This window comes from Chelmon rostratus, chromosome 3 (genome assembly GCF_017976325.1).
Source record: "Chelmon rostratus isolate fCheRos1 chromosome 3, fCheRos1.pri, whole genome shotgun sequence".
Classification (NCBI taxonomy): domain Eukaryota; kingdom Metazoa; phylum Chordata; class Actinopteri; order Chaetodontiformes; family Chaetodontidae; genus Chelmon; species Chelmon rostratus.
Genome location: NC_055660.1, coordinates 30,413,780 through 30,532,908, shown reverse-complemented (window position 1 = coordinate 30,532,908; position 119,129 = coordinate 30,413,780). Strand labels below are relative to the sequence as shown.

Sequence of the window (119,129 nt, the reverse complement as noted above, 5' to 3'; positions counted from 1 at the left end):
CGATATGAAGATGTACTGTATGTACTGAGATGATAACAATTATTCAACCGTCAGAGATTTTGGTGTGTACTGGGATATCTCACGAACGTGTGGGCACATCAGTAAGCACGGCTGCTTAATGGTAATTCTGAATTCACAAGACTGGTTTTAGGACTGTTGACTGATGACGTCAAATGAAAACATTACATGCATTGCTGCTTTGTTTTTTAACAGTCTAATATGACACAGTCTAGCAATATGACACGTTTTGTTTAAAATAACACAAAAAGGCTGAACATGGTGGAACAAGGAAAAGCATGAAAAACTGCCTTCGCTGTCCCAGAGAAAATGAACGGGAACCCGCTTGGCAGTGGCTTCAGTTTGCATTTTTATGATTTTTTTTTTAATAAAACTTTATTGAATGCTGAACAGAACAATACAGTTCAACAGAAAAGGGTTTTGCCAGGGGCCCACATACAAGTAAAGACAGTCTACAGAAAAATATTAAGAAGATTACAAACGCACAGTCTTAACAGCCTTGGTGTTGGTTGAGTACTTAAGGGTCTGAATATACTGTTTGGTTTCATTCTTAAAAAAAATAAAACAGGGATTTTTATTCATATATCTGCATTTGTGAATATGATATTTAGATAATAAAATGAAAAGGTTGATTATATAATACTGTTTGCTTTTGGAAGGAATAAAAGAAGTGAAACCAAACAGTACATTTTCAAAACAAGGAGTAAAACTATTCTCAATAAATGTAGAAATAAAATGACAAACATCTTTAGGGCATTGTGAACAGAAAGAACAGTTGGTATCAATATGTTTTCTAAAATGCTGTAAAAGAAATATTTTAGAAGGATACATTTTATGAATTAATTTAAAAGATACTTCTTTTATTTTGTTGTTAATCATATATTTGGTTGGTAAGATCCAGATTTTGTTCCAATCAAGGTTAGGTAATAAATTATTCCAGTAAAATGTTATATAAGGAAGAGACACTATGTCCCTTTGAAACAAAGTACGTACAACACGATTGCTGTTCTGTGTCGTCGAGAAACAAATCCTGCCTACTTCACTCTTTGGTGGATCCAGAGGCAAAGGGGCTGGTATCTGGTTCACTGAGCCTCTAAATAATAAAGAGACTCCAACAGGAATTGCCTTAATAATTATGTTAAATTCCTCAGCAGGGATTGAGATGTTGTATTTTAAAATAAAATCTTCGTAAGTAAGTAATAAACCTTTGGAATCAAACAGCTGGTGAACCAGTAGTATATTATGAGAAAACCTGGCAGGGTAAAATAAGGATTTGTTTCTGTGTTTTATGTCTTTGTTGTTCCATATGTAATATCTGTGTGGAGAGAAGTTGTGTTTAATATTAGGGACCATGAAAGAAGCATCTGTTTATGGAAATCTGATCATTTCAATGGGATTTTTTCAATTTCATAGTTACACAGTAAAAGAAAATGTAGGCCGCCTACTTTAGAGTTATGAAGTTGAATTGATTATTTTCCAGGTTCCGTGATGCCGCACCTGCACTCCAGCAGGTGGGGATGTGTCCACAGCTGCAATGCTCAACCAACAGCAGAAGCTACAATCAGGACTTTTTGGAATCGCGTATCAAGTCTCGCGACATTTGTGTTCGTAGCCAGTACGTGCCAAAAAGTGATCGCACGCCGGCGAGGAGCGCGTGCAGCCTCTTAAAGCTGTAGCGCCCATTCTCTATACGTCTACAGCTGCTTTGAATCAAACAGTCAGGACGTATACATTTATGTCCGCGGCATTAGGTTTCAGGTCTTTTTGGAAGTGTAAAGTTTTTTGCCAAAGACATTTTTGCAGGTTCTAGGGTTTAGTTTTCCACTTGCCAAAAAGCGACTCAAAATTGCCTGATTTCATTCGTGAGGGTTATTGTTGGTGTACAGTTATTGCCACTTTTGTCCAAAAATAAGGAGGACATTTTAGACACATGAACATTGGAAACAAAAGGCTACCATACATTTTACCAAGCAATAATCACGTAAATGTCATGCGTGATTATACTAGAAACCGAACAAGAAGCATTAAAGTTTCACAAAGTCATACCCTTTGGAATTACCACGAACATACAAATATGTATATTTTCACGTGAAGGCTATTTGATCTAAATAAAAGCAGCAGCTGTAGACGTATATTAAGATTCAGCTTTAACAGGCTACGCGCGCTCCCGACGGACGGAAAACAGGTTTAGCGGACGATCACTTTTTGGCAAGACAACAGCAAGTAAGCCGGCCAAGGTCAGTGACGGTTGCATGAACGGCTGCTGTCAGCCGGCAGTGACCGCAGCAGAGCAGCATTTTCTCTTGTTCTCTAGTTCGGTTAATCAGTCGAGGCACCGTGCGCGCTCAGAGATGGCCAGAGGAAGCCGCAGCCGTCCTTCATCAGCCAGGTAAACATTCATCTACAATAACTTCACAACTTTCTCAGTCTGTGGTGTTGGACACTGCAGAGGGTCTCACGTGTCCAACTGAAAGCGCAGGAAGCAGAGCTAATCTAGCCCATAGTGAGACTTCAGAATGTTTCTGATACTGACAGTAAGTCGGGTTAGCTCTGCTCGTGCTTTGGAGAAGAGGAGTGGTGAAGGCTGTGGGACAGACATGTCAGCCTGATTCCATGAGGCTGCAGCACACCAGGCTGGAATCAAGTTTGAGTTCACGTGGGGTGAAGGGAGCCTGCGCGCGCGCGCGCGCGTGTGTGTGTGTGTTGTGGGACACATTGAGCCATATCTGATCCACAGAAACCCACAGCTTTTAAGTGATGCATACAACAGCCAGTATTCTCTGCTCTGTCAAATTTGACCCGTAACACCACAAATGTCACTTTTTTTAGAATTAGAATTTACTAAAATGGTTAAAATTAATTTTGTTGCATTAAACTAGTTGTGTCTGAGGATTAGGTGAAGCCTTGTTCCAGTACAAAAAAGCAAATGGTACTTTTTACATACCTAAACTTAAACGGTTCAATTTTGACCCAAACATCATAGGGTTAATCATCTGATCTCAGTCTTCAGCTGATAGTGAAAAGTGATCTCTTGATGTTGATTGGTTGGCCTGGTGTGCTCCTCCTTGGTTGGACCTGCAGCCATGGGCTCAGCATGCCTGCTGTGGGAGCTTTCAGATCTCTTTCTGCTTCTTTAGTTGCCACAGTACTCCAACATAATGACACTCTGCTGTATGGAGATTACGTCATGCTTAATAACTCTGACAGTTTAATGCTTTGTGGTTTTGCCTTATGACAGTAGTTGCCTGAACATCTTTTACAATAGCTAACGAACCACAATGCAGAGACAAGTGTTTTCTTCAGTTGCAGTTGACTTGTAACAGAAATGTAACTGGCAACTCACCAACGCAAAAGAAAGTGTAGTTTCACTTTGTAATGATGGCCATAATATTCATGATGGCAATGATGGTCAGGCAATGCCAAGATGGGCAGCAGTCATGGCCATTGTCACCCTTCACACATTTTTTCTTCTCTCTTATGAATACATTGTCCAGTGTGAACACCCCATAACATTAATAACTTTGTTATTATTAACATGGTCCTTGGGGTTTTACAAAAGCATCACAAGGTACTGTCTGGGACCTTGTTTTCAACATTCCATAGTCTAAATAAATAAGATGGCATTCTCCCTGTAACTGAGGCTCTAAAGCCCTGGTGATATTACATATTATTATTGCAGCAAGAGATGAAGATGTAATTCATACTCTTATTTCATAGTCTACATTTCTGATTCAGCTGACTGGAAAAGAGAGGTGATGATGTGACATATGGCTTTCACAGTTGTCACTCATACAGTGGATTATGTAATTAAGCATCTCCAATGCTCAGGAATGGACTGTTTTTGTTCTGTTTGTAGCCCAGCTCCATCACATGCTCCAGCCCCAGCTCATCCACCTCCTTCCGCCCTGGCCCCAGCTCCAGCTCAATCCCAGGGCCCGGGCCTCATGGCCCAGATGGCTACCACGGCTGCTGGGGTGGCAGTAGGCTCAGCTGTGGGCCACGTTGTTGGCAGCGCCCTCACAGGAGCATTTAGTGGGGGCAGCAGCAGTTCAGAGCCAGCCAAGCCTACGCAGCAGGTAAGAGACACAGTGTGATCAGACAGAGGATGAGTGAACCTAGCTGAACTTGAACATAACAAATAGGTCATCACTTTTTTTAAGGTCTTGCAGTTCTGTCTGGGTGTTTTTCTCCTCACCCGTCTGGAAATGTTCAAAGGCAGATTTTTATAATAGAGCCACTTAATACTTTAAACATACAGAAGAATGATAAACACAGTAAACGCAGCAAGAACAGTAATCACATAAGCACAGTCAAAAAATAGTCTGCTCTCAAGGCTCCATAACTTCAACTAAATTATCGAACCAGCACAGGCAAGCTTGTTATGCATTTTAACCAATCAGAAGCAAGTGCTGACTACAGTCAGTACCTGTCTCATTAAGCATACTGCAATGAAACTATGGAGCTGCTTATCCTTAACAAAGCCAATAAAGTAAAATATAAATAATTTATATAGCTTTTTCTGATTGTATAATTGTCTCTAACATTAAGTGTTGCTGTTTCTAGCTGTAGTCTTATGTTCAGTCAAAAAAACAAACTTTAAAGTAAAAAGCAAATCTATTTGTTAGGAAAGCGTGGGATGGTTGACAAGCTGTTACACTGCATGACAGATTTTGGTCAAATTTCTTTATTAATTTAGATAATAGAACACTGAACTATGCTAGATGGATATGAAGATTTGGGCACCATGTAGGGTATCAGTCACATTTCAAACAAAGTTTTGGTATTGAATTTCAGAATTATATTTGCTTATTTTTTTATCAGGTAGTTGCTGATTTAGATCATTTTTCAAATGTCAGACTATTTTCTATTAAAAGAAACTTCTAGTGCGGCTGCGAACTTGGGCTTTTTTTGTTAATCTTCTTATGTTATTTTTTTTTAAATAGGAAGTTAAACAGGTTCATGGCCCTCATCAGTAGCCAAACGCAGATCTCATGTTGACACTAGCCCTTAAAACTTCTCAAACCAGTCCTGGAAGTATGCTCACTAGAGGTTGAAACATTTATTCTTGCTTTGTGTATGCACAGGATGTCCAGGTACTTGGACCAAACAAGTGATTCACCAAGTGACTAATTTTTTAAGACAATTTAAATATGCTTGTTGAGTCAAAATAGTACCCAGACTGTTAAACTGAAAAGTTGTGCCCATTTCTAACTTTGTAGCAGCTTTGCTGTTGCGAAATGTGAGATTCTAACTGTTTTTCCTTTTTGTATCATTTTAGGAGCCCCCCCGCCTTGCTCCAACCCAGCCAGGCCCCTGTCACTTTGAGGTCAAACAGTTCCTGGACTGTGCCACCAACCACACTGACCTGAGTTTATGTGAGGGCTTCAACGAGGCACTCAAACAGTGCAAGTACTCCCATGGTGAGTCTGTGGCGAATGATGGCTAGAGCCAGATCCACACAACCCAGCACTGCTCAAAGCAAGGCATGAGCACCCTCCAGTGCTTGTTAGCTGGACACAAGGCACCTGTTTTTGAGTTATACAGTCTTCTTCATGTAAGCTTCTTGTATTACAAAAAAAAAAAAGTTTTCGCATGATTGTGAATTTTTGCAGTCTGGTGATTTTTTTTTTGATTAGGCGACATCTTTGTAAGGAGATAAACTGCTTGCACACAAGTTTAATACAAAATAATATGATTTATTTCATACAATTTTAGAATTTATCACCGTAACCTGTTTTTTCTGCTCTCTGTAGGTGTGACATCACTGGTGTGAAGGATGAGTATCAGCTGTCATGACGGACATATCTCAGTGATAAAACATACTGTAGACATGCTGTAGACTCAACATAACACAAAAATCTGAATACCGTACCTCAGGCAGCAAGCATGTTCATTTTGTTCCGTTGATTGATGACTGAGTAATGTATGAAATGTTTTCAGTAATGTACAGTGACAAACCTCTAATAAATACCTGCTATCAAGTTACAAATTCTGTCAGCATGTAATTTTTATTCCTGTCATGTGACGTTTTTTTTTTTTAAATATTAAACCACAAATTAACCTTTCCTGTCTTTGCTTAAGGAAGAGCAACACTGTTCACTTTCAGTAGACTCGCCAGCCTCAGTGTGTGGATCTCCTCACTCATGTTTGAATCATTTATTAAACTTTTGCCTTTTTTCACATATCCCTCCCTCCATGTCTGAGTTTCAGATATGGGTCTGTTTGCTCCTGGACTATGAGAAGCATGGTGGAGGACATGTTTAAACATCTCTCACAGAAATTAGGGAGCATTGATTCTTATATCCTTGATGACATCATGGCATCATGTTGTGAGGACTCCCCTGAGTCTCGGTGGGTCTCAATCAAATGGGAAACCAGGATTTGGATTGAAACATAATCTTAAACTGAGGTGGATTTGGAAGGCCTGGCAGGATTTCAGCACTATTTTTTTGTTCTTTTTCCTGAGTTCTTTACCGGGCTTTAGTTTTTACACGTGGGCTTCTCTTTGTTCATCAACTCTCAGCTCACCTTGACAAAGTCCCTGAGTGCCTCAGGTATGTTCCTTTCATGAAATGGCCAACCTGACTGGATGAATCACCTCACTACCTGGAGCTGGGAGTCTGTGGCTGTGAGGGAGTCTGTGGCTGTGTGCACTGGACCCTGGAGAGAGCATTGGCCTCTGCTAATGTCTTTCCCAGCCTCTGCATTAAAGCACATGAGTCTGTTCAGTAGCCTCTGGCATCTTATTAGAACATTGCCAAGGTCATTAATGTTAATTAAGGGTACCAGGGGCTTGTGGTCAGTTGAAAGCTGTCAAGTTCAAACGGATATTTCTTAAAGTGTTACCAAAACACTAGCCAATGATTCTGTCTCTATGTGAGCATACCTGGTCTGTGTGTCTCCTGAAGCAGTAGGCCCAAGGTTTACAGTCCACAGCATGCTGCTGCAACGGAACCCCTTCAAGCCTGTGGCTGCTGGTGTCAGCCCACAGTGGGCCTGATAATATGATGGAGGTGTGGATGCAAGGGCTCTGGATGGCAATCTACTGTGCAGGTCCCTAAAGCCTTTCCAGCCTTTCTCAGATGAATTTGGCCACATGGGTGACCATTTCAAGGAAATGCTTAAGCTCCAGTATGTTTTCAGGTTGTGTGTTTTGATTTCTCCATGAACTAGTCATCTAGGATTCTGTTCCTCCCAGCCACTTTAAGGTTTCTGCCACTTCTGCTGGAGTCTCTGTTAACAGTGACAAAAAGACAGACAGATCAGTGTTTAGGCTTCGCTCATCTCCCCTATGAAACCTCTGTGTCCTCACTGTGCTGTGTTATTGTAAACTATGACGAAATGGTCGTGGGTCACATAATAATAATCTTTATTTATGAAGCATATTAACATATATTAACAATTTAATTTCCCCAGTGTGGGATTAATCAAGTGTTGTTCTTGATAGCATTTTTCTTAACAATGTTACAAAGTGCTTTACAAAAGAAAAACTAAAATCAGACAAGAAAGGTAAAATTAAAAAAACTGGCAAAAGACATAAGCACAGAGGAATCATAGACAATAAAATGAAGTGAATGAGGTTAAATAATAGAAAAAAAACAACAGTATAAATAAAAGATATATCAAACATTTCCAAAAGCTTTCACAAAAAGAAAAGTCATAAGATGAGATTTAAAAGAAGATAGAGACTCAGTGTGTCTGAGTTCAGTAAGCAGAGAGTTCCATAGTGTGGGGGACGACTCAAAAAACCAACAGCGATGATAAAATGGTAAAAGACCAGTAAAACAGATTTGCAATTACGATAAATGGGTTGAAACTTTAAAAATATAACAGAAGCGACTGACAATGCTAAAAACAAGCCATGTGCTACAAGCAGTTATTTTCCTTACAGTGTAATTCTGCTGGTTGGTTGGTCTGATGCCAACCAGTTGCTGTTGCTTCATCTCCTTGTTGTTCTCAAGCATTAGTTCATGTTGTTGATAGTTGCTGTGACTACTTTGATATACAATATATTGGTGTTTAAGTTTGCTGTCTGCTGTTGTGTAAAACATTTTCAAATTAGTATGGCTGTATATAAATAATTGTTAAATTTATAGGATAAGCAGGATAAACATAACATGTTAGGCTACAAAACTATTGTACATATTACTCAAGTTTCAGCCATATGTTGAATTAAAAACATCCTCTGTCTAAAAATGTCTAATATCTTTTTTCTTTGAATACAGACTGCTATGGTTCTGATTGTGATCTGATTGTAAGCCTGTGCATTTCAGATCTGAGGAACCACCACTTCGTTAACACCTTGAAATGCTGACTTGGCTGTGCTTGACTTAGTTGTGGCTGACACAGGCTGTGGATGTTTAATGTCACATTTTGATTGCTTTGCCCAAATGTGTTGCAATAAAGAAATTGCGGAGCGGCACCATCTCCTTTCCCTTCATCAAGAATGGTCCAGACACAGTGAATCCTATGCCAAAGGAGATACAAAAGGAAGCACTGAAGCATCTTTTCTGAGCATTTAACTGGTAGCCCATGGGTCACATCCAGCCCATCACAATCCCATCCAGGCCGCAGAATATTAATGAATTCAGAACGTGTGTGCATCTAATGTTACTCACCAGCAGAAAAAGTCCAGTCCATCCTGAGATCGACTGTTGACTAGCTTGCCAACCTCTGGCAATGTGCCAAAAAGTCCATATTTCATAAGTCACCTACATTAGGGGTAGTCAAAGAGAATCACAAAGGTTGTCTTGTCGATGCAAGAGGGTTTATTTTCTGTTGTTTTGTTGTAAATTATTGTATTGAGTCTCAAACAGAGTATTTTTCTTTGCTTCTTGGCATCCTGAAGAGGAGATTTTTGTTGAGATCAGGACTCATTCATTGATAATTGATAGATTGCCTGTTAGATGCAAGGGCCATAATGTGGGTTGATTTTCATTGGCCAACTGTTGTCCTAGAAGAGGAGTTTTTAGTTGAGATAAGGACTCAATAATTGGTAGTTGAACTGGCTTTTTTCTTTTCTGGCTCAGTATCCATTTATCATAATGGATTTTCCATGTGTGTGCCCACAAAGAAAAATTCTGGCCCTTGGACAAATGCAGTTGAGAAACCCTGCCTTATCTTATGTATGTATGCATGAAGTGTAATGTTTTCTGTTTTAAAATCATTTTGCTATTGATGAATAAATTATTAGTGACGTTAAATATACAGTGTTGCTGGCAGGGGCGTCACTAGGTTTTAAGAACAAGGGGGGCTTAGCCCCCAAGAGATGTATATATATATACACACACACACACACACACACACACACTCACACACACACACACACACACACACACACACCACGCAGGAGGTACGTCAGATTTAAATTCACTATAACGGAATGGAGACTTCACCCAGGCATAGTGAGTCTGGTCTGGGAACATTATGTGCAGCCGTCTGTGGTCCTTGAAAACTGGAAAACTGTAGGACAGCATTCCTTGGTCTGCCGCTTTATGAGAGGTGCCCGCCCATGGCTCCCAGTTTCTAAACAAGTGGCTCCATCATGGGATCTTCCAATTGTGTCGGATGCTCATTCCGTCCCACGTTTTGAACCCATGGAACACGTGGACTTGAAAATAGTGACTTTAGAGACAGTTGTTGTCTTTTGCCTCAGCTAAAGAAGTGGGTGGGAGTCATGTCTTTTCAGTACAAAGCTCTCTTTAGGGAATGTAAGGGTCACTTTACTACCTAACTCTGCCTTTATGCCTAAGGTGTTAGGGACTTCCCCAACTGACCTTGTGTCCTTCTATCCCCTGCCATTTCCCTCAGATGAGCATGAGCGGTGACATATGTTGTGCCTGGTGAGGGCTTTGCGCATCTACATGAACAGAACAAGAAGCTGAAGGAAAAATGACCAGAGCTTTTTAAGTCTTAAAGAACAACTTAAGGAAGCCAGTCTCACACCAGAGAATTTGCTATCTGCAGCTAAATCGCAGATACAGAATGTGTCTCCTTTTCTCTAGTAAACAATAACTAGTATAAATGTAGTTATAATAATATGTCTGGGTTAGAAATAAAGATGGAATAACTGTCTGAGCCTTGTCTGCCTCGGTTTAATGCTGGCCCAGTCACAAGGGATGTGACGTTGACTGATAAAATATTGTTTTGTTATCGCCAATCGTTGCAGCCCTCTGACCTTGAATAAACCATAAGACAAGATAAGATCAACTTTATTAAAATGGGGACCTTTGTGCAATAAGTTTGAGAACCCCTGATTTAGAGAATTCGAACTGCCTATACCACTTAGGTATCCAGGGGGACTGAAGGTTGAAAAAACAAACAAACAAACAAACAAAAGAAAGGGCAGCTTAAATTAATATCTTGTAAAGCTTACAAAGTTTATTTGTTTTAACAGCTTTTTTGTTTGTACATTTAGAAATAGAAGAAATATATTGTCTGATTTGCCAATTCAGTTCTAAATAATTTGGCTTTTTGCCTGTGAAAATAAAATTTGAATTAAGAAAATTAATCACATACAACTTTGAAAGCAACATAAAGACAGTTTAGACATGATCAGTAATAAATCGTAACACCTTACTCCACAGATGTTTAGTATGTAGGCAAGACCAAAACAGATGCACTAGCATTTCTCTAGGCTCTTCACGAAAGCTGCAACTTATATCAATGTCTTTGAATATGATAAAGCAAAGGGAGTACTTATGATGACTTGCTGGAAAAGTTGCTGCAAGCTTAGAACACCAACACCTGTCTCAATAATATGTAGTGTAATCAAGCCTTGAGTCATACTCCAAGGTAAGGTAGTGGCTGATATGCTTTCATTAAACACTGATAGGTAGGGCGGTGTCTGCTGTGAAAATAACTTGCAAAATTTAGAGCCAGCCATCTGTCCCAGGGGACTTGTTATCCTTCAAAAGAGCTAAAGTTACTGATCTCTGTAATAGATAAAAGGTGATCACAAAGATCTCTTTCTGAGTCATCAGTGTGAGGGGTGTTCTGTAGTGAACTTAGGAAAGCCTGGGTGTCATTTTCAAAGTATTCTGAAGCATACAGTTTTTTCATATAATAGGCAGAACACTAGTTAGAAATTCACTTTGGTTCATCAGACATTGCGTCATCAATTTTAATAGTATTAATTTTTGCATAATATTTTTCCAGTTTGAAGAGACACAAGTTCCATTGTCCCTCTAACCAATGCTTAGATCTAATGAAAGCTCCTTCTGCCTTTCTTTTATATAATCTATCCAAACTCTTGCAAATATAACATTTCTATTTTGTCCTCTTTTGGTAAATCGTTTGGGGATTCTCAGATTAAGGAAAGACACTGTTCTCTTCCTCGAATATCCTATCTTTAGCAAGATTGCCTCATAATTTTCTTAAGTATTTACCTGACTCATATTTAAATAACTCACAGTTTAAATGAAAAGATTTTTCTATTTTCGCTTTGATTGTCCTACATTAAACATCTCGTACCTCGTAGTAACGCGAGATGTACGCTGATGCCATTGACCGTAGATACATACCGGTTCTGCTTTCAAAATAAAATCGTAATTTGGAGGAAACAAAAAAGTTATAGACATAATACATGGCTTTGTCTCCAAATGGATGCTTCCCTATAAAAAACATGACTGCCTAGCATTAAGAATTAACGTCCTAAATTGGAAACTATTAATATCATTCTTGACTACAAATCAGCGGAACATTCAAGCAGCAGTTTGGCTTCAGCACTCTACGGCACCGCAACTATTTTGAAAGTTACACCGGAAAAAGCCAGGTTTGCTGTTTTATAGCGGTTTCTCTGTCATCGCCTTAATACAGACTTGTCGGTAGGCTTGTTTTTAGCAGTCGTAAAGATGCCTTTCATTGACATCCAAAGTAACTTACCGGCCACCTCATTCTCTGAGGACTTTGTGAAGAAGCTGAGCTCCAGCGTTGCGGCTGCACTGGGAAAACCAGAGGACGTGAGTACAGCTGCAGCCACATGGAGCATTTCTACGTGTCTGGTCCTTCCACTGTCATGCACTTCGAAACCAATTGTTTTTTTTGTTTTGTTTTGTTTTTTGCAAATTCGTTTTTTAATTTTTCCTGGTTTGAGCTGAAAACCGAAGAAGCAGACAGGGACAGGGAAGTAAAACAGGTCTATATCCGCTCCGCAAAGATTTAAAAAGCGTGTGATATAGTTTTGATAAGTTTTATAACACCATGATTAAATGTTTGTTGAAATAGTCTGAGGGTCGTTCCCATATTGTACTGTCTAAAGCAGGGGTGGGGAACCTTGTTCTGTCGTTTGTGAAAACACCTGCAGGCATTTGCAGAGAGGTTTCAGGACACGAAAAGCAAACAAACGGAATGTTTGATGTTCCTGACAACATCACACCATTGAACCTGCCACTGTGAGCAGCTCTTCTCAAACCTGACTCTTGCAAAGACTGTGCTTCTCAATACTGACTGACCCAAACCTTGAAGAACAGCTGCGAGATGGAATAAGATACGATAAGATGAGATAAGACAAGATATACTTTATTAATCCCCAGCTGGGGAAATTCGGGTATTACAGACAGCAGGTAATGACAGTTGGAAAAATAGCAACAGAAATAGAGAAATACAAAATAAAAGCTGAATATATATGTACATTTTATACAAAGGGCTATGGCAAAGGGCTATGGCAGAGAAAAAAAAAATATATATTTTATATATATATATATATATATATATATATATATATATATATATATATATATATATATATATATATATATATATTGCTGCAACTGAACTGTAGGAAAAATTACCATAAAAATATGGTGGATAAAGTGACTACAGCATTAATGCTATTGTACAGAAATAAATATGTATATGTCACAGTAGAAGACTATCATGTGTTGATATGTACAGTACTCAGTGAGAGTGAAAAAGAACAGTATTGCAAGGAAACATGTGTTTGATAGATCACACATCACTGTAAAAAACAGTCTGAATATGGAAAACAGTGCTAAGTTAGGCAACACTGGAGCTGAACACTGTGACAGCTGTTGGGATGAAGGACCTATGGCAGTGTTCCTTCTTGTACACTGGATGCAGCAGTCTGTCACTGAAGGAGCACCTGAGGGCCCCCACTGTGTCATGCAGGGTGGGGGCTCTTCTCACCTACATCCTCAGTAGCACCATCATCATCACTACCATCTGACATCAGATGCAGAGAAGCAGTTCCAGTCCTCACAGAGGTCACTGTGATATGTGTTTAACCATTTTGTATGGGCAGGGGCTCCACCAGGGGGCCAAGGCCACCCTGATACAATCCCTCCCATTGCTACGCATGTTTGTGAGGTGCTGCCCAATAGCCACTCAGTGAAAAAAATGTCCTACTTCTCTGCTCTTTTTGGTAAGTAAATTATTTAAACTCCCCTTGGATTAGCTGGGAAATGAATTATTACAAAGCTAAAGACAGGGCTGGTTTTCTGAGCTCATGAAAAACATGATCTTCTAAAGTTGCCAGAGTATTCATCCTGTACTTGCATAATGTTACACGTTTATAGAGTGACCATTCTATCCTCTTGGTTTTTAATTTCATATTTCCTTTTACCTCCATGTCACTTGTCTGGCTTGCCTTCTTCTTCAATTCAAAACAGAACTATGATAAAAGGAAATTGTCCATCTAGTTATTTATTGTTTGATTCTAACAACATAAAAGGAAAAATGGCTCTGTTTTTCCATTTTCAGTTTAAAACAAAAATAACATGGTATTTCTGTTTTAGACTAACTTCCTGAACATCCACATGGTAGTGTAGACTCGCGTTCCATGTGTCTTTGCTAAAATACAGCTGGTTTACATTACTTCTGCCCTACAGTTGTGTGTGTGTGTGTGTGTGTGTGTGTGTGTGTGTGTGTGTGTGTGTGTGTGTGTGTGTGTGTGTGTATGTATGTGTGTGTGTGTGTGTGTGTGTGTGTATGTGTGTATGTGTGTATGTATGTGTGTATGTGTGTGTGTGTGTGTATTTGCAGATTCATTTTCTGTCAAACAACTAAATATCGACATGTGCACATACATGTTTAAACACACAATATGAAAAATGTAACACACTCCTACACATGCTCATACAGCCCCATACAATGACATATATGTATTTTATTTGTCTTATGTGGACACACACAAGTAAGTATGTTCGTTGTTGAATAGAATACATGAATACATTATTAGGATCTACAGTATATTATAATCATACAAATATACATAAACACTTGCATCTACTTAGACAAACGTTCATACCTGTAGTGTGTATGCTTCACTTGTCTTTCAGAATATCCGGACTGCATCAACATGTATATAAAAACCACAAATAGAAGACTAGAGTTACAGTTACCATAAACATTTGTTCTGTTCTGATTCACTGGATTTGATCTTTCAAGATTCCCTCCCTCACACAGTTCCAGTCAAGACTAGTTAGTGTAGTGTTCAGTGTACTGCTCAAGGACACAGGTTTGGACACACAAGAGAATGAACTTTGATCTTGTCATTGGGAAATGTGCTTATGTTGTCTTTGTTTTATAGATGTAAACAAATACAAATGTTACTCACTCTTCCCACTCTGTCATGTTGAGTCATATTTAACTGTGTTATCCTGTCTGATGTTAGTCATGTGGTGGTTGTCTTTCAGAGGATGAACGTGGTGGTGAAGCCTGGTTTGCTGATGCTGATAGCTGGTTCTTGCGCTCCATGTGTGATGCTGTCAGTGTCAGCTATTGGTGTAACTGACACTGCTGACAAGAACAAGGAGCACAGTGCCAAAATCTTTGAGTTTCTGACCAGAGAACTTGGTCTGACTGAAGACAGGTGAGCTCTCAAGAAATCAATGCTGTGCTTCTGCATACTGTCACTGCTCTTTGGCTGGGCTCTGCCCTTTAGAAACATTAGAAACACAGCCTACAGGTCTATAGATTATTTTATTTTAGCCCTTATTGAAATGAGCCTAATTCTGCAGCTAATGTTTTAGCCCTGAAATCAGTTATAATGTCTAGCTTCAGTTGATCTGTCTGATTAACAACAAAGCAACAATCTCACACACATATCAGTGCAGGGCTCTGATACAAAGACTGTTGTGTCTTATCTTAAATTCACCCAGTACAGTATGTCACCTTGTTCTGGTCTTTGCTGCTGTTGCATTCTTTGTATATTATATGGCTGCACTTTTTTTTGTCTGTAGACAAGTGGAACTCTTATGTAGAGTAACCCTTACATTAAAACTACAGCATGCCTTTGCATCGAGGACACAACAGATTCACTTTGTTTCTCCAAAAACAAATCTTCTACCAGATTGGTCAATCATCTCACAAGAAGTGATTAATCACAACTTAAATTAACTCTTCAGGAATGAGAACAGCACTCCTTAATCCTCGAATCAGCACAAAACAGTGTATGGGCTTGGTGTTTCACACTGGTTTTCCATGTTTGCACTGGGTAAATGACTGACAGTTTTGTTCTGATTTTCAGGATTGTTATTCAGTTCTACGCAATGCAGCCTCACCAGGTCGGGAAGAGGGGAACTGTCATGAGCTTCTTGTGATGGTTGTTATTTTTGACATATCTCACAATTTCATTCCTAAAACAAGAAGGAGAATAAGAATACTAATCACACACTAATATAAAGATAGTTATTTTCATGTCATACCCAGTTAGTGTCTGAACTAACTGAACATGTTTTATGTGTCTGAAGCTTTTCATAAAGCTGTAAAAAATGTTAATTTCATTTGTAACAATTAAAAGACCTTTTGCTGTTAGTATTCTGAAATCATCTGTATTGTATATTATTGAAGAAGACCAAAGTAGACCCACATGCAATAAAAACAAATCTCAGTATGCCAGTAAATAAAATACATTTATTAAACTGGTGTGGGTGATTTTCTAAGGATCCACACTTTTGTAATGCAGCAGAAGGGCTCAGAATTGCTATTTTTCTACTTTAATAGTGCCACTTTCAGTAAAATTTAAAATCTTTTCACCAACACTGTTTTGAAGTCATTGTATGTATAGTAATTGTTTAGTGCTGCCTTCTTAAAACTGACATTTAGTCTCAGGGCCTTTGTTGAATTTATTTTAATGCAAGTTGAATGCCTCGATTGGATCAAACAGAAAGTCCAAACTCTCCATACAATACTCAGAAATTGACTAAGAAAGGTAATTTGAAAAATAAATGGTGTACTGAAATGTTAGGTGTCAAACCAATACCACTATCTCTATGAGGTGTGATGACCCCTGTCTTGCATTTTACACCTGTGCCCTATCATAAGGATTCTTCTGATGGCACAGGTGGTAGAGTGAAAGACTGCAGAGTGCAAGGTTGCTGCAGTGTTCATCAGATCTTTGTTTGGAATCCAGTTTGAAGGCACTACAGCTTTATTTGATACCTTTAGTTACTTTGCAGGTTCAGATTACACAAGCTACCCAGGAGTATATACAGTGTATAGTATATGATTATAATTCATAAACATGATACACATTTTGATACAATTGGGCCATTCTGCATAAAAAGTGCTAACAGAGTGTTTCACTCTATTATCAATTTTACTTAAGTAAAAGATCTGGGTATGTTGCCTAGCAATGCTCTTTACACTGATAATTTCACTAAATCCATTGAGGTTTATTTGAAAAGTGGCTTTAGCTTATCAAATAAAGTTTTGAGAATGAGATTTGAAACACTATTTTTATTCTTTTAACTTCATGAAATTATTTTAGTTGAAATCATTCAATTAAATTTTGATTGAAGGACAGAATGGTTGCTTTTTTTGTTAATTAAATTTTCTGAATTAAGCATAAACAATGTCTGTAGAAATCTCAGTTCAAAGTTTTCTTACCTTTTCCCTTGGGTACTTTCATCTGATATGTGTTTTTGTGTGCGTGTACTGGTGGATAAGCAGATTATATTGCTTCACATTCACAACCTGCATGTCACATTGGTGGGCCCTGCACTGTGTGGTGTGATAAGTGTGCAACACCTAAGACTCCCAAGCTGACACATGCAAGGACAGTTGCACACACCATGGACACTTAGCGTTACTTTTGAGAAAGGTCTAGTTGAACATCCCCTCAGATGGTGGTCTGTGACCCTCAGACATCCCTCAGGGTATTTATGTTTAGTGGTAGTTATTGCCAAATGATAACACACTGTAAAATAGAACAGTTACACTGTTTAATGTGGAACCAGTTGATGTGCCTGACAACCTACAACACATAATTGAGCTGCAAAGCACTGACCTACTACTGGAAGCAGCTCTTCTCAAAACTGACTCTTGGAGGAGGGAGAAGGGCCCATCAGTCAGGGGGCTAAGATTGTAGAGAGTTGAAGAATGTTAAGAAAGGTTGCCACTTGTTAAAGAACGTCAAATAATTACCTCTCAGGAAAACTTCTCTAGCTTTAGAAAACACACTGAGCCACTGAGTATTGGAGGGAGCTTTAGTGGACTTCCAGTGAGAGGAAGACAGCGTCTTGCCAGTAAAGAAGTAAAAACTAGAATTAATTAGAGGAGTATCGGTTGTAGTCCTTTGGGAAACCTATTATGGCACTATATGGGGAGACATTTATAGTCATGCACAGTATTTTTGACAAGGTTTTGAAGTAGTTTTGCCAGAAATAGGATGATAATGGGCAGGAATAGAACATATGAGTTAGATTGCAGGGTGAAGCATTTGTCACAGCAGTCCTGGTTAAATGAATCCCCAGGTACTTAAAGCCAGAGAGGCTCAGCTTGAAAGGGACATCAGACTGTTGCAGTTGGAATGTCAGAGTATTAATGGAATAGTATTTACTAATGGAAACATTAACTCCATACATACAATAATAACTCATCAGCATAAAATGACATCTTACATTCCATGCTATCCCAGTAAAGATGAACGTGGACCTTAAACAGATTGACAAGGGCTCTACAGCAGGCATCTCAAACCGGTTCCATAAAGGGCCGCGTGGCTGCAAGTTTTCATTCCAACCAAGGAGGAACACACCAGGCTGGAATCAATTAATCAGCTGATCTTAGTCTTCAGCTGATAACTAAGTGATCCCTTGATGTTGATTGGTTGGCCTGATGTGCTCCTCCTGGGTTGGAATGAAAACCTGCAGCCACGCGGCCCTTTATGGAACCGGTTTGAGATGCCTGCTCTACAGCGACTACTAACAATGAAAGTCGCTGTGTGGAGGAGTAGTAGACTGAGTACTGTGACGCGTTCGGAAAAATGCTTCACTCCTGGGTGCGTTGAAAAACGGTTTATTAACAGAAAAAAAGAAAACAGAAAATATCAGAGCCCCATCGCCCCAGTGTCTGCCTAATGGCATACTTATGAACAGGTAAGTAATGTGAAACTACACCCATGTGCCAATTACCGGAAGGGTCAGTGACCAAAAAATAAATAAATAATAAATAGCTAATGCAGTTAATAAACAACATAAATACTGTCAGGGAGGTCGAGATTTAAGGGAGCTATAGGTAGAACCCAGATGCAGACACGAGGGGGCGCTTGGTTCAAATTAACAAATTTAACTTAAGGAAACTAAACCAAAACTCAGGGAACCAAGGAAAAACAATCACACAGGTAAATGGGGTTAACACAGAAAACGATGACAACATAGGGAAACACAGAACAAACGCTTACGAAGAACGTGACATGGCTGATTGACAAAGACAACACAAGAAACAAGGCTAAAGGGTCTGGGGAAAAACTAAACAAATATTCAAAAACACATGGAACACACTAGGGACTGTGGAGAAACATTAAGAGACAAGGCATGGGATGGGAACAAAGACAACACAACAAAATGGTGGACAAACATTTACATGACACTTGGCATGGTGAAAGACAAAACGAGAATCACACTTACATGGACTGTGGCCTGGCTGGAGACAAAGACAAGACTAGAAACAAACTTACATGGACTGAGGGATGGCTGGAGACAAGGACAAAACAAGGAAACACTCCTATGAAACATGGCATGGACATGAAAAAAGACAACACAAAGGAAAACACTTACAACTGGGTCTATGGAAAAGACAAGGGTTCTCGGGCAATGGCGGGTAACATAGACAACGACTGGGGGGAAGACACAGACTTACATACACAAGGGAGGACAACTAATGACACACAGGTGAAACAGATTATAAAATCACAAGGGTGGGAAAACACAGGAAGCAAACAAAGAAACATAACTTGAACCTTCAAAATAAAATGGCGTGACAATAACAGACATGATAACACAAAAGGAGAATCTTCAACATAAAACAGGTGTGACAAACATGGATCATGACAGCACAAAAGAAAACTTTCAACATAAATGACGCATACATAATTGGATTTATGATCTCAGGCTTTCTGCTGTTTGGCTTTGGCGGGTACCTGATCTACTGCATAAAAAGGAAGACGCTGGCGGAAATTGACAAGCTGCTCGCCTTCTTCGAGGGAATGTGCAGGGCTGCCAGCACTCAGACTCAAGCGATTTGTGAGTCTCTCCCCCCCCCCCCCCCCCCCCACATGTGCAGGTGTTAGTCTTGTTATGATGTCTTAAATGTTGCTTGTCAGCGTCTTACCAAGTCCACACTGTGCCCCCCCCCCCAAGTAATAATTATACAACAAAATATGGATCTTCTTTCTTCATAAGGCCAGAGGTTACTAGCACATAGCCTTGAAAGAGTGATCTTTACTATCACTTTGAATCAGTGAAGTCTGTGTCGTGTTGAATGTGTGTGGTGTGCAAGGGCAAAGTCAAAGTCGAAACAACAAAACAGTCAGTCAGATTGGACTTCTCAAAGTTCCTTCGCCTCCAGTAGAAGGCAGATCTTGGGAAAGCCCAGACTGAGGGAATGCTGTGCCGATTCAAACAAGTGAAAGCTGACAGTTTCTCGATGGTTATTGTCTATGGTCAGTTCACAGGGTTCAATACAACGAGTCACTTGGAATAAGAATCGTCCATTCCAGTCACTGGCATTTATGGGCTGAGAAAGTTTCTTTACAGCTAACTGGAAGTTCCTGGCTATTTGCCAGTCCAAAAAATTGTCATCTGCCCCAGAGTCAATCAGCGGCTCTAATTCACATAGCTTCATTCAGTCTCAATGTTGCCTTGGTTAGAACGCGGGGAGGATTCTGCTCAGTCATTTGGCTCACCAACGCCCTCCTCGCGGTTGGTGAGCCTCCTCTTTTACCTGGCAGGCCGCTAGCAAATGTCCCTGCTCCCCGCAGTAGAAGCAAGTGTTCTCCTTGCGGCGACGGCTCCTCTCTTCTGCGGTCAGCTTGGTTCTCCCAATCTGCATGGGCTCCTCGGCTCCAGGAGGTGGTGATGTAGTAGCTGGAAGATGAGAGGCTTGCTGCAGAGAATAGCGGCGCTCCTCGTCCCTTGGATTCCGTCTCCAGACAACGCCACCTTGGAAGCTTCACCCAAGGAAATAATTTTGGTATTACCTTATTGGACACTCAGGTTCATTTTACTCAAGAAGCAGGAGACGTGGTTCCAATTATAAAAAAATATATATGCTTTTATTACAAAATTTCATAAGACCAATCTATTTTAAAAGAAGCTGTGCATATGGCTCTTTAACAGAAAATACACAAACAGGGCTGGAGCTTACCAGTGGGGGAATTTTAGAAGAACGGGGAGGTGAAGGAACCCAGGGAGAGCAGCACCTCACTCGCTCGTGTCACTCAAACATCAAAATCAGATAACTGAGGAGGGGTCGCACAACACACACACACAAAAAAGAAAGGGGGGACCCCACCACTAGGACACCAGGACTGCCACGGTAAGTTTCCAGCACCTGAAAGAAACAACAACAACAAAAAAAAGAATTGTTAAAGGGAGAAAGCAAAACAATCGAACAAGGCAACTAAGACAACCCAATAAACAAAATAACCAAATAAATAAGGCTTAGGGATAGGCAGCAACCAAGATTACAAACTAACAAACTTAACAGAAAAGTCACTGTAGCTACCAAAAATAACTCAATTAACCAAACAAGACAAAAGTGAGTAATAAAAAGTAAAATAAATGATTTGCCAAAAATAACTGTTGTGCACAAAATAAATCAAATGATGAACGTCCAGCGACCAGAGATTACAAAAAGTCAGGCACCTTGACCAAACAAATCCTAATCCTAGAGAGAAAAAAAAAAGAAAAAGGAGCTGCAGTCAATGAAAGATAATTAATTACTTATGTAGGAGCCAAAGTGAGTATTAGATTGCACATTTATTTATGTTTTGGTTGTGCACATTCTTGTGATTATGGTCGTTTCCGGTGATGGTGAGGGGTGTGGTTTTCATTCATATATTCACCTGTTCACTAGCAGCGCAGGTTTTTTGAGACAAAGAGGGTGAGTGTGGCTCTGATATTTTCTGTTGACCGTCACGACTTATTTTGTTTATAGTTATTCTGAACGCTTTTGTTTATCATCATTGGTTAAAATAAATAGAAAGTTGGAAAGCGTATCTGGATCTAAATGTGGCGGTTGGTATTCCCGGTGCTTTTATTGTGACATTCCACTTCCTGTGTTCTTGGCTGTGTGCGCTAACTTCACCTTTGTTTCTGAGGCTTCCCTCCCCCCCTGTGGCGTCGAGGAGTGATTGGACGCACCTGGATTTACTTCCGAATCAAGACGTCTATTTATACCCTGCTGTGACGCTCCTCGACGCCAGAGTATACTACTACTTCCTGTGGTACCAGTGGCTTCACGTCTCTCTCGTGGTAACATTATAGACTATTCTCCGGTGATCTTTTCGTGTGAAGTAATTAGTTGTCTCTCTTTTGTTTCTTACAGTGCCTCCCGTGCCCACACAGCCCGGCACTCTCAGAAGCCTCTTTTTGTTGTTTGGATCTCACGCACCATTTCACCGTTTTGCTTCTTGTGTTTAACAATAAACCTTTGTTACACCTTCTCCGTTTCTGCTACTGGGTCCCTCTCTAACTCCAGCGTCACACTAAATGTGTATTTTTTCGTAAGCTACGCGTCACAGGTAGGAGTCTGCTCAGCCTCTCAGCGGCCTTTTGTAGCCGCTATAACTTATCTGAAAAGAAAGTAAGATCTAACTTAACAAAACCAAAACAACAAGAATTAATTCCACATAAGGAAATCAAACCAGCACATGCTGCATCAGGGCTGAGGCAAAGAAAGGAACTAATAGGGATGAAGAAATTCTGTCGGCAGACACCGAATATTCCATCCAGTCCAGACACACACGTACAACAAGCACATGCAGAGCCTAGCAGATTAAAACCAGCACAGGAGTGATGCGAACAGCGCACCAAACAAAACACACAGCAAAGCAGCAGCGGATCTTCACACAGCGTCACTCCACACACCAATTAACATCTACAATGAAAATATATGGTAGATTAAATTTATATTAAAAGAAAATATTAATGCTGAGGAGGAGAGGTTGGGCAACATGGGCCCTACACACCGATTAGCGTCATCAACGCTGCCTGATCGGTGTGTTCTTTTCTTTTTTTTTTAGGGTGTGTTCATATTTCATTCATTAGCAAAGCAGCAGTCGGTATCTTCGAGCCGCAGTGAGGTTCAGTTTTCCCATTTCTCTTTCCCCTGTGCCTCATTTCACTGCACTATAACTGGTAATTGTAATTGTCGCCTGTTTTGGGGTTAGGTGTAGCTATGGAGAAAGAGTGGCAAGAGTTGAGGGAGTAAGTAGCAGTGTTAAGAGCAGACAATGAGAGGTTGCGGCAGGAGCAGGCGGCGGCCGTGCCTGCCCCTCGTGCCGCACCTCCCACCTCTGCTGCGCCCCCTACTGCTTCTTCCACTGCTAGCTTTAACAGAGAGACTAGTCTTTGTGCCTCGGGACAGAAAATGTCCCATGTTCAGGGGAAGAACAGAGATAGGGTTATCTGAGTGGATCGAGGAGGTTCAGGCTTGCATGAGAGCCCGTCATTTATCTTCACCCGATTAGGCATTTTTCTTGTTTGATCATCTGAAGGGAGAGGCATGTGAGGAGATCAAATTCCGTCCTAGTGCGGAACAAGGGGACCCAGATAAAATAATTTCTGAGTTGCAAGAGCTTTACGGTTGTGCTGATTCCTACGTAGCCCTGCAGGAGGCGTTCTTTTCCAGATGACAGCAATAGGGTGAGACATTGCAAGAGTTCTCCTTTGAGCTGATGGGTTGAATGGTATCTGTTAAGCAGCGCGTACCGTGAGATCATAAATGCAGTCTTGCTGCGCGACCAATTTGTAGAGCATGTCATTGATGGTCCCCTCTGCCGTGAATTAAAACAGTATGTGCGCAGGCAGCCTACCGCTACGTTGCTTGAGGTTCGAAGTAACTCGGTCCCCTCAGTTCTTGGCCTCCAGTATGGAGTCGAAAGTGGCCCTCAGGAGGTGGCAAACTCACCCCACTTGTCTGAGCTAAGTGAGATGAGGGAGATGCTCAAACTCCAACAACAGTAGCTTAATCAGCTTACCCAAAGCATTTCCCGCTTGCAGAGCTCTCATCCGCGCAGTCGCCCCTCTCATCGTGGCCCAATCGTCTGCAGAAGATGTCAGCAGCCCGGTCACTTCGCCAGAGAGTGTGATGGAGTTCGTGTCACCCTGCGCACTCAACCCTCTTTACCAGCCCAACAGTTTGTTCGGCAGCCCCATGCCAATGGGCATCCGGAAAACTAGCGCCTGCTGAGTTGCAGAGCCACAGTTCGATGGGTGCAGCCACTGGCTCAGAAGCTGTTTTTTGTGATTCAGGTGAAGTTGCTAAGCTCATGTCATCTTGTCCCCATCTAAATGTAAGTATGGGTGGAATCAATGTCCCTTGCTTGGTGGATACGGGGTCCATCATAACTGAAAGGGGCAGTCTTGGCCTAGAGGTTGGAGAAGCGGCTTGTGACCGGAGGGTCGCCAGTTCGATTCCCCCCACCGAACTGGCAGAGAAACTTGGGTTGGATGGAGTATCCACCCCCCCCCCCCCTCCATTAGCCGGCTGATGTGCCCTTGACCAAGGCAGGTGAAATGCAGAGAATAATTAAGTGAATAAAATTAAAAAAAAAAGCTTCTTTCTCCAAAGCTTCTTTCGCCTTGGTCTTGCCACTGGCTACCTGGAGCTTAAAATTGAGCTTTGCGTTAAGCTAATGCCAAAATGTGGGGTATTGGTGGAGGACCCTCAGGGGTCTTGGGGATTATTTGAGTTGCCTTCCGTATTTGAGGCCCCAGAAGCAGTTGTGCAGGCACTGCAAAAGTGCCATCAGGCCAGCGTGAATGCCTCAGCATGTCTCTGGCAGGGTCCAGGTGCGTGGCAGAAAGGCTTGGCAGATCCCTGGTGGCATGATGAAGGTTGTTGCAGCCACTTGCTCACACCTGTACTCTGGCACCACTGTGTTGTTTGAGCCCTTGGACTCTGGCCTTCCTGCTGGCCTGCTCGCCTCTCCCACTCTGGTTCCACCGAGGTGTTGCTCTACCCCCGCACAGTTGTTGGTGGTTTGAATGAAGTAACTGAGCCTTCCCACAGGAATCACTGAAGTGCCTTCCACGGTGGCCACAGCGGCATCCCAGTCTGTGTCTGCGTCGGTTCCAGAGCAGGTTGCAGCCATGGATTTGTCATCCTTGCCTGCTGAAGAGCAGGTTAAGGTAAGGTCCCTCCTCACAAAGTATGCCCCAGTTTTCACTGCACACAATGGTGATCTCGGCTGCACCAACTTGATTGCCCATGACATTCCTCTCTTGGATAATGCTCCTGTTGGACAGCGCTACAGGCACATCCACCCGTCTGATTATGAGGGTGTGAAAGAGCATATTAACAAATTGCTTGAGGCCCAGGTGATTTTTGCTTATGCATTGACTACAGGCAGTTGAACCAGAAACCAGGAAATATGCTTTTCCTCTTCCCCGCACCGAGGAGTCCTCGATGCTCTGACCGGTGCCCGCTGGTTCTCCACCCTATACCTGGCCAGCGGGTACAACCAGGTCCCAGTAGCAGAGGTAGACCGGCCCAAAACAGCCTTTTGCACTCCCTTTAGCCTTTTTGAGTGGAATCACATGCCCTTTGGCCTCTGCAATGCCCCAAGCACTTTCCAGAGATTGATGCAACAGATTTTTGGTGACCAGCAATGCCAGTCTTTGCTGCTCTATTTGGATGACATTGTGGTCTTTTCCTCTACAGTTGATCAACATCTGGAAAGATTGGAGGTGGTGCTCGGGCGGCTACAGCAAGATGGGCTTAAAGCTAAACTCACCAAGTGTTTCTTTTTCCAGCCAGAGGTGCATTACTTAGGCCATGTGATTTCAGACAAGGGTGTCTCCACAGATCCCAGTAAGGTTGAGGTGGTAGCAAACTGGCAGCCTCCAACTACCATCTTCGAACTGCGGTCGTTTCTCGGCTTTGCCAGTTACTACCGCCGGTTCGTGGAAGGCTTTGCAAAGTTGGCAGCCCCTCTACACAGACTGGTGGCTGTCACTCAGCCACCAAATCCAAGAAGAGGTCAGTTGCAGTTGCTGAGAAGTGGTCTGACGAGTGTCACAGAAGCTTCAAGGCACTAAAGACCAAACTCACTACTGCACCTGTGTTGGCATATGCCAACTTTTCCCTCCCCTTTATTTTGGAAGTTGACGCAAGTCAGGGTGGCCTGGGGGCTGTGCTCTCACAGGAACAGGGTGGCAAGGTGAGGCCCATTGCCTACAGAAGCAGAGGCCTACGGCCCACTGAGCGCAACATGCTAGACTATAGCTCCATGAAATTGGAGTTTTTGGCACTCAAGTGGGCCATGACAGAAAAATTCAGGGAGTATCTGCTTGGCCATAAGTGCGTTGTCTATACGGACAACAACCCATTTAGCCACCTGTCCTCCGCTAAGCTTGGTGCCACAGAACAACGTTGGGCAGCCCAGCTCGCGGCATTTGACTTTGAGATCAGATATCGCTTAGGAAAGGTTAGAGACAAGAGACATGGAAGCCATGCTCCCCGGCACATCGCTCCCTGAACCTTTGCAACAAGCCCTGCAGTTTCAGAGGTCCGAAGCAACGCAAGCTGCTATTGTAGCACTGTCCCATTATGCCCCTTCTGACCTTTGTACACTCCAGCAGGCTGACCCTGTCATTCAGGAGGTCTCTGGATTTTGGAAACAAAAGCGGCGTCCAAACCAAGCAGAGCACTGACAGCTTTCTCAGCCTGCTTTGGTCCTCCTCCGTCAGTGGGATCGCTTTGTGAAAAGGAGTGGAATTGTGTATCGGCAGGTGTTTCGTCCAGATGTCACTGAAGCAGTTTTCCAGCTTCTGTTGCCTGCGGTCTTGAAAGATGAGGTCCTGACTGAAGTTCACCAGAGGCATGGCCACCAAGGTGTTGAGAGGACCTTGGAGCTACTACGGCAGCGGTGTTATTTGCTGAACATGTCCACCGATGTGGCACAGTGGTGCCAGTCATGTGAGCGGTGCCAGGTTGGCAAGAACACACAGCCAGCCCCCTGTGGCTTCATGGGTCACTTGCTAGCATCCCGGCCAAACGAAACCTTGGCCATGGACTTCACAGTGTTGGAACCCACCCATACTGGGATTGAGAACGTCCTTGTAATGACCGATGTTTTCAGCAAGTATACACTGGCTGTCCCAACTCGTGACCAGCGAGCTGCAACTGTGGCTCAGGTCTTGGTCACGAAATGGTTTTGTAATTTTGGTGTCCCTGCCTGTATTCATAGTGACCAGGACCGCAATTTTGAAAGCGGTCTGATTCAACAGCTTTGAATGTTGGCTGGCACGCCTGTCTGCCTCAGCTCCTATTCTCCTACAACACCACTTCCCATCAGTCAACTGGTGAGTCGCCATTCTTTTTACTGTTCGGGCAAGACTGTTTGGTAGCTACAGTGACTTTCCTGTTAAGTTTGTAAGTTTGTAATCTTGGTTGCGGCCTATCCCTAAGCCTTATTTATTTGGTTATTTTGTTTATTGGGTTGTCTTGTTTGCCTTGTTCGATTGTTTTGCTTTCTCCCTTTTTTTTGTTGGTGTTGTTTCTTTCAGGTGCTGGAAACTTACCGTGGCAGTCCTGGTGTCCTGGTGGTGGGGTCCCCCCTTTCTTTTTTTTGTGTGTGTTTTGTGCGACCCCTCCTCAGTTATCTGATTTTGATGTTTGAGTGACACGAGCAAGTGGGGTGCTCCTCTCCCTGGGTTCCTTCACCTCCCCGTTCTCCTAGACTCCCCCACTGGTAAGCTCCAGCCCTGTTTTGTGTATTTTCTGTTAAAGAGCCATATGCACAGCTTCTTTTAAAATAGATTGGTCTTATGAAATTTTGTCATAAAAGAATATATATATATTTATAACTGGAACCACGTCTCCTGCTTCTTGAGTAAAACGAACCTGAGTGTCCTGGTATTAGCTCCAATAAGGTAATACAAAATTATTTCCTTGGGTGAAACTCCCAAGGTGGCGTTGTCTGGTTGGGCTGGTCGTTTCCTATTATTTAAGTCTCCCACTCGTATGCTTACCGCCACACAAGGAACAGGTGGAAACAATTAGGGCGGAGTAGACAATCATGCAGGCGGGAAGGACACCAGGAAGTCAAGGGTCTGAAACTAGAGGAGAATTAGGTTTCACAATAAAACAGGAAGTGCAAGACGAGACATAGCGCTAGTGAACAAAACACATTAACAGACACGACGAGACATGACGTTACCAGGGCAGCTAGCAGGGAAAAGGCTCCAATTAAAACACCACGTGAGAAATCAGGGACACCGAGAGTGCATTTCACTGCAAAGAAATACAACCGAAGGATCTGGCTGCCATGTGCTGGGGGCCCACAGTTCCTGTTCAACACTAAAGAAAACACAAATCAATTACAAGCCCAGCAATAGAAATGTCAACAAAAATTAATCTAATCAAATATTCAAAGAAAATAACCAAACACAAGAAAACGAAAAAAAAATGGATGAAATAAACCAAATTCACCAAATTCAAATACAAAATAAACACTAAAGAAATTATTAACAAAAAAACAAAAACAAAACAGTGGACTGACGCCGATAACATCCCAGTATCCCACACTGCAGCCTCACGCCAGCTGAGCCACGCCACTGCACTGGCTTTGAGTAGTGATGTGGGACAGGTGCGTGCCTACACATATATACTCCAAGCGTTGCCTACTAATCCAGGCAGCAGCTGACAGCGAGAAACAGGCAGACAGAGAGAGAGGGCAGAGGAGAGAGCCGAATGCAACAGTCATCCTGCTACAAAAGGAAGAATCTTTTTTGAATCTCTCTTTAAGTTCGGGGTTTGTTGTTCAACAACACTTCTGTTGTTAGGCTTTTGTATTTCCTTGTCAACTAGCTTGGCAGATTTTGAGACCAAATTCAAGAATTGCTGGTCTTCTCTTGAGGGTTCTTGGTTGTTATTATCACACTCAGGAAAGTCAGTTTGGAACTGCCGTTCCCACATCTCATTACGTTTCACAGCTGATATTGTGTTGACATGTATCTCTCTCTTCCTGAACATCATTAGTTTTCCCTCCTAATGGTCTGTTGACCGTCCAACCTAGCATGGTTTTGATTATCAGATTACCTCCAGAGCTTTTTGTACATTTGAGCCAATCAATAAGTCTACTTCAGATGAACATTTCTCAGATGAGGCCACTTTTCAATGTCACTTTTCATGTGGAATGTTTCTCTTATGCACAGGCATAGTCTTCTGAGTGTTTATTCCAGGGAGATCACAAAAATTGCGGCTGTCCAGTCCACCAACATCTAGGCCTGAAGCAATGCTAGTTTCAACAAACTGACAAGCCCTCAGGCACAAGGTTCAGGACTCAAATAATGCAGACTCTAAACACAAAAGGCGTGGTTTCAGAAAGGTATGGTTTATTAACACAAGACGCTCAGGATATCTCACAACCGAACAGGAAAAGTAAAGCTAGTGCAAGTGCACTACAAAAGGTGCTAAGGATATTAGGAAAACAAAGAAACAAAAACTCTCAAAGGCTCAAACGGCTAGATAACAAAGTAACAACAGATGACGCTAGGAAAAAGGAATATATTCTTGTAACTAGATAAACACAAAAAGGGTCGCTAGGACTACTCATGAAGTTATCAAGGCAATACAAGGAGTCAAGGATCGTAATAGCGCTAGATAGATCAAGGCTGGTACATGACATGGCACGAGACAATCTGGCACAGGACAAAGGGAGACGCGGCCTATATATACGAGGTAACAGGGAACAGGTGGAGACAATTAGGGCGGGGTAGAGAATCAGACAGGCGGGAAGCACACTGGGAAGTCAAGGGGCCTGAAACGAGAGGAGAGTTAGGTTTCACAATAAAACAGGAAGTGCAAGACAAGACATGACGCTCGTGAACAAAACACATTAACAGACATGATGAGACATGACACAACCTTCTTTTGACCCATGGTTCTCAGTAAAATATTTGACCTTCTAAACTGGAGGTTGAGCTTATTCATTAGCCCTGCTGTGTAAAATGAAGCAGTGCTACCTGGGTCAAGAATGCATAGGTGTGCACTGCTGTGTTTCCCTTCCTGGCCTTGACTTGTACAGGCACTATTGAGAGTTTGCAGTTATCTTCGCCAGCCCCACTGAAACTTGTCTGGACAGAGATTATAGTGTTGTCTTTTACTGCTTCCTTTATTTATGCTTGCTCTTTGTCCAATTCCTTCTTTCCCTGGTGGATATGTAGCATCCAAGGATGCTTCAAACTGCATATGCTGCAGCCGAGTCACTTCCTGTAGCCTTTGCTGATGTCTCCTATACACAAACAGCCAAAACATACTCCATTTTCTTTTCAGAAAGTGATTTTCTCACTATGCGCCCTCTTTTCCATTTGTGCGCATAACTCCAAAGCATGTCCACCTCCACAGAACAAACACATTCTCCTAGAAGGCAAATCTCCCTTTCTTTAGTTCCTTAGTCATTTTTCTTCTCTGCAACTGCGACAATGGTGGTAAACATAGATTGAAGATAAAGATAAAAAAAGATTTAAAGGTAAAGATTTCTTTTATTCTTGGATGAGGCTGAGACTTAGACCTCCTGACATCTTTGCTAACTATAGGACTATCTTTTATGTCTCCAAATACTGTCTTAACAACTTAGTATCTTTTGACTTGCCTTTCAAGGAAATCTATCATATCCATAAAGGCTCTGTGATTCTGGTTTTCCTGCAAATCACAGGCCGCAGTTATCCATTTATCCCTCAGTCAGTAGGGCAACTTCCTTATGATGGCACACATGAGTAGGCATGTCAAGCTCATTCATGTGGTAAACATCTTCCATGGTGTTACAGCATTCTCTTCCAATGTCTGTAGAGCCCTTGTCATCTGCTTTTATGAATGACCATGAAAGAGCTTCCTCCATGTATGCTGAAGCAATTTTATATGTTTGTCGCTGAAATGCTCCTGTAGTAAAGACTTAGCCTTCATGAATCCTTTATCTGAGGCCACATGTAGGCAACTTATCACACGTTTGGCTTCCTCTGGTGTATTGTTCAAGATAATAGAGGCAATCTCATGGCTTGTTGTTCTTGCTTTCAATACTGTGTTCGAATGATTTAATGAATATTTGGTACTGAAGCAGGTCCCCAAACACTTGAATCTCCTTCTTGGGCATAGGAGAGAGACACTGCTGCTGGATTAATAATGCTTTTATTTCATTTTGCTTTTCCACAACTGAGAGCATATTAGCTGCACTGCACTGGCCGCCTGTAAAATCCTGAATAGAATTTAAAATCCTTCTCCTTACCTACAAAGCATTAAATGGTCAGGTACCATCTTAACTTAAAGAACTCATAGTACCCTATTACCCCAGTAGAACATTACGATCCCAGAATGCAGGCTTACTGGTGGTTCCGAAAGTCTCTAGAACCAGAACAGGAACCAGAGCCTTTAGTTAACTAGCTCCTCTGTGGAACCATCTTCCAGCTATTGTCCGGGAGGCACACACCCTCTCTACATTTAAGAGCAGGCTCAAAACTTTCCTTTTTGATTAAACTTACATTTAGGGCTGGCTCAGGCTTGCCTTGGACCAGCCCCTAGCTATGCTGCCATAGGATTAGGCTGCCAAGGGACTTCCAATGACACACAAACCTCTGTTCTTCTCTCTCTCTCCATCTGTTTGCGTTCCTGTCCTATCAAGGCATGTCACCGACTTGGCTTCTTCCCCGGAGTCTTTGTGCTTTCTCGTCTCACAGGTCCGAATGGAGAGCAGCTGAACCTGGACTACTGAGTTCACCTGCCGGACATCCACTGCAACTTTTATTGTTATTAGCTATACTACTATTATTATTAGATCATTAGTTATGTACTCATATACTACCAGCTATTAATATGTTAATACATCACATCCATAAATATATCCCATAGGCATATACTATGCCATATGTATTTTGTATACCTATAAATCTCTCACTCTCTCTCTCTCTCTCACCCAACCCAGCCTGGTTCTGTTTGAGGTTTTTATTTCCTAAAAGGAAGTTTTTCCTCCCCACTGTCACCAAGTGCTTGCTCATGAGGGAATTGTTGGGTTTCTGTAGATAAAGAGTTTGGTCTATACCTGCTCTAAACTTAAAGTGTGATTTGGCGCTATATGAATAAAATTGAATTGAAAAATTTAATTGAAATATTGCCCAGTCCACAGTTGTGTGTTGCAATGTACCTGGAGATGTCACATTTGGAAGCTCACCTGGATTTCCGATTCTTGGCTGGAGTGTCAAGGGAGTTGTGGTGAGATATTGGATTTGACAGAGAGTCTGAGGTTGTTATTATTGGTGTTTGTGAATGGGTAACACCATGCACTGGGAGGATTTTTCCACATGTGTGAACGTCTTGTAATTGTGACACAAAATGATCTGCTTTACTGTGAAGTGTTTTCTTTTCCTGTTGTCCTTTCTCAAAATATGATTCCATGCCATTCGACCTCTTAGATATAACTTATTTCGAACACAGGATCTCTTCGATGAGGCTTCTAGCACCTTCACTTTGGCCTTAGCAGTAGAAATGTTTGCATCCAACTCCTTATTTTTCCTCATTAGCTGCTCCTTTGGTCTTCCAAAGTATGTTTATCCTAAAGCAGTTTTGTCATACCATGAGAACAGCTATTTCAGCCTCAGCTTTTATATGTGAAGATGAAGTACTGGAAGTTCTGGAGCTTGAGCCAGAAGAACTTTGTTTGCTCCTCTTGCTCCCAACATTTGGCACACTGTCACTTGGCTGAATTCCATCCTTTATATCAGATGCTGCTTAAGCACATGTCTGGGAAAAGGGAATCTCATTGAACATCAATGTTGGGAGTTTTCTCCTTTAGCTCCACAGGTGCATCCTCACGTGAGAGAGATGTCCTTATTTGTAGCAATTGTGAAATTGACAGCGACATGGCTCGTGTGTTGAAAGGGGCTGCCAGTTTCAAAAGCCATTGTTCACATCAGCCATGAAATCGTACTTTTTGTTATGCGTTTGACGTTCCCTCTGAAGAGTTTTAGTTTTGCAAGCCAAAGCCTTGGCCGTAAGCTTCATAAACCTCCTTTCAACCATTTCATCATTCACTCTGTTTGTTTCACTCTATTTGTAATTTTCAAACATGCACAAATCATCAAAAATACACAGCAGCGAGTAAATGCCACTTTTCGGCAGCTCACTTTCATGTCGGTAGCGTGACTTACTGATGTAAGTCTTTGAACCTAAGTTGGCCTAAGTTATTTGACTATTATTTGTGTTCTTGTTATTGTTTGTATCACTGGTGATACTTTTCCTTGAATTCTTTAGACTAAATCATCCACCATTCATCTGATGGCAAATAAATAAATGAAATGGCTTTCTGGATCCTGTGTTTGAATGTGCACACCACATCTGATGTTCAATGAGCCACTGAGAACACAGACAAGACACTTTTACATGGTCCTTCGAGCCGGATCGAACATCTATGGTGGAAAATGGATCCAAATGCCGTTTCACATGTGGATGAGAGCCAACAAAGAGGACGACCCCAGCGAGACAGAATGCCTCCAAGGTACCTTCAAGTCTTCCATATCGAACTGTATGGTAAGCCCCCCAAACAAGCACCCTCAAATCAAGTGAAAGAGTGTGCTGAACCTACCGCAGAGCCCTCTGGGACTGTTTTATTGAGACAGGAATTGGCACAATTGAGAAGTATGGTTCATGATTAAAGGGGGAGAGTTGAACAGTATGAACAGAGTTATTCAGGAGATACAGAGGAAGACAGTGATTCACAAACCCAGGAAGTCCAACGATTTCCACACGAATGTCACTGGCTGACCAACCCAGAGCCTCAGTGTGAAAAATCTCAATCTGAACCAAACCTATCTGAAACAATACCTGCTTTGTACCCTGGGAAAATATCTCAATCAGTTCAAACACTTTTTCCTCATGGCCATCAGTCCTGTGCAGAATGTGAGCATGCTTCAGCCTCTCATGTAAGACACGGCCTTGACCTACGACCTCAAGAACCCTCAAGCCTTGTACACCCTGCTTCAGCAGTTCATGTATCCCCACACCTAGCATCCAGCTCCCATTTGCCCCTCATTTTACAGGCCTTTAAGCCTGTAAGCACACCTGTAAGCACATCTCTTTCATCAAATACTGCCAATGTGCCTGCAGCTCAGCCGCTGTCAATTCCAGCAGCAACCAAAATTCCCACTTCAAGGCCACCAGCTTCCTCTACCCATGCATCTTCTCATCATATATACCACCCAGAGCCATCCCGGGTTGTTGGTACAGCTCCAGCAGGTTATGGCTCTTCACAATCAGTTACCGCCAGCTTCGGGGGTCCAAACCCCATCCTATCCAATACAACCCCCCCCCCTTCCTGACCCTCTGGCAACTGGTCCGCCGCCAGCTGCTGACCATCTCAATAATGTAGCTTCCTATCAGTTCCAACAATTTCCCCAGCTGCCTCAGCAGCAGCTTCAACCCACGTCTTTCATACCACAGTCGATTCCAGTTTCATACGGCACACAGCTTCCTGGTGTCCCCTTGAACCCAAGCTCCTCTTTGCCTGTAGCTTCTGTACAACAAACAGCAAGCCCAAGGTATCCCTCACGTATTGAGGGCCCCTCATTCCCCTATTTTGTTCATAATGACCCTCACGAGTTCATGATGTTGAAGATGGCTTATACTAACCTCCTACCAGCTGAAGAACCTGAACTGTACAAATTTCACAACCTGTTTGATCATTTAAGCCTACCCTCTGCACGTTATATTGCCCTTTCCTATGCCCACGATAGACAACCTTTCACCATGGCATTAGCTGCCTTGGAGCGCCAGTATGGCCAACCGCATCAATTAGCCCTGAAAGAGATACAGACCAATTTAAGCCTCCCCAAAGTGGTCAGAGGAGATCCTGAGGGGTTTCAGAATTTTGCAGTGAGAGTACGGTCATTAGTCGGCATGTTACAGTCACTCAACTCAACAGAGGGTGCTGCAGAACTAGCTTGTGCTTCACATGTTCAGCGATTGTTGAGCAACCTCCCAGTAGAGTTAGTTTCTGCCTTTGCCAGATATGCCCGCTTGGCCTCACCTAATGCCCACTATAACCTGGTGGACTTCTCAGTATGGCTGGAAGGAGAGGCGGAATGTCAAGCAGTTGTAGCACAAGCCAACAACCTTCAAATTGCTACCCCTCACCTCCAAAGAAGAGATCCAAGCCAAAGGTTCAAGTCTTCATCAGCTACCATACTCCATGGAGCTGAGCGGAAGTCACCACATGGAGACACTGCATCAGGACACCAGCTACAACCCCAAATGAGGTACCCATGTGCATACTGTGAATCAGCATCCCATTATCTGACAAACTGTACTAGCCTAAAGGACTTGAGCACAGATAAAGTGGCGAAATGGCTGAGGGATCAAAACATGTGATGGAAATGTGCTAGAACTCATAAGCAGCAGAGTGCACTTTGAGAAAAACTTGTCCCAAATGTAATGGCCAGCACTTGGGCATTCTGCATAATGTTAATAGAGGCTCAAATGCATCCAAAGTGTTATACCTTAACCCACAAAGTATGTCACCTAAAGTGCTACTTAAAGTAGTTAAAGTCAGACTTTTCCACAAGAGTAAAACCTTTGATACCTATGCCATATTAGACGATGGATCCGAGTGCACAATGTTATTACCTGGAGCCGCAAAGTACCTTGGGTTGGAGGGAGAGCCAGAAAACCTTGAGCTGCGCACAGTGAGACAGCAAACAGAGATGCTGGAAGGAAAAAGTGTACACCTCAAACTAGCTGCCATATCATGCCCTGAGAACAAATTCTCAATCCACAGCTCTTTCACCTCTGACACATTCATGTTTGTTGAGCAGAGTTATCCCATAGACAGACTCAAGCAACGCTACCCGCATTTACATGGCCTCCCACTGAGCTCCTTCTCTAAAGTCCAACCACATATACTCATTGGATCAGACAATCTCTTCCTTATCACACCTATCGAGAGAGTCCAATATGGTCCAAAAGGAGCACCAGCTGCAGTGAGGACAAGGCTTGGATGGGCTCTACAAGGCCCTACTTCACTTGAGTCTACACAATGCCTCTTTACATCACATGCAAACCCATATGCCAAACTGAAACACCATGTTAAGAGACTGTGGCAAGTTGATGTACTTCCATTCAGGAATGAAGGTGGAAGGAAGGTGATCACTAGATCCAAGCAGGAGGAGGAGGCTATTGTCCTTATGAATGCCAAACCCATACGAGTCGACACAGATGGAACCAAGCGGTATGCAACCCCTTTGCTCAGAAAGAAGGATTCACCCAAACTGAAAGCCCCCCTAGTCAGTTGCCTGTCAGTCCTGCACCTCCTCGAGAGATAACCACAGAGTTAAGGAAACCCCTTTTTTGCGGCCTCACACAACCCACCAAGCCCTTTGACTTACCAAATCCAAAGGAACACAGTACTTGGACAAATCTGATCGATGCCACATGCCAGCCATTCCACCCAGGCCCCGATAGAGTGTTTGCAGAAATACGCCGTGCCTATTAGATCCTCAGAGGCCGCCAAGCTATCAAAAAGCATCAGTGGTGTTGTGCTGAGTGCAGGAAATGGCGAGCAAGACCTGTTAACCCAAAAATGGCCGACCTTCCCCCCTCCAGGCTGAGGCTATGCAAAACCACGTTCTGGTCTACAGGAGTAGACTGTTTTGGTCCCTTACAAATTAAAGTGGGGCGTCAGGTGGAAAAAAGATGGGGAATACTGTTCAAATGTATGACCACCAGATGCACTCATATTGAACTGTTGCACAGTCTGGATTCCGACAGTTTTCTCATGTCCCTCAGACGTTTCATGGCAAGAAGAGGACTTCCTCATGAGCTCCTTTCTGACTGTGGCACTAACTTCAAAGGAGGAGACAGAGAGCTGAGTGAAGCATTCGCAGCCATGAACCCGAATCTGAGAGAGCATCTAGGTAAAACTAAAATACGGTTCCTCTTTAACCCCCCACATGCTCCACATTTTGGGGGAACCTGGGAAAGGGAAATCAGGTCCATTAAAACTGCTCTTAGGATGACAGTGGGAAGTCAGACTGTGTCTGATGAAATCCTACATACAGTCCTGGTGGATATATATATAACCAATTGGATATGCATCCTCCGACGTAGCAGATCCTGATCCTGTTATCCCAAATCTTTTGCTCATGGGGCGGCGGGATTCATCTCTTCCACAAGCCGTTTATGCTGACACAAACCTAATTGGACGAAAACGCTGGAGGCACAGTCAAATACTGGCCGATCAATTCTGGTCGTGCTTCATCAAAAATTACCTTCCAAACCTACAGGTACGACATAAATGGCAAACAGACACTCAGGATCTGAAGGAAGGAACAGTGGTGCTGTCGATGGACCCACAACTGCCCAGAGGTCTGTGGTCTATAGGTAAAGTGTCACGCCTCATTCCCAGTCATGATGGAAAGGCCCGAACTGTGGAGGTGACATCAAAGGAGAAAAAGTCAGACCAGTTGCTAGACTGGTCGTTCTGTCATCAGTTAAACCAGTTCCCAACGACTGACTTGTGATTTGCTTTTTGCATTCAAATGTACCATTTGAAGCTGTTAGAAATCCCAAGTCTCACTCAGCTGCTCAGCCTGCCACTCAAGCACTGACCACTCCCTCCAAGGTTATAAAACCCCACCCTGTAGGCCTGTCTTGCCCTTTTCCCCTCCAAACCACTGAGACAGGACAACGGAGCACCTGAATACCTGCCAGATTGGTGATGCATTACTGATGTAAGTCATTGAACCTAAGTTGCCCTAAGTTATTTGACTATTATTTGTGTTCTTGTTATTGTTTGTATCACTGGTGATACTTTTCCTTGAATTCTTTAGACTAAATCATCCACCAATCATCTGATGTCAAATAAATAAGTGAAATGGCTTTCTGGATCCTGTGTTTGAATGTGCACACCACATCTGATGTTCAATGAGCCACTGAGAACACAGACAAGACACTTTTACACCATGCTTCAGTCCCGGGGTGTAAACAGTTTATTCAACAGAAAAAAAGAATATCAAGGATGCAGTTTAAAAACTATATACAACAAAACAGAGCCTGAAATGACATTAAGTGAAGTAGCTAATACAATTAATAAACAACATAAATACATATTTATGGCTCCTACAGGTTCTATTGCTAGTGCAAACAAAATGAGGGAGAGAAAATCAGAAACCCTGTACACGTTCAATAACAGTGGTTTGGTTTGGCTCACCACCCAGTTCACACTGGGAAGCTTTGTTCTTGAGATATGGGAATCGTCCTTGGATCTGGGGCTGAACTTTATACAGACCCAGCTGGAAGTATGCCAGCTTCTGATGGGGTGCGGCTCCAACCTTTTTCGATTGATGTCACCAATGCACCAGGAAACTACAACAACAGTAACAATAAAGCAATCAGCAACTTTTTTAATATTATTAAGAATTAATATGACTTCTTTAGAAGGTCATTTTTACCACTTACCCAGTGGATGATAATAGAGTCAATGTCTGACTGCATCGATTGGTACCCGAGGCACCCAGCGTCATTTTTCTAAAACAGGAAGTAACACAGGAAATGGAACTGTCACATGACATTCACAGAATTCCCTGATTGGCTGGTTGGGAAACCTGAGATTTATCCCTTTCCGTAACACACAATGTTTTTATCATGGTAATGCTTCCCTTTTTTGCACATATCTTATGCATTTTAAACAGACTTTTTAAAACACCTTTTTAAAGATGTACATACTGTATATGTATGTGTCATGTCTCATACATGACACACCTGTGGTTTCAGGACTCACAAGCAGAACGCAAAGACACTCCAAACTTAAAGTGAGCACAGGACTGACTTTATTGAACAAAAAGGTTCTCTATTAAAGGCAAAACCTCAGAGCCCAGCTGGCCTTTCAATATGACTTATTTGAATTTAGTCATTTTGATTAATTAATTATTCCCAAATCAACCGTTTTAATAGTTTTCAATCAACTTACCTAATTATTTCAAAATAAAATGAGTTGTTTAAGGGATGATTATTATGCTAGGTATGGCTTTAGATTTAATTTCATCATATCAGAGTCTGGGCTACACTGCAGAGCCTGCAGAGAAGGGAGGTCTGTAACAGCTGCAAAGATTTGTTTTTTCATAAGCAGACTAATGGAGGCTTAAAGTGGGAGGAAGCAAGCCCCACTAAAGAGATTCTACAGATACAGAATGCAGTGGTGGGGCCAGTTTAGCTTAAAACTGAAAAATATAACCAGAAATCCATCAGGTCCCAGAGCTTTATTGTTTTGCATGCATTTCATAGCAAGCATGATTTCCTCCTCTAATGGTGAGTTAAGGTCAACATCTTGGTCTATCTCAGGAAAATTAAGACTATCCAAAAAAGAACGCATGTCAGTGGTGTAAAACAGAGATGCAGACTTATATGAAGAGCAAAAGACAGAATTAATGGTGGAAGACTCCTCAGCTCAGTTTTGTCCCCAGATCTAAAAACCTTCTCTTCAATTGGGCTTTCAGTTCAGTGGACACCGAGGGTCTGTTGGTTGGGAAACACTGCACATTCCTGTTAGGCACAGTGTTGTCTACACAGAAATTAAAGTAGTCCGTAATGCAGGTCGTTAAACTGTCGTGACCTCCCCGTGAGGACTGCACAACAATTCCCAGTTAGTGGTATCAAAGCAGTCCCTCAGTGCCATACTGGACTCTGACCATCTCCTCACATGCGCAATGGTTGGCAGTTGTTCACCAAAGACATGTAGGCAGGTTGTGCTACAGCAGCACAAAAACTAATGATGTGTCCTGGGTTACACCAAAGGCCCCCACCCTTCCTCTTCTCTCTCCATCGCTCCACTCTCAAAAGTTGAAAATGTGTGAAGCACATGATGCTACACTCCCAGTGCTCTCACTGCAGTCTCGTTAGCTGCGTTAGCTCTTCCATCTTATTACGGAGAGATCTTACGTTCCTCATAATAAGAGACGGTATGGTTGGTTTATACCGTCTTTTCTTGTCACGGCACTTCGCTCCAGCTCTGCATCCCCTTCTCCTTCTCCTTATCTATGTGGGGATCTCGGGTCTTTCCACTGGGAGTATGATCGTGTTGCACAGTGCTAAAAGCTGTTCCTGAGTGTAATGAATAGAGTCGTGGCTGGATATATCTCAAGATCTTGTTTTAAATAATCCATGAAAGAGTACAACTAGTCTAGTACAACAAAGGCAAGTGCATGTCTGGTGCCTGGATTAGGAAAAATGGACTGTATTTATTTAAGGCTTTTCTAGTCTGCTGGCCACTCAAAGTGCTTTACAACATGAGCCTGCATTCACCCATGGTAGCTAGACCACCTGCTATTTATGAGCATTAACACATTCACACAGTAACTTGGGTTCAGTGTAACGGCCAAGGCTAAGGAATCCTGGCCGTAGCATAAGTGCTCCACTCTTTCCACTCCCAAGTGAGGGCAGCCAACTCAAATGGTCAATTTTAAACAAAAGTTTATTTAACAAGCAGAGCAGAGCCCTAAAACAACAAAAAGACCAAACAAAAAGGCCAGGTTTCTAACCTTTTTCTCCAAACCAAACGGGCAAAAAAAAGGAGGAGGAGAGAGTGAGGAGCTGCTTCTGCCGGTTTAAAAAGGCTGCTCTGTCTTCTGGGTCAATCTGGGTAACTGCAATTTCCTCCCCATCTACCAATCCATGGACTCCACCTGTTTCCGATCATCTCCTGCTGCTCACACACACACACATAGGCTGAGTTGGAGAGAGACACACCTGACATATCTACACATTTATCCCTCTACTAATGACCTAAGGCCATAACATCAGTAACTTGGCAAGGATACTTCAACATGTAGACTGTCGAGGCCAGGGACCTTCTGATGACTGTTGTTCCTCCCGAGCCACAGTGCAACTAATGCATCAAGACCTTCTTGGGCTGCTGTTCGACAAACTTTATGCAGCACCGTAAGATGTTGCTGCTTGCAGACTTCACAGGAATTCTTTCATGCTTCATGTGCATTGTTCCTCCCACAGCACCAGCAGCCTGTGTCCTTAATCCACTCTGTGATATGGGTTGTGGACAGTGAATTTGGAGCCAAGATTGAGGTAATGCTCACAGGTGTCGTAGTACAGCCAGTAAGGCTTAATGGCCCCCTTGAAGGACAGGGACTCCTATCAGAGAGTATGGCACAGAGAACTCAATCCCAAATACACATTAAGGATTACTCATAAACGATCTAATAAAAGGTGGAAACACACAACTGCTTTTAACACTGCACATCACCTAAACTTACATTGGTATTGGAACTTCCATTCATTAACCGAATGCAAATACACAATATATTTCTTATCATCACATCATGCTTCACAAATAAAATGTCTCACAAGTATAAAAATATATATATGCCACAAAGACAACAACAATATCACATGATTTTTGGCACAACCGCTCAACTGTGATTCTATGTCGGATTTTCTTACAAATGTCCTGAGTAATTTGTCCTCTACAACAGCAGGTGGCATTATGAGCCAACTGAAATATGCCAGGAGGTTGAGCAGATCAGTTTTAAAGCAGTCTGAACAGCTAAAATTCCAACTTTTTTGGAACCCGGGTTTATATACTGTTTTAAGCATTTCAGTTAAAATAACATTTGTTGTTTTAGCTAGTGAAAACGCTATGCTCGAGATGATTTCAGGTAGAAGGTGAATAGCAACTGTAAACGGAAAAAATGATTATGCTTTTCAAGATTCAAGAGATTCAAGATTTCTTTATTGTCATTGAGCATGACATGTCAATGAAATTTGCATTGCAACCCCCATGTTAGAAACAAGATAATAAGAAAGATAAGAAAGATTATAAAATTAAAATTAGGATACTAGAATAAAATAAACCAACATGCAGTAAAAATATTCCTAAATGCATAAAAATATACCAGAAACGAAAATATACTAAGGCAATAAAAATATACTAAGCAATAAACACACACACACACACACACACAGTATAATATATATATATATATATATATATATATATATATATATATATATATATATATATCAGTATATATTCAATATTGTGCTCTTTCTCCATCAGCTTCCATGATGCACCAATTGTATGAAAGAACACAGCGTTCAGTACATCCCATGTTCACTTGGCAGTCACCTTGTAACAAATATCACATGTTCCCTTTAACCCACCACAGTGTACGCAAAGAAACATAAATCGGTGATATACAGTATATACACTTGCACTCTCAACATAGTTGGGCAAGACTTGCGTTAACAGCAAATCATCCAATCAGAAAGACGCATCGAGAAAACACACACCAGCAAATCAAGCCATTACTGGCCATGGTAGTACTAGCCAATCACAGCACGGTAGGGCGGGGCAAAGCGTAACTGCCTTCGGTAACGCTGTCCGAGAGCGTGCTCGGTCACGTTGTTCAATATTCCGCAGCGCACATTCAAGTTGACGTCCCGGCTACGTGCCTGCGTCATTTGCGTGCCGCCTCGCTCCTGATGCACTTATTCTCCCGAAAGATTAAAGATAGATGTTTCGATTTCAGGTGAGTGCTGTATCCCCAAATCCATGTACCCTTTCCTGGAGATAATTTCAGATGCTTCAGAGAGAGATTGTAATACTTACAGACTGCCTGCGATTTATATGGTGAATGTTGTCCATTGTTTATGCGAGTGCCAAATTCAATGCGGTTGGCGGCCTGTGAAGCAGCCCGCTTGCCTGGCGACATGAGCCTGAGAAGGTGGGCGCTGGTGACAAGAATGATCTGATTGTTTTATTAATTAATCTCAGTTGTGAAAGGCCAGTGTCCGTTAGTTACAAGCTGTGCCCAGACAGTATCATATAGGATGGTTGTAAGGCAGCAGTTGTCCATCGACGTGGGTCCTCGGTGATGGAACGTCAGCATTAGCATTGTGGCTAACCGTTGCTATTGCTATCTACGGTGAGCCAGAGGCTCCTGCAGTGGGTTGCACCAGCTATGCGTAAGTACAAACGTAGCCTGGTTTGAACGGAATTTCTCACTTACGACGGAGTTTACGTGCTACTAGCATTTTAAGAGTTACAGTATCTAAAATAGTTTTGGCACAGACACAAGTTCTAACTTAAATTCTACACCTAGCCCTTAGTAAGTTCACAGTCCTCCGTAAAACAACTGAAACAGCATTACACTATATTATAGGCTAGTAAAACTGGTAGCCTGACTAAAACTGACATTAGACAAACGTTATAATGTTGGCAAGCAGACATACTCTCTTTAACTCTCTAATTAACTACTAATTTATAACAGTTTGACAGTGTATGTTATCATTGTGTTTTTTATAGTATATATTACAATTTCATCTGTTTAATAACAGGATATCGTTTTATTACATGTTGTAGTTGATGGTTTCACCACTCAATGTCTCCTGTTATTTGCTGTAGCTGCAGATTAAGGTTGTATAGTTATCACCGAACAGTAATGCTTTGTCCTAGCTTGCGTAGCTTTTTGATGGTGTTTTGTGATTACCATTAGCTATTTTTAGTCCGTTGGTTTTTTCGCGTGTTCAAAGATGACTGTGCATGAGACACAAGACGATAATAAACACTCCATTAAGAACAGTGCTTTTCACTGGACCTTATGTCAGAGTAGTTAAGATGAGCCTTATTTATTATCATGACTATTGTGTTAGGCTAATTGTGCTTGTGATTGTATGTACAGAGTCACTACTTTATATGTTCAATTGTTTTTCATCAGTGTAGTTGGACCAGAGTTTAAGTCAAATTGAATCCCCATTCACAATTTTCTAAAATTAGTTTAGCCCCTTTAACCTCTGCACTGCATTAGGTTAATGCTACTTGATATTTAAGCATACTAGCTCAACCAAGTTAAATATGTTTGGCGCCTGTTGACATTATCTCACATGCTCAACACCACCAGTTGGGTCTGAGATTAAATCAATGTCACATTTAGTACTATGGTCTATGTGGTATTAGCAGAAGCAAACCAAGGGTTGAATTTGTTAGTGCAACTAATATGTTGATGTACCTTTTATGGTGTAACAGTAAATAGTGCTGTTCATTTACATTTCAGAAGTCCTTTTATGTTTTATGAAACACAGAGGCAAGCTGACAAAAATGACACAAGTTGGCACATAGCTAATGTTAGGGGTGGGCGTTATACTGGTTTTGGGAGTTAAATGACACATCCTGATCAAAGATGACTCCCAGATTCCTTATGGTTGTAATGGGGGTCAGCACTATGCCATCCATAGTTACTATCTCATCTGGTAGTGAGATTCTAAGGTGTTTAGGCCCAAATAAGATAACTTCAGTTTTGTCTGAATTCAATAACAAAAAATTGCAGGTCATCCAGGTCTTTATTTCCTTAAGACACACATGGAGTTTAGTCAATTGATTGTTATTCCTCTGGCTTCATTAATAAATATAGCTGAGTATCATCTGCATAACAGTGAAAATTTATGGAATGTTTCCTGATTATGTTGCCTAGAGGAAGCATATATAGAGTGAAAAGGATCGGTCCAAGCACAGAACCCTGCGGAACTCCGTGACTTGCTTTAGTGTACATGAGACAGGTTGATCATGTCTAATAAAGAAAGCCAATTAAGGGTAAAACATGTTTAAACAGCTTGGTCGGGATGGGATCTAAGATACAGGTTGATGATTTTGATAAGGAAATTTTTGAGATTAGTTCATGAAGCTTGACAGAAGAGAAGCTGTCTAAAAATACAACAGCTACTGCTATGGTTTCTGTATTTGAAGATAAATCAGTACCCACTGAGGGCAGTAGTTGCTGAATTGTGTCTCTAATAGTTAGAATTTTGTCATTAAAGAAACTCATGAAGTCGTTGCTACTGAGGCTTAAGAGAATACATGGTCAGCCTGGCTACAGTGCTGAAGAGAAACCTGGGACTGTTTTTATTTTCCTTTATTAGTGAAGAGTAATAGGCTCTCTGGCAGTTCAGAGGGCTTTCCTGTATGTTTTAAGACTGTCTTGCCAGGCGAGACGAACTACTTCTAGATAGGTGGAACGCCATTTCCTTTCGAGTTGTCGTGATGTTTGCTTCAATTTGCGGGTTTGGGAGGTGTACCAAGGAGCTACACGACTTAAGCTTTTGTCTCTTGATATATAGCTGTTATCATTGTGTGGCTTAAGTGTGGCCTTGATGGGATTGTATACTTTGGCTCCAGTGTGTTCACCAACCTCTGAAATCCATCATTGTCGACCACAGAAAATAGCCTTTAGTCTTAAGCTATATATTCACAGATGCATCGTGTTATTTGTTCAGCTCTGGCACTGTTATGGGGAAGCAGGGCTCCAAATGCTTCTTTCAGGCTCATGTGGCCTAGCTCAAGCTTTGCTGTTATTGTGATTTGAGCTTTTCTGGGTGACAATGTGCCAAATGGCTTTTCATGTTTGATGGTTGATGTTGATGTTCATGTTGATCTTGAACGTCTTCCGGGAGAATTTGAAAATTGTTTTGCGTTTGCAGTTTCCTTTTGCCTTTCTCATTCTTGAAACATGAATCTCTTTTTCGTTATCGACACATTAATTTGTCATTTTTTCCTTTGGTTTGTTTTCAGCAGTGTGTGGTTTGCACACAAAGGATGCTGGGAGTTTGTCTTCTTGACTACTATAATTGCGCCCTCTGCTGTTCAAGCAAAACAATACAATTTTGACCAAGAGTTGGTAAACACTGGCATGGAGCCATATTTTTATCGTGACATTGCAAGATTTGATATATTGTTACATTCCAAACAGATACATTGCTTTTACTATCTACCTAAGGTAAAGTATTTTGGTATGAAAACTCACATTTTTAATTTAACCCAGTATCCTCTATCATAAATACATGTCTGGCATTTGTAACAAACCAAAATGCTAGAAAATCGGTAGGAAAATCCCCGAGTTAGGATTTTAATTGTGGATAACTGGTAGACCTCCTGCCTTAATACACTAGAAAAGGAATTGTGGGAACTAACCGTGAAGCGGTTAACCCTTGCTTAACTTCGCTCAGTATTTTGATGTCTGGAATATTTTTTTGTTTTGTTGACATTTTAGTTTTTCTTCCAGTGAGCTAGAAGCAACAGTTAGCTCTATTCAAAATAGACAAATTCTAATCCTGTTCGTAATCCTGAAATTATATTTTAAATGTCTTTTTCAAAAAAGCAGTTATTAAGTAATGAAAAGTCAATGAAATGTAAAAAATTGACAAGATACAAAAACTCTAGAATGCCCCAAATTACACCAATTAAAAACAAGGTGTGCATTGACCTTACTTTGTTCCTTATCCCATCATCTGCCTTCCCTGACGACTTTGCAGTCCCTGGATGAAGACTGTACGTTGGAGGAGGAAGACGAAGGACTAGTGGAAGAGGAAGATGAAATTGATCAGTTCAACGATGACACCTTTGGAGCTGGGGCCATCGGTGAGTGATGTTTATTATATGTTGACTCTGGATTATATTCCAATACTTGAGGGCATGCAGTTCAGTTTCAAGGTGGTTTCCCTCATCTATTAAAGAAATTATATGAAAATACAGTATATTCTTTTTTCAATCCGAAAAATCTCTAAAAAAAAAATAGGAAAAGAGAAATGCCATCAATACACCAGATTGCAGTGCAGCTATACAACATGTAGTGTTTTGAGATGCATCGTTGTTGTTTTTTCTCAGCTAGAAAAGTCATTGTTGGTCCTCTACCGACAAGCAGAACTCACATCTGAATGCAACGTCAGTTCAATTTACACCTGTTCTCTGGGGTATGGGGTATTTTATAAGATGCAGGAAAACAATAACTTAATACATTTTTCATCACAAAGTAAGTGTATTAATCAAATAATTTTATCAATGAAATAACACAAACTGAAGCAGTAGAGATTTTCCACATGGAATTCAGGTTAAAACTGTAAAACTGTACTTCTCCCTCATACACTTAACCTTGTTCCTGCACTGCCATTTTTGCCCAGTCATTATTTATGGCACAAGTTCTTTCATGTACCTTTTGATTATGTTGACATGAATTCTGATGATTTTAGTGGGCGTGTGCGTGATTAGTTGACTAGTCGATAAAACGTTGCTTCCCATGCTAGTTGCCACCAGAAACGCTAGTCGGTTAAATTTATTTCATTAATGTACACGCTTAAATTACAGGATAATGTATTCATGTATGGTAGGATTTCTGTTATCTGGTAAGTACTGTTACCCCTTTAGTCCAACATATTTGAATCACTACCTGCCAACGCTTTTTCGAGGGATTACTGGGTGCAGCAAACCAGCCATTCTCCTGCAGTAGATAGTTGGGCTACAGTGTCAGGAAGTGTTGATAGAATTGTGCATCCACAAAGTGGAGTGTTTTTCTGCACTGTAGCCATCATGATGTTAATTTTGTCAGCAAATTAATGGTAATTTCATTCAGGAATTGTAAAAAACAAAAAAACAAAAACAAGAATCACGATACTTAAGTGAATCAAGAATGTCAACTACTTTTTCTCTTTTTTTCTTTTTTTTGGTTCCTTACCTGTAATAAGGTTGCAGCACAGATGATTCATTACCATAGAACAAACAACCACTCTGTCTGGCTCCTCTGCTCTTTCAGATGACGACTGGCAGGAGGAACACAAACGCCTCGCTGAGCTCGATGAGAGGGATGGGCTAGGAGCAGGGCTGGTGATGGGAGGAGATGTAGGAGGAACTGAGGACTCATCTTCCACCCATCCCCCCCTTCCATCTTCCTTTCTTTCACTCAAATTTTCCTCTTCTTCCTCTGGACTACCTCCAACAGGTCAGTAATGTAATAAAAGGAATGCAAGATTACTGTATTCTTTAATTTTTCCTTTCATTTTCAGTTCAGGTATTGAGATTGTCTAAATTAGTTTATAAAATCTTTAGGAGCTTAGAATTGGGTCTGGCAATATGCCAAATTGATTGGATAGCTAGACAGAATTGCTGGTGACAGATTTTTCCTCGACTAGTTGCTCAAGATATAATATGTAGAGCAATAACAAACCTGTTGGAAAATCCAACACACAGCTGCAGATGTGGAGGATCGAGGAGGGGAAGGTGACTTGGCTGAGTCCCTGGCCAGGCTCATTCTGGAAACTGACCCAGCCATTGCCGGGGTCGGGGCAGCTGAGAGGCCTGGTCCATCCCCCAGCTCTTCAGGATCCAACCTGTCTGCTCTGCAGGGATTGGACCGACCCAGAGTTCTGCCCCCGCCCTCCTCCATTCCACATCTCACTCAACCACACCAGCATCCCCAGCACCAACTGCCTCCTAGGCCCTCCAGCTCAGGTAAGAATGAATGCAATACTTATTTTTTCCTGTTAATCACAGCAGTAATGTATCCAATAAATTTAACTGTCATCCATTATAGTCCCTCCCTGTAACCTCACATACAAAGCTAATAATGATCTGAAAACTGGTAAACTATCAACTGATAACAGATGAGTGATGCGGTCGGCAGCTGCGGCCCTGTGGTTACAGCCGGACCAAGCAAGGGAAGGGTAGTGTTGTTGGTGGAATTGTGGGAGGGTTCTGTGGCCAGCGAGTTCAGGAGTTGCTCCTCTGCTTGGAGATCCAACCTTCCAAGTTGGAAGTGACGTCCCAGTTACATATTCCCTAAACGTATGCTGAAGGCCTCTTTGGAGTCTTAGGTTTCAAATTACACTTCACTTAACAAATCACGATCTGCAACATAGAGCCTAGCAACTAGAGGAGCCAATAACAGTCTGAGTTGAATGGATGCCCCCCCCCCATGTGTGAAGATCATGCCAACCACAGCCAAGTTTGAAGATGACTGACCCTTCCACTTCTAGCCAATGAAATTCTGAACATGCTGATATTCCACTTCAGTGGGTCACCGCAAATCAAAGATTTCAGTAATAATAGCGCTGATGCACTCAGTTTTTGCTAAATGACAAATGATAGATAGATCTGAAAGTTACCTTTATCAGAGTGTTACCTTTCAAAAGAGACCATGCATGTACTGCTAATGGTTCAAGAACAGCTATCAATTTACTTTGGGTACATCTTTGATCAGCATTTTTACTGGAATGGTAAATTGACCATACGGGGTGTGAAAGTATGCTGAATTGAAATTTTTGAAATCCTAGTCATTACCAAGCACTGCAGGTATGTGTCAGATTGGGTGAAAAAAAAGCTTCTTAGTACGGTGAGTAAGGCTGCCGCATTCCCCTAGAGCAGCCTCAGTGGTCCTCTTCATAGATTCTCCATCTCTCTGAAACTCTCCTGGTGGGATGAGCATAATTGTTTCAAATGATGTTCATTTCATTTAGTGTTGTAAAGGTGTACTCAGTCATACAGGTTTTCCACACCGCGACAAATAATTCACCATGCACTTTGTTCAGTCTGAACAGTGCAGTAATGTCTTTGTTTAGCTGAGATTATATCTTCGTTTTGGCACTGGGTGTGTTGGTGTCACATTGCACACAAAGCAGTTTCTCAGCATATAACAGGTGGGTATTGTTTTATGAGTAAAATAAACACATTTACCTTCAGACTCAACAGCCTATTTTCAGCTACTTTGAGACAATGAGACATTGTGGTTTAGTTTGCTATATTCCATACACATGTATATGAAGTGTATTGGCTCTGTTTTACTGAAGTCTGTTGCTGTCTGCTACACTCTGCACTGCTTCAGGCCTTCCTCCTGGCCCTCCTCCCTTGTCCATGCTCAGCTACCAACAGCAGCAGCACCTGCTGCGCAGAGGAACTGCTCCCGTGGGCCAGGTCAGTTTTTATAACTATATCTGTGCACTTTTTTTTGTTGTTGTTGTTTTTGTCATGACCAAACAAGCTTTTATGGTGTGAAATTGTGTCTAGGACTCTGAAATAATAGCAGAAAATGCAGTTATGGTTTACATTTTCATAGTTAACTCATGAGCAGCTTCTCAACTTTTACTGGAAAAGAATACAGCACTATTAATTTTGACTCCAAATTGAGTACTACATACTTTAGTCATCTGAATTGTTTTAGTTTTAATCTAGTTTTACAACCCTGATTCCAAAAGTTCCAAAGTTGGGAAGCTGTGTAAAACGTATATATAAAAACAGAATGCAACCATTTGCAAATGAACTGTGTTCAGTGACAGTGGACTGTTCCTTAGCCCATGTAACAATATCCCTTATACAATCACATGTATCACAACCTTTCTTGTGAAGGACTGAGCCTTTCGAGGATACCCCTTTCATTCCAATCATGATACGATCATCTGTTACCAATTAACCTGTTTCATAGTCTTTTATTGTCCCTTTCCCAACTTGTTTGAAACAGGTCACTGAGTTGATGAGGTAACACATTAAATATATTATCATGTACTGATTTCAATTGAGTCCAAAAGGATTAGCATATTATCACATTCTGTTTTTTGTAATCAGGGTTGTAGTTGACTGAATATCATAAGATTTACAAGTTTAGTTAAAGTGCATTTATATGAGATAAGAATAATAAGAGTCTAGTATAAAAGAAAAAATATGGCTCTGCATTTTCACAAAAGACCATCTCAGACAATAACAAAATAACAGTAATGAACATTAGGCCTGCTCTCCCTGAATAATTAGATATGCATTGTTTATAACAACTTGCATGTGACATTCCTCATTCTTTCAAGTGGAAGTGCAACTCTCAAGTATTAAAAAGAAATACTGTCTTGGCTGTAATGCAGTTTCACATATTAGTGCCATAAGTGCATAACAACAATCAAATGGTTTCCAACTATTTAAGATATAAGTAAGAAGTGAGCCCCCACGAATTCCCGGGAGCCCCTCGCCTAAGCTAAAAGGAGTATTTACAGTAGATGAGAAAGTGTGTGTTCCAGGTGTGAAAGGGCATTCTCTGGTCTTTGTCCAGAGTTCATATGAGTATACTACATTTCTGCTCCTTTGACCCATCATATGTCTAACGCTAAGTATACAACACTCTGCTGCGTTTTTTCATCATGTCTTACCTGCACTGGGCGAGTAATGGCCCCGTTTTGTTCGTGACGATGCACACAGCAGATCGAAACAGTCAAGAATCAGACACAGGAACGGTGTCGAGAATCCAGTAAATGAGCAAAATAGAACATCAGACTCACGATCGTATTGTATTTAACAATTAACGGAATTTTAAAAAGCCATAACAAGACACCAGTTAACTATGAAGCCCACTTGCGCATGGAGAAATGACTAAATCGGCAAAATTTGAGCAAGTCAACAAAATAAGGCAGGCAAAACACAAAACACTCTGCTTCTGAAACACGCGGTGGACTTTGCAGCTGCACACACCTGACATTGAATCTCCATGACGTGACCCCTGGTGGAAACTGTCTCTTCACGCTGTTTACAAATGGTCGTGTTTTCTTTGATACCAATTTTTTTTTTTTTATCTCAAATGTCATGAGACAGTTTTTTGTTTTTGTTTGTTTGGAGGTTCCAAATAAGAGAAGAAAGCAAATGTGATAGTATGGTTATTTTGAACCGTGTTTTTAATTGAATTTACAGAACATTTGCGGCATCATGATCTATACCATTACCACGATACAAAATTACATATATTGTGATATACGATGTTGGCCATCCCACCCCTACATTTCATCATAGTTTTCATCATTTTAAATGTATAATTATTTAGTTACTGTCTCATTTTTGTCAGTGAGAAATTGTTAAACTGTGACGAAAATCAATGAAATCAATACTGATATACAGCCTGAAATCAATATGTCTTTTAACGGTAATAAATAGAGAGAAATAGTATTTTCTTGAATTGATTTCAGGCTGTGAAATATATGTTGTAGAATTGGCTAGCTGAGCAACCAGTTATCATTTGTGTAAAATCGTTTTGTTTCAGGACCCTTTAAGTTTCATTCATGTCATTATCTCTTAGATGAACTCTCACAGTATCTGGGAGAACAGTATGGGTTTTGGGCCGGTCAGTGTCACCCCTGGACTGGTTACACACATGGAGGTGAGGGACACTCACTCTTCTGCTTCTCCAGAACACTGGGCATCCATGTTTAGTTTACCAGCTTATCCTCAGCTGGCATGTTTGTTCATGGCAACATGCAGAGCCATATCCAGGGAATAGCTTTAAAAAAAGCACAGGACATAACTGGACATTTGGCCAATTGAAATGATTATCTTAACTTTAGCATTGTCAACTTGTCAACACTGTATTAATGATGTGATGGCTCTGCACTGCTAAAAAATTGCACAATAGTGACCACCTAAATGTACGTAACTGTAATTGTAAGGTGATGAGAATATACAATTTAACAGAAACAATCAAACAAGATTAACACTGAGTACAGGTCACTGCAACCCAGTTTTCAAACTTCATCACAGTGCTTACAATTAAACAAAGTACCCTTAAATTTCAGACCAGTTTTTCATTAAAGCCACAACAGCAGTCACAAACTACCCAAAATTTTACACTGTAGGTGTTGAAAAGGCTTAACCAAGCCTTTGAGTTTGGTCTGTTTTTTTTCTAATATTTTGTTTACTGTCTTCTTCCTCTCAGGAGAGTCCACTAATGTCCATAATCAAGGAAGTGGGCCTTCCTAAACGACCTCCTCAGGGTAGGAATGATGAAGGACAGGATTTGTCAGAAAGGGTCCCACCTCCACGCTCTTCTTCCCCTGTGATTGGCTCCCCTCCTGTGAGGGCAGTGCCCATTGGGACCCCGCCAAAACAGCCAATGAGCCATGCCCTGAATCATCAGGTGAATAGCAAACAACTGTTTTTTCAGTTCTACACTGTTTCTTTACTGATGCTTTTCCTCTATGATTCCCACGTTTTCACTATTTCTAGCAGATGAATTCCTTTTTTTTAAGGCTCATATATTAACAACAAGGAAAATTCAATAGCCGATTAATTGGCCAATATTCAATAGACACAACTCAAGCAGCATCAAAGACTATGATTATGATAAACTGACTTCTGTTCTAGCCTACATTTGCCATTGTTAATAGACTAGTTTCTTGTCACTCTGGATGTAATCATTATAGAACATCCTGAACTGTGATTTGGTGGATGACATTGTTGGAATATGTTCTTTTCATTTACAATGGGGAATGTGCTGTTCTGTGGCTTATGATTATGTGGCCAGGATTTCTTTTGTTGGCGTTGTGTTGCATTGTTAAATGCCACTTTACCAAACCATTAATGTTGCTGGGGTAAGGAGGCTCCTAATGTGTGCAATTACATATTATGAATGGATTGTTACATAGCTGGATTATTTGGAAGAGGCAGTGCAAAATTGACAAGTAAAGTAAGAGTTTAATGATCTCTTTTCCTTCCTGTCTGCCTGTCTAGCATGGACGAAGAGTTGTATTGTTGTATACAGTATATGTAAGATGTGTGGAGAAATAAACTAAAACCAGCTCAGATATGATATCAATGCCCTTTGCCACCTTGGCTGTACAATCTAGCTGTTCTAGATGTTTTGTTTCTGATGATAGTTTGTAAAACACACCGGCAGCGATTGATCTGTCAACCGCTAATTTCTACAGTATTTATCTTTGTAGAGGCCAGAATTTTTGAAATACTTTTGATAGTGTGCCTACCGTAGTCTTTGTTTTGATACTGCCATCCAGAAATGTATTAAGTTTACACAAAGGGTCCTAACAGGTATAATATTTACAGCAGTAATGCTCTGTTTGAGAGTAATGAAGTCATGGTATTTAGTTGTGGACGTCAGTTAGCCCAATCACAATACGTCTATCAATCTCATTAGTTTTAGTAGTAAACATGCTGCATCTTGCATATAACTTAACATGTAGGTAGTTTTGTCTCTGTTAACCCAGTCCTTTTTATGTGTGTGTATGTGTAGATTCACCATCCCATGGCGGTTCATGTGAGAGCCCCAGTCCAACACAGATACCCCCCACCTTTCCCTGAGCGTCTGTCACCAAACACCCTCCTCAATATAGCTGTGAGTTTTTCCTTTCCTACATCCCCTCCTACATGCACATTAAATCGAAGAAGATCCTGGAGTTCCTTTTAATTTTAGTGGACTACACAAGTCAACAATGAACAGCTTGAGCATTGGGTCTGCAGACTAAAGGTCCACAACATGTTTTTCTTTTTCTCAGGGCAGAAACTGATTTTTAGTAATCTAAGAGACAAAAAAACAATATTTGGAATGGATATGCACATTTGCTGGTGGCAGCTTGATATTTACTGTTCAGAAATGACTGGTATTGTTCTCAACTAATTCTCAGCAAGAAAGCGAGTTATTGTATGTCCCAAAACATTTCCTTTAAATGAATAGAGAATGGAGAGGCAAACTATTCAATGGGTTTTTTGTATTTGCTTTTGTTTATTTTTTTAATTTCTTTATTTATTTTTTCAAATGAAGAACTCCCCACTGTGTCGAAGTCCATTCCCTCCCGGGGTTGGTCCGGTCCTGTCTCAGATTCAACGGGCCCAGCTGCTTAACTCTCAGGTTCATGCCACACACATACATGCACACTGTCTTTTTAGATTGGTAAGGTGCAGGTAACTCCGTATTTCTTAGATACCCATGACAGCTTTGGTAAAAGATAATGCCCTGGGAATAACAAAGTGTAATGATTGAGCCTGAGAAATGTGATTACTGTTGAGGTAATGGAATATACAAGACAAAATGAATTGTATAAGAAAAAAATAGACGAAAAACAGTTACGAACCTAAAGAGACACCTTGACAATAAAAAAGTGGGATGATATTTTTTAACTTAAGTACAAGTGGAATGACTACATTGACATTTTGAGAAATTAGATTGTTTGTTTGCTCTCTTAGCTTTTGTCAGATGAGAAGATTGACATCAGTTTCACTTCTGTGTTATCAGATGTACTATTAGTGTGAGACATTTTCAGGCCAGCTTTACTCAAGGACTAGAAACAAGAGAAAACAAGTCCATCAAAAATGAAAAGAAAACCAAAACAAATTCAAGGAACAACTGGTAACTTTGCTAGCTAGTTGGGTTTCTTCAGACCAATGTTATTATTCAAACCAGCCAAACACATGATGAGGGCAGAACTTCAAGGGTTCTTCTCAGAGGAGCGCACCAGTATTTAAGCAGTTCAATCCTAATCACATTGTATATCTGTCTCTTTCTCACAAGGTGGCAGGTTTTCCCCGTGGTGGTCCAGCACCTCCTTTGCTACCAGGTGGTGGTGGTTTTAGGCCCTTCTTTGGCGGCCCACCTCCTCCACACGGTCACCGAATGGGCCCGCCTCCCCCCCATGGCCACCCCAACCACACGCCACCCATCCGGCACAACACCACCCACCTCCACCCTCAGCACCGTCGCATGCTCACCCAACGCATGCAGAACCGAGGGGGGTAAGGATGTGTGTTTGTGTGCTTGTGTGCGTACAGTACATATAAAAACTAAGAGAGCTTCAGTGTCACACAGTACTGAGGTCCTGGATCATTAACCAACACAGCAGACTGAAGCAGGTTAAAAGCATAACCTCACAACAGAAAGGCTGAGAGAAGGCATCAAGAAAGTCATTCTGTTCAAATGGTCACTGAGTAGACAATGTCGTCTTTGTCTCTTTATCTCCATGTAGGGACCGTGGCAGGACTGGAGGGGATCGGCGTAGCAGGGACCCCTACAGTAACTTGATGACTCAGAAAGAGAAGGAATGGGTAACCAAAATCCAGATGATGCAGCTGCAAAGTACTGACCCTTACCTGGATGACTACTACTATCAGGTTGGTTTTTGATGTTGTTTGCCTGCATTTATGTAGAGGGCTCAAAACATCTTCCCTTTAAATGGTCGGCTTGTTTTGTTTGGGTGTTTATGTTCTTCGTTGTCCTTGAGTACAGCGTTGTATATCATCTCAGTGAGCCAAGCATAAATATTTTTTTTTTTTGTTTAGTCTGTAAAATGTCAGAAAATTGTGAAAATGGTTTCCTTGAGGCAGAAGATGTCTACAAATTGTTGGTATATATTAAATTACATTTATATAACATTTGTTTATACTGTGTTATTAGATCAAGTGATTTAATTTCACTGTTGGTATATCAGAGACTGTTGCTTTTGCTTGAACCTCTTTTGTATTGATTTTTTTTTTCACAATTGTGACAATCTATTAATCATTCAAATTATGTTTAAAGGAAAAAGCCACACTTGCAGCATTCAGATTCTCAGGGTACATTCACATTAAGTGGGTAAAATTTGTAAATTCTTTCTCTCTCTGTCTTTTTTCTAACCCTAGTCCTCTGTCCAGATGAAACTGGGCCTGGATGAAAATGGTTTTAAAATGTATAGCTTAAAGGGTTAGTTTGGTGGCCTTGTATGAGGTTATTATCCAAAGTCAGTGTATTACCTGCAGTCGATGTCAGTTGGCATGCCAACTCACCAGTTTGGAAAAGCAGAAAGCTAAACACAGAAGCTAGTAATAATGTACTGCTGTGTACAGGGGCAGTAACAATTTCAGCTACCTAGAAAACCAGTATCAGTTTAAGAGTATGCTACATTTACAATAATTTCACCACTTAACCTTGCCATCAGACAGCTGACCCGACAGGGAACTGAAGCTGTCAATATCTATCTGTGCTGTCTTCAAAGCCACCAGAGTCCTTTGACAAAAACAGCTATTTTAACTCCCGGAAGAGGGGAGCTGCCATGGGGACCTCCTGAGGTCCCAACAGGTTCAGACTGCTGTTTGAGGGTTGAAACTTGGTTTTAGGGTTAGAGTTAGAGTTAGATTAGGCTAAGGCATTCAGTTGTGACGGGTTAAGGTTAGAGTAAGGGGCTAGGGAATTCATGTATGTTAATGGAGTCTCCCCACTGGGATAGTGATACTAATGTTTGTGTGTGTGTGTGTGTGTGTGTGCGTGTGCGTGTGCGTGTGCGTGTGTGTGTGTGTGCGCGTGTGCGTGTATTTACACATGCAGAACTATTATGAAAAGATGGAGAAACGGCAGGAAAGAGAGAGAGACAGCAGCAAGAAGGAACACACGACCAAACTGATCACTCCACAGGTCGCCAAGGTTGAACACTCCTATAGACCAGGTAGACGACAGCAGAACACACCAGAATATCATCTGCACTCGTACGTGGTTATACACATGATACTGGAGACCTCTGTGTTTGTCAACAGTTCAGTTTGCGGGCTCTCTGGGTAAACTGACGGTGTCCAGTGTCAACAACCCCCGCAAGATGATCGATGCTGTGGTGACAACTCGTACAGATGATGAGGTCTGTTTGCATGTTTCATTGTTTCCTTATTCTAAAGGCATGTACACAATGTTTTATTTTTCTAAGAATATGCAGTTGTCTGTAGGACAAAGTAAAGGCTTAAATGTCGGGGATATGAGGTGTTTATAACTGAACACTTCCTGAAGCTGCTTCACAGTCACAACCACAAACCATTCTGTTATTGTGAAGCGCCTGCACGACCTGCTGAGTTTACATCAGCATCACTGCAACTGTGTAAGCAGTCCAAAAAACAACCAGTGTGAATGTTGCAGAAAGCCACTGCTGCACATAGCACTGATGCCTGGTCACATTTCCAGCTACCTTGTGTTAAGTTGGCTCACACGGTCATTATCAGGTTTTTTGTTTGTTTGTTTGTTTTGTTTTTTTTGAGCATTTCTAGAAAATAAGACTGGCACAGGGCATTTGCCATCCACCCTGGGGCACTATCTCTAGGAAGCACCGGCAGTCTGAAAACAGCATGGTAGTGTGGAGTGTCATAATGCTTCTAGTTTGCTCTGCTCTTTCTTCAGTAGTTATTGTTTTATCCCTTCTGTACCTGTTTCATAATCAGCGCTGTTTGGAAGTCAGGGTTGGAAATTAGCACCGTCCTGCTCATAGTTCACCTGTAAAATTCTCACACATCACAGAGCATCACTCCTGTCGGGCAGCTGACAGTTCTGTCAACAGTCTAGGCCATTTTGGTGCCCAAGAATGGTTAGGATGTGGTGCCCCCAAATTGTAAAAAGAACAGCCTGCCATGCTGTTGCTTCTACACTGTTCTGTACAACGACACAGCCATAAAACAGGAGCCAAAAACCTGTGTACCAACCATTCCACCTCTCACTTTACCACCAGCATAAGCTGTCACATGGATTTTTTTTAAGAAAGTGCTGCAGCTAATCTAAATCTAGATTTATGGTTCCCCTTATTTATATTTCATAGTATTATATATATTTCATTGAAAATCCATGTGCATTTTTGTGAGCTTCTTTCTGTTTTGTCCCGTTATTGTTACTCACACTGAGTGAGGGGGGACAGACTGCTCGACTTGGAACAATCTCAGTCCACTGAGTGGTCTCCCACTGATGATTCGACTCATCGACTCTCAGGGAGCAGCCCTCGATGTGATAGTGTTTTTTAAAGTTTTCAGATTGGCAGTTTTATATTTTTCCTATGCATTTTACCATATGTCTGTAACCATAATTAGAACCATATTATATCAAACAAACTCAGTTTCATTGGGACCCACTCAAATCACCATCTGTGGGTCCAGGGGACTCGCTACATTGAAAGCCTATCAACATTACTGATCATCTGATCAAGTGTTCGTCACGGTCACTAAAGAAATACAAAAATGTGATTGCAAAATGGTGGCTAGTAAGAAGGGTTAGGGTTAGGGTGACGATATGGGTAACTGGTAGAATTTTGAAATCACCAACCAGTTTGGCAGGTGGAAGCAGCAATTGGTTTCAGACTCTGCTTTCCTACTCCTGCTTGTCAGTTTGGCTCACTGTCTGCCTTTCTGTCTGCCTCCAGGAGAAAAGAGAGAAACAGGTGTGGAATAAAAGACGACAGATCCTCTACACTGTGGAGAAGGTAGGACAAGGAAGACTCCTTCATATGTTGAAACTGCAGCAAAAACTCCTGCACCCTAAATATATCTTTGACCCTTATTTCTGTCCCTCCGTTCATTCCTGTCCTCCAGATGTACAGTTTGCTGCTGGAGGTTCAAGACTTTGAGAAACGTTTTGTTCAGGCGCCAGAGGAGGACAGGGAGGCTCTGCTGGAGCAGCACAAAACCAACACCATGCAGCTGTGCAACTCTCTGCGGGAGAAGGAGTGGGACGACAGGTAGGAGAGATGGACAGATTAAACAGCTAAATAGAAATATCTGAACTGCAAGAGCTACACTCAGTCCTAATTCTTATCTAACTCAGTACCATTTGTAACTCTGTACACGGCTGCACGTGGAACAGCATTTTAAGGGATAATGAGAAGAGATAAACCACGAGACACAAGACGTGCCGAACCACACAAACTAAACTAAACTCTAACTCTCTAACTCTTTTTCTCTTGCCCTTGATAAGAGTGAGTGATGCGCAGTGTGTGATGATCATGTCGGTGAGAAAGGGCAAGCGGCTCATCTCCAGACTCCTCCCCTTCCTGCCATCACCCCAGGCTGCCGCCATTGTCATGGCGATTGCCCGCAACCTTCCTGCCCTGGCCAAGAAGGACAAGCAGGACCAGGTAACCATTTCAGGTTCCAACATAATTTTCACACAGAAAATCCAGGCTGAAAACAGGGGCCGTGAAGAGAGCTGAGTTCTGTGTTTCTACATGTACGTCTTTATATAACATTAATTTATCCTTACGGTGTTGGAGCATCTGCAACTGTTTCCAAAAGTTCTGGTGCTGTGTAAAACATGTAGGAAACAGAATGTACTTTTTTTGCATACACCCAATTGATACCAGTACAAAATCAATATATGTAATGTTTTACCTCATCTACTTTGCTGCTTTTTGTAAATATATGCTCATATTGAATTTGATGCCAGGAACATGTTTTAAACAAGTTGGGACAAGAGCAGCAAAAGACTGGGAAGGTTGTAGAACGCTCCAAAAACACCTGTTTGGATCATTCCACAGGTAAACAGTTTTATTAGTAACAGGTGATAGTATCTTGATTGGCTATAAAAGGCTCAGTCGTTCAAAAGCAAGGATGGAGCGAGGTTCACCACTTTGTGAAACACATGATTGTATAAAGGATTTTAATACATGGCCTCAGGAACACTTCGTAAAGCCAGTTATCAGTGACCCTGACAACATCCCCACAAAGATTAAATACCTGGGACTCACCATCAGTCAGTTAGAACTGAAGAAGCCCTCTGGATGAGTACAAAAATGTGAAGTGTCTACAACCAAGTTCAGCTGCCCTAGATGCCTTAAATAACCATGACCCACATCACTAAGGCTCTTCAGACATTCTACTGAAGGGGTTTTTACCAGATGGCAACACCCCCTTGATTGGAATCTGTTCATGGTTGGTCAGCTGATATGACGGACAGTAAAAGGCTCCTTCTCTCTGTGTTCACTCTACTTAGTACTTAACAGGCTAAACAAATCTGCTGTGCTTTTTCCCTAAATGTTTATGTTTCATTTGTTTCATAAGTGTAGTTAGTATTAGTGGTGTCGCACAGGTGGTCTTTTTCAGGTGAGATGGCCCACATCCAAAATAAAACACTGCAGGAAACCTTGTGTTGGCATCATGTGATTAAAAACAGTTTCATGTTAGTAATTCAATTCAGATCAGTTCAATTTTATTTATGTGGCACCAAATCAAATCTGAAGTTGCCTTAGAGCACTTTCCATATAGAGCAGGTACAGACAACTCTTTATCTACAGAGACCCAACAATTCCCTCATGAGGGAGCACTTGGTGACAGTGGCAAGGAAAAACTGTCCCTATAGCACATGGTTGAAGTCTGTATTCAGTGCCACATAAAGAGAAAGACATCGTGCACACACTTTGTTACAGTTTAGAGACATCAGATGTTCTGCTGTTTCCCATCTAATAAGAATTTCTTCTGAGTGGAATGGATGGAGTTGAGTTAGCCTTGACATGCTCAGAGCTTCACAGCTACCTGAAAGTCCTCTGTCTCTACCTCTTGTCCAGGTTCTGTGTTGGTTAGTGGAGCCGGTTTCTGCAGTGATCCAGTCATTGTCAAGCTCTGACCTCACAGACTTGCTCCAGGAGCTTCAGGGCAAGGAGGGCCAACTGGCCACAGTACTGCACAACAAGGTACACACACACAAACGCTGCACACTGATATGAAACACAGTCAGTCATTAGGTTTAGCACAAAGATGAAAGAAAGATGATCGCCTGGTGAGACTAATGAATAGTGTTCTTGCTACAAGTCATCGTCTAGTGGTTAAATCAGCTGTCTACTGGTTTAACAGTAGGCACTACACTATAAACAAACTGAGTGCACTGATACCTGATCAATACTGGAGTCCAGTCCCAAAACAACAAAGTGACTTGACACCAGTATCTCTGGCAGCATCTGTTACCTGCATGCACCACAAACATCCAACTTTGATTACATGACCTTAAAGATTAGAGCTGTTGAGTTCTGTATTTTCTTTGTTTACAACAAATTCCATTAAGAAGAGCAATGACTTAATCCTCTTAACAAGTACTGTGTATATATCCAAATCATAATATTTATTCCTCAGAGCCCCATTGTTGTCCAAAAGCTATTAAAAACACATCAGTGAGCCTTACATACACCATCCCGCTGCTGTAAATGCACAGCTAGTCCCCAACAAATACTCGGTTTGCCAGCTGTATAGAAGATAATTTCTGTAAAGAAATTATTTAAATTATGTATTCTAATTTCTTTTAAGAAATCATTCATATAAAACACTAAAATTGTGACCTGTTTCTCACTAGGAACCATTAGGCCTAGTACAGAGTTCCACATATAGTGTAGCGAAGTCGGAAAGTATTAAGACTAACACAAGAGATTAACACATGGTTAAAGTCTTTTCATGGGAGTTGTTGACAATAAGAAAAATGTAGAACAAAGTCAGCCTTACACTTATAAGTACTAGACACATACATGACACGAATGTCTCTATTTGTTTTTGTCTAGTTTGGTGTGACACTGCTGTATCTGATCCTGAGTGAAGGAGAGAGGATGCAAAGCTCCAACCCCAACTGTCAACTCATGGACGACAATCGATGGTAAACATCATACATCATAAGAACACATCCCAAAATGTCTTTGTTCCCTGAGACAAATCACTGCCATGAGTTATTTTCTGCACATTCTCGTCTTCTCCTTGTCACGCTTGTACTCTTGTCACTTTTTTCCTGTTAAATCTCCTTTTCTTTCCTCCTTCTGCTGTTTCCCCATTAACCCACACTGACCTTCTCTCCCCGTCCAGGACTGAGTTGGTATTTTCGGTGACGAGGGAGTTGCTCAGTGTTCCCTCCGCCTCCCTCTCTCCTCCCTTCTTTACCCCTCCCAACCTGCTCTCCCTCCTGTCACGCTATGTTGATCGGCAGAGGCTGGAGCTGTTGCAGGACAAACTACAGTGAGTTTCATCAACACACACGGTGACATGTGGCATTTGGATGAGTTATTTTAGTTGGACAAGCCAGCACAAAGGAAAAAGCCACTGTGCTGAACAAGCATTCACAGCATTGTCTGTGTTTATTTGAGATAATTCTTATCAATGCAGACTGCATGTAAATCATGCCAGAGCAAACCGCTAAGATATATTGGGTGTTGGGTGCTACTTGAATGAACATGTTCTTTCATTGTTCTGGCAGCAGTAGGAGCACAAGTGTAAAAGTAAAATCTAATACATGTTTTCTTTGCCTTTCACAGAATATCTGCCTTGTCCAGGTAGAAGTTACAACAGATACCAACACAACCCCCTCTCCACTCAATGCAGACCTGTGTGTGTGTGTGTGTGTGTGTGTGTGTGTGTGTGTGTGTGTGTGTGTGTGTGTGTGTGTGTGTGTGTGTGTGTGTGTGTGTGTGTGTGTGTGTGTGTGTGTGTGTGTGTGTGTGTGTGTGTGTGTGTGTGTGTGTGTGTGTGTGTGTGTGTGTGTGTGTGTGTGTGTGTGTGTTGAATCCATGATGGGTAGTTTTTATCCATCAGAATCTGGATTAGAATTCAAATTTATTATGTTGTTTTTCTTAGTCTTTAGTCTCTGGTGTGTGTTTGTTTGTTTGTATGAGTACGACAGTGACACAGAGCGCCTGAGTCCGAATTAAATGAAATCTGCATTTTTAAATATCTTGTTTACGTTTATGCCTGTGATGAACCTTCAAATTAAAAAGTATTTCTATTATATAAAAATTGGGACTTTTTTCTTGCATTCTCTTTATACACATCCTCCAGGTATTTCACAGATTTAGCATCACACTCCTACAACATTGTGAGACTCATTCTTTGTATGTAAATCCTTGTGCCAACCTTACCCACAGTCCAATCCAACTGCCTTCAGTTCAGAGGAAGATTCAGGTGTGTTATGCTGGTGGCAGCAAATGTAGCTTTAAGGACCTCGGCTACAGCAGCGATGAGTGGGCTACCGAGGTCTGATAAACTCACTTTGTTCTAACTGGACGCCCCCAGATTTTTAAAAATGTTCATACGACATCACTTGAGGTAATTTATCTGGTTCACACAGTTCCTTCTGTAGACACAAAAGGTTTTAAACAACTTTTTGTCCCATTATGCAAAAATTGGCAGAGTTCCTCTTTAAAACAAATGACATAAAAATGCATCCAGTTACCATAATTTTGTCAAGAGTCCATGCCTGAACAAATTTCATGTTCAGCTGTTATCATTTGGTAATGGCTGAAAATAGTCAGCGTACCTAGATTATTTTAATAACATGCATCTGTTGACAATGTATTGGGGGGGGGGGGGGGGGCAGCAGTGAGTTATAGTCCAGGTTGTGATGCTGCTGGTCAGGACGCTCTCGATGGTGCCTCTGTAGAAGGTGTGCATGATGGGGAGGGGATGTGGATTTCTGTGCAGGTGTGCTGTTCTGTGCTTCAAAACGAGCAAAGAAGTCATTTAGCTCATTTAGCAGGGGACTGGAGCTGTCACAGGTCTGCGGTGGGGGCTTGTAGTCCATGATGGTCTGTATCCCTCACCACAGGCTCTGCGTATCCTTGCTGTCACTGAAGCGATGAGATATCGTCCTGGAGTACACCTTCTTGGCCTGTCTGATGCCGCATGACAAGTTGGCTCTCGCTGTCCTCAGGCCCTCCTCGTCTCCTTCTTTAAGGCAGTGTTTCGAGCCTGCAGCAGCCTGTGGACCTCTCCTGTCAGCCATGGCTTTTGATTGGCCCGAACAGTGATGGTCTTTGTTACTGTTACGTCATTGATGCATTTGGTGATGTAAGCAGTGACAACGTCTGTGTACTCTTGGGAGATCGGTGATGTTGTTGCAGGTGGCACCCTGTTTAAACACGTCCCAGTTTGTGGTGTTAAAACAGTCCTGAAGTTCCTCCAAGGACCCTTCAGGCCACACTCGCACCTCTTTCAGAACTGGTTTGGTGACTTAAACCAGTAGTCTCTATGCTGGCATTAGCATAACAGTGATGTGGTCAGAGGCGCTGAGGTGGGGGAGGGGAAGGGCCTTGTAAGCTCCTCTCTGGGTGGTGTAAACCTGGTCCAATGTGTTGTGTCCACGTGTTGGAAAGTCTATGTGTTTGTGTAGCTTCCCAACTGACGTGTTGGTGCACTTCATTCAATGTCTCGCTCCTGTTGTTTTCATTGGAGCTCGGACGGATGTAAACAGCAACAAGCATAACTATATTGACCTGAGAATTATCACCTGCCTGTGAGTGTTTTAGCATCTTTCAACTAATTGTTTTAGTTTTAACGGTTTTGGCTGAGTCTCACTACTTTCATCAACCTCATTTAGACACAGCAGGCAGCTGTTTGCAGAGAAAGAGCTTGAAAAAAACAAACATGGTAATATACCTGCCTAGCGCCAAACAGGACATGGATATATTTAGCAACTCACTCACAGGCATAGTCAGATATTAGAGCCAGATATTTTTCTGAAGCGTTTGTGGGTATCACACAAAGTAGCTGAAAATTGATTAAAACTGGTTTTATTGATACGGAAAATACTCTTCAAATTTGCTTAGTTTAGCATTTAGTAGAACCCCCTGAGGGCAATAAAGACCATGACAAGAAGGACCGTGATTAAGACCACTGGGAGCCACAGTCTCCCACTGTTAAGAGACATGAGTTCAATTCAGCTCTACTCAGTTTTATTTATATAGTGTCAAATCACAACAGAAGATGTCTCATAGAATTATTAATGTATGTGCTTTATGTGCATATTAGTAAAACATAGTATATTTACATAATAACAACACCTAGCTAACAATAATGGAAGTATGACAAATAATAAAAGAGGGTGCAATGGGTGTCAGACAGAGCCATGGCAGGAGACGTAACCAAAATCCACAATCCAGGTTCAACATTTCTCCATTCGGACCTGCGACACAAGAAAGCACAAAAACTCCAGGGAAATAGGATATGAATGCATACAGATGGAGAGGGAGACAAGGATAGAGGAGCTTGGATTAGAAGTCCCCCGACAGTCTAATCCTACAGCAGCATAACTAACTGTTAGTTTTATCAAAGAGGAAAGTTTTAAGCCTGCTCTTAAATGTAGTGAGGGTGTCTGCCTCCCGAACAATAGCTGGAAGATGGTTCCACAGGAGAGGAGCTTGATAGCTAAAGGCCCTGGCTCCCAATCTGCTTTTGGAGACTTAAGAAACCACCAGTAAGCCTGCATTCTGGGATCGCAATGTTCTTCTGGGGTAATATCTATGAGCTCTTTAAGATAAGATGGTGCCTGACCATTTTAGGCTTTGTACGTGAGAAGAAGGATTTTAAATACATGCAGAGCTGTTAATATGGGGGGGAACATGATCTCTTTTCCTCATTTTTGTCAGGTCACATGGTGCAGCATTCTGGAACAACAGGAGAATATTTAGCAACAAATTGCAAGTTTAACAATTGTTGAAAAAAGAAAATCTTTCAGGTCCAGTTCTGTGGCTCATCCAGATACAGTATATTTCACTGTGTGCAGTGGAGAAAGATGCTCACGGCAAAGCTGTAGAATTCTCTCTGACCAGAGTGAGTTCAGATCAGGATTATATATAGCGTTATGGGAAACAACAGTCTAAACAAAGGCTGTGGCCTGGACTAAGGTAATTCTATGAGAAAAGAAACATTGAGACTAGCAGGACCCAAGATGTGTATTCTGTGTCAGCTCCAGAGGGATAGAGAGACTCAACTCACAAGTCTGTCTCAGCAGATTTATACAAGTTCAATACATGTTTGTTTTACAAAGCAAAAGGTGAACTGAAGTCAAGGCTTCAGTGTAAAGATTACTATTAATGGCAAAAAAATCAAAAGTCAGAGCAGATGAGATTCTGGAACAAGTTGGGTTCCTGTCATAGTTAAGGTGTGACTGGCCTGGGCTTTCCATAACAATACAACAACAGATTTTACAGATTACAGTATAAGAATTCACTCTCATATAGACAGGCAGGCACTTAAAACCAGGAAACACAAAGACAATATCAAGAGGAAAATAAAAATAAAACTATTTTCTGCAACTGGTTCTAAGGAGGTCAATGGTCTGTTCCATTGAATAATCATTTAAGAGATAGTGCTTGTCCACCTTGTTCACTAAGACCAAGGACTTATTGATATCTCACCTGTGCAGACCACCTCGACAGCAGAGGAGTAAAGCCACAGCTTTACAGAGCCACAGTCCAGCAGTGCAGATTAGGATACATCACTAAGCAAAATGTAAAAATGCAGCAGTTTCCTTTTTCAGAATATAAGTCTCTTTGGTTGTGAAGGCAGAACCACAGCCCAGCTGGCTACACACCAGAGAAGCATGCTTCAGGTCCTAAGCTGTGGAGTACACTGATCCTCCTGGTACAACAGTTTCCCAGTACAGGGCTTACTGTCATCTTCTCTGAGCTCTCCATCATCCAACATTATATCTCTAGCCAGGGATTAGCAGGAAAATGTCAGGTACATTTCTGCAAGTAGAAAATCATGTCTAACAAATACTAATTGTTATATGCTGTATTTTATAAAATATGTTTAGTATCTGTGTGATCTATGCAGGAATTGTCCTACCATTGACAATGAGTGAGATGCTCTAGCTCTCAGAAGGAGAAGTTATGATTGAAAACAAAGTTGTTTCTTCAAAGGTGTTGCTGACTATCTGCATGCTCATCTCTCATCTATTTCTAGATTTCACACAGTTAGTGAGTAGAAAAACAAATTGGAATTTAATCTAGTTGTGATTATGAAGAGTGCATCTTCATGCCATTTATGTAGTGGGGATTTCTGTAATAAAGGTAAGTCTGGTAGAGAGATTTCATAGATGTTGGTAGGTGTCATTACCTCATAGAGTTAGCACCAGGGAGCACTGACCCATCATACCACCCACCCAACAAAGGAGCATGGCTCTTACACAGATCAGCAACATTGTACAGAGACAAATATTAACCCTAGTAGGATTAAAACAGGAGCCAATATTTGAAACAGCACTGCTCCCCATGGACCAAAGATGTCATACAACCACTGCATGCCACTGGTCCCAGCAGATGGTGATGGTGCAAAGTGCTGTGCTTAGGTGTCCAGAAGAGGCATCCGCTGATTCATTATGTCATCATGCCATCATGTGGATCAGGCAAAACAAGATGAACCAGTCAAGATTAGGGCAGTATTCATTCATCCTTCTTTAGCAAAAATGTAATCCAAGACCAAGATCATTTTTTGTGGGAGCAGAATTACATTTGTAGCATTGTTGAGGGCTTTTAAAGCTTTGTGTGTCACGTAGTTATGCTGTTATCAATGTGGTCAACAAGAAATGTGTCACCATACCAAAGCAATAGTTCCACACACACCCACACACTTTTACAGGCAATCTCTCTCTCTCTCTCTCTCTCACACACACACACCTTAAAGCTGCAGCTAGCTTGTTGTATGACTCAGAGTTGCTCAGCGCCATCTTGTGTTCAGAGACATGTAAACATGTCCTCCACTGTGCTTGTCGTATCTCTTTGTCAAGCCTTGTGATCTTGAACCTTGCATGACATAACCACTGATGTGGCCCACTTCCACCATCGTCCCTGCTTGCTATCTCTGTCCCTCTCTCTGCCTCCCTCTGCCCTCTCCCCCCACATGCTCTCTCTCACACATTCACATATCCAACAGGCTTGCTTACTGCCTTTATGTAGTTGCTTGTGTTATGGCTGTTTGTGTTGTAATTGGACAAAAGATGAAGGATTATTGATTGTTGATCAGCATTGCTGAAGTTGAATAAATGCTATTGTACATTTAATGAACAGATATCTGTACATATGTGATGCGGGTGCCTCGTGGGTGGATGTTAAATGGTATTTCAAACACTTTGAACAGCCCTTCTATGAAACTGTATCCACGGTTGGATACTGGTACCTGTTGTCAGGGTGGTGCCCCACTGCTATGAATTCATATCAATAGTGTTTTACTGATATTACCATACTGGGAGTGCAGCCTCATGTGTTTCTCTGAGACGTGGCTGAATGGAGTGATACCAGACTCTGGACGTGCAGGATGTGTGGAGAGGACTGAAGAACATCACTGGTTTTGGACACCCACACAGACTGTTCCCTACACCAGTCTCCCTGGGGTTATACTTAATCAGCTCAACTTCACTAGTACTGTGCAGACCAGTGTGTGGGATTTTCATTTTCAACCTGAGCCTGAAGCTGGGGAGAGTGTGCTGTGGAAAACATCCTGTGTGGCACCAGCACCAAAGACTTCATACCCCACAGACCTCAGCAGCTACAGGCCCGTTACACTGACATCACTCCTGATGAAGACCCTGGAGAGGCTGGTCATTGTCCATCTCCGCTTCCTGGTGAGCCCTTCATTGGACCCACCACAGTGTGCCTAGCACTGTGAAAATATTTTGTTTTTTGTTTTTTTCCTTCAATATCACACAGCCCATACTTCTGAGGGACAGTTTGTTGGTCACAGTGGTGGACCACCACCTCACAGCATGGATCGTGGATGACCTTACCAACCGACCACAGTATGTGAGGTTACAGGACTATGAGTCCGACATGGTTGTTTGCAGCATGGGGGCCCCACAGGAAACAGTCCTGGCTCCCTTTCTCTTCAACCAGGAAAAAGAGGGACCACACTTATTGTGTACAACCCTGGTTTTATGTTATTTCAGCTGCCATACCTGCAATAGATGCACTGATTGCAGTTTTCTTGGCCGATTCCAATTTTCAGTACTTTAAAAGCATGAATGGCCAATTCCACTTTTGTCTTATTCTGATTTTACCTTCTTTCTGAGAACTATAATTGACAGCATACACAAACATTTTCTATAATGTCAATGGGAAAATCAATTCTGTGTTCGTAATAAAACACTATTACATAACTTTTACATTTCCTCCAAAACTTTAAATTGCTGGACAGAGCTTTTTTGTGCTAATAAAATTCATTCAAAAATGAACTGAAGTACAGTATATCCCTCCTTATCTAGCATGTTTCACTTTCCCAAAAGAAAACAGGTGCAGCAGATCTAGCAACACAGCTTGTCATCGACTTGCAAAGTATGTTTTCAGTACATTTATATAAATGCATATTTACTTTAAATAGATTGAAAGCATACTTTAAATATACTGCAGTAAAATAGATTTTTAGTCAAATTCAATTTGAGTTCAATTTTTAAAATGCAGTCAAATACTTTTCTAGTATATTTTCAGTGTGTTAAAACACTATTAGTGTAAAGTGTATATATTGCATAGTATTACTGAAAATGAATTTATACAAATCAGAAGTATATTAATTTCATGCTGTTATGAAATACATAAAAGTATATTTTTATTCGCTAATCTGTATATATTTATTTGCCATTCAGTGCAGCACATTCAGAAATAAAAAAGCATGTACATACAAGGCCGACCTCATACATAAACGCAGTTTATTAAGTATACTTAAAAGTCCCATTTTAGCACAGTCAAGCATACCTAATACAAATTAAGTTGGAGTTTTGTACAAATTAAATACTATTAAGTCACAGGCTGATCCATCAATGGATCTGGATAAGGAGGGGCCCCAAAGAAAGTCTTGCCTGGGGCCCCTTGTTGTCTAGAGCCAGGCCTGGTAAAAAGACAAAAAGCAAGAGTGCAAGAGTAGAATAACTCCAATGCATCCATCATTCGGCAGGTACCACTAGCCTCACTGAAACTATGTTTTATGCTCCTGTTTTATGTTACTATGCACTCCATGTATTCATATAGCTAATGCAGTTATACACCCAGGATGTTTTCTAATGACATCTGTAAACTAAATAAAGAACATCCTGGATATTTGTGCCTGTGGTCAGCTAGCTGCGTGCCCTTATGTAGAACACAAATAACATTCCAATTATTTCTGGAATGAAAGTACCACCACGACAACTCAAAACTGACTCAAATGATAAAATAATCATTTTACCCCACCTTAATTACCCTACACATACTGTTTGTGGTGTTTACATTGCAAGATACAAATTTGGTGTTGCAATTTTGTTCGTGGGCTATTTGTTTAAATCAGGGGTGTCAAACATACAGCCTGTGGGCAAGAACTGGCCCACTTTGCAAACGTGAAAACTGCAGAGAAGTCATTAATTCCAATTTTTCAATCAAGTGCACTGTTATTCCTGATTTGTCCATTGGGGGTCGTGGTGTCCCATTAAGAGGAGCAGACCCTAGCAGACTGATATGCTATTATAGATATAAAGTACTTATGTACATGCCAGTGACACAACACTGCCAATTGTAGGCTGCTGTTGATGCAGGATGGTGGAAAGTATCAGGTTTTCCAATAAAAAAATGGACCAGTTCCTATTTATTCACAAAGGTAGATGGGCTTTCGTGTGGTCAGAGCACAGCACCTTTCATTTGATCCTCAAGGAACATAATATCAGACTCATCATGTCAAAAAATACAGGAACTTGCAAGGACAACAGAGAACACAGACGAATGAATTGTTGGAGGAAACAGTAGTCTGTTTTTACTCTTAGATGTACATGCAGCTGTGAAAGCCAGCTACCTGATTTCCAACAAATCAGCAATAAAATGAGAAATTCTGTGGCAGAAAGGATTTCTGATCTTGGTAGAGGTTAGCCAAATTAAATGTAAAGTTAAGTGTTGCAGTTTTGGTTGTTACTGATGAAAGTACAGACATTACAGATGTCACACAACTGGCCATGTTAATTCCCGGTGTAAACTGACTGACTGTCCCTGAGGAGTTTCTTGAGTTGCAAATAACATTATCAGCTCTTTTATCAGGTAGCTGGACAGGGTCGGGGTGGGTTGGCAGGTGTTCTGACAAAACAGACAGAAAGTACAGGCTGTAAATAGAGCATTGTTTTTGGACTTTTCAGTCTATTTTGCACAAGTAAGCAAATTGCTGAGAATGCATCACATCATGGGAGTGGTTGTCCGAACAATTAATTTCATTGGAGCCAGGGGTCCTAATCATTGTCAGTTCGACAGGCTTCTTACTGACACAGACATTACCCTGACATCACGTAACACACTGAAGTAGAGGGGAGGAGGTACTGTAGTGGAGGAACCGTGCCAATATATTTCTTTGATTTACGGGAGGAAACTGGACAATTTTTGGAGCAAAAGGGAAAACCAACCATGGAATTACAGGATGCAGACTGGCTGCAGGACCTTGCATTGCTCTCTCAGACCTACCATCCTGCGTGCTCGTTCTTCCTTCACTCCTGTTCGAACTTCATCTTGGGCTAGCTGGTGTCTCTCTTCACCCAGGGTTTAACAGATTTGGATCTTGGGCAATTAAGCAAGACTGGCTCGGCCTGTGGCCACATTTCCCACTAGATCCCTCTGCCTGTAGTGCATCTGATACTCTCCACTTTCTTGACCTTGATGCCAGGTACTGCCACTTTGAGGTCCCTCAAGTCTCTGTACAGAAGCTCCTTTCTTGTCCGTGACACCATAAACTTGTCTTTCAGACCACTGAAAGCGAGCTGCAAGATGCTGCTGTTGCCACATAGTCCTGTACTGCTTAGGCTTCGGGGAAGACCAAGCCATCTCTGGAGGTAGCTGCTGATCTTCCTCTGACTCGACAGTTAACAAAAGGACCTCATACACCAGTAGAGGCCACATTATCCTGGCCATGATGACATGTTGGTAGACCCAGGGTTTGAGTACAGTATACCCTTGTTTTTCGCGGGGGTTACGTTCCAAAATCCGTGAAGTAGAAACCTTTATTTTTTTTTTACAATTATTATACAATTAAATACTCTACTATACATTGAAAAGAAAGAACAAACCATTTTACAGGCTCAAGCATTTGTTTCACAAATAAAAGTACTTTAGAAATGTTTTTTTCAACAAATAACTTCTGTACTGTACTGTCAAATAATAATTTTAATCATCGATGTGAACAGAAGGCTTCAAATTGCACCGCCCACCGCGACCCGAGTAATTGGATTAAACGGGAGAAAATTAAAAATGATTATGAAAAAAAAAAAACAAAGTACAGTCGGACAAATAGTGACTCAGGTGTATTTCACTGCTCTTCAGACTGAGCCGCTGCATCCTGACTCCGCTCTGCAGTGTTTTCTTCTTTTGAAGCCCGCGGTGCAGGTGTGTTTGTTCGGGAGAAGAACATAGTGATAGGCAAAACTCGAAATTGCAAGAGAATTTGCACGTACGTAATGTAAATTTGGCAAGCTGTTTTACGTACGTGTACATATTAAACTGCAACGTTATTGACGCACAGGTAGAGAAGAAGCGGAGTGACTTTTTAGCCAGAATGCATCAGAATGCAGAACACAATGCACGATGCAAATCCGTGAAGTAGCGAAACCGTGAAAAGTAAACCGCGTTATAGAGAGGGATCACTGTATTCTTGTTAGTTTTAGTATTGTTTTTAACCATTGAATTGAATTGTTGTTTTTTTTAACTAAGACTGTACTATTGCTGGTGTGATTCGAACGATTTACATTCATGTCTCTAATGATACTAATGGTATTATCTGACCTGACAACATTTAGTATTCCACTTTAGTCATAATGCAGACATGCAGAAGTGTTTTAATATAGATTTGTAGCCACTCAAATGAAAGATCGTTAGGTGTGGTTTTTCAATGGAAAGATATCACGTACACTGGTAATTCGTTTAATGATGAGCGCAATAATTCAGTTCTGAATTAATGTGACAGTTACTGCTTGCACACATTCGCCCTTTTATTTTGAAGGCATACAAAGGCAAACAGGAAGTGTTGTCAGGTTTGTGTCTTGATTCAAGGGACAGCGATAAGCCTTTTGGAAACACAATGACCGTTTACAAGATCGATGTTCTTGATCTACGAGTAAAAGGGCAGAGTCTTACAGAGGCCAGAGGCAGAGAGCGGCCTTTTATTTAGGCAGGAGGACAGTCTTTTGGCGCCTCGTGACGTTACCGCAGCGCCTTCTGGAAGACACAGCATCAGTTTACGTTACCCAGAATCCAGGGGTACAGTTGATCGTTTAAACACTGTAAGGCTAGTCGCGAACAGAGAAACAATAGGAAGCGGCTCGGAAATTCCCTTCTTCCACGGTTCCTTGATTATGATATGCTCAGTCGTCGTTACCAAATTTTTTATATTACGTCGTCGTGGCGATTGAAGATATGTTTATGTGAAATTTATGTGTACTCAACAGGTGGCTCCGTGGCGCAATGGATAGCGCATTGGACTTCTAGTTGATCTTGAAAGTAGTCATTCAAAGGTTGTGGGTTCGAGTCCCACCGGAGTCGCACTTTTTTTGAAACAGTGATTTTTATCATTTCTAACATTTATGTAGTTATTTATATATTATTTATTTATATATTATTAATTTGTTATAGTAATAGTTTTATTTGTATTTATTTATGTACAATACCAGTACCAGACTTTGGGCACACCTTTTCATTCAGTGGTTTTTCTTTATTATTTTCTACTCTTGTATCTCAGCACTGAAACATGACATTAAAACTATGATATAACATTTAAATTTTTTAATTCTTCAACCACTTTCTGCTTTGATGAGAGCTTCAGCATTTCACTCTTTTCATTAATTTCATTTCAGTATCAGCCAGCTCCATGAGGTAGTCACCTAAAATGTTTTTCCAACAGTCTTTTAGGAGTTTTCCATATATTCTGAGGACTCTGAGGCTCGTTGGCTGCTCCTTCACTCTCCAGTCCAACTCATCCCAAGGCATCTCAATTGGCCGTAGGTCAGGTGGAGCCAGACCATTTGACGCAGTACTCCATCACTCTCCTTCTTGGTTAGATAACCCTTACATAGCCTGGGGCTGGGGGTACGCTTTGGGTCATTGTCCTGCTGAAAAACAAATGATGGTCCCACAAACCAGAGGGGATGACATGTCACTGCAGAATGCCGTGGTAGTCATGCTGGTTAACTGTGCCTTGAATCTAGAATAAATCATCAACACTTTCACCAGCAAAGCACCCCCACATCGTCACACCCTCTGCATCTCACAAAGACACAGCAGTTGACACTAAAAATCTCAAATCTGCACTCATCAGACCAAAGTACTGGTCTAATGTCAATTTCTTGTTAATCAAGCTGTTGCTGGGGATTACAGACAATGGGGACAATTACATTTTATATTATAACACACATGCATATTTACCCAGACATTAGGTGAAATTATAGCCAAGTGAAATTATTGTACATCCTTGGGAGTGTGCTTTTTAAAAGTTCAGTAAAAGTACTCCCACCACTAGATGGAGGCTATTTTACAAGTGTCAATCCATGTACAGTCTAATTATCTCTAGCCATAGCAAATCACAGTGAGAAAAAGCAAAGAAGTGATGCTACATGAAACAGCCAAATAGGGCAACAGAGGGGAGAAGGGGAAGTCACTGAAACGCTATAGACACAAGTGCAACAAGAGACTGCAGCAGTTTGATTCAGCCACCCATCAGATCACTGATTATGAGAATGCTAAGGACATCAGTAGCCTTTCTTCTTCACCTGGCTGCCTCTCTGGCGGTAAGACACTCCAGACAACTCTCAGTATATCATAATAAGCAGTATGAGGATTCTAATCATTCTAGTTTTGGTTTACGTATGTAGGTTTTGAGACAGATCTGTCTCTGAGATTTTTGCCTAACACAAAAGAAGTGATTAGGATTTATTCTGTGGTGGTGACAGCATTTAAAAATGCCACCTACACTGGATAATCCACAGATGTCATAATGGACAGTTTACATACAGACTTGTCTGATTTATTTGTTAAAGTAGTAGTTCCAGTGAAATCTGTTCATGGTGAGGTTTAACCAGAGTAACAAGAACATTGTTTCTTGGAAGACGTGAGTGTGAGTCTGAGTCTGTGAGATTCAGTTCCTCTGGTGTTGGCTTTGATTCAGGGTGATCATTCTGTGTTCATCATGTCTGCTCTTGATCGGCTGCTTGTATGGAGTGTCACCATGTATGCTCCCTGATAAAGTTAAATATTAATAATAACAATGCGAAAATACATCACTTGAGGGCAAAATTGTCAGCAGCTTTGTTTTTAGCTTGACCACCATGCTTTTTTATTTTTAATTTTAATTTTTTTTACCTCTCGATTTTTGAGTGAAAACTGCAAGGATTGTAGAATGTGTCAGCAGAACACGTTGAAATACACAACAAAAAATAACAAATGAATGTTATGCAATAAAGTAATATCAATACAGTATGTTCTATATGACCTCTCCACATCAAGATACCGTGGAATCAATAGAATGGTTAATAAATGTAACTTTAGCTGGCTTATCCTGCCCTCTATTGGCTAAACATTGATGCAGGATGAATAATATTCATTTGACCAATGGTCAAATTTGGATGCAAAAATTACAACATGGTGCCAAATGCAACCTTGACCAAGCAACCCTGTTATGAAAAGCAAATACTGAATATTTACAACAGAAATTGGTACAAAACTTAAAAGGATATTAACAAAATAACACAACCACACCGACTGAGAATGCCTCTGCAGTACTCTTAAAATAGCACTCACTGGTGGATTAGCTTTATGTTAAAGCAATAAGTGCATGCATGAGACATCTTGGACTGATCTGCCCAGACAGACTATAGTATAGGTGCATGATGGAATACTCCAAGTCTCAGCAAAAACAGGGGGGGTTAATAAAAGAATAATTCAATCTGAAGTTAAAGGAATTTGGATGACATTAGCATGTCCATCACTCAAATGGTCAAGAAACCCAACTTATTTTTCCTGACAAACTAAAGGATATTTTAAAAGGCTAATTGTTGCTTAAAAGTCAATGAATTTTCACACTAAAACAAGCAGCACTGTATGCCAGACATATAGCATATATTCTTTGCATAATGGTTGCAGTTTTGTCCAGTTGTAGCATGTTGGCTATGAAGGCTTCTGAAGATAAATTGTTGAGTGGTTCTGACAGCTACAATTCTCTTACCCTGAAAGTCTAGGATAACCTTTGGTGTAGGAATTACTAATCTTTTGTTTCTTTCTGTGTCCAGGCCCCTGTGCCGTGTGAGGAGAAGGTGGCCAGCCTGGAAACTGAGATTCAGGGCCTGATGAACGTGATCAACGACCAGCATCGCTACATCCAGCATCTCCACAACAGCCAGGTCCAGCAGCTGGAGCACATACCCAACGCACACCTGGGCCCTGAGAACCTCTACAGAGGTAGGGCCAGAGTTCAGTGAAAGATCATCAAAGTGTATATGAGCAGCCAATCAGCACTCAGCATTTGGTAGCTACCTACGCCTGTCTTGACCCTGCTGCACAGTAAAGAAAAATTCTTCCAAAGACGTAAAGCAAATGTGTCTGTATGTTTCTGTGTGTATCAACCTGGTTTGAATATTTCACTTTGTGTATCTTTGTGTTCATACATTAAGACTGCTCCGAGGTGTTTGCGGACGGTAACGTAGCCAGTGGGTTATACGTGATTCGCCCAGACGGCTCTCCCACTGCACTGAATGTCTACTGTGACATGAACAATGGAGGAGGATGGACCGTCTTCCAGAGGAGGAGAGATGGCAAAGAGAGCTTTGACAGGTGTGTGTGTGTGTTTCACCTGTGCATACATAAAAATAAGAATTTACCCTCTGCACATGTCAAGAAATATGACATAGAAAGTGAATGTATAATCAGTGCATGCACTCTGCGTGCACAGAGCGTGGGTGGAGTACAAGCATGGATTTGGAGACCTCTACTCCCCTGATGGAGAATTCTGGCTGGGCAATGAACCTCTGCACTATCTCACCTCACAAGGTGTGTGTACATGTGTGTTTGTATGTCTTGGTGATTTGTCGTGCACTATAGGATGGTCGCCTGTGTAACTCAGTGTCTTGCAGGAAGCTACGACCTGCGGATTGACATGGAGGACTTTGAGGGTAAGCAGCGCCACGCAGAGTACAAGAACTTCAGAGTGGATGATGAGAAGGTAACACTACAAACAGAAAATGAAAAGCATGCGAAAAGTAGTTAGTCTCAGGTATAAGCGTTGTTTTAAGAGTCTCTGCAAAGTAAACTGATTGCTTCAACTAGTTTCAAGATGTTGAAGGCTAAATTTGCAGTGGAGACATTTCATTCTCTTTGTTTTTGGAAAATGATTCAATTCTCCAGACTGAATTAAAGCAGTAAGTTTTAGGTAATTATATGTCTGTCTGTAATCTCCTTTTCTGTTTCTGTCTTTAACCTTGCCCTCTCTCCATTTCCCATAACAGATGGGCTTTATTTAGACTATTCATGTTCTTTGAGTTTTATGACCTTTGCTGTAGAAACAACAGCAAGGACATCTAGCTTCAGGCCTGCCAGCTGCTCTCCATCTCTTCCCTTTCATTCATTCTCTTCTCATACCTTTTTCTTTCCCTTCTTTTCATACTTCTACTCCTTCATTTTGCTTTCAGTGCTTTTTCCTCTTACTTGTCTCACTCCATCCTGTCTCTCTCCATCTTTCCCATCCTCTTTTCGGTCTGTTTTAATGTAATTTATAATTTTGCTGCTCTGTTCAGAACAAAACCTCATCAGTGCCATCAGTCGATCACAGATGTGTGGCAGATACACTACAGTTCTTATAGCACTGTAACACTTTTGATTACTTATGTTTTCTAATCAGAAAATCACACTGAATGTCCCTCAGGATGCAAGAATCAAATCATTTATGTAAATAAACCAAAGCTCTTTTGCAACTTCAAAGATTTATTCAAGACTCTTTGCCTTTTCTCCCATGTCCACACAAAGGATCAGTACCAGTTACATTTGGGAGAGTACAATGGGAATGCAGGGAACGCTCTGGCTGACATCCACAGCCCTCCTTCTACTGGGCTGAAGTGGACCAGTCCAGGCTTGGAGTCGCACTTGGTCAAATTCAGCACGTACGACCGGCAGAATGATGACAGCGCTGGAAATGATGACGCCACGTGTATCAGACACACCAGGTCCGGCTGGTGGTTTAGCAGGTAATACAAAAATACATTAAATTCAATGTGGCGCTTATTATGTGCAAATTAACAAGGGAGTAAAGTTCAATATGGCAAAATATACACTGTGTACACACACACACACACACACACACACATATATATACCGCTGTTACTACAGGGCAAGTGTTTGTCTATTGTGCCAATTTGTCTTTTACTTCCTCCTCACAGGTGTGATTCAGGCAACCTGAATGGTCATTACTACAAAGGACCGTACCAAGCCATGACTGATGATGGGGTGGTGTGGTATACTTGGCATGGTTGGTGGTACTCCATCAAATCTGTGACCATGATGGTACGAGCCGCTGACCTCGAGCATCCACCACCAGTCATCCCCCAGTTACCAGTACAACTGGACCCCAGCAAAGCAGCAAGCGATGTCCTTTATCCTCCTCATGGCCGATAGGTTGAGAGCAAGCGTGGATGCAACATGTATCTCCTGACTGGAGCTAAAAAAAAGTGTTTTAAATATTTGACTTAACTCACATCCATTACAGGGTACAAATTGGATAAAATCAGTGTCATCTCACTCAAGCCTTTCCTGTATTCCTGTATATATAACTTTTTCAAAAATGTATACCATTGCATTTATACTAATAATAAAAAAACAAAACTATGTTGCTTTAAATCTTGTATCATATTGTCTTTATTCTGTGTCCAAAATAAAGCAGGCAATTGGGTACATCCGAGGTTTTTCAGGACAAATACCAGACACACAAAGTGACATTTCTAGGATTTAGTAAAACAGAGGCCAGAGGCTTTTAGTTAAGGACAGCCTGGAAGTTTCCTCTGTGGAAATCATCATTGGCGTGATCCTGGTGATTGTATATGTGACCCAAACAAGACTGAAATAATGGATCAGTTGCTGGCTCAGATTTCTGTTTGGGCACAAGATGATTTTAGAGATGTGGGGTTGTCGTATCCCTTTGTTAATAAGTTAAGGGAAAAAGTGACACACTTCTGGCCAACAATGTTCTTGTTAAATAAACTGCATATTTGGCTCTGAGATGGTGTGCGTGCATGTGTATCTCTGAACTGGCGTGCTCAGATTTGACATCCAAGGGTGATTACATTCCACATAGTAGATTAAGGTAGAGGTTGTGAGGAGCTCACATGGAGGAACCGATATCCATTGTTGACCCACAGATGGAGTATGCACTTCTTCCAGAGGTCCAAAGATTGAGGTTCACTTTTTTGGGAGAAAAATGTCCTTTATAAAAGAATGAAAAAGGTAAAATAATTCCTCCTAATAAACCAAGAAGTACTTGTCATTTTAGGATTTACCAAACCCAAACAACTTTGAATCTGTTTCCACAAATCTCCTCATGCCACAAATCTACCCCTTTAAAAAAAAGAGGGCTATAAAAGAACAGGATGAGCTGAACGAAAGAAAAAGGGTAAGGATAGTCAAAATAAAAGTGAGGCATTATTTACAGACCCTGAGGTGTGCCTGTTATTTAGGTATTCTTCGGAAAAAGAAGAAAAGTTTTTTGAAACAGTCATTTGACAGAGACTGATAGAGTGCGAGGCCAGTCCCTTGCTCAAACTTAAGTGCATCGGAGCCACAGCAATGTCTTTTTGCTGTCAAAATGAGCTTCTTTAATGCTATTTGTTCCAAACGTAGCAGTCACTAATATCCAGCAACACTGCAGTGACTGAGCTGCAGTGACTGAAGTCTGTCTCTGTATTTGGAACAGCTTCCATCTTTGTCAGGCGTAAAAAGTTGATGAGGAGAGTCGGAGGTTAGAGGAGAGGAAGAGGTTGTTGAGTGTTGTTGGGGCTATCTGGGCGATAAAGGTGCAGTTGTGGGGAAAGAGGCAGAGTTCCGTGGTGAGTTGAAGGGTGAGGTGGGTGAGAGGCGGCGGGGGCTCGCCAGCAGGTCGCCGTTGTGCAGCTTCCACAGCAGCTCTTCGTTCTCCATGGACAGACGCTTGTTGACCTTGGACTCTTTCTGCAGTGTCTGTTGGAGTATGGCCTGTTCACTGGACAGCTGTCTGCAGGGAGAGTAAGGGGGCTGTAGTGGGCTGTGGGAGACATGCTGAGGCTGTCACAGCCAAGGTTCATAACGATAAAAACAATTTGAATGGATAGAACTGAACTTGGGTTTTACCATGTGTGATCCAACAAACTAGAGCTGCGACACTTCGTCGATTAGTGGACCAAAACAAAATTAATTTGCAACCATTTTTATTATGGATTTATTGTTTCATCGTTCGTTTTAAATCATAATTTTTCTAGCAAAAATGTCAAATATTTGCGAGTCCCAGCTTCTTAAATGTAAGAATTTGCTGCTTGTCGTTGTCATTTATAATAGTAAATGAAGGTTTTTGGTTTTGAACTATTGGTTGGACAAAAGAATCAATTTACATATTTTGGGCTCTGGGAAATTGTGATGAGAATTTTTCACAATTTTTTGACATTTGATTAATAGACGATGAAAATAGTCATTAACTGTAGCCCGACAACACACAATATACAGACTATTAAAAAAACATGTTTTCACTGGTCCAACAATCACAAAACAATATGAAATAATATAGATGCTGATATACAAGCTCATTATTATCCCCATTCAGATCATTTAAGATTATTGTTAGTGTGACGGGCCTCACAGCACAGACACTGATGGTCTGATGACAAGGTTGCTCCTGTTATGTCTAGTCCACAACACAATGTTCTATTTCACAGATTACGACTGAAAGAAAAGGTCATCAGGTGTGAGATACAACTACACAATCCCATGACTGGTTGACCTTTAGTTCACTTCATTTCACACACGCGCACACACACACGAACACGCACACACACGTGAACACGCACACACACGCACACACGCACACACACACACACACACACACGCACACACGCACACACACAACAGCACATACTTGGACAGCGCAGCTTGTTTGTCCATCCTGGCCTTGTAGTCCTCATTCTCCTGTTGGACCTTCTTCAGACACTCCTCCAGTTTCACATTCATCTCCACCTGTGACACACACAGACGCACAGAAATTTGGTTTGGAACACATGTTTTGTGCTCAAATTCAATACATTCAGCTGGACCTTTTCCCCCAAAGATGACAATATGTGATAGATGTAGATTGATGCCCACCAGCTTGTCCATCTCCATGAGCTTCTTCTCCTTCTGGTGCAGCTGGTTGTTCTTGATCTCCAGCACCACCTTGAGACTCTCCAGCTCCTGCTCCAGGTACACTGTGTGGGAGTCCTTCTGCACAAACAATGGAAACATGCAGGTTAGAACAGGCGACATCACACTTGTGTGCTCTGAGATGTCAGTACAGTACAGTTAACATGTGTGACTCTTCCAAACCAGCAGAGGGAAGCATGCATGTTTGATGTTTGACTTGAGAAATCAGTTGTGAAATTTCCCTGATGGCCTGAACTTAGCTGGACAGCAGCTGTCTGTCTTTGTTAGTTCCATATACAGCAACACTGCATCTATTTCACTTATTAACTTTACCCACATTCCAGAATATTTGTGTTCTGTCTTAGCCAAGAGACACAGTGACAGAACGCTATTATTATAGTTGTAACAGTCTTTACCATATTCTTGTCACTGAGTATGCGCCTCCTCCTCTCTTCCTCTGCGTTTAGCTTCTCATTCAGAGCTTCCTTCTCTGCTGACAGCTCAGACACTTTCTCCTGGTAAGAGGGATAAATGAGGCAAAGCCAAAAGCCATTACTGAGTGAACACTGAGCTGGTTCTTACAAAGTGAGAAAGACAATTCGGAGCCAAAAACAGCTGCAGGCAAACAAACTGCTGCTTCTCCACTGTGGACCTGAGAGGAATGTATCACAGCAAACACACTGCATGATTAAAATACTTGACTGCCAAAAAGAGAAATTAGCAAAACAAATGAGAAATATATTTTTGCAAGGAATACTCGAAATACCACATGACGTGACACATTATGATCTTTACTACTAGTTTTCCTGTGAAAGTCTCCTTTATTTGTATTCAAACCTATGATAGCTTTGTTTTGTGCATTTTTTTGCTTCCAACATCATATGTTGGGAATTTGGCAGGCAGCACACAGACATTTGAAGAATTTGAAGAAAGAATTTTCCACGATCAGTAATCAGCTCTCCTCCAGATGACTTTGGGCATATTTTGATATTTTCTTTGAAAGCAAGTGCAGAAACAAATATTTTTGGTTAGCAAGGCAACTCAGTTTTTTCTAACCAAACTGGAAATTTTCTGGTTTGATTGCTACTGCAGCCATACAGTGAGCATAATCCTCTGACCATCCTGCACTATGGATCAAAAAGATCCTCTTATCAGCGACCTACATTCAGTGTCTACACAGGCAGTTTTAACATTTGGTACACATTTTACACACACTATTAATACTCAATGTGTTCTCAAGTATAATAGATTCTGGTTCCAGGAAAGAGTAAAAAAGTTTGACTTTGGACTCTGTCTCAGTGTGTCACAGTGTCAGTGTTAATATATGAGTGTCTCTTACAGAGAGAGATGTTTCAGTCTCCTTCAGTGTTTTCTCCAGGCTTTCCAGGTCTGTCTGCTGGATCATCTTCAGCTCTGACATACACAAACATATATGCAAATGCATATGAGGACAAATGATTAAGCAAAATGACATAAACTAATGACTAATATTATTATACTTATTCAATATATGAAATGAATATGAATATATGAGTATTGAGTTGGTCAAAGACTTTTTAAAATGCAGAGCTGTTAAAAGGTGTGTATTTGTCCTGCACGCACCTTGTATAGAGGTCTCATACTGCAGTTTGAGAGACTCCATCTTTTGGCTGTGACTCACTTCCTGGTTCTTCCTCTCTGCTTCCTGTCGGCTCCTCAGCTCCTCCACCTGAAGGATGCAGACACAAATCAGAGCAACACAACCACGTAAGACCAAGAAAGCATTAAAATACCAAGGCCAGGTCCAATCCCTCATTTTTTTAAGTCAGTTTGAGCTCCTGGTACAACCATTATCAGTGATTATTCTGTTATACCTGTAGCGACATGGAGAGATCCCATGCAGGTTCAGAGATCAGGGGAGTACTAGTACAAGTCTCCTACTTGTGTAGAATTATTTTATAATAAAACTTGGTTTTATGGAAGGGATGCAGGCTCTTTATACAAGACTCACAGGCAATTGCTTGTTGCTGTGAAGCTACAACACAGTAGATGAACAGCAACAATGTAATCATGGGAACATTCACCTGTCATCCATGTTTGTGTTGACCCTATACCTACAGTGTTTTTAAAGCTCTACAAACAGGCATCTTCCCAGATGTGTTTAAACAGCTGTTGTAAAACCATTACTAAAGACACCCAACCTGGATGGTAATGCACTCCGTAACTATAGGCTGATATCCAACCTTCCATTAATCAGAAAGATACTGGAAAAGACAGTTTTAAGTGAAAAATTTACTCCTTTCTTAAAGAAAATAATATTCTGGAGAAATGTCAGTCAGGTTGTAGAAAAGACCACATACTGAAACTGCTCTGACTGAACGAATCAGAAACCTCAGACTAAATTCTGGTGAAAATAAGTTCTCGGTTCTTGTCTCCTCTCCTCTTAGATCTGAGTGCAGCATTTGAAATGATGAATATTTTTCAAAGAAAGCTACAAACGTATCTCTTCTCTTTAGACTTCAACTAGCTCTGACTTTTTTGATACAGGTCTGAAACGTTTGTGCTTTGCCTTTCACTTATGCACCACTGCACTTCTTTTAAATTGTTGTATTTTATTTGATTTTATGCATTCTATATAATCTCTTTTTACATATATTTTATTACTACTTTTTTTATTATGATTACTCTGTAGTTTAATGCATTGCCTTTATTTCTATTTTCATCCTTATTACCTTATCTTACTTTTACTGTTATTATAAAGTGGCTTTTATTCTCCATCTTATTTTACATCTATTTTTATCTGTTTTTATGTCCATTCTGTCTTTACTATGTGAAGCACTCACTCGGTGCATGCGATTTCTTTCTTGTAAATCACTTTGAGCTGCAATTCCTGTATGAAAAGTGTTTTACAAATAAAGTTTATTCTTGCAGCAGGGCTAACTGCATCAGTATTCAATTAGAAAAGGTTTCTGTGTGTGTGTATGTGCTCTGACCTGCTTTTCCATCAACATGCGGCATTTGTCAGCCTCCTCCTGGTATGTCTGGTGGACTTTGTCCCACTCTGTTTGGTAAAAACTCCTCAATCTGACACACACAGAAGAACATACAATTAGACACAAATTACATCCAGAAGGCAGTAGAATCAGTGCAGGCTTTAATTTCCAAACCACACTGTGGTAACAGTGAGGAGTGTCCGGCATCAGTGCATCAGCAGAGGTGAACGCCACACCTGTCCTCCAGCTGCACCAGCTCCTCCTTGTGCTGCTCCTCTAGCCTCTTCAAGGTCTCCTCCAAGCTGACACGCACCTCCTCCTTCTCCTTCTGCAGATGCTTGCAGCACTGTGATGATGTGACTGGAATGAGAGGAGAAGAGCAAATAGAAATGCTGGTTTGTACTTGAGGTGTTGGTAGTAACACCCCAACGACCCTCTGAAATACCTGAAGTGCTGTTTGGGGATCAGTCGTTTTTGAAATAAATTTGTAGTAAACCATTACGTAATCAAGAAAGTTGGGTACATTAAGGCATAATTTAACCTAAAGCTAAACATTATGAGAAACTCTTATGAGAAACAGCAAGCTCCAAAAGAAAAACATTTAGAAACCAACGATGGAAAACAAAATTCACTGACTCATGGCTGCAAGACGCAGATATATACAAGAAGGATCAGCAATCAAGTGCCGTTTTTAACTAATGATATCTTCCTCATTTTATATAGTGACACAGTTGAATGTTGTATTGACAAAAGAAAATTTAGAATAATTTCATCCAAACAGGCCAAATGGGTTGGCATCATTACAAAACAAGACACAGGAGAGACAGAATAAACAAGTCATCAAATCAGCTGTGTATTACACAGCATAAGAGCTCAGTGATTCTTTTGAGGGCAGGAGTGAGATGGTCAATCAGCTGGCCATCAATGATCTACTATTTTGACCATTTACCATTTTATCATTAGAGTGTCACATCCACAACACACACCAGTACAGTTACCATATCACATTATGTCAGTCCAGACTGTACCCAGATGGGACATGCCTGGAACAGTCAGTGTCTCAGTAGGAAATTAATAACACATTTTCTGTGTGTCTCTGCGTATGTGTGTGTAGGTTCAGCATTTTCTGAACACCACATTCCAGTTGAACCACTGACATGAGATCCAACCCTAAAACATCTGCAAGTCAGCCCAGAAGTATGCAGCCGGACTCATTCCTCCATGACTAACTGAACCTCTCACAAGCACGTGCACGCTTCCCTCCATCTCCACCCATCATTACATGCCATCCTGAGTTATGGCCATTCCTAATTTGAAATATTTGGGAAAATATCCAGGTAAAGAATAAAGCACCTGGACTAACAAAGATCTCTGCTTCTCACTGCTTTCAGGACTGTCCTTTTCTCGGCACTCACAAAGTCCTCACTCACTCACTGTGTTATGTAATAGAGCAGCAGAACCAATAATCCACCAGGGACATATGGATGCCATCACTTAAAAGGTAAATGTGATCAAAATACCCTGTGCACACACATTGTGCATGTAATATAAAACATATTTGAAGTCATATAATAACAACTGGCTGGACAGCGACTGTTTCCCTCTGAATGGGATCCATAGTGCAAGTGTAAACTCCTGTCACCGTGGTAATGGGGACACAAAGCCAACAACAGCTGAGAGCAGCTTAGACACAGGCTTGTTCTCTATCATCGACCCAACAACACAAACTCTCTGTGTGGGTGTTGTGTGTCACAGCAGGTGCTTGGCAGATGGCGGCGTAAAATAAAGACATAATGTCAGGATATCTGTCTGGGAGTGACTTCTGGGGTTGTGACAGGGACAGAGGGCTTCACTGCTTCACATTCAGACCAAATGAAGACATGAGAGAGAGTGAATGCAGCCTGGGAAACAAGGCAAGCAGCGTCAGGCTACAGTCTTAATTTAATCTATGATCTTTCACATTTTGAAAGTGACACACAGTCAGCCAAACGTGAATCCTGCACATAGCTAGTGAAAAGGTTCAGGTTTAAACTGCCTCAGGAAGGAATAGTTCATAGATACACAAACATCAACAATATAAGAAGACACATCAATCTTCCTGAGTTTTAACTTCTCTCACACTGCGATTCATACATACATACGACATATAGAGGGATCGAAATAATGTTTCTCACAGTCCCACAGTGTGTGCAAAAACAGAAAGGTAAAAATAATAACGATACAACAATAAAGATAAAAAAATATATAAATGCAGGGCACAAAACTACTGAAGAGTACTAAGACATATAAAAAGTGACAAGATAAATAGCCACCATATACATATGTATACACACACAATGTAGTGCAAATGCTGGGAGTCCATAGTGTAAAAGCAGGTAGCAGCACATTGTATTTTCTAGTCTCAAACTGTTAAAGTAACTCAACATTGTAAAACTTCACAGGGAAACTATTAACCCATTAAACATTACCCAGTGAGACACAAACAGGTCCTTCCTGCTCAGTTTGACTTGCAGACTATGAGGGTTTAACAGACAGGTCTGAGTGTGTGTGTGTGTGTGTGTGTGTGTGTGTGTGTGTGTGGTGACAGCAGGGGTCTATACATTGCTGACATTCCTCAGCTCTGTGTGCAAAGAGATGACGATGATGGTCAAAAACAGTAAAGCAATAGATTCTAGTCACTGCTGCTCAGAATGGACAACAGGAAAGTGAAAAGAATGTTTTAGAAAGAACGGATGGTGAACAGGACTTTCAGGATTTGCACCTCTACTGCATGTTTATGTGTGTGTGTGTTTCTGTTTCAGTTTGTGAAAGTAAATCATCCTGAAACTAATCATCACTTTAAGAACCACTTGCATAAAACATATGAATAAAATGTGTTTTGTATGTTAATATTAAGTATTGATTTGTTCCGTCTCCCTTTGTTTTCCTTTCTTTTCTTTGTGAACACATTGTTTAGAACATTAGGGCTGAACTTGTGTACTGTCTCAGTGATAGTTAAGTGGCAGGCTGCCAAACGCTGCAGAACTACTGAGTAACACACCTCAGACACACACACGTACACTAGACATGGAAACTGTTTCTAATCAGTTTCTGAAATCTCAGGTGACATTCTGCATCATTTGCATGGATCACCTCTTGTTATTGAAGTGTGGCTCATCTGACGCAATCATGTTGAATGTTTTATTAAAGTACTTTGACTTGAGATGGTTTTGAGTGGTTGACTGTGTGGATTTAAGCCTTTGGGTGCTGCAGTTGATGCTCTTACTAGTGGCTCTTAAATGGTGTGTAAAAAGGTAGAAGTGCACATTTACTGTTCAGGATGTGTAGAAAAATCCTTACCCAGCTCATCTCGGAGGTTTGCCAGTTCCAGCGACAACTCCTTTTTCTGCTTCACGGCCTCCTCGCACTGCACAGAAGAGAAGAAGACCACATTTAAGCTCAAATATGAGCAGAGATTGTTAAATGTACACTGAGGCTGTCTTCAAAATCATTCGCTATTCACACTCTCTGTGGCCAATTCTATGTGGAGAACTAGTGTGTGTGTTAGATGGCCAAAATAATAATGCTGAAAGAAAACACACAGTGGTAATAGGCTCTCAGATAGTGGTCATGGATTGTACATTGATCCTTTTTGATGCATTGTGTGATGAATTCAGCACACTATAGATGTTACTTGATTTTCACGAGGACTTTGAGACAACACTAGAAAATGGTGACTACACCATGTAGTGAACTACGTATTGATGTCAGAGACATTTGGCATTCTGTGTTTTAGAATTTGTACTCATCACAGATAAGTGATTGCATCACTGGCTTCAAAGGTAACTATAACTTTTGTAAATGTCACTTGTGGTAGGAGGGGCAGGGTTGTGACCACCAATGCAATAACACAGATAAAAGAGCCAGTAGGGTGACAATCAGGAAACCAACATCCAGCCTTGTAAAACATGAGAAAATATCTCAGCAGGCAAATGACGCTTTAAAAAGTTAAGAATGCAGCTAAGAAACAAATAACATGTGCAGAAAAACAACGAAAATATCATATCCCCACCACACAGGAGCAGCAGATGATACCCGTCGCATGTTTTTACATTCATACTCACACATGGAAGGTCCTTCATATACAGCATTTTCCATTTCATTTCACTAGCAGACACACTACACAGCTACCTCCACCAGACCAACACACACACCATCACACGCACAATCACACACACTTCAACTTGATGAGCATAAGTGCACTGCTGTGCTCCAAAACTGAAAATTATCCTCCTAGATTTGAATAAATGACCATAACATTTACTCACACACAAACACACACACACACACACACACACACACACGCACACACACACAACACACAGATAAAGTAAAAGCAGCTTGACAAGAGCAGTGGAATTTACAATGGAAACCAAACACGTGTGCACAAGTCCATCTGTTATATGAGGGGTTAGTGAAGTGAAGGACAACGACAGCTTGTAAAAGTGACCAAATGTTTCTAGCTGTGAAAATATAAACAGATTATTGAAGTGGTCAAAAAGAGGATGTAGGAAAAAGTGCCATAAAAACAGCACGATAAAGAGAGTACACGGCCCTGATGTGGCCTTGGTGTAATGTTTCATAACTGCGAAATTCATGATACCAGTTGAGCCTGAAAACAAACAACTAATGCAATCAATGTGTCAAACAAGGTGGAAAATACTTGACTTCACTAGATTCCCGTAAAGCAACCTGATTGTAAAACTCCATCCTGATCCCTGACTTCTCCAGACAGCCCCATGACAGCTCTGACTGGAAGATGAGCGGAAACTCAAGAGCAGCAGTAGATGACTGGAAAGCAGTAGTAAACACACACACACACACACACACACACACACACACCTTGCATTTGTTCTTGTGGCGATGAGGAGCGACCTTGCTGGGCTTTGTATGAGCTTTGCTGGCCGTGGAGCCCATGTCTCGATGAACACACACACACACATGCGCACGCAAATACACATACACACACACACACACACACACACACACACGCGTCAAAAAATGCTCCTTTCTCTCGTTTCTTCAGTCCTTCCTCTCTTTTTCATTGATTCCCCTCCCTCTAGCACAAAAGGACGACACAAACTGCAAAGAACACACTCGTTCTCTCTCTGCCCTCCTACTTAATGTGAGCTCACTCTCTCTCTATTACTGGCTGCTCGCTCCTCCACTTCCACTCCTCCCACTCTACCTGTTCACCCCAGAGCTCCCTGTCCTCCCCCCTCGCTCTCTCCGTTTCTTACACTCCTGCCTGGATACGCTGTGATAGGGGAATGCGAGTTATTTCTGCACCTCCTTCCTCTCTTCATATCTTTATTCTTATCTTCCCTTGTTCCCTATCAGTTGTTATGCACAGAACTGGTGTATCTGCCTGGCCTCTCTTGTCTTTACTTGTATCCTTTGTTTCTCTGTTTAAAGTTATATAACTTGAAAGAACATAAAACTTACATTAATCAAATATTTCAGTCTGTGGGAACTTGAAAGAAGGTTCTTTCCTTGACGTCGTTTCTACCAGGCACAAACTTTTCTGTGTTTTACATAAAAAAAAGTTTTACAGGCCTGAAGAGATGAAAAAAAAAATTCTTGGTTTTCTTGCTCTGAGAGTACACAACAAAACATCACCAACACTTTGTCATTTTTAACTTTCTATACGTCTAGTTTGGCTGTAAAGCAGTGTCTACTAACTGTTTCAGAGAAGAACACAGAAACCTGGCATCCATAAATAAAACTGAAGCACTTAAATTCACTTGTAAAATATACTTGTAGTTGAATTACACTCCCCTGCAGAGTGTCTGGGTAATGAAGTAATGAAATATACAAAATGATCCACTGAAACGGTCACAACAGTACGAGTTTTAAGAGTGGAATATCTGGATAAGCCCATCCACCCAAACTACAGCCCCACCCCTGCCCACAGCCCACCCCCAGGGGAAAGTGTGCAGTTAATGTTCACCAGTCACCTTTCAAGTGTGTAAAACATAGTAGATTGACATTGGTATTCGTGCTTCAGATACACACACACACACACACAGAGCACCTCAGGGCTTGAACTGCAGCTGCTGCATTCCTCCACCCCTCCCTGTCTTCTATCCATCACTCCCACTTTACCTCCACTTTCCACTGGGCCATCCTTCTAATAGATCACCCAGTCAGCAGGGCTCCTCCGTGGCGTAAACCTCTGAAAGCTCTTTGTCTGCTGCTCTTTACATGTTGCAATCCCACAGTTTCACAATAAGCAATACGCCACTGGAAAATAGCCACAGAAAGGCCAGTTCTTCTAACATACAAAAGCATTTTAATCAGGCCCTGATTCGAAAAGGTAGGAAATATTCTGAATATGACTCCCCAAAGAGAGGGAAAAGAAGAAAGGTCAAAGTGACATCAGACCTATCCAAAGTGCTAAGTTTATATAATACATAGGTTCAAACACACATAGAGGAAACACGTCTAATGAAGGGTATCAGACACTGGATAAGGTGTGCAGAGGTGAATGATAGTATTCTGGCTGAACCAGGTTCCAGTGATGTGTGTGTGTGTGTGTGTGCATTCACTTTATTTCCCATGCCACTATGCTCTGCAGACATAAAACCACTGGTCCCAGTCACAAATCACAGCAAGTGCCAATATATCTGCAGAGCCTGACTGGAGTCTGTCACACATTTGAGAACATGTTGAAGACACCTCTTGACACACAAACACACACACACACACACACACACACACACACACACACACACACACACACACACACACACACACTAATAGGCTAACATCAGCTGTTGTAAACAACCCCATCATATCTGGCAGCAGGCACTTAAGGCAGGCAAAGCTAACTGCTATCACACTGCTATTATACACAACACACACATACACAAAACACTCTGAAATTATCCTCTCACTCATCCACATTCACAAATCCATCAACATACCAGTGTCACACAGCAGCGTGTTGTTGCCGTGCCATCAGTGTTATTGTTGTTGTTGTTAATGGCAGCTGGGTGTGGACTCAGACAAGCCTCTCCCTGCCTCTATGCTTCCTACTAAAAACAATCAATACTCCACTCCTCCTCTTCAAGTGTCTCATCCAGCACCTTAAATAGCAACACTGCCATATCACCAAGAACTGCTGAGTGATGCTTTAATTATAGGATGTGGTTGCTTTGCTCTAATTTGCCAAAGGGGAAGGATGGCATGCAGATAAGTGAGTGCTTCACCCCATTTACCCCCTTGAAGCTGCACCATATTGTATTTACATATACAAGCACATCCCACTTATCTGCCTTTAAAGTGGCAGGGTGCTACAGCAGAAGAAAGGGACCATCCCCACTAAATGAAACACTAGATCCACAATATTTTACAGACACAGTATTGTTAATCGTGGGGGAACACTCACTAACAGACTGCATCCAAAATATTCTGATGAACAGCAAATCTACAGAAAACTGAATAAAAAATAAGGATGAAACTACTGTACGACTACGCTTGACAGAACCAACAAACAACCTTGCTGGTGCCATGGAGGTCCAGTAAGAACTCACTGTGCACTAATAACTGACAAACACTCAATATCCCCTCATTTAAGATGAACAAACCTTTAGCTTGCTAACTCTCAAGCATGGCCTGTCTAAAAGCAGCCATTACTGCTCTTCTTCAAATACAACACATTATTACCACAGGAAGCACCGGACGACTGCCATTTTTTTGTCAAATAGCTATACAGTGAGCTCCTCCTCTACATTTTAGTAATATTTAATGTTTAACAAATCATTGGTTCCCCTTCATGCTTTGTAAAGCAGTTTAAGAAGCAGTAAATAAGGGATGGAGGTTTTCGCTCCACAGCAGGTGGTGTGAGTACTTTGTCACTGTTTGAGAAACATAAAAATAACTGAAGAACCTCAGTGAAGAGATGTTGAATGACTGTAGCCAGAGCCTCCACTCTCTTATTCCCCTGGACGAGCAGCTTCCTCAGCTGGTTGATGGCCTGGTTCTTCTTCTCCGCCTGCTCTTTGCTCTGGTTCTGCTTTGTTGTGACCGTCCCATCTGCCACAACAGCCTCGGCTGCACCGGGCTTGGGGGCGTTCTGTAGGCGGTATCCAGTTTTGGTGCTGGATCGTGACCCTGGTCTTGCTTTGAACCCAAGACCGGAGGCTCCAGTGGTGCCTGACCCAGTGTTGGTGGTATCAGTGGCAGGCGCTGAGACATTAGCATTCACCAGGTCAGGTACCTAGCAATAAAAAACACATCTTCTTTTAAGAAACTAAACTAAGACACTAACTTAAGTTCAGGTAATGGCAAGGCAGTGTGAAAAATGACTTGTGTCTTTAAAAAACAAAAGTAAATGTCTTCTGGTGGCCCCAAATACAATTCTACTCTTCATGATATTGTCTTTTTAAAATGTTGGACCACGATTAGGAGAATGAGAAGAAAATATGTGCAGTCAAGAGATGCAACTATACCAAAATGATCCATTATATTCAATGATAATAAATGTGCATTTTGCTCCTCTCTGTGGCTCATTGATTGATCTATTCAACTTGTATCAAGCTCAAAAATGCCTATGAAACTTAAGAGCAAGTGAGCACAAGATGCAGCGTCTGTGGCGCCATCGAGAGAAACTAAGTACAGGAACATCACAGACAAAGTGGTACCTTCTTTCATCAATCAGATCCTGCTCAGTAATGGTCTCTGATGCAATGTCTTGCCCATGACTAAGCTCAGTTTGCATCTTAAAGCTCAAAACTTAAAAAAGAAGAAGACATACCAGGTCGGGTGGAGGTTGCTGCTGGTTCTGGCTGTTTCCTCCTGCAGGTGCTGCTGCCTGCGAGTTACTGTTGGTGTTTGTGGGTCTTGCCGGTGGCTCCCGAGGCTTGTTTTTGTCCACTACAAGAAAATGGCGACCTCTTAGTGTGTGGGTGGCAGGTACAACATTCAACATAGCGTCTACACACTCTCCACACACAGAAGACTCAGTCAGCCCAGTAACAAAGTGTACTGCGCACTGCAGCAGGGTCACAACAGAAACTACAACCACTCATTCATCCTGTAAATGAAACAGCCAAATATACATGTGTGTAAAGGAAATTTTAAGAAAACAGAAGAAAGTATACAAACACATGTCCGTTAGTCTGAGCTCAATCACCTCAACATCCAAACATAGAATCGAAAACAGCACACACATCTCATACATTCGCTCTCGTCTGGTAAATGGGAATATGCCCTACTGACTGACTGTTCTAGGCTGGGACAGATGCATCATGGGATTATGTGGTAACGATAGCCAGTCTGTCTGTACATGATGGGTCCTGAGTGTGCATTAAGGAGTGCAATACCAGAGACAAAGCAATTAGACTTCTCTCTGTTTCCCTCTCTCTCTCAATAATTCAATAGAAACCAGCACTATGATGTCAAATAGGTTTTCTGTGCAGAAACGTGGTCATTGGGCCAGAAATACAGTGCAACCTGCAGAACCATGAGTGTTGTGGTGTTAATCTGATGTTTTCAAGATGACAATTACTTGTGTGGGCTAGGACTAATGAGCTGAACTTCTCACTCTCCAAATTGCCAGTGTTAGCTGAAACCGTCACCTACAGCATAGTCAGATGTCAACGCCATAGTTCAAATTTCAGTGGAGATAATCATCTTTTATAAGTTGTGCTTCAACCTTCTTGAGTTAGTATGTGCATCTGTAAGACATTTTTAAATGAATCTTTATTTGTGAGCTACACATTAAGGGCCGTGAGTAGACTGTGCATGTATTTACTATTTTTCAACCCAATTTACATTTGAAATCCAAATTCTGTACTGAACTCAAATATCTCTGCACTCTGTAAGTCAGTGCTGGTGGTCAAGCCTGGTGAACAAAGGCCTGTCAATGGTAGTGATTTGTTTAAATATACCGCCACCAACTGGCAGCCACCAAGTACAACATGCTGGTCTGTTCCAGTCTGATCCACCAGAGTTATGAACAAGCCCATGGGTGAGGAACAAGGCAAAGATCCTGATCGCTCCAACATGCATCATCCTGCTGCGGCTGTCTTACAGTCAGACACAATTCAGTTTCATTATAACAACCCAGTTTGCTAGATCACAGTGTGGACACTATAGTTTTGGGTTCATCACTGCAACACTGCAGGGATTTCTGCGAAAATGTTGGTCGGTGCAGACATATGAGGGAGACTGAGAGATGGCCTCATGTGTCATTGCATGGATTGGATAAAGAGTAGAAGAATGAATCAAATGCAAAATAACAGTGCACACACTGTTATCCAGGCTCATTTAGATTAGCACAGACAGTAGACCAGTAATAAACACTGATATGTCCATCATGAAAATATGTCCTCTTGTTGCAGGATGCACGGCTGCCACAATGATCACCACAAGTTAGCAGTGTGTGAGAAAGATACAGCACACTGATACTGAACCCCCTTCTCCAATTACAGCAAAAACAACCAATAAATAAATAAATAAATAAAATAAACATCTGCCACAGTCACTTTAAATTGGACAGTGTTGATGCATAACTTTTCTGACCACTAGTGATATACATACAGTGCACAAAGCTGGGATGAGGACTTGTTTTAAATCATAAACAAACTAACATTATGATAATAAAGGGAGGGTAAAGAATGAATAAATTGAAATGTATTTCTACACAAGTCTGAATTAACAAAACCAATGGTAATCAAAACATGCATGCAAACCAATCCAAATTCCATTGACAGCATGGAAATTCAGAAGCTTGCGTGTTAACTTCATCAAAGAGGAAAAAACAGAACTTCCATTTCATTTTATTCAGTTTCAAACATCAGTTAAAATGTGTTCACAAAGTGCAAGCGAGCACGCTTGCAAGTGTTGGTCTCTTGTTAAAATGTGTCTGTGTGAGTGCTGGTGATTTGTACCTGGAGTCTGCCAAGCAGTCATGCAGAGCTGCTGAGCCCAGACTGAGAGAGAAACAAGACTGTTAGCATGCACACATGGACAGAAGAGACGATTCCTGCTGTGTCATGAGAATCTCCTTCAGTACACAGTAAGATGACCTCCATAAAATATGATAACAGATGAGAAATGCAGATTGCATTTACAGCGTCTCAAAGAAAGGATCATTTAAAAAAGAGCAGAGTTTAAATAGTTAATCATCTTAATCATAGTTTTGGTCACATATGTTTGTTATGCAGCTATTTTATAAGCATCATTATCATGTCAGCCATCTTATTTGTACCAGTCTCATGACCACTCAGTAGGACTGTCTGATGTGTATTTAAACAGAACATCAGTCATGAGTCAGGGAAAAGCGGTGAGGGGCTGAAGTGGGGGAGTGGAAGAACAAAGGAGGTCAGGTGTAGGAGGTGTGGGGGTTTTGTGTTGAGTGGTTGTGTCTTCTCTCTTAACTGTTGTATTCAACGTTGTGCCAAATTATTATTTTACTTTGCCATTGAAAAAGGTGACAGGGATTGAATTATTAACAGATCACAGAGTAAAAACACCTCTTAAAAGCTGAGCTGACTCTGGACATCATGCCTTAATTAAATTAAGAAGTGTTTATCTTTAATAAACTCCATCACTAACACAGACATATCTCCCATAAACAGGGCCGGTGGAGGCAGAAATGTGTGACTTTACTGTATGGCTACGTCATGCTAGCCAAATTAAAAACCAATGGCTGCAGGACAAAATAGTGTGTGAGCAAAGCAGGAAAAACAGGGACAGCTCCCCACATGAACAGTACAGGTAGTGGTAGCGGTCCTAATCTCCTCAATCTGCTGTGCATTTAACTTTGCTGGGTTGTATTTTTTTCAGATTTTAAATTGGCATCCTATAATCAACCGCATTAAGTACAGAAACCAGCTGGAAACTAAGATGAATAAATACTGAGCAAACAACCATGCAGATGTGATCAAGAACAGGCTTTGAAAGAGAGACTTCAAGTGTCTGCGCCCTCTAGTGGTTGATTTCACACCAAATAAAATAAAACATAATCAGAAATTCAGTCCAGCACAAGGATAGTTATCTGCAGTTCATACAGATGAACATTAAACTATGATTCCCAACAATGCAAAAAACACTGATATCATTTAGTTTTGAATGTTTGCAACTGCACATAGAAGCAGAAAGTTTTATCACTTTCCATCTCCATGTAGTTGCAGATTCACACTGATTTGCAGCAACAGGGCATGACTGTAAAGCCACACAACTACAGAAGAAGTGTGAATAATCACGCACTGATCAACCCAGGAGAGGGTCTTTTTTGCCCCAATCATCCGTCCACTAATGGGCACTGCTTGAGGCATTTTGCCTCGAGAAACAGAAATGAAACGTATTAAGATAACAAGACATCTCCTGACACACACCAGATCAGATACTGATAAATTCATATAGTCTGCACACTGGAGATTCAGCTTTCACATGACAGTTGCCATGGAAACAACACGGGAGAGCATTTCACTGCTTGCACGCATATGTGTCCACTATATGACCCATTTACATGCAAACTAGACCGTCTGATCACCTAGCAACAACCATTTTTGTCCACCTGTCTGACAATCATATTATCCAGCGTAAAGATAGACAGAAAGATGGATTGATGTTATTACTCACATCAGTTTAACTGTGAGAGAATACACAAGAAACAGGGAAGCCTCAATAAAGGCACAGACCACGACAAGCTGACAGACAGAGAACAAAAGCTCAATAACAACTGTTGGATGTTACTGCATCAAATTTTTTGTAGCTTTTCAGTTTAAATTTTTGGCCATTCTGAAACGTATGGCCAGCATGAGAAGGGATCAAACAACACAATTTAATTTACACTAAATCAGTTTAAGAGGATCCTTTCAATCTATCTACTGCATGACTGTTTCTTTGTCTTAGAAGTTGTTTTTTATTCTTATCACTGTCGGTGGAATTTAACGAATTTGTATATCTGGCCAAACCTCAAAAGGGTAAAACTTCTGTGTAGAGTATCTAACCAGTCCATCAGGGAGTACTATCAAACCACAAGAGAGAACTCTGGATCATTATTAGTATAAAGTAGGTGACCCACACCACTTCAGTGGCAAGACATCCCACTGAGAGAAACTCAAGGGTCAAAAAACACGTGTTGAGTGAAAAAGGCCTTAAATAGAAATTCTCAGTGTTAAAATTATGCCCTGCTCCTCATTAAAGAGGAGGGTAAACAACTGTTGTGACATTAACACATAATTCTAATCACTTCAACTATTAGCTGCTTTTGTATGAAACATAAGCAATTTTTGGTCTTGGAGGCAGACGCGGTGCAAAAAAGTTACACACCTCACATGAGGTTTCTAGATCTGACGTAGCTCCAGATGTGTGACTGTCCTTGATCTCCACTGAGATCAACATCATTAGTTTTACAAATATTAGAGAATACTGCAGTCCAAATCTGCTGTACATCTCGGATGAGCCTGGGGAGAATATTCCAGTCTGGCAGATACAACCTCTAAAGCCGCCACATGAGGAAAAAACTCCACATAAGATTAAATCTCGCACGATTGGCTCCACAGCTACACCACTGTGCAGCATGCACGAGTGATTCTGTGTGTGTGTATGTTTGTGTGTGTGTGTGTGTGTGTGTGTGCGGGGGTGGGGGGGTTGCGCACATGTGGTGACTAAACCCTGCTCTAACCTACATTTTCAGGGTGATGGCAGGCAGCAGTAGGAAAGTGGGTCTGTGGAGCTCAGACTGAGAAAACACACTCCAGCCAAGCACATGCTGACGGGCTTAGACGGGCCAGCAGGGATACACAGTACAACAAGAGAGGGACATCATGATGGCAGTGTGGCTGAGCTGAATATGTACTGAAGAACAGGGAGGAATGTGTTCTTATGAGCAAAAACCAAATGAGAAAAAGACTGGCCACAGATGATTTGTAGGTAATTTGATGCTGAACATGAGGAAACATGCAGACAATCTGAAGAGTTTAAATGGATCAAAATGATTTGTCAAAGGTGATGAAGGAATTAATGAGTACTTTAGCAGACACGTATGAAAGAAATAAATGCTTTAGAGTAAGCCCAGTGGCTTACACACAAGAGTCCCTGTGAAGCTGTTGAAGTCAAACTGGGGAAATATGTCATTAGCCTCTTTGCTCTTTGTGAACAAATTAAAATGCTTTAAAAGTTCAGCTGTCTTCTGCTCTGATAGTTTAATATGCACATCTCATAGGTGTGCAATATTTGGTATTCTGTATTCTTGCTAAACAGTATTCTGATTGTCCAATAAGGGTCTGGCAATGGGTCATGTTTTTGACTGTATCCTACAGAAAAGTGCACACATTAAAAAACAAACAAACACTAAAGCAGCTTCATTGATATGTTCACATATTCACCTCTAGTTCACTGCCTAATTTTGTGTTCAGCGAATGCACCAGCCAAAGCAACGCTAACATTGAACATAAAAGGCCATTCCATGCTAACAAAATGCTAATGTTGTGTCCTGTTAGTTTGGCAGGCTGACTGCAAAGGGAATTATTCACAATGACACTCTCCTTGTCTCACTGTTTCCTCCTTTCACATAGCACTATAAAACAACAGATTCTCAGAGGATCACAGTCGTATAATGCTTAATGCTGAAACACAATAAACACATTAACAGTGACTGCAGAGTATCTTCCATGTCCCTCAGAAGACACAACCCTCCCACAAATAGCGAGCACCCTTTTAATGGTTGAATAAGCAAAGGCCAGATGCATCGTTGGTTATTTCTGGTTGTGTATGTGTGTGAGTCACGTGGTCGGAGCTCCTCTAGGCATGGATATCACGGCTAAAAGGAACCCACAGCACTGGCTATTTTTCACGCCGCTGCTTAGGCACTCGTGCAGAAAGCACACACACGCACACAATAGTTTGCAACTGACGGCCCTATTGTAGCCCTTTACATCCATGGCGGCTGTGGTAGCCGGCATATAGATCATTCTGAAAGCCCCCACAGTGGACAAGAGGCGGAAGCAACAATGGCTCCCAACGCTATGCAGGAAAAGAAGGGGAGCCAGTCAAGGAGGTGTGAGAGGGTGAAGTGGCCTTTGTGGCTGATCTGGAGTCAGGCTTGCCATCCCTTGACTAAAGACTGAGCTACAAAAATGGCCAAGAAAGCGGATCCTTACACTTTTACTGAGGCCATATATGGAAAAAGACGATTGATAGACAATATACATAAAAGACGTATTTTACTGTGGTATGGCAAATACAAAGACAAGGCGCAGCCACGTGCTTTTTTGATTCACATGCTTGTGAAGCTACATTGGCTTCAATACATCATCATTTCAAAATCATTAATTCTTTGGGTTTTCTGACCCCAACAGGGACAACTAACAAAAATGAAATAGCAAACACTATGCTCCCAGGAATGTATGAGCAGTCTTGAACACAATTAGCTAATTTGCTAGTGTGTAGTACAATATATCAGCTTCAGCCCTGCATGGAGGATTTTCCAGCAGTCTAAAAGTACATGACAAAGAGAAGATGTTGGAAAGACAGATGGATGGATGGATGGATGTATGGATGGATGGACGGATGGATGGATGGATGGAAGAACAGGCAGCCTGTGACACAATCAAGTGATCAACCTGTTGGCCAGAGAGTTGTGTTGATGGATGAGTGGAAAGATGGATGCGTTGAAAGGATGATAGCATTGATGGTTGGATGACAGCAGGACACAGAGGAAAGTGGCATATCCAGACCTGCATGGAAGACCACAGTGTTCTTCCTGCATCCCGACAGCAGCTGAAGGTTCCGGAAAAGTCCTTTGGCTGTCAGCTTCACATGGAAGTTGGACAGCGACAGTCTGGGAGACCATAACATTGTCTCTGTTTGCACTCGAATACTCCTCAAGAATTGGTGTTAGACTGATGTTTCTGGGCTGAATTGTTATTTTGAGAGTTTCAGCACTTCCTTTGCTCCTCTAGGCTCTCAAGACTCCTGAGCTGCAGCAAATACCAACCCAGTTTTTTCTCCTTATGGTCCAAAGTCCCATTGTTGCCCGTCTGACCTTGTCTCACCTATTTCAGGGCTTTCTTGTTATTATAATGCTCCCACAGTGTTTCTGCACAAGAATGACTTGAGATGCATAACAGTTACTTCAAACTGAAGTCTGTCTGGTAAGTAAGAACTCTTTTCTTGTTTAATCCCATAAATTAGTGAGAATTACTCCACAAGAAAAAAAAAAGACTTAGAAATTGTTGCTGCCGGGATTTGTGCCTTGTATTTCCTGGAAAGCCATGTGGAGATCAGAAAAAAAAGACAAAACAGGATCTTGAGTCTAAAAGGTAAACCTTTGGACTGGTACAGAGGAAAACAGAAGCATTACAAAAAAAAAGAGGAAAAAAGGAAGTCCACGAAGCCTCCAGCTGCCCTTCATCAATTTAAAGCCACAGAGCTGCCACTGCAAAACAAAAAAACCCCCCAAAAAATAAAACCCAGATAAGACCTGGTTTCTGTTGCCCAGCCAATAGAAGAAGATAGCTGTGTGCTCCAGCGTCGTCCAGGTGGCAGTGAATCATCCAACGGTAAAGATAGAGAGAACAAGAAGGGAAACGAGAGGTGGTACTTGTGTGTGTGTGTCTGTGAGGAAGGGCAGAAAATCCTCAACACTGGTGATGATTAGTAGTCTGTCTCCGCAAAAAACACACAACGATCCGTCCCTCTGACACACACCACAGAGGTGTGTCACACAAGTGGAGCTCTCATTTACACAACACACACACACACACTGGGACAAAGACAGGCATCTATACACTCCCTGTATTTTACTGCCGTTTCCAAAGCTCTGTGAACCCAGTGTACACACACACACACACACACACAGAGGGAGGGATGCTGCAGAGGAGGAGGGGGAGGGGAGTGGGTGGGATTTGAATAATCTCTCCCGGCTGCTCGCTCACTCTCTCCTTCCCTTCGTCACTCGCTCATTCACTCCATTGCTCTCTCCCTCCATCGCTATTTTCTTCAGTCTCTTGTCCTCTCGATCTCCTTTTGAATGAAACGGTGCCAGTACCGACCACTCAAAGGACTTCATGACACAAGTCGTTCAACCATTCACACACACATTCGTACACTGGTGGCACAGCATCAGGAGCAATTTGCATACCGAGAACATGTAATTCTTTTTTTGCCCTCTTGTATTTACTGTAAAACATTATTTTGTATCAGGATTTTGGACTGCTGTTATGTGTGTGTGTGTGTGTGTGTGTGTGTAACCCTAACCCTAACCCTAACCCTATATATACATAAATCATTTGAGAAGCTAAAGGCTAAAGCTTACCATCCTGTGGGACTGTATTGTGGTATAATGAGAGATGTTTCTAATAGTTTACCGTTATTGATATACAGACGCCTGGGATCTTTCTGTGTGGAGTTTGCATGTTCTCCCTGTGCAGCGTTGGTTTTCACCGGGTTCTTCGGCTTCCTCCCACAGTCCAAAAACATGCCGAGGTTAATTGATGATTCTAAATTGTCCGTAGGTGTGAATGAGAGGTTTGCTTGGTTGTTTGTCTCTGTGTGTAGTCCTGTGGTAGGCTGGCGACCTGTCCAGGGTGTCCCCGGCCTCCCCTGCTCCAGCCCCCCCCGTGACCCTGCAGAGGATTAAGTGTATAGATAACGGATGAATGGATGGATATACAGTGCTATGAAAACGTATTTGCCCTGTTCCTGATTTCTTATTTTTTTGCACATTTGTCACACTTAAATGTTTCAAATCATCAAACAAATTTTAATATTAGACAAAGATAACCTGTGTAAATACAAAATGCAGTTTTTAAATGATGACTTCATTTATTAAGGGATTAAGTCATTTGTCTTACAAAAATTACTCCAAGAGCGCATCGATGACTCATCCAGGAGGTCACAAAAGAACCCAGAACAACAGCTAAAGAACTGCAGGCCTCACGTGGCTCAGTTAAGGTCAGTGTCCATGATTCAACAATAAGAAAGAGAATGGGCAGAAATGGCATCCATGGGGGAGTTCCAAGTCAAAAACCACTGCTGACCAAAAAGAACACAAAGGCTCGTCTCACATTTGCCAAAAAATCCTGAAGGGGAATGTCCGGCCATCAATTCAAGCTCAAGCACACTTGGGTTAAGCAGCAGGACAATGATCTGAAACACAGCAGCAAGTCCACCTCTGAATGGCTTAAAAAAACTAAATGAAGGTTTTGGAGTGACCTAGTCAAAGTCCAGACTTAAATCTGATTGAGATGCTGTGGTACGACCTTAATCAGGCCCTTCATGCTCAAAAACCCTCCAATGTGGCTGAATTAAAACAATTCTGTAAAGAAGAGTGGGAGGGAAAAATCCTCCACGGTGATGTAAAAGACTCATTGCCAGTTATCACAAACGCTTGATTGCAGTTGTTGTCGCCAAGGGTGGCACAACCAGTTATGAGGTTTACTTTTTCACATAGGGCCAGGTAGGTTCGGATAGCTTCTTTCCCTTAATAAACAAATCATCTTATAAAAACTGCATTTTGTATTTACTTTTATATTAAAGCTTGTTTGATGATCTGAAACATTTAAGCATGACAAATATGCAAAAAAATAAATAAATAAATAAATCAGAAGGGGTGAAATCCTTTTTCACAACACTGTAAATGGGGTATTTTAGTTCTAGTTGGCTGGATCTAGTGAACTTCAAGAGCCTGAAATGATAAGGTAGACACAAGAGGAACACTTCATAAGAGTCTGACTCCTCCAACAAGACTGAGCTGCAGCTGATTCTCATTCACTGTATTCTGAAGTTAAAAACTGCATGCTTCTAATGATCAAAATAAAAAAAAGTCACTATCACCTGGGCATCCACAAAGCTTAAAGTATACCTTCTGGAACTCTAAGTAACTTCTAATAATAATAATAATAATAATCATTTCAATTGTTTTCCAGAGTTGCTAGTATAAGAGAGTATAATTACCGTTGGCCACATGAGGTTCTTTTCAGAAACAAGGTGGTCACTCAGACTAACAAGCCAGAAAGAGAAGTTGGTCATTGACGGCTGCAATATGCATCTTTACACAAAGGCAGCCCCAAAGGCAGCAGCAGGTAACTGAACTTCAGCCACAAATCATGTGGCTCAACTCAAGTTCACTTACCTGTTACTGTGTTTGCTAGTGGGTTTGACATTTTCTTATTTGATTGAGGCTGTTGGTATTCATTTTACACAAAACCTGAGTAAAGCCTGATAAAACAACAACACAAGCAGTGAGAAAGAAAAGAAATCTTATTGATATATTAACTTCAAGTCAGCTTTTAAACACTGAACATAACACAGATATTCCCAGGAGAGTACAAGATAGTTAATGGACAATACAATCACAGCCATGTCTATGCATGTATGTGTCTGTCGGAAGCAATAAAATCCATGTTCAATAGAAGCAAAAAGGGCTAAAGAAAGCCAATGAGTGCCTTAAAAGCCCACACTGCTAACCACTGTCGCCTGAGGGCTGCTGTGGTGTGTGTGAATGGGAGACGGGGTGTATGAATCAAATGTGTGGGGTTTGTGAAGTGTGGGCCGCCTGCCATCACAAGGATGACAGCATGTCTGTGAGTAGCAGCTCCCCACAGGCTCTAGAGAGACTTCAAGGACTGGCCACAGAAGCGAGGCTGCCAGGCGCCTGGGCCCAGACCAGAGTCACCACACCACACCACCACCACAGGCCCCGGCTTCATGGGGCCTGGATGAAGGAAACCAGCAGAACTTCACAGAAAATGAGCTACAATAAATAACCAACATTAAGACACTATCTGTGACTACACATATGTGCTACTTACTTCACCAGCTGAAATGTTGTCTTGATGTCAAAATCCTTTCTATAGCTGTTCTGAATGAGTTTTTGGCGTGACATGTCCTCAACAGTGTGAAATGTCAGTTATTTCCTGCACATTACTGTCTGCTCGGGTCATTCAAAAAGTGAACCACAAGTGTTTACTGGTTGAGAACTGAGTGTGTCAGCACACTTAACAGCACTGAGAGATTAAATTCAACTAAAGTACTGCTGAGATGCAAATGTGGTTCCACTCTGAATTCAAAGAACATACTTTGTGTGTGCCTGTGTGTGCCAGGAGCAGTAGAATAATTACAGAGAGACTGCAGAGAGATGATAATTATGATTGTGTGTGTGAAGCTTCATAGTAAACATCCAACAGTGTGGTTGTGAATTAATAGAATGATCTCTTATAACTGACACGGGTCAGATTCAACACAAGTGCCTCACCTACCCTTTGGAAACATGATTAGCTGCACAAAATCAGGTCCATCAATCTGAATGCTGCCAGCACAGGCTTTTAAAGAGCCACATCATCTGAACTCTTAGAAAATCAAATCAAAGCCACTGCTGATACCACATGGATGCAAAGCAGAAAGTTGACAGAAACATCTTTAAGAGTTAGAGAAGTAAATCATCCTTGTTTGGCACAGAGTACTGCTCTCCCAAAATACCCTCAGAACACCAGATGAAACAGATTAACAGCTTGACATGTCACAGACAGTAGCTGCCATTAATGCTGGATGCTTGCCACTGCAGCTAAATGCTAATGCCAAGAAATCTGGATGAACGGGATTTTGAGATACTAACACACCTGCGGCCTTTTACACACAAACATGTCTCTTTGCCAACACACTAGTACACAAGCAGGTAATAGTCACACAAACCCACACACACAAAAACAGCCTCTTGCACATCCTTACCTGTGCTGTGCAGTCGACTGAGTCTTGCTGAGCCACTTCTTTGCAAGAGATACTGGGATGTCTGCTTCGCCAGGTGATTCACGGTAGGGGCTGTGTTTGCTGTGGTTTGATTGGCGGCTGCTGTCTTGGCTGTGTTGTGGTTGGTGACTGTCGGGGTCTTCAGACCTGTGACAAGGACACAGGAGAAGTTAAAGCCTACTGCAGAACTTCTCTAGAGGGCTTTGTTTCACTCGCTGACCAGACATTGCTGCTCAAACTTTCCTGTTGCAGTTAAGTTAGCTACAATTAGTCAACCCTGAGCCAGACTGTCTCTCCTGAATGGAACAACTAAGACAGAAGACGTCAGAGAAACCAGATTATAACCAAGAAGTTGTTACATCTTCAACGATCTATCTATTACATCCAGTATATCCAGTCTCTCACCCAGATGGGATACAGTATACCCTTGTTTTTCGCGGGGGTTATGTTCCAAAAAGAACCCGTGATAGGCAAAATCTGTGAAGTAGAAACCTTTATTTTTTTTTACAATTATTATACAATTAAATACTCTATTAAGACATTGAAAAGAAAGAACAAACCATTTTACAGGCTCAAGCATTTGTTTCACAAATAAAAGTACTTTAGAAACGTTTTTTTCAACAAATAACTTCTGTACTGTACTGTCAAATAATAATTTTAATCATCAATGTGAACAGAAGGCTTCAAATTGCGGAGATTAGCACCGCCCACCGCGACCCGAGTAATTGGATTAAACGGGAGAAAATTAAAAATGATTATGAAAAAACTCGGTGGTTAGCAGCGTCGCCTCACAGCTAGAAGGTCCCCGGTTCGATCCCGCCTGGGATCTTTCTGTGTGGAGTTTGCATGTTCTCCCTGTGCAGCGTGGGTTTTCACCGGGTTCTCCGGCTTCCTCCCACAGTCCAAAAACATGCCGAGGTTAATTGATGATTCTAAATTGTCCGTAGGTGTGAATGCGTGGTTGTTTGTCTGTTTGTCTGTATATGTAGCCCTGTGGTAGGCTGGCGACCTGCCCAGGGTGTCCCCTGCCTTCGCCCGAGAGACGGCTGGGATAGGCTCCAGCCCCCCCGTGACCCTGCAAAGGATTCAGCGGTGTATAGATAATGGATGGATGGATTATGAAAAAAATACAAAGTACAGTCGGACAAATAGTGACTCAGGTGTATTTCACTGCTCTTCAGACTGAGCCGCTGCATCCTGACTCCGCTCTGCAGTGTTTTCTTCTTTTGAAGCCCGCGGTGCAGGTGTGTTTGTTCGGGAGAAGAACATAGTGATAGGCAAAACTCGAAATTGCAAGAGAATTTGCACGAACGTAATGTAAATTTGGCAAGCTGTTTTACGTACGTGTACATATTAAACTGCAACGTTATTGACGCACAGGTAGAGAAGAAGCGGAGTGACTTTTTAGCCAATCAGAATGCAGAACACAATGCACGATGCAAATCCGTGAAGTAGCGAAACGTAAACGCGTTGAAAGTAAACCGCGTTATAGCGAGGGATCACTGTACACCACAGATGCTCTGATGCAAGGGAAAGGTAAGTCACGTGTGCTACAAATGCTCACCACTTTCTATTATAGGTGGAGAGAACGTTGCAGCCACCTTTAATACAAGTCTCACTCTCTGTTTCATATATACACAGACTGTGAAAAAGTTCACACAGAGAATCGTACTAGCTTTCACACACTAATATTACAAAAATGAGACAGAGCATCAAATAAATTCTCTATTAGCCTCAAAAGAAAATCATACATTCTACACAAGGTGTGTAAAACTGCTTGTAATTATCAGCTCTGTTAATTGCACGAGTTAAAGAGCACAGGAAATCTATTCTACATAGTTTACATTGATATTTTCTGTAAATTCATTACTAGAAACACAATGTAAAATGTTGAAAAATGGCTTAATAAACTTTTGTGGATACTGACCAGCGGTCTAATTGCATTTTATGGCTTTGACTCACACGGAGTCCTGTAATGAACATGAAACACTTCACAACCTAGTCTGTCCCAAACCATCACAGAAGCACTACGACAAACACAATGTCTGCCAGGCCATCAAAACCCATCTGACTCTCACTGAACACATGAACCAGCTATCACTGCTGATGAATGAGCTGCTAATTAGACTGAAACTCAGAAGATAACAAACGGGTCACACTACCTTTGCCTTTGAATGAATCAAGTCAGAAACCTGATTGCAGTGTTAAATCATATTGTGCATCTATCTAAAAGAGTTCAGACATGGTGCAGTTTCCCTGACTAAATGTCAAAATCAAATAAATAAATACTGCAGCCAACCTTCAAACCTATAAAATTGGGATGTTATTCCTGAACAATAAGTTAACACACACACACACACTCACTTGTAGCGGTGGACCTGCCCTGCAGTGATAGAGCCCTGCTCCTCATTGCAGGAGGCTTTGGAGCAGCAGTGACACCACTGTTAGCACTGGTAACTGTGTCACTGGGAACACTGGTGCTGGTGGTAGCTGCAGTGAGGGGCTTTGCTGTGCACTGGCTGCCCACAGGAAGTGTGCTTCTGCTGTACTGCTCATCTGGCTTGGTCCCTGTTGGTGCTGGGGATCCTGGAGATGCTGGAGAAGCTGAAGCAAGAAGGACAGAAGATATTAAAATACTAAGAATGCTTTGCAATGTCATAGATGGAAGACAAGAACTTTGGAAAGGGAGTTCATGATGCCAGTTTTTTAATGTCAATGTACAATGTTGTTATATAGTACTATGATGTCTAATAGGCAGAGTGAGGTAGATGAACAGAGAAAAGGGAGAGACAGGAGAATGAGGAAACCAGACTCCGTAATAACTCTTCCAAGACCAAATTACTTTAGAACTTTGTTAGTTTGTGGAGTGCTGGGTGATGACAGGGATCTTTTAACCACTGACGATTGAGTAAGATGATGATAGTTGGACGTACTCCAGGTTTGATGTAAAAGCTGTCACTTGATGTGTATTCTTTAATGTGAGCTTTCTCTAAATTCTACTGGAAAAATAAGACACCAAGAATCCCACTAGCAACTCAGCAAGAAATAAAAACACAAGGAGGACTTGAAGCAGCAAACCTTTACCATTACTCTCTGGCAATTAACTTCAATACATATTTAAATGGATTACTAAATCAATCAGACTACACTGGACTATATACAGAACAGTTTGTAAAATATTCAGATTTACCGCTTCTCAGTCAGCCAATTAAACGCCATCCTTGTTTCAAAGCAGCCTGGTGGAAATTCCCAAAATCACAAACACGACTTTGCACCATCTACTTTTACTCCCAACTGGAACAATCCTGATTTTCAAATGCAAGCATTCGGCATTCAGAGGATGTCTCTGTCCCAGTCAGGGATCCAATGTCCCCTCCCCACCTCCACCACAATCACCAATCAAGGAGTTAGGTAAAGCTGCCACATTGAAGCTCAGTCAAAGTAGTAAACTATTTAACAACAATAACCACAGACATCAACACTCAGGTGTCTATCAGAAATGAGACAGACATCATAGCACGGTGATCTTAAACAGCTGGAGGCATGGTCAAACACATCGTAGCAATCACAGACCATCTGGTACCTGTCACAGTAATCTTACATTTGTCACTCCTGTCACAGAATCCCTACAGTTCAAAGGTTTTTGGTTCAAAAGAGACTCCTTGATGGCAATGCTGAAGCAAAGTTCTGTGATATTACACTATTACACACTGCTGACTGCTCTTTAAATTACATGGTTGAACAAGACAAAGAAGCCCAGACTATCTATAACAAGCAATACATCTGGCAAGGAAGGATGTTTTCCAAGAATTTTACAGAGAACGATGGGAAATCTTGAATATTTATTCCCCACTATTGACCAGCTACTTAACACTGCCCCCACCTGTCCACTGTTCACCTTGCATCGTTTTTTAATAACAAAATAAACTCAGGAAAAAAAAAAGATCTGCAGAGCTCTGCAAGAACGTCACTGAGTGTAACTCATGTGTTGACTCTGTACCCACAGCATTTTCTCTGCAAACATCTCTGCAGACAGGCATCTTCCCAGCTTACTCGGTAATTAAGCATTGTTCGTGGGAAAATTTAGACAGTGTTTTTTTTTTTTTTTTTTTTGGGGGGGGGGTTAATCTTGCTGCCTCTCAGCATAGATACCCCTTGATTTCAAAATCTCCCTGCAGACTCGAAGCACCAAAGATTTTATGACAAGACTTAATCATCACATATTATCTGTCATAATAAACAATTATTTTTACTGCACTTGTCTGTCCTGATTGAAAGGAAGCTCTAGTAAAAGCTCAGTCAGGAAGACTATTTTTGCATGCTTGGGCCTGTAGTTTATTTCTCATTCCATGCTAAATTCACTCCTCTCACTGATGCTCACTGTCTGGGGCTGTCATTGAGATATCAGCTGATATCTATCCACACTTTCACTGTTAGTCAATCATCCTGCTGCTGTCTTTAAATATCATTCTCTCTCTGCCTCAATAGGCCGATGCTGCTGTTATGTGTTATGTTATGTCTTCACAAATACATCAGATCATTATTCCATCAGTCATCAGCCAGACTTAATTATCACATATCATCTCTCATAATAAACATTACTTCATTCACTTGTCTCTCCTGATTGAATTGTTGGGGTCTCTGACGCAAAGACAACTGGATCACTTTCCATTCTCCAAACTACCAAAAACACAGGATACACTACATTTGTTTCCAAATTTCTGTGAAGAAACACCACTTTGAAAATAAGAGAGAAGAAACAGGCCCGTACACTCAAGAGATGAAGTAAACTTGTCATAATTCATCATCATATGGAATAGAAATATATAGTTTGAGTATTTGTAACTAGAGCAGGGGTTGGCATATGACACTGGCTTTGATGGAAAAGACGAACATACTGGGGTACTTGTGGTTTCCACACATACAATATAATGCTCTCTGTTTTCATCAGCCTGTTTCATCTCTTAGTTGAATGAGTGAGTTTGTACATTTTTCTCCAGAGACTTCTCCTGCATCCAGCTGGTTTTTATGTGTAAGTGTGAACAACTAACTAGAGCAGGGGTTGGCATCGGGGTGGAGTGTGAAATCGAAGAAAACATTGGGAGAAAAGGCATGAGCATTCATCCATTCATTTATAATGGAGACATGAATGTAAATAGAAATGATGCCAGCCCGACTGGATCTCCAGTCAGCCTTCATTTTCCCAGGAGATCTTACCCCATGTCAGACAAAAATGCATGGTAAAAGTGAGGCTTATAGGGAACCAATCTTAACACCAGTGGCGTCTTATTCATGGCCATTACATTGTACAATCAACATGTAGTTCATAATGACAAGTTAAAGAAAAATACTTGTCTACTGCCAATTTAAATGTCATTGCGAAGTGGCGGACCTACACCTCGATTCTGAGGGACTGACACTAACCATACACTTCACTCCATCAGCCTCTTTGAACAAGAATCGCCAAAAGCCATCAGCAGACTCTTAACAGATATGTTGTGTATACAATGGAGAAAGACCACCTCTGATGATAATGTGTGTGTGTGAGAGCGACAGAGAGAGAGAAATTTTGTCTAAAATGCACACACACCCTGCCACCTAACCTTTGCTTGTGGCTCCATTGTTCTCATTGTTTCCCAGGGGTGAGGAGCTGAGGCTTGTGGGTAATCCCTTAACAGGAAGTTTTGATGGAGTAGGCGGTGCGGGTCGTCCAACTGACCCTGATACTGGCTGCTGATTGGCTGTTGGTTTGGAGTTTGAGGTTGCAGGACTCAGGGCAGCCAATGGAAATGCTCTTTCGGTGGCGGTGCGAGGTTTGGGGATACCTGGGAGAGAGAGAGGAGGCCATGAATTAAATTTAATCAGCATTAGAAACACAATACAGTACTAGTAACTTTACTTCTAGAACTTGGCATTATACCATCTCCTTCATCCCCCATACATTCACCAACATGTGTCTATTACATGTATGTGTATGTGTGGGATTCTTCTTTTTACTCTAGTTTGCTTAAAATAAAGAGAAAAGAAGAGAAGTCAGTACAGATCAACTGAGCAGTGAATGGATAGCTGTAAGTGCAAACAAAAGACAAAGTCTCTGTTGGTGAAGTTAGACCAGTAGCTGCAAGGGGGTTGCATGGAATCCTGATGATGGTACTATAAAGTACTGTGGTACAGTAGTTGTGGAGAACATGAGTTCATTACAGAAAATAACCTTGATGTTCTCTGTCTGGTCCTGGCAAAAATCTGTGGACTACTTCACACTCAACCAAACTACCCCCTATTGATACCAAACCACAAACCTGACTGACTGTGGCAGCGGTGGAACTGCTGCCCTTCACACCAACTTATAAAAAGCAGCAGGATTACCATCGAAGCTCCACCCACATTTGAACTGACTTTGTCTCTGATCCTAACTTAAATCGTCTTTTCTCTCCAACCCTTCTGAATTCAGTTCAAAATTCTCCTCATCACTTACAAAGCCGTCCACAACAAAGCTGCATCCTGCCTCGCTGACCTTCTGCACCGACACACTCACACCTGCAACCTTACATCTGCCGACACCAACCTCTTCGCCCCTCTCACCTGGCCCAAGCATTGGAGTTGGGGAGACAGGGCCTTCTGCATTGCTGCCTCCTCCCTCTGAAACTCTCTCCCCCAACACCTCAGACATTCTCCATCATTCCCCTATTTCAAAACTACAATAAAACCACCCATTCAAACCCGCTTGACTCATCTGACAGCCTGCTATGTGCTTCTCTTGTTTCTAGTTGTTTCTAGTTGCTTTTATTTTATTTCATTCTATTATTGATAATAATATTAATAATAAATGTCTGAGTGTGACAATCTAATTGAACTGGCCTATATAAAAAAATATAGCATAATATAACATTACATAATGTAAAATACCTTCACTTTTAGTCAGATATCAGTCCCAAAAGCTAACAGCTACAGCATGGATGAGTTTCTTGTGTCTTCAGATTTCATTCAAAAATAAATGGTAATCATTTGGCAGAAAACTTATTATTTTAACTAACTTATTTTACAATTTTCAATGATCAATTTTTTGGGACCAACCTAATGAACAGATACTGTGATAATTAAAGCTTGAGGTACAGACCCGTGAACTAAATAATGTGACATACAAATATGACGTCAGCAGCCAGTGGCAGTGACAGGACCCATCTGATCCATTACAATGTACAGGCATCCTGTCTGATATTAGACATGAAAACTCTTAGTGCCCCTACTTAAAGTTATGTGAGGGTGTACTGGACCCTGCAACCATTTAAATGCACATGCCTAAAAACAAACTAATGACTAAATATACAAGTCATCCCACTTCCTTCTGGAGTCTTACTCTCTTAGACACCCTTCTCTCCTGAATGACTTTATTTAGACAGACTTTCTCATGTTAATCTGTGAATCCTACATGTGCTATAATTCATTTCATTTCATACGTTTGTACTTAATACGGTTGATTTTGTATGTTTATGACCAATAATTTGCTCTTGTATTTGTGTATCCTATTATATAAACTGCAACAACACAGAAATCATCAAAGTGTTGATCAGATTTCACCGACTGTCTCTCAACCTTCTACAAACATGAGCTCTGCCTGAAAGAGGGAGAGAGAGACAGCAGGAAGCCCAGAGAACTGTAAAAGAAAAAAACAGGGCTTGTTAGAAAGAGGGAAAAAAGCTTACATGTGTTCACCACAATTACATTTCATCACATTAACACACACACACACACACACGCACACACACGCACACATACACACACACACACACACACACAAACACACACACACTCTCTCTCTTTCTCTCTGTTGGCGAAGTCAGAGTAGCAGGAAAACTTGTACTGTGACTAAAGCCAGCAGGAAACATCTGGCTTCATTTGGTTTCAGTTCTGATAAAAAGCAAGTCAGAGGAATGCAGCTGTTGGATTCTCTTACCTTGGAAATCAATGTGAGGTAAGAGCTGGCTCATTAGAGATAACCTTACACCTACTGTTGATGCACACAGACACATTTCCACACAATGTCTGAATACACCAGCCTAGAATCCTGGACATTGACCTAATTTTAACCATAAACCCACGACCAACTCTAATGTTGTAATCTTGTCTAAATGTTGTTCTGCTACTGATTGTTTAGACTCAGACGTTTTAAGGCAGAAATTAATGCAATGATAATGTAATGCCTAACATAAAGGGTGTTGTGCCTTAGGTACTCCACAGCAGTAAATGGTTGAGTAACATAACCAAATCCACATTTAAAACCAAGAGTCAGGACATGAATCAGCATAGCAACCAGGAAAGATCATATGACGCAGCGTCCAGCGATACATTAAACTACTAAGTAATGAAAAATGCAAAAGCATGTTTAGCAGATAGTGAAGCAAGGGCACAATCTATTGAAAAGTGTTGCTGTTCTAGCAAGACCTGATCCTAAAACAGCTCCTTGATAAAATGTGGCCTGGTCAGTTTACTCTATTTGAAATGAATTTCCTTTACAGTAAAAGTTGGTTTAACTGTTACAGAAACCAATCAAATCTAAGTACACAGTATAAAAGTATAAAACACAGAATAGGGATCATGCACAGTATAAAAACACTGAGTACATGAATGTGTTAAATCTGGCATGCAAAAGATTTGTAATGAATTAATAAAGCCAAATTCAAAAAAGCCCAATGCAGACACACACACACGCACAGGCACGCACACACACACACACACACACACGCATACGCACACACACACACACACACACACACACACTCAAAGGAATCCATTGATGGTGATCTTAGCCAGAGGTTAAGAGGCGTACATTTGTTCCTGTGTATCAGCAGAGAGGACAGACAAGCTATTGTCCATCAGAATGTGACCTTTACAAGGAGAGAGATCTGGTTTTACACACGCAAATACATGTCATTCACAGAACACACTGTATGCACATAAGCATTTTCTGCTATGTAAATGACACGCTGCAGCTCCTTGATTATGGAAACATGGGTAAAGTTACACACACACATAGACTTACACTCATTCCCAGAAACTTACCCTAAGTCTAACCATAGCCACTACTTGGCTAACACCAACCCTTACCCTAACCTTAACCCAAGTCTTCACCCTAAAATTGAATGATTTATGTTATGTCCAGCATTTTCGACCTCACGGGCCCCGCACTGTGAGTTTGCTCCCAGTTTTGGGACCCACAAAAATAGAAAAACAAGCCCCCGCACACAAACAATAGTTGAATTACAGGCCACTGGACACCAGGCTTAAGTTGAGTGTCTCAACACCGGCAGCAAACACTATATTTACTAACACACACGGACACGCACACACACACACACACACACACACACACACAGAGCAGGCTATAATGTCAGGAAGTGACTGACATGACGCCAACTGCCCACATACACACACAAACACAGGCCTAAAATTCCTTTGAGGAAAAAAAAGAAGAGAAAGGAAAGGAAAAACAAAAAGGATGTCAGAGAACAAGGAAAAACAATCATGAAATACACACACACACAAACAGAAATAGCCAGTACCAGTACATGCCTATCCGTCAGCAACTTGACTTTTGTATGTGATAAAGTGTGGTAATCACACAACAGTGTGTGCTAGGGCCTGCAAAAGACACTGTATGCATGTGTGCATGTGAGCGGCGTAGTGGTATGTGGAAGGCATTTTAACTCGCAGCTCTGCAGTGTCAGCCTGCTCATTTCCTGAGTCTGCTGCAGAGACGAAGCAGAATTTTTCTTCCATCTCACAAACACTCACACACATTCACTCACACACTCACACACACACCAACTGACACAAGTCTATATGCCGACAGAGAGAGAAGCCAAGAATTGTGTTGTGGAGCAGAGCAGACATATGTGAGTGCAAATCCATGTGCAGCGTACTGCTGTGTTTATATTTGAGGTTTTTATGAAGTAAATGTGTCTGTACTGAAATAACTCATGTTTATGTCACAGAAAACACATCGACTCACCCTGGCACTGATTTTGGCTCTGCCTCGCTCTCGTTGGAGATCCACCCCCAGCGCTCTGTCTGTCCTCTCTCAGTGTGGAGCCATCACTCTGGGTTTGCCTGGGCCCAGGGCTCCCCTGCCCTGGAAGTTTAGTCCCTGACCCTGTAGGTGGAGCCGGTCCAGCGGGGCCCTTATCTGCTCTGATGCCTCTCCTCTGCTGCCTAGTATTGGGCCCCAGCTTGGAGGAGACTTTCTGTAGGAAGAGCTGACGTTTAGTGACAGCGTCCCAGCCGAGGGGCCCCAGCTCGGAGCTGCGCACCGAGACCATGGTATTAGCCATTCCACACTCAGAGTCAGAAATGTGGATTGGGGGAAGCGAGGGAGGCAGTGAAGGAGAAGGGGGGAGGAGTGAAGGAGAGACTGTGTTAAGACAGAGGGGGAGGAGGAATAGAGAGAAGGAAAGAGAGGGAGGACGGACAATTGGGAGTGTGCTGCAACCACAAGAGGGGTAAAAGTTGCTGTTGTGTTGTACATTCCCCTTGAGAATCCTGGCTCTGACCAGGCCAATTTTCTTCTCCCTCTCTGTCTTAAACCTTCCCCCACCCTCATTCTATAAACACCAGCACACATGGAGTGAGTTTGCGGATGAAGGTCTGGCGTCTGTCTCGTTCTTTTCAGAGTAAAGACACAACTTATAGAACTTGTGGTTACTCGTCATATCTCTGTTTGTGATAATAGAGCAGTGAAAACTTCGGTAGTGACAAAAAAGTTAGAGAGTATTCACAGAACAATTCTTATGTCAACTTAGGCCAAGACATTCTCCAATAAGTTCCCTGCTGTACTTTCATTCTTCTCTTTCTTTCATTTTTTGTGGTTCTGTTGTTATTCCAACTACTATTACCTGCTGTCTGTAAAACTTGAATTTCCCTGGCTGGGCACTAATCAAGTCTTATCTTATCTTATCTGACATTCTCAAATAAAATCCCTGATGTACTTTCATTCAAAAAGCCTTTTGCTCTACCACCTTCACCCCCACCTCCCTATACAAAATTGCAGAGCAGAGTGTTCGGAAAAGATGAAACACTTTAGAGTGTTCATGTAGTCTTGACGACTTCTCATCTGAGCCAAGAGGCTGAGCCAACGGATTACTGTAGCATACCAATACACACTAAATCATGTGTTAACATGCAGGCTGGCAGCTGGGCTGGGCCTGACTGATGTTCTGTTTGGCAATACATGGCCGGAGAGTGAACATTAATACACATGTTTCACAGCATTTCTCTGAATGTCAACAAAATAATGTTTGAAGTTAAAGTGGGTTAAAAAAAGTATATTTAAGGACATTATATAGACATCTGAACTCATGCCACAGTGGATGGGAATATCAGCAAATCATTAAGGATGGACTAAGCAAACTACATAATCAGTGCGAGTAACTATGTGAGGTAGATGACAAGAAATGGATTTTCATTCATCATTAAATGTCTTGAAAATATGTCCTTTTTAACCTTTATCACAACTTTTAAAAATAAAAGGCTGTTGCGTAGGAAACATGTGTTGTTATCTACAGAGGTTTTTACACATATTTATTTCTAATACACATGAGCAGGTTACTGCTGTGCGTGTGAGGCACAGTTAACCTGCTCTAAACACACCCTGTGCTGATATACGTACAAGCCCAGAGGCTGCCTGTGACGGCATACGACAGGGCAGGTTTTAAGCCTGCCGCGTGCTCTTTAAAGGCACATACCAGAGGCAGAGCATGCATCCTGTACATGTACCACTCCCTCATTTAAAACACAGTGCACACTTTAAATACTACTGTTACTGTGACAACAACAACAACAACAACAACAACACAGCTTAGGGCACGAGACAACTAAAGCTCACTTGGTCTATTATTTAGTAAATGTTCCATTCTTGAATTACATAATTGCAACCTACCTACCTCTGACCTGCAAATGTTAATGACACTGTTAAAGTCCAGTATACCCTGTTTAAGCACATCGGATGACTGCTATTTTCCATTTAGCTCCAAAGCTGGAAATTAAAACTAAAGCTCTGAAAAGAGTTGTAACAACCTGTGCACATGTTAATAGATAACCCCCTGGAGACACTTTTATGATACTCTATATCCATAAAGGAAAACTTCTTTTCTCTAGCCTAAAAAATCCAATGACTCCCCACACGCTGAACCGCCAGGTTATATCACAGATCACGTGTTCCAGCGGATGGCAACACTGTTTCACAGTGGCTTTGTTACATAACCTGTATCTCGAACCAGAACAGCTTCTCAAACCTTGTTTGCATTTGAGTGAATGACATCATTCCAATATAGCAACTGAGACTGAACACACAAGTCAGAGGTGGAGATGCTCAGTTTGAACACATATAAAGATGGTCATAATGCTCACCTTGCCAGGATTCCTTGGTTCATCCACAGTGACCTCTGTCATTAAAGCATTTCCAGTACCCTCCTTTTGGTCCTCCACAGACTCTTCATGAGCATCTTCACTCGGATGTGGAGTCTCCACACACTCAGTTGCTTCATGTTTAGGAACTTCCTGGACATCATTCCTGGGACCATCATTGGCTGCTGTCTTGTGGTTAGTTTTGAGGTTACTACTCTTTCCTCCTATGGGCGTCAGCACCACGGCTACTTTGACTGGACCGGCAGATGATCTTTGTTTTTTAACCCGATCCCCAGTCTGTGCGTCCTCCTTTCTGGGAACAGCTCTCTTTCCATTGGCTGGAACAGATTTGTTCTGTTGAGGAGAAGAGGAATTATAAATGTTAAGACAGCTGTAAAATACTTGATACATGAAAGCTTTTCAGTAACATTACAATACCTGGATGGGTGGTGATAGGGTGGGTCGTGATCCGACTTTAGCCTTGATATTTTTTAGGTCCAGTTTGGGAAACCTCTTTGCCTCCAGACTGGATGTTTTGACGGCTGTGGACACCACTGTCTTGAGAGCAGTTGAAGTAGCAGTGGCTGATCTGGTTTTTGCTGCTCTGGCTGGCTGACTGGTGTGAGGTTTGAGGCCAACTTCCTCAGGTGGAGGAAAAGAAGATGATATCTGATTGTTTTCACTGAAGTCCTCAGCAGCAGCATGCTCTGTCTGGCTGTCCACACTAAGACCTAGAGGACAGGCGACCTCAGGCCCGTCTAACACCAGCTCTGACCTCACATCATCAGCCACGCTCAGAGCTGTCTGGAACTCAGTACTGACAGCAGAGTGACCTGGGTTGATGAGGCTGTCACTGGATTGTGCGAGGGTCATGCTTCTTCTCCGCACGGATGTGTCAGAGCTCACAGACAGAAACAAAGACTTGTCTTCGTCATCATCATCGTCATCAGCAGCGGCAGGGATTTCTGTTGTGTCTGAATCTGGAGTTGAGCAGCCGTGCCTTCTTTTATAACCACTTCCACTGCTGAAGACATCATTGCTTCCATGGCTACTGCTGTTGGGTGTCAGGGACAGGGCCAGTGTCAGGTTGTCATTGTCACTCCAGGTGTCTTGGTGGTATTCAGCACTGTTGGCATCTAGGTAAACCGACACTGAGTTGTCATTGGATTCGCTTAGCACTGTTGCTGTTTGTATCTTTTCCACTGAGACGCCATCATTATCATCGAGTTTACTTTCCTCCTCCGGCACCCATGTCGAAATGGCACCTCTCATTTTGTCCATTTTGGTCATCATCGTTGTCATCAGGGTGACCTCAAACATGTCACAGTCCAGTGGGCTGTCGATCCGGCCCCCACTGAGGCTGCTTAGACTCCACAGTGACTCAGGAGATGACTCCTCCGGACAGGAGGAGGAGGAGGAGGAGGAAGAGGAAATTGGGAAAGCATTCCCATTGTTTTCTCCTGCACTGTGAAGAGGGAGCCTCATGGTGGATCCACTTTTCCCTCTCACAGGGAAGCCCTCACTTGGCTGAGAGACACTCATCTCTCAGTCAGTCACTCTGTACAATGTTGTAACTTTCCTCTGACCTGTGATGTCCAGATTTTTACCTGCCCATTCGCTTTCTGTTGTTGTTTTTGCTGGTTGTAAACAGTGCTCTCCACAGCTTTTTATGCTCTCTATATTGGCATTTGGCAGAATGTCAATTCCATTCTCTACAGGGCAGTGTCTGCGTTTTTTTCCGTTGGATGTCTATATCTATGGTTTGATACTGTCTTTAGTAGGTCACAGAGTTCCAGTGCATCCACTTATACATTTTAAACATAAAAATCATGCAGTATTTTCAAAACAGCAGTGAGTCATCATCCTAATCCTTGCATCTTATTCGAAGACAGGATTTCCCATGTTTAGGACTCTGCTGTTCAAAACATCTGAAAAACAGCAAGAAGAAAGAAAAATGAAACGTTTCAACATTGCCAAATTAACGACACTGGGTAAAAACAAATTCGAAACAGCAGATTTAAACTCTACATGATATAACTGATAACTGATACAAGTCAGCAGCAAATGTTAAAGCTTATGATTGTTTTTAAAACATTTAATGTAATGATTTGTAACATTGCTATATTA

The 119,129-nt window shown here is 41.6% G+C and overlaps 5 protein-coding genes and 1 non-coding gene across 6 annotated transcripts; 5 read left to right on the top strand and 1 right to left on the bottom strand.

The window, feature by feature from the left end:
* The first annotated feature begins 2,212 nt into the window (after nt 1-2,212).
* chchd10 (coiled-coil-helix-coiled-coil-helix domain containing 10) lies at nt 2,213-6,001 on the top strand. Its single transcript, XM_041966836.1, has 4 exons — nt 2,213-2,407; nt 3,875-4,094; nt 5,297-5,438; nt 5,772-6,001. The coding sequence occupies exons 1-4, from the start codon at nt 2,271-2,273 to the stop codon at nt 5,789-5,791; spliced, it is 519 nt and encodes a 172-aa protein (XP_041822770.1). The 5' UTR covers nt 2,213-2,270; the 3' UTR covers nt 5,792-6,001.
* A 5,791-nt stretch (nt 6,002-11,792) lies between these two features.
* ddt (D-dopachrome tautomerase) lies at nt 11,793-15,798 on the top strand. The gene is made up of 3 exons (XM_041966838.1): nt 11,793-11,978; nt 14,673-14,848; nt 15,506-15,798. The coding sequence occupies exons 1-3, from the start codon at nt 11,871-11,873 to the stop codon at nt 15,576-15,578; spliced, it is 357 nt and encodes a 118-aa protein (XP_041822772.1). The 5' UTR covers nt 11,793-11,870; the 3' UTR covers nt 15,579-15,798.
* A 26,092-nt stretch (nt 15,799-41,890) lies between these two features.
* patl1 (PAT1 homolog 1, processing body mRNA decay factor) lies at nt 41,891-62,506 on the top strand. Its single transcript, XM_041966796.1, has 20 exons — nt 41,891-42,005; nt 45,781-45,886; nt 47,055-47,240; nt 47,489-47,749; nt 49,119-49,207; nt 51,342-51,422; nt 51,975-52,175; nt 53,286-53,387; nt 53,814-53,900; nt 54,561-54,781; nt 55,012-55,156; nt 56,346-56,463; nt 56,552-56,649; nt 58,186-58,245; nt 58,355-58,500; nt 58,737-58,896; nt 60,322-60,447; nt 61,303-61,394; nt 61,598-61,747; nt 62,044-62,506. The coding sequence occupies exons 1-20, from the start codon at nt 41,991-41,993 to the stop codon at nt 62,063-62,065; spliced, it is 2,466 nt and encodes an 821-aa protein (XP_041822730.1). The 5' UTR covers nt 41,891-41,990; the 3' UTR covers nt 62,066-62,506.
* Nucleotides 62,507-72,943: 10,437 nt separating this feature from the next.
* trnar-ucu lies at nt 72,944-73,035 on the top strand. Its single transcript is given in 2 exon segments — nt 72,944-72,980; nt 73,000-73,035. It is a non-coding gene; the product is annotated as a tRNA-Arg (tRNA).
* A 1,184-nt stretch (nt 73,036-74,219) lies between these two features.
* Nucleotides 74,220-78,157, top strand: LOC121627766 (fibrinogen-like protein 1). The gene is made up of 7 exons (XM_041966822.1): nt 74,220-74,276; nt 75,774-75,942; nt 76,155-76,314; nt 76,433-76,530; nt 76,614-76,702; nt 77,503-77,720; nt 77,913-78,157. Exons 1-7 carry the CDS (start codon nt 74,220-74,222, stop codon nt 78,145-78,147), a joined length of 1,026 nt encoding a protein of 341 aa, XP_041822756.1. The 3' UTR covers nt 78,148-78,157.
* Nucleotides 77,563-118,544, bottom strand: LOC121627751 (putative GPI-anchored protein pfl2). The gene is given in 17 exon segments (XM_041966790.1): nt 77,563-79,735; nt 80,630-80,727; nt 80,854-80,970; nt 81,306-81,404; nt 82,229-82,302; nt 82,492-82,597; nt 83,862-83,952; nt 84,098-84,221; nt 87,201-87,267; nt 91,792-92,121; nt 92,659-92,777; nt 104,586-104,750; nt 106,968-107,198; nt 110,207-110,428; nt 114,613-114,844; nt 117,006-117,707; nt 117,768-118,544. Coding segments are annotated over 17 exon segments (3,768 nt in total). The 3' UTR covers nt 77,563-79,521.
* Nucleotides 118,545-119,129: the final 585 nt, after the last annotated feature.

Excerpts from the sequence above, each read along its gene's own strand:
- chchd10 (XM_041966836.1), top strand. The coding sequence starts at position 2,271 with ATGAACGGCTGCTGTCAGCCGGCAGTGACCGCAGCAGAGCAGCATTTT. Across the intron at positions 2,408-3,874 it reads AGCCGTCCTTCATCAGCCAG|CCCAGCTCCATCACATGCTC; the intron begins GTAAACATTCAT and ends TTCTGTTTGTAG. Across the intron at positions 5,439-5,771 it reads ACAGTGCAAGTACTCCCATG|GTGTGACATCACTGGTGTGA; the intron begins GTGAGTCTGTGG and ends TGCTCTCTGTAG.
- ddt (XM_041966838.1), top strand. The coding sequence starts at position 11,871 with ATGCCTTTCATTGACATCCAAAGTAACTTACCGGCCACCTCATTCTCT. Across the intron at positions 11,979-14,672 it reads CACTGGGAAAACCAGAGGAC|AGGATGAACGTGGTGGTGAA; the intron begins GTGAGTACAGCT and ends GTTGTCTTTCAG. Across the intron at positions 14,849-15,505 it reads CTTGGTCTGACTGAAGACAG|GATTGTTATTCAGTTCTACG; the intron begins GTGAGCTCTCAA and ends TCTGATTTTCAG.
- patl1 (XM_041966796.1), top strand. Across the intron at positions 61,395-61,597 it reads CTCATGGACGACAATCGATG|GACTGAGTTGGTATTTTCGG; the intron begins GTAAACATCATA and ends CTCCCCGTCCAG. Across the intron at positions 61,748-62,043 it reads CTGTTGCAGGACAAACTACA|AATATCTGCCTTGTCCAGGT; the intron begins GTGAGTTTCATC and ends TGCCTTTCACAG.
- LOC121627766 (XM_041966822.1), top strand. The coding sequence starts at position 74,220 with ATGAGAATGCTAAGGACATCAGTAGCCTTTCTTCTTCACCTGGCTGCC. Across the intron at positions 76,315-76,432 it reads GGCAAAGAGAGCTTTGACAG|AGCGTGGGTGGAGTACAAGC; the intron begins GTGTGTGTGTGT and ends CTGCGTGCACAG. Across the intron at positions 76,703-77,502 it reads TCAGAGTGGATGATGAGAAG|GATCAGTACCAGTTACATTT; the intron begins GTAACACTACAA and ends GTCCACACAAAG.